General features: G+C 47.2%; 1 protein-coding gene across 1 annotated transcript; it reads left to right on the plus strand.

Moving 5' to 3' along the window:
- Nucleotides 1-12,032: 12,032 nt before the first annotated feature.
- PPP1R16B (protein phosphatase 1 regulatory subunit 16B) lies at nucleotides 12,033-121,667 on the plus strand. The gene is made up of 11 exons (XM_043479253.1): nucleotides 12,033-12,169; nucleotides 41,391-41,741; nucleotides 98,223-98,293; nucleotides 103,104-103,249; nucleotides 105,514-105,617; nucleotides 107,558-107,682; nucleotides 110,730-110,855; nucleotides 111,396-111,471; nucleotides 112,113-112,242; nucleotides 112,335-112,503; nucleotides 116,721-121,667. The coding sequence occupies exons 2-11, from the start codon at nucleotides 41,492-41,494 to the stop codon at nucleotides 117,228-117,230; spliced, it is 1,707 nt and encodes a 568-aa protein (XP_043335188.1). The 5' UTR covers nucleotides 12,033-12,169; nucleotides 41,391-41,491; the 3' UTR covers nucleotides 117,231-121,667.
- Nucleotides 121,668-122,675: the final 1,008 nt, after the last annotated feature.

The raw sequence follows: 122,675 nt of genomic DNA on the forward strand, positions 1-122,675 counted from the left end.
GAATTTGTTACAATATTGTTTCTGTTTCAGGTTTTGGCTTTTTGGCCACAAGGCCTATAGGATCTTAGCTCCCTGACTAGGGATCAAACCCATGGATCAAACCCACACCTGCATTGGAAGGCGAATTCTTAACCACTGGACTCTCAAGAAAGTCCCATCATGCCCATCTTGTGAATGGGAAAACCGAGGCAAGGAAAGTGAGCAATTATCAAAACTTAGAGTGGGCTACCACCACGAGCCACGGCCTTCAGTAGAGGGACACAGACAATTCAGATGGTCTCATTTCTTCTGCCCATTGATCTGCTGGTGCCTCCCTTTGGCCAAAATCTAGAAGAAGCCAGAAGACACAGGAATCCTACAGTTTAATCCCTGGTGAGGCAGAGCAGAGTGAAGGATGGAGAATGAATCTGTAGCAGCCATTCTACCGCCTGTGTATATTTCATACTGGATGCTATTTCCTTTTGAATATATAAAAGTATCACACTAAAAGTATCCATTTGCAACTTGCTTCCCCCCTCTGCCCACCCCAAATTGCATTTTGTTTTACAGATTTCTCTATGTTGATACAGGTGGCTTTATTTCAGTTCATTTTTTCTGTTGTTTAGAATTTCATCATCTTAAAATACCCCTTAATTCATTATGTCCACTCCCTTATGAGCCGGCATTTAGAGTGCTGCCAATCTTTTGGGATTTCAAAGCTGCAAAGAAATGCCTGTTCCTACACAGGTGTGAGGCTTTCTCCAGGCCAAGTGCTCCTAAATGTGGAGTTGCTGGGCCATCTTTCCTAAACAATGCTAGATTCCTCTCCAAAGCGGTGGTCCTAGTGTTTGGTCCCCTAACCCTAAGAAGTTCCTGTTTCACAGTCCTTCTTCTTGCTATTCAGTTGCTAAGTCGTGTCTGATTCTTGGCGACTCCATGGGCTGCAGCACGCCAGGCTCCCATCTTTCACTATCTCCCAAAGTTTGCTCGAATTGTTATACATTGAGTCGGTGATTACTATCTAAACATTTCAGCCTCTGCCACTCCTTTAGCTTTCAGTCTTTCCCAGCATCAGGGCCTTTTCCAATGAGTAGGCGCTTAGCGTCAGCTGGCTAAAGTATTGGAGCTTCAGCTTCAGCAGCAGTCCTTCCAATGAATATTCAGAGTTGATTTTCCTTAGGATTCATGTTTCATCATCCTAGGCTGCCTCAGGATGGAAAGACCTTTTTTGTGGCCATTTCTGACAGCTGTCAGCGTTTCTTTCCTGGATATTTTCTTTGTACTTCCCTAATCATTCCACCTGGCGTGTCGCAAAGGGTCGGACACGACTGAGCGACTGAACTGAACTGAACTGATTCATTCCGAAGGTGAGCATCTCTTCAACCAATCTGTCATTTGGGGAGAAACATCTTGCCTTCTTCCTCAGGCTTTGTCTCTTTATCTTCCAAGCCTAGATTTCTAGAATTCCAAAAGAGCTCTCCTCTCTGGTCTGAGGCAGCAATATGTGAAAAGTGCTCTGGCTCCCAGTGACTCCCTGGGTTGTGACTGTTACAGACTCTATTTGCAGTTGAGGACGGAGGAGCCACTTTGCTCCCTCTGGGTGGTGTCTGTCCTTTCCCAGAGGCAAACAGTTACAAAACAACAATTGAAGGAAGACAATCTAAACTTCAGTTTATAACCCTCCCAAGTATTATCTTGCTGCATTTTCAAGTGCTGTTTACTGAAGCCCTAGTGTAGGCCAGGACCTGTATTGTGTTTTCCCTCAAAAGTCTCGTAAAAGGTGACATCATTCACGCAACAAGTCCTTTCTGTGTCCCCGCCTATGTGCCCAGCTTTATTAGGTCCTGGAAATTCGGCCGCAAACAAAACAGACACGGTTCCCGACCAGAGGTATTTGTCGCTCAGTTGTGTCCATCTCTTTCGACCCCATGGACCCACCAGGCTCCTCCATCCATGGAATTCTCCAGGCAAGAAAACTGGAGTGGGTTGCCATTTCCTCCTCCAGGAGAATTCCATAGACAGAGGAGCCTGGCCACAGTCCACGGGATCATGAAGAGCCGGACACGACTGAGCAACTCACACTTTCATCTGACCAGAATGCTCACCATCTATATGTTAGCTTGTTAGGGCCACCCTAACAGGCCACCCTAACAGAAGACCACACACTGGGGGCTTGAACAACAGAAACTTCTTTTCTTACAATTCTGCAGGTTAGAAGTCTGAGATCAAGATATCAGCAGAGTTGGTTTCTTCTAAGGCCTTTTTTCTTGGCTTGAAGATGACTGTCTTCTTCCAGTGTCTTCACGTGGTCTGTTCTCTGTGTCTAATCTCTCTCTCTCTTTTTTTGTTTTTGGCTGTGCCACCTGGCTTGCAGGATCTCAGTTCCCTGACCAGGGTCTGACCCTGGGCCCTGGCAGTGAAAGCCTGGAATCCTAACCACTAGGCCATCAGGGAACTCCTGAATCACTCTTCCTCTTCTTCTTCTTCTTTTTTTTTTTAAATATTTATTCGCTCGGCTAGGGTGAGTCTTAGTTGTAGCGTGAGGGATCTCCTTCCCCGGCCAGGGATCCAATCTGGGCCCCCTGAATTGGAAGGACATAGTTTTAGCTACTGGACCACCAGGCAAGTCCCTCCTCTTCGCATAAGGACACCAGTCATACTGGATGAGAGCCCAGTTCGAGGACCTCCTTTCCCCATCGTCTCCTCTTTAAGGGCCCCATCTCCAAATATGGTCATGTTCTGAAGTGCCGCATCGTGTGGATTTAGGGGTGAGGTGGGGACACAGTTCAGTCCATGACACTGTCAGATGGGAGACGCAGACATGAATCCAACAGTCACAACCACATGAACAACTAACTCAACTCTGCTTCCCGAGCCCATGAGAGCCAAAACCAGGGGGTTTGACTGAGGGGTGTCTAGGAAGCCTCCTCCGAGAAAATGGTATCTGGGCTGAGATCTAAAAAAAAGATGCAGGTTAAACAGAGAAAGAGGCAGCAGCAGGCCAGGCAGAGGGAACGGGGTGTCCTGAGAGACGGCAGCACCCAGTAGGGCTTTGGAGGAACCCAAAGGCAGTTAGAGGCAGAGGTTGTTGCGGTGACCTCTCCGGATGGTGAAGCCTTGGGCCAGATAAAATCGCTCCCCCCCACCACCAAACCACAACTCTACCCCGGGGCCCTCTTTAAAAATTACAGATCCCATGGACTTCCCTAGTGGTTAAGATTCCGCTCTTCCAATGCAGGGCGTGCTAGTGGTGGAATGAAGGTCCCATATGCCCCACGGCCAAAAAAATTAAAAAAGAATTTTTTAATGAAAAAAAAAAAGAAGCAGATCCCAGGCTTCAATGATCTACTAAACCAGAATCTCCAGGGGGTAGGTTCGCAGGACTCTGCATTCCTTCCCACTCTCTGAATTTTTTTTTTTTATTTTGAAAGATACCCAACCTGCAAAGAAATTGAAAGAGAAGTGCCCTTTGAATACCCTTCACCTAGATTCACCGATTGTTAACATCTTGACCCATTTAGGCTTTTCTTTCTCCGTCCTTCGTCCTTGCCTCAGCGGGCATCCCCTAAAAATAAGATAAGGACCCCTTCCTCTGTCATCACAATACCATTATCACGTTTCAGAATAATAACATTAATTCAGTAATGCTATCAAATCTGCAAACAATCGTTCAATTCTCAATGGTCTACAGAATAATTCCTTTTATAACTATTTACTTGTTCAATCCAGGATCCAATCAAGGTCCACACGCTGTGTATCTATTTTTGCTTATGTCCGTCTCATCTCTTTTAATCTAGAAGAACTTCCCACCTTAAGAATATTAGCTTTTTAAAAGAGAGTCCAGGCTTGTGGAATGCCCCACATTCTTGATTTGTCTAAATTTTCCTCATGATTAAAATCAGGTTAAGTATTTTTGGCAAGAATATGACATAGAAGATGCGAGTACATCTTATTGCATCACAAGGGGTCAGGCAATGTCAGGTCATCTCCCCCGCTCTGAGATGCTGGGTCTGATCTGTGGTTAAGGGGGAGACTGCTGGGTCTCTCTATTGTGAAGGTGCGTTTCCCCCCTTTTAATCAATAAATGGTCTGATTTCTGGAATCATGTGAATATTCTGTTATCCAACTTTCCACCCAGTGGCTCTAGCAACTGGGATGACTTGCCTCCTCAATGATTATACACTAGTTGCAAAATGGTATCTGTATTTTTAATAAGTGCCCCAGGTGACTCTTTCACTCAGGGAATTGGGGAAACCCTGGTTAAGTCTAGGTAAGGGATACAGAAAATGGAGTGCTGCTATCAAGGCAGCAGGAGGCATCGACTCAAATTGTTGATGAGAATCAGTCTGATGCCTATTCCTAGGCCCCACCCAAGAGTGAGGGAGGGGTGCAAAGGACAGACCTAGGGAGCAGCATTTTAACCTTCTCTTTCTCTCTTTTCCGGGGTGATTCTGTCTCCTAGCAATTTGAGAAACACAGGCTTAAAGGGTGATCCTGAGGCTGGCTGCACATTGCATTTTCAACAACCCTGGGGAGTTTTTGTGATCTGTGTGTCTGTGTATCTTTAAAAGTATGAGCCCCACCTCCAGAATCTGATTCAAATGTCCTGGGGGAGAGCCTGGCATCTCCATTTTTAAAAAAGCTTCCATTGATACTATGTATCAAATAGATAACTAATGAGAACAGGGAACTCTACTGAAGGCTCTGTGTGACCTAAATGGTAAGGAAATTCACAAAAGAGGAGAAATGTGTATGCTGCTAGGTCACTTCAGTCCTGTCCGACTCTGTGCGACCCCATAGACGGCAGCCCACCAGATTCCCCCGTCCCTGGGATTCTCCAGGCAACCTATAGCTAGTTCACTTTGCCGTACAGTAGAAAGTTCACAACATTGTAAAACTACTATACCCCAATAAAAATGAATGTAAAAAATAAAATACAAAGCTTCATTATATGTGTATAACTAAATCACTTTGCTCTATACCTGAAACTAACACAACATTGTAAATCAACTATGCCTGCTAAGTCACTTCAGTTGTGTCCGACTCTGTGCGACCCTATGGACCGCAGCCTGCCAGGCTCCTCTGTCCATGGGATTCTCCAGGCAAGAATACTGGAGTGGGTTGCCATGCCCTCCTCCAGGGGATCTTCCCGACCCAGGGATCGAACCTGCATCTCTTCGACTCTTGCATTGGCAGTGTGGGTTCTTTACCTGGGAAGCACCACCTGGGAAGCTTCAAAAACTCCAACATAAAATAAAAATTAAATTAAAAGAATAAATGTAATTCTTGGACATGAAAGAAAAAATAATTGCTCATTATGATAAAAAAAGAAATTGATTCCATGTGGATTCCTAACTTACCTTTCAGTTCAGTTCAGTTCAGTCGCTCAGTCGTGTCTGACTCTTTGCGACCCCATGGACTGCAGCACGCCAGGCCTCCCTGTCCATCACCAACTCCCGGAGTTTACTCAAACTCATGTCCATTGAGTCGGTGATGCCATCCAACCATCTCATACTCCGTTGTCCCCTTCTCCTCCGGCCCTCAATCTTTCCCAGCATCAGGGTCTTTTCAAATGAGTCAGTTCTTCGAATCAGGTGGCCAAAGTATTGGAGTTTCAGCTTCAACATCAGTCCTTCCAATGAACACTCAGGAATGATTTCCTTTAGGATGGACTGGTTGGATATCTTTACAGTTCAATGGACTGTCAAAAGTCTTCTCCAACACCACAGTTCAAAAGCATCAATTCTTCGGTGCTCAGCATTCTTTATAGTCTACCTCTCACATCCAAATAAAAAAAAACACAAAACTTCCTTAATGATGTCAACGTACTGCCAAGGTTGAGAGACGCTGGGCTAAGAGAGTTCTCTCTAAACGGAATGTAAAAATGAAAACCTGCTTCCCCTGCTCTTCCTTCCCCCTAAACACACAGCGACATGGGACTGAGCTCACCTGCGGGCCAAAAACATCTGGTGTTCTCTTCACACCACTTATGTGCGCTTTGGGGCGCTTGCAAAATAGGTCGGAGAAAGGTCACTTCCCTCAAAAGCACAGGGACGTGGGAAAAAAGACACACATAAAGACAAGCAAGTATTGTACAATCGGAGTTTCGCAGACCAGGAAACCGATGCTCTGGAAGAGGAAATGACTGGCCAGCGAGTTCAGCAGCACCAGCACTCCTAAGTGGAGAGGTCTTTCCCCGACTTGGTCGTCTTCTGAGCCTACCGTCATCTTCACCTGCCCCTCTCTAGGGTGGGCCTGGCCTGGAGCCAGCATCTTCATCAGCAGAATCAGCCACTTATCCAGGATTATTCTGGGCCAGGCACTGGAATAAATAAGTATTTGTTATTTTTATTTATTTATTTATTTTTGGCTGCGCTGAGTCATGGTTGCTTCGTGGGCTTTCTCCAGTTGTGGCGAGCAGAGGTTACTCTAATTGTGATGCATGGGCTTCTCATTGTGGCAGCTTCTCTTGTTGCGAACACGGGCTCAAAAGCTTCAGTAGTTGTGGCTCCCGGGCCCGAGAGCATGGGCTCAGTGGTTGCGGCACACAGGCTTACTGGCTTTTGGCATGTGGGATCTTCCCTGACCAAGGATCAAAGCCGTGTCTCTCGTATTGGCAGGTGGATTCTTTACCACTGGGCCACCAGGGAAGCCCTAAGTATTTGTTTTTCTTGAAGTATAGTTGACTTATGGTATTGTGTTAGTTTCAGGTATAAAGCAAAGTGATTCAGTTATATATATAGATGCAAACATACATGTATGTATATATATTCATTTTAAGATTCTTTTCCATTTTAGGTTATTATGAGATATTGAATATAGTTCCCTGTTCTATACAGTAGGTCCTTTTTGCTTATCTCTTTTATATAGAGTGGTGTGTATCTTTTAATCCCAAACCCCTAATTAATTCCTCCTGCCTCTTTCCCCTTTGGTAACCATATATTTATTTTTCATGTCTGTTAGTCAATTTCTGTTTTGAAAATAAGTTCATTGTACCATTTTTTAGATTCCACATAAAAGTGATATCATAGGATATTTGTCTTTGACTTACTTACTTCACTTAGCCTGATAATCTCTAGGCCCATCCATGTTACTGCAAATGGTGTGATGTCATGCGTTTTTTATGACTGAATAATATTCCATTCCATAATATTACTACATCTTCTTTATCCATCCATCTGTTGATGGACGTTTAGGTTTCTTCCATGTCTCAGCTATTATAAACAGTGCTGCTATGAACATTGGGGTACATATATCTTTTCGATCTAGAGTTTTTATCTTTTCCAGATATATGCCCAGGAATGGGATTGTTGGATCATATGGTAACTCTATTTTTAGTTTTTTAAGGGAACTCTATACTCTTTTCCCCTGGACTAAGTATCTGTTGAGTGAATGAATACAGCCAGCCCAGCACCTGCTCACTGGCTGGTGTTAAGAACCAGTGGATCAAATAACTTATGAAGTGAATCTCTTTGAGGCTGGATTAGCTCATTTTTCAGTAGACTCAAAAGTCTCTAGGCTTTCCTTCTTCTGAGGTGTTGCCCTACGTCACAGCAATTGTATAATTCACCCCAATTCTACCTTCTGTATAATTTATATGTATGAGTTGGCTTGAGTTGCAGTTGACTGGTTCACCCAAAGTTGTGTAGATATTTAATTCTATATTTTTAAACACCAGTATTTCAGATTTTATATGTTGGAGCCAACCCATTTATTTCCAGGCCCTCAAACATTTCCCATAGTCTATTAGAATGTTCACTGGCCTTAGACTATACTCTAATGTCTAATGGACAGACCATAGATGGCCTCAAAATAAAAGGAGGACCTTCCCGGGAATTCGCTGGTCCAGTGGTTACTGGATTCTGCAATTTCATTGCTGAGGGTGTGGGTTCGATCCCTGTTGGGGAACTAAGATCCCACAAGCTGTGCAGCATAGCCAAAAAAATTAAAAAGGAGGGACTTTCTTGCCTGGGGCAGAAGAGAGAGGTTTAGACACGGTCAGTGCTGCTTTCAAGGACCACAGTACAGTTTGACTTTGCGGGGGGGGGTGGATACTTTATTGAGATGTAACTCACATACCATATAACTCTGCCATTTAAAGCTGTGGGCCCCAGCCTTTTTGGCATCAGGTATCGGTCTCATGGAAGACAATTTTTCCATGGACTGAGGTTGTAGAGGATGGTTTTGGGGTGATTCAAGCACATTACACTTACTGTGCACTTTATTTCTATTTTTATTATATCAGCTCCACTTCAGGTCATCAGGTATTAGATCCCACAGGTTGGGGACCCCCTGATCTAAAGTATACAATTTAATGGCTTTAGTATAGTCTTAGTCATGTAACTATTGCCCCAGTCAATTTTAGTTCATTTTTCAACACACCAAAAAGAAACTGGTTATTACATCAATCATATTTCATTAAAAAAAAGAAAGACAACTAGTGCCCATTATTGGTTACTCTCCATTTGCCCCAAATAGCCTTCCCAACTCTAGACAACTATGAATTAACTTTCTGTTAATTTATAATTTAACTTTCTGTTAATCTATAATTTCTTTATAGGTCTGCCTATTCTAGACATTTGATAGGAATGGAATCATACAATACGTGGTCTTGTGACTGGCTTCCTTCACCCAGCATAACATTTTCAAGGTTCATGTTGTGGCATGTATTCATACAGCATATCTTTCGATTGTCAAATTACATTGCATTGTATGGATACACTATATTTGCCAGATCCATTCATCATTTGATAGAGATTTGGGTTATCTCCCCTTCTTGGCTATTATGAATAACGCTGCCATGAACATTTATGTACAAGTTTGTGTGGACATTTGTTTTTAATTCTCTTGGGTATATACCTAGGAGTGGGATTGCTGGGTCATCCGGCAACTCTATGTTTAACATTTTAGGGAACTGCCAGACTGTTTTTCAAAGGGGCTATACCATTTTACACTCCCACCAGCAATGCATAAAATTTCCAATTTCTCCACATCTTTGTCAACATTCATTATTACCAGTCTTTTTGATTATAGCCATCCTAGTAAGTTTGAAAGTGTATCTCATTGTGGCATTTTCATTTGTTTTTGGCCTCGTAGCTTGTGGTGTCTTAATTCCCTGAACAGTGATTGAACCTGGTCCAGCAGTAGAAGCACCAAGTCCTAACCACTGGATTGCCAGGGAATTCCCTCATTGTGGGGTGGTTTTTTTTTTTTTTTTTGGCTGTGCCTGTGTCTTTAGTTGCAACCTGTGGAACCTTGAGTGGGATCTTGAATTGTGGCATGCAGGATCTAGTTTCCTGATCAGGAATCAAACCCACGGCCCCTGCATTGGGAGCACAGAGCCTTATCCACTGGACTACCAGGGAAGTCCCCTCATTGGGGTTTGCATTGCATTTCCCTAATGGCTAATGATATTGAGCATTTTCTCATGTGCTTGTTGGCCACTTGTACATCTTCTTTGGAGAAATGTCTGTTCTCACTCCTTGTTCATTTTTTGTTATTTGCCTTTCTATTACTGGGTTGTAAGATATATATATTATATATATATTCTTATATATATTATATATATATTCTTTTTATATATATATATTCTTATATATTCTAGATACAAGCCCCTTATCAGATATATGCTTTGCAAATATTTCCTCTCATTCTGTGGGTTCTGTGGGTTATTGTATTTGTTTGCTAAGGCTGCCATATCAAAATGTCACAAATTGGGTGGCTTAAAGAACAGAAATTTCTTTCTCACAGTTCTGGAGGCTAGAAGTCCAAGATAAAGGTGTCTGCAGATCTGCTTTCTCCCGAGGCCTCTCTCTTGGACTCGTAGATGATCATCTTCTCCCTGGGCCCTCACATGGCTTTTCCTCTGTGCACGTATCCTTGCTGTCTCTTTTTCTTCCGAGGACACTAGCTATATTGGATCAGGGCCCCACCCTAAGGGCCTTAGTTTGACTTAATCACCTCTTTAAAGACCTTATCTCCAAATACAGTTACAGTATGAGATACTAGAGATTAGGACTTCAGCAGGTGAATTTGGGGGGAATACAATTCAGCCCATTACAGTTATATTTTCACTTTCTTGATGGTGTCCTCTAAAGCATTTTAATTTTAGTGAAGTCCAACTTGTCTGTTTTTTCCTTTGTTGCTTATGCTTTAGGTGCCATAGCTAAGAAACACTTCTTAATCCAAGGTCATGACTTATGTTTATGTTTTCCTCTGAGAGTTTCATAGTTTTATCTCTTATGATTCAGCCTTATCTGTTTTGAGTTAATTTCTGTCTATGGTGTGAGGTAGGGGTCCAACCTCATTTTTTTTTTTTTTTTTTGCATATGGAAATCCCGTCGTCCAGCACCATTAGTTGAAAAGATGATTCTTTAAATTGTCTTGTCACTCGTTGAAAAGCAATTGGTCCTAAAAGTAAGGGTTTTTAGCTGGAGTCTGTCTTATTCCATTGATCCCCATCTACCCTTATACCGTACTGCAATCTTGATTATTGTAGCCTTGTGGTAAGTTTTGAAATCAGGAAGTATGAGTCTTCCACCCGATTCTGAGTATACTTATCTTCAACATCAAAATGTTTTTAATGGTGTAAATGAACAGCACAGCATGGGGCCCATACTCAAGGCATCGTTTTAGGAAGGCAGGCTTCAAGTTCTATGTAAGCCTCAGAGAGATGGACTCCGGCCCTTTCAGCCTACTGCTCTTCAGGATAAATCAATGGAAACATTCTGCAGAGAACAATGATCCCCTAGGGTTACTTTAAACATCTCTTTAAGTCTTCCCCACCTGTTCTGCTCTCTAATTGCTCTACTTTGAAACAGTGTCATTCAAAACTGGATTATTAATGAACTGAGAGGAAGCCAGGGGGCAAATTGGGGAGCTGGCTTTCAGAGAAACTGGGGAGTTTGGGGGCAGAGAATAAACCCAATCCAGGGGTTTTCGCTTCCCCAACAAAGGTTATGGGGTTTTTCTTAGCAAACAGGAAATCACTAAACTCAGGTTATAGTGTCAGCCTCCGAAGAAGGTTGCTATATAGTACCGAGTAAAGGAGTTCTTTGAACAAGACTGCTAGGAACTGAACTATCATCCCCGAACTCCTCAAACCTAAGCCTTCCCTGCGCCCCTCTGGCTGGCCCTGGGGTGCCTCGGGCTCTAATCTGGAGGCTGGGAAAGCTCAGGAAACAAGGCCCTTTGTGCAGAAGAGAACTCTATTGTTCTAAGGCCAGTGTTCAGCGAGTGTGGATTCCAGAGAATGTTTGGGGATGGATTTGTTTCCCCTTTGTTTGTTAACTTTCTCTCCTCTTCCTGGGGGGTGGGGTGGAGAGAAGGGTCTTCTCAATACATTGTCCCGTAGAGAAAAGATGGTGCTGAGTGCAGGGGCCTTCAGCCCAGGAAAAAGGATTGGGTGACAGGGGCCACTGGTTGTGTTTTGCTTTCTATTTTAAGCGTTAGATCTCAGGAAGGCAGCCCCTTTCTAGATCCTGCACCTCCCAAACAGGGGCAGACGTCAGTGGAGGTACAACCGCTTCCTTCCTCCTCCGCTTCACCTCGGTCCCTCCCAGACAGAGGAAATGATGCGGTTTTACGTCGCCGGCCAGGGCCCCCCATTCTCCCACCCCGCATTTGGGGGACCGGCTCCCACAGACCTGTCCCCAGGGCAAAGCCTGGCTGGGCTCCTTGACGTCCTAGGAAGCCTTCTGATTCAGGCTTCAAGGTAGGAGGAGATGTGAACTGCCGGCACTGGTTTTAACGCTGTGTGACCTTGGGTGGTTTACTGCAGCTCTCTGGGCTTCGTGATGCCCTTCCATCAAAAGGGAGCAAGAATACCGTCCTGGGCTTCCCCCTTTCCAAAGCGGTGATGTTGGAGGGTGGGAGGAAGACCGTAAGGAAAACTCTTTTCCGAACCCTGGTCGCGTCTCATCTGCCTTCAATTTCTAGCTGCTCAAAGGTGGTGGTGGAGGGTGATAGGAGACCCTTGCCGGCAGCTCGGGTGCCGTCCAGGTCGAGCCGAGAGCGTGCCCACCCCCTTCCCGCGAGCTCAGGCCCCGCCCCGGGGGAGGAGCCGAGGGGCGGCGCGGAGGCCGGCGGCCGTGCAGAGCTGGCTTCTGTTGCCGCACCAGCAGCTGCGGCTCGGGGACGGAAGGACCGAGCCAGGGCCGGGAGCCGCCCGGGGCAGGGCTCGGGAGAGCGGGTGAGTTCCCCGGCGGCGCCGGCGGCTGCCCTGCGCTCTGCGGCTTGACCAGGCGGGAGTTGAGGATCGCGGCGCGGAGGTGGACCCAGCCTCTGAGGGTCTGGCTGGGGGTGTGTGTGGAGCTTTGGCTAAGGGCCGGCGGCAGGAGATAACTGGGTGGCGGGGGTGGGGGGGCGGGAGGGAGACTGGAAAGGCGGGTACCAGGCGAGCAGGGCTGGGGAGTTGGGCTGGGTTGGGGGCGTTCTCCCGGGTCTTGCGCGCCAGAGACGAGGCCAGGGTACGGGGCGCACTGGCAGGTTGCTGGCTGGGGTCTCCGTAGCAGGATCTTGGGGCGGGCATGGGGCTTCTTGGCGGATTCTGGGCTCTGAGGCAGCCTTCTGCCGAAGGGGCGCAATGCCGGGCAGAAGGAGCCCCAACCGGCACCAGACAGTCCGGGCTCCCAGCCTCGGGGCTGGCACGGGGGCGCCGCCCCCTCGCGTGGCGGCGCTCGGTCCCCGCAGGCGGTGGCAGGGCGCCGGGAGCGCTCCCTGCCTGGGCGGGAAAGGTCCCCAGGGCAGGCGCCCCCGCGTGCAGACCCGCCTCCCGCGGGATCCGGCTGACAGCGCCCCGCGGCCCCGGGGGAGACCCCAGCGTCGTTGTTCCCTACCTCCCCGAAGGGCCGCCGTGCGCCCGCGGCTGGGTCCCCTCGCGCCTGGAGCGCGCCTCTCCTCCTGAGTCCCGCGCATCGACTCTGGCCGGAGGAGCGCCCCCGAGCGCCTAGGATGGACTGAGTCCATGTAGCCTTCCTCCGAGAGGTCGCGTAAAGGGGTCTCCCCAAGGTCACCCGAGCTGCCCAGACCGTCCCGTGTGGACAGCTAGAGATGCGGGGTATTCGTCTTCCCTGAGGCAGGCAGACTCCACCCTCCCCCAAAGCCACCCCCACCCCCCCTCCTCCAGTTCGGACCGGCTTAGCGGGAGATGCTGATGATGCAGTTCCCAGCCTCGCGCGGATAATTGGAGCTTTGAATCTGGCCCTCCCAGGAGGGCCGCGCGGAAAGCCCAAGCCTCGGAGCTCCCGGGCATCTCAGAAACCCAGGGAGAGAGAGACGCGGCTTCCTAAGAGCTTCTCAGAACCGAAAGCCGAGCTGCTTGCGCGCGCATGTGATTGAATTCCACATAATGGGCCGCTGTTCTCGCTGTCAGAAGCGCCCACCCGCTCTCGGCGGCCCTGGGCACCAGGTGCCGCCTCTGAATCGCCCTCTGTGGAGGACCCGGGGACCCGGGGTACCAGGCGCCTTTGCCTGCCGGGCTCTCCTGGGAAGGCGCCTGCCGTTAGCCTACTGAGCCGGCGCGGGTACTTCCCTGAGGGCCCTGCCATTTCCTGTGGCTGGCGAAGCACCGGAGAAAAACCCTCTGTCTGGGAGGCCTCCTCCGAGGCTGGTCATAAGCATCTTAGCTTAGCCAGTGACTCGCTTTCTTCCCGAGGGCAAGGCACTCGGCCTCGGAGAGCCTCAGTTGCCTCTAGGAGATGGAGCTAATCAGGCCGTGGGAGGATGGGGGCAGGACCGTGTGAGGTCCTGGCGGCGGGATGCTCCGAGGTTAATACCTGGGCCTTTCAGAAAGCTTTGGAGTGGGGCGTGTCTCCGTTTATTTAGGAGCAGAAGTGGAGCCCTGGTGGGTGGTTCTGCAGGCGCTGGGGGAGTTTCCACATCTTCCTCCCTCAGCTTTGTCATCAAAAGGCAGCTTGCAGGCGGCTGGTGGGCGCTGGTGAGTCCTTTGAGCTCCCAGCCTGCTCCCCGGCCTTCCCACACAACTCCCTTCCCCAGCCCCTCATCTCCCACCTGCCACCAGGATGTCGGAGGCAAGATGTCAACCAGGCCACTTTGGACCTTCAACTTCGTGGTTTCCTGTGAACTGGAGTCTTCAGCAGTGTCCCTCTCCCTGGAACCTTCCTGACCCCTCTCCTGGTCCCAGCTCGTCCCAGCCTCTGAAATGTCTTCTTCAGGAAGACCACTTGATCCTTCCTCCCCTATCTTTTGGTCTCCTCCCACTGTGCCACTCGTCTGCCAGGCTCTGGGTTGGGGCTCCTGGAATCCCTGTGCTGTCTGAATCTTCCCTGGTTTGGAGGGACATGGCAGGCAAGGTCCAGTGCACGCGCAGACTTTGTTCTCTTTGGTAACTGACACAGGAGAGGAGGTTAAATTCTAATCCAGCTGTTAAGTTCCGGAACTGGAGTCATAGGGCTAAGAGGATGCTGATGCAGGAAAGTGGGTTTTCCCCCAAGGCAGTAACCTTCTGCAGAGCATCTTTGTTCTCTTTGGAAACTGGGGCCCCAGGTTCTTCTCAAACCCTGCTCCATACCCAGAATCAGCGTTCTGTAATCAATGGAGTCTGCGGCCAGCCTGGTTTTTTTGTGGGTCAGGGAAGGCAGTACCTGGATTCCTGGGCTGTGTTTGGACTTTCAGGAACCTCTGCCAACTTTGACCCCTCTGCCAATCTAATCACCCCTACCCCCATGCCACCTGCACCTGGGACATGAAGCACTCAGTGTAGAGTGTGTCCCAAGTGGTATTCTTCCAGCAGAGGCTGGGATGGTCTTTTTTTATCCTGAGTTCATCCTAGACATTGAGATTTTATTTTTTTGGTTGTGTTGAGTGTTCGTTGCTGCACGCAGGCTTTCTCTAGTTGTGGCGAGTGGGAGCTGCTCTTCATTGTGGTGCACGGGCTTCTCATTGTGGAGGCTTCTCTTGTTGCAGAGCACAGGCTCTAGGCATGGGGGCTTCAGTAGTTGTGGCACACAGGCTTTCTTGCCCCGCAGGATGTGGAATTGTCCCAGGTGCCAGGGATCAAACCCGTGTCCCTTGCATTGGCAGGCAGATTCTTAACCACTACCACCTGGGAAGTCCTGAGACACTGGAATTTCGGGAGGGCTAGGACAAGCCTGTCTCCTACAGAAGGCCACAAAGTTGGAAAAGCAAGGGAGCCAGATAGGTCTAGTTCAAATGACAGCTCTCTACCTAGAAGCTCTGTGACCTGGGTAAATTATTTACTCTCTCTGACCCCTGGTTTTCTCATCTGTAAAGTGGGAGTGATAGTAATGCCTCCTCCTTGGGGTTGTGAGGATTCTCTGAGCCCGTGATGCATAGAAAGTGCTTAGTGCAGCACCTGGTAAGTGCAGGAATGCAGGAAATGATGATCATCATCACCACCACCATTTCCTCCTTCCCACTGGCCTCTCATAGGTCCCCTCGTCACCCCCTCCCAGTCCAGGGGAAGTCAGAACTCTCTGCCTCTAGCTAACAGGACAGGGAAAGCCCCTCAAGCCTGGGGGCGGGAGGGGGTTGCTTTCTGGGAATCCAAGTTCAGCATCAGCCTGTCTCTAGGAAGTCTGTCATTTCGCCTTTCTCCTCTGGCTGCCATTTTGCAGGGTCTTTGATTCATCCAACAGATGTTTACTCCCTTTTAGCCATTGTGCTTAGCAAGGGATTTCAAGATGAATAAGGCAGCTCTCAGGCTTCTCGATCTACGGGCAAAAAAGCGATAGTGAGAACACAGCTTTCCTGGCAAGAAGAGAAGTGAAGAGTAGAGGGAGGGATGAACAGGTGGCCTCAGCTAACGAACCCAGGCTTCATTCCTGAATCTGCCACCTCACAGCCAGCTGGTGATGGACAGATGTGTTACCTCTGAGTGGTGATGTGAGGAGAAAAGGGAACCACGTGGGTAAAAAACCTCAGTTCAGAGCCTTCTCGATATTAATCACTGCTTGCACATGTTGGCTGCTGTTGTTTTTTTTTTTCACTTATTTGGCTGTGCTGGGTCCTCGTTGCTTTGTGGACTTTTTTCCTCTGGGGGCTACTCTAGTTGCAGTGCACAAACCTCTCATTTCAGTGGCTCCTCTTGTTGTAGGGCAGGGGTTCTAGGGCACAGGGGCTTCAGTAGTTGCAGCACTTGGGCTCAGCATTTGCACCTCCCGGGCTTTAGAGCGCAGACTCAGGAGTTGTGGTACATGGGCTTTGTTGCCCTGTAGCATGTGGGATCTTTCTGGACTGGGGATTTATCCTGTGTCCCCTGCATTGCCAGGCAGATCCTTTACCACTGAGCCACCAGGGGAAGCCTGGCTTCTGTTATTATTAGTCTGCAGTGATCAATAGCAGGTGGGCAAATTTTGCTTGTTGGGGCACATTTGAGCCCTTCAGACACAGTTTTCCAGGTGGCAGATAATAAGGTGGGGTGGGGGGGGAGTGGGCAGCCTGAGCTGAGAAAACAGCTTGTGCAAAGACATAGAGGCTTAAAAAGTGTTTGGTGTCTTAGAGAGCAGTGGGCAGAGTTAACAGCTGGAGGGCCACCACCGTAGGGCATGATGGAGGCAGGGGCAGGAGGCGAGGCCAGGGAGCAAGAGGGTGTTCTGCTAAGGGGTCCCGAATGATTAAATCCTTGTTCACCCAAAGCAGGCGTCCTGCAACTCATGGAGCCATCTGAATCCAGTCTAGAATTTACTTCTGCAAGGGAAGAATGGCTGGCCTGTGCACGTTTGCTGATATGTTCACTGTCCTTTCCTCTTCCTTATATCCGGAAAGCAGAGAAGTTCCCTCCTTCTTCCTGAGATGCTTTTGCTGCTTGTGCACCCGTGTCTCTCACCCTGGGGTGTTTCTCATTTGGAGGAAGGGGGTGTGGGTGGAAGAAGCACCACCATCTCGCTCCCTTATTGACCATAAGAGGGTACTAAGTGCTTTTCTGGATGTTGGTCACTGTCCAAGGTCTTTGCTTGTATTGCCATCGAATCCTCATACAGACTTACTGAAGTAGATGCATTTATCCCCACTGTACAGAAGGGAAAACTGAGGCATAGAGGGTGAGGTGATTTGCTAAAAGGCTTATAAGTGGTGAGAACTCATGTCTAGAGGTCTTTGAAGTTGCTCTGTGCTTATGTGTACCACCTCATGCGTGCTGTTGGTAACGCTGCATGCAGAATGTCTGGCTTCTTTCACCATGCACCCGTGGATGCTAGACTGCAGGCACCTTGCTGATGGGTCACAGTGGGGTGTGCTCCGGGTATCTGGCGACTACCCTAGTGTCTCCTGGCCTTGACTTTTAGGAAGTTCCTGAGTGCAGGCGCTTGGCGATGGGGAGCTATTCTTGGATGATTCAGAATTTAAGGCTACCTTCCTTGGCCCGCTACTGTCCCACAAACGTGCCTTGATGCAGGCAGTTTGCAGCTTGATTGATGCAGCAGGTGGTGACTGAGCTCCACGGTGACCCCAGGAAGGAATGAGTCTTTTAGGATGGCGGGGTTGGAGCATCACGTGACCACACACCCTACCTGTTTACAGAAGACATCAAAACAAAGGCTCGAATTTCCTTTTCCACTGGAGGCAAAGTTCAAGGCCAAGGTTCAAATCCTGCTTTTGCCTTTCACTGGGTTTTCGGCCTCAGCCAATTTTTTCACTTCCTTGCACTTCGGTTTCTTCATCCAGAAATACAGATGCACGTATGTATGCATGTATGTGTGTGTGTGTATAATTCAGGGTTTTGATAAATAAAGATTTGTAATCCAACATAAAATTGACTTCCACATCATAGATATATTGATGTAATGTCCATAAAATTTTCCTCCATGGTGCTTAACATAACTGTGATTGTATGGCCATTTGTGGTCATTATTCTTTTACTGTCTCTCCCACGAGGTCAGTGGTTCTCGGCTGCAGGCAGCTTGGCTCTCCAGGGGACATTTGGCAATGTCTGGAGACATTTTTGCTTGTCACAAGTGGGAAAGTGCAGAGGGGACACGGAGCTACTGGTATCTAGTGGGTTGAGGCCAGGGATGCGACGAGATACCCTGCAGCGCCCGGGGCAGCCCCCCTCAACAAGGAGTTGTCCAACTCCAAATGTCAACAGTGCCAGATTTGAGAAGGCTCACACTGGCCATGAGACCCCTAAGGTCAGTGACTGTGTCTGATTCGTTCAGCCCTGTGTCCCTAGTTGCCCAGCATGATGGCGGGCACACAGGAGACAATAAGCATTAAAGGGATGAATGAGGACTTGGAAGGCCTTATGTCTCTTGGAGTCCAGGAGGTTTAGCTTGTAGGACATTTGGAATGAACAGGAGAGAGATGCAGATGAACTTGAACGATGATCATTGGTCATTCAGGCCAAAGAAATTCAGACCAAAGCTATTTTCCTTCCTGCCTGCCCGCCAAGGAGGCACTTGGGGGCCCGAATTATCTGAATTGTTCTATGATCATGGCTGCACTTTGCTCACAAAGACACAGGTCCGCCCTTTATCTGGACGAGCAGGCTGGGGCGGGGAAAGGTAGGTGCTCACAAGGACACCCTCTCAGCTGGGCCCCTGGGATTTGCCAAGCTGGGGTACAGCTGCTGTCAGCTTCCTGTTTTTTTCCCTTTCTGGTGGAATGAAGGAAACCACTGAATGGCTGTTTTTCCACTGACATTTACAGCAATGTGATAGGCCTTGGATTAATGAGGTCAAGCTCCAGTGTGAAATCTGCCTGATAACTTGAAGCTTGGCCAACAGGAAGACATGGCTTGTTTTCTTTGGGCATTTGATGTCTTTGGATGGCTTTGGCTAGGGAAGTAGGGGTCACAACTCTGTACAAAAGATGGGAATGTTTTATGCCCCAAAATTACAGAGGCCAGAATTGTTGTCCTTTTTTTTTTTCAATTTATTGGGAAGGTTTATTTTCACATGGACTTTGAAATAAATAATTCATCAAAACGAAGATTCACCATGAGATCTAGGCTGGCTGCTACATCGGGGCCATTGAGAGGACCACGCTGTTATTCTGGGCCTCCCTGGGAGTCTGAAGGAAAAGACTGGCCCCAAAGGGCTTTTGGACAAGTTAGAGCTGCACATGGATTAGAACTTATTCTGATGGGGGAAGGGGTCTCAAGCATATGCCTCAGATTTGCTGAAAATCTTGCAGGTTTCTGTAAGAGGCAGAATCTGATTCCTTAAGTCTGGGGCCTGGGCATCTGCATTTAGAATAACCTCTCAGAGGGAGTCATGTGCTGCTGGTCTGTGAACTGCACTTTGGGGAGCAAGGGTCTGGGGGAACCCCAGGTCTACAGCTGAGGGGTCCCCGGTGTCACTCACTCAAGCAGATTCAGCCTGTCAGGCCTGTTGGCACAGCCGTCTGCTCTGTGGGCTGGCTTGCAGGAGAGCAGACTTACCGTGGCCCTTCTCTGTCTGCTCAGACCTGGGACCAAGCATGAAGCAAAGTCTGCTTGCTCCAGGGAGCCGTGGAAACACCCAGAACAGGTGCGTGGGGCTTCTGGTGCTTCCAGAAACGTGTGTCGGGGGGACACAGTGTCTTGGGTCCCTTGGTCACCTGGGGCTTGTTAAACACGCAGATCCCTGGGCCCTAGACCAGCCTACCTGCGTCAGAACCAGCCACGGTGGGGCCCTGGGAGTCTGTATTTTTCAAAAGTGTGCCAGCCAGATTCACAGCCAGGTTGGCAGAGGGGAAGGAAGCCAAGAGGAAGAGCTGGCAGCATGTGGAAGTTCACTGCTCAGGAGGCCGAGTGTAGGGTTGTAGAGTTGTGGACTGCCTGATGGCACCCGGCTGATGGAGGGGCCAAAAGCTAACCTGCTTCACTTGCCAAGCTTTGTAACCCTGCGGGGCTGCATCTGCCTGGGAGGAAGGGCACCTTTTTTCTTTTTTTCCTTTATTTATTTATTTTTTGGTTGCACTGGGTCTTCCTTGCTGCTCTTGGGCTTTCTCCAATTGTGGCGAGTGGAGGCTACTCTTCATTGCAGTGCACCGGCTTCTCATCGCGGTGGGTTTTCTTGTGGATCATGGGCTCTAGAGCGTGGGCTTCAGTAGTTCCCGTGCCCAGGCTTAGTTGCCACACAGTATGTGGAATCTTCCTGGACCAGGGAATGAACCTGTGTCCCCTGCATTGTCAGGCGAATTCTTATCCACTATACCACCCGGAAAGTCCCTTTTTCTTAATGTTAATAATAATGGTTAACATCTAGTTCTTATCTCATGAGCCAAGCACTGTTTAACTTTTAGTCCTCCTAGCAACTTTTAAGAGGTGGCCTTACTATGACCCTGATTTAAGTGAGGCACAGAGAGGTTCCATGATTTGCCCCAGGTCACACAGCCAGTCCGTGGTAGAATTAGGATTTGAATCCAGGTTGTCTTGCTTCTAAGTCCTTGCACTGAATCACGATGCTCTGTGACTCTGGGCAAAAATGCGGTTGCACTTCATAAGCTGTCCCTGCCCTGAGGGAGTGCCTTTCTCGAGTTCTCCCTCAGAGGGAGGAAAGGCTGGCAGTGACTTTGGCTAGCTCTGGAGTCAGACCTGGGTTGGACCTCTCCCACTTACTGTAACCTTGAGAAGTTATTTGCTAACTTCGCTGAGCCTCAGTTTCCCCATGTGTAAAATAGGAATAATAATAGTATGAGATGATATGATTATTTAGCCTGTGTTTGGCACATAGGATGTACTGGATACATACCAACAATAATTATTACCTTAGTATCCGTGAAGTCAGCCTCTGGGCATCATAGCTTCAGAGGGGATAGGCAAGCGGAGCCCTGTGTCACTTACGTCCCTGTTGCCGGGTCTGTTGTTTTGTTCACCCTGGTTACTTATGTCTATTACTTACTGAGGCATTCCTAGCCTTTGCTTCTTGGCGCTGGTTGCAGGCCCCCGTGTCCATGCCAACCTGGTGAGTTCTCAGAATTTCTTAGCTCCCAGAACATTTTAGAGTCTCAATCAGAACAGGCTTTATTTCCTGTCATCCAAGAGCAAGTAAAAGGCACACATTCTCACACTTACTTTCTTCAGGGCTCTTGGCTCTTCTCGGTGACTTTCTCTGCCCCCAGCTTCCTTTCCGGAACTCTGTAGCCATCACCTGCTCCCCCATGAACTGGGCAGAGAGCAAACTCTCTGGAGTCATTGGCCACTGCCTTATAAAGAAACTGAGAAGGGGACGTCCTTGGTGGTCCCGTGGCTATGACTCCGTGCTCCCAATGCAGGGTGGTGGTTTAGTAGCTCAGTCATGTCCGACTCTTGGGACCCCATAGACTGTAGCCTGCTAGGCTCTTCTGTCCATGGCATTTCCCAGGCAAGAATGCTGGGTTGCCATTTCCTTCTCCACCTGATGCAAGGGGCCCGGGTTCAATCCCTGGTCAGGGAACTAGATCCCAAATGCTGAAAATAAATATCCTGCATGCATAGTTAAGACCTGATGCAGCCAAATTAAAATAAAGACACAGGGAAGAGTTTCTCCAGAATTTCATTTATTTTCTTCTTTTTTTTTTTTAACATAGGAAATCAAGCTTTTGTTTTCTTATTGCTGTACTTTATGCTTTTTAATTATAAAATTAGAGAGAAACTCATTATTAAAATTCAAGCAGTACAGAAATGTGGAAAATGGAAAGGGAAATATTCCCAATGATCATCCACTCATATTTCTTTTTTCCCGGAAGAAATCACTGAATGTTTTATGTCTTTCCATAAATTTCTTAGGCATGGACAAATCCACATGCATTTATGTATATCCTGTGCTCTTTTCTTTTTAACACATCTATACAACCCTTTCCTGAAACTTCCCTTTTCAGCTAATTTATCTTGGCACATGTCGACACATATAGGTATACCTCAGTCCTAAAAGCTACATGATATTCCCATAATAAAAATTTACCATAATTTGTTTTCTAGTCCCTTGCTGGTGGTGAAGATTATTTCCTTTTTTTTTTTTTTCCCCTGCTACACATTATGGTGCTATGACATCCTTGCTTATACTGTGTGTATCTTTGTACACTTGGGTGATTTTATCTGTAAGGAAAATTCCCTGCAGTTTGAACTATGACATTGTCAAATTGTCCTCCCAAGAGGCCAAACCAGTTTCTTTTTCTTTTTTTTTTTTTGGACGAGCCACAGGGCCTGCGGGATCTTTGTTCCCTGATCAGGAATTGAACCCCTCCCCCGCCTCCCCTAAAGTGAAAGCTCAGAGTCTTAACCACTGGACCGCAGGGAAGCCCTGCAAACCGGTTTCTATTCCCTAGACCATGTGTGTGAATGCTTCTTTCTCCAGCCCTTTCTCTAACACTGAGTACTGAGTACATTTAATTTTTTTTCCCAGTCAGATAGGAATAAAAGAGAGTGTTTCTGAATCAAGTTCCACAGTACTTTAAGATTTTATGATCATTTAGACTGTGGCTACATATTGTTAAATAGTCAAGAACTGCACTTTACCTGGCCTGATGCTTGAAGTTAGAGATAAAAAATGAACTTAAATCAGTTCCTGCCTTTAGGTTGGTCCCCATCTCCTAAGAAAGCAGACACATGGACAAATGGGAACAAAGAGGTGTGGTTCCAGCTGTGCTACAGAAATGCATAAGGGAAGCTCTCTTTGACAGACTTCATGAATATTACAAATGAATGTGTAAAATACAGCATCCACTGTGCCCCAGTGGGAGGGTCAATACTTGACATCCTCAAAAGAAAATGACTTGGTAGGAGCAGAAAAACCATGTAGCTTAGCCTTAGTGGTGGCAGCAGCAGAGGCGGGCAGCTAGGAAGGGATAAAGTCATTTTGAAATTGACTTTTTGGTGGTTTCCATGTTTACTCATGTTTGCGGGAGGCTGTACAGAAGCCCAGCTGAGTTTGCAGCTGCTGCTGATTACTGCTCACTGTTACCTGGGCAAGTGTGTCTGTTAGTCCAGGAAGAGGGAGAACAAAGGTACAGAAGGCTGGCTTTAAAAGTCCACAGCCTTGGAGCCCACTGGAGTTGGATGTGGGTGGCATGAGTTGGCGGTTACCCCAGGGGTTACAAGGAGGTGTGCTTGGAATGCACCCATTGTGGACTGCATGCACAGAATGGGTGTTGAGTGAATGAGTGAGCATCAAAGATGTCTCTGTCCTATAAAAGGGCCTCCTACTCGGAGAGAATAGATCCATTTAGAAAGGGCTATGACCACCTGATCTTCCTACCTGTGGGGAGCCACGCCTTAGCTATACATTTTCTTTGGGCCACCTGTCACAGATAGCTCTTCATCCATTAGGAGATCTTAAGAACAACACACGCCACGGCAAGGTGCAGTTGAGAATATCTGAAACAGTGCTGTGGAGTGGAGTTCACCATCATTTTACAGAAAAAACTTCTAAGCGGGGATCTATAAAGCCAACTGTAAAGCATGCAGAGTTGAAAAGAGACTGTGGAGCAGAGGCAGTCCTAAGTCATCCTTTTATGGATGGCAAGGCAGGGGCCAGGTAAGGTACATCTTGGGTCTGGCCCCTACCTTTCCCCAACAGCCAGGTCTATTTTGTCTGGTTTGATGCTAGAGCTGTGGTTCCAAGCCAGAGGAACACTCCCTATGATACAACTGATGGAATAATGTCAGTGAATTTTAGTCTCTTCATCTCCCACCCTCCTGTCTACTCTCCCCCATTTATTGAATGTCTACTGCATGCTGGGTGACTCTAGGGTGCAGTCCCTAAACTTTTTGACTCCAGGGGACAGTTTTGTGGAAGACAGTTTTTCCATGGGCTGGAGGGTTGGGGGGGATGGTTTTGGCACATTACATTATTGTGCACTTTATTTCTATTATTGTGATTATATAATGTGATATACAATGAAATAATTTTACACTCACCATAATGCAGAATCAGTGGGAGCCCTGAGCTTGTTTTCCTGAGATCCAGACTTTAATGCAAACGATGGGGAGTGGCCATAAATACAGATGAAGAAGCTTCCCTCATTCACCCACTGCTTACCTCCAGCTATGTGGCCTGGTTCCTAACAGGCCACAGACTGCTATTGGTCCGTGGGTCTGGGGGTTGGGGACCCCTGCCCTAGGGTGGGATGGAAAGGTGAATAACATATTTCTTGTCTTTTGAGAGCATCTAGTCCAGCGGAAGAGGCACATATGAAATGAACAATTACTAGTTGAGAGCCAGCGGTCCATGGGGTCGCGAAGAGTTGGACATGACTGAAGCAACTTAGCAGGCACACACAGTTGAGAGCCACAGTAGAGATGTGGTCAGACTCCTTGGAACCAGAGGAGAGAGAAACACATTTGGCACAAGGCAGATAAAGAGCAATTCAGGCAGAATAAAAGAGCATGGAGACAATATTGTGTAGATGAGACAAGGCAAGGTGAGTGCGGAGCAGCTCCCGAAAAGCATTTTAAGAGATGATAGATACTATCATTACAGCACTTGGGCTAGCTCTTAAAGAACAGGACGAGCTTGCCAGGTGGAGAGAAAGAAGGGAATCACCACCCCACAGAACAGTATGAATGAAGGACAGGTGGTGAGTGTGGAGGAGTGAAAACTCCATAGCTTCATAGAAGAGAAATCTAAATCTGTGTTCAAATCTTAGTTCTGCCACTCACTAGGTGGTACTTGGGGCATGTCAAGATGAACCTCCCTTTTCCTAATCTATCTACTGGGGATAATGAGACCTGTTTTTATTTTATTATTTTTTTTAAACTTATTTATTTGGCTATGCCAGGTCTTAGTTGCAGCACGTGGGGTCTTTGACCTTCATTTCAGCATACAGGATCTTTAGTTGTGGCACTCAAACTCCTAGTTGCAGCATGTGGGACCTAGTTCCCTGACCAGGGATTGAACCCAGGGCCCTCCGCATTGGGAGTGCAGAGAGTCTTAGTCACTGGACCACCAGGGAAGTCTCAAGACCTGTTCTTAAAGGCTCCCTGTGGGAGTTAAAGTTAATTTAAGTAGTTAATTGAGTAGTATCTGACACATAGCTGAGTTTCAGCTAATGGTGGGTACCATTGCAGGGGTGTGAATCCATCAAACCTATTAAGTGTAGCCAGAAAATTGAGTGTCTAGTGGACTGAGGGTGGGAAGGGAGGTTAGGATGGCCAGAGATAAAACTAAGCATGTCAAGGCCCGACACCCGATGGTCTGGACTGTGAGGCTAAGAAGTTTAGACTTGACTCTTTAGGCAGTGCGGAAGCATTACATGCTTCCCTACAGGAATTTCTTGACAGTCCAGTGGTTAAGGCTCCCTGCTTCCACTGCAAGGGGTGTGGGTTTGATCCCTGGCTTGGGAAGAGCCTGCATGCCATGCAGTGTGGCCAAAAAAAAAAGGCAAAAAAAAGCTTCCCTACAAGGGAAATACAGGATCAGACTTCAGTGCATAATGAAAACTCTACCAGGGGTGTAGCTTGTGGGTTGGAAGGTAAGAGATGTAGGCAAGGAGATCACTTGGGGAAATGCTGCCTCCGACATTCCTGTCTTGGCAACCCACAGCTCACATTAGCCAAGTGAAAGCTCCATTAAGTCCTGCGGACAAGTGCTGTCTGGAGAGGCAAATCAGGGCAGTGATTCAGTGCACGGGCTTCAGTGTCAAGGCCAATGTGAATTTAAAGCCTAATCCTGCCTTGTACGGGCTTCCCAGATGGCACTAGTGGTAAAGAACCCGCCTGTCAATGCAGCAGATGTAAGAGATGCGAGTTCAGTCCCTGGGTCGGGAAGATCCCCTAGAGGAAGAAATGGCAGCCCACTCCAGTATTCTTGTCTGGAGAATCCCATGGACAGAGGAGCCCGGCGGGCTACAGTCCATGGGGTCACAAAGAGCTGGCACAGCTGAAGCGACCAAGCACACACGCAGGCACATACCTGTCTCGTACTGGCTGTGTGACCTTGGGCAAGTACTTAACCGCACTGAGCTTTAGTTTAACTCTTCTTTATTTTTTTATTTTTTTAACTCTTCTTTAAAATGAGGATTAATAGTACCTCTCTCACAGACTTGTGGTCTTAAATGAGATAATGTAGATAAAGCACTTAGCCTAGCTCTAGGAATGTAGTTAAGTGTTCAATGAAAGTTAATCATTAAAATTTTAAAAATTGTTTATTTCACTACAGAACTCTTTTTCCATGTAATATCTATTAACCTCCTCTGGAGCTACTAGTCTTCTACAGAAACCACCCTGCTTTAAACTTTCTGGAGACCCAGCAGCACTTTCTGCTCCAAGAAATAAACGGTGAAGAGGGCTGCCAAGTTCTAACACAGTGGTTCTTGGATGCAGATTAGACACACCTGGGGAGCTTTTTAAAAATGTCAAGGCCTGATGTGTGTGTGTGGCTGAGTCCTTTTGCTGGTCACCTGAAGCTACCACGGCACTGTTCATCTGCTGTACCCCGATGCAAAATAAAAACTTCAAAGTTTGGAGAAAAAGTTTTTTCAAGGCCTGGCTGCAAGTAAATTAGAATCTCTTGAGATGGGACCCTGTATTTTTTAAATTGTAATGTTCTGTTAAGGTAAAGCAAATACTGAAAAGTGCACACATCCAGGGCTTCCCTTGTGGCTCAGCTGGTAAAGAATCCACCTGCAATGTGGGAGACCTGGGTTCGATCCCTGGTGAAGGGCACGGCTACCCACTCAGTATTGGAGAATTCCATGAATTGTATAGTTCATGGGGTCGCAAAGAGTTGGACATGACTGAGCGACTTTCACTTCACTCACACACATATTCTAAGTGAATGAATTTTCACAGATTGAACGTGCCCAGGTAAGCCATTCAGTGTGGGACTTCCCTATATTAGTACTTCCCTGCCGGTTCAGTGGTTAAAACCCTGAGTTTCCATTGCAGGGGGCACAGGTTTGATCTCTGGTTGGGGAACTAAGATCCCATATGCTGCACGGTGTGGCCAAAACAAACAAACCAGAATACTATCAGCGCTCTAAAAGCCCTTCTTATGTGCCTTCCCAGTCACTCCCATCCCAAAACTGTGACTTTGATTGATGATAACATAGATTCTTTTTGCCTGTTGTTGAACTTTACATAAATGGAATCATATAGTATGCATTTCTGTGTTTGGCTTATTTTGGTTAACAGTGTGAGAGATCCAGATTGTGGTGTGTAATTGTGTATTACTCATCCGGGCTTCTGGACTATGTTCCACTGTGAGTACACCATAAATTTTTTTCCAGACTCAAGTTGGTGGACATTTTGAATAGTTTGTACTTTGAGATTATTATACAAATAGTGCTGTTAACATTCTTGTAAATGTGTTTTGGTGAATGTATACAGAAATTTCTGTTGAGTATATTCCTAGGAATGAAATTGCTGGAGTATAGGGCATCATATGTTTGACTGTAGAAGATATTGCTTGAGCAGTTTTTTAAGTGGCTATACCAATTTATATTTCCTCTCAGTTTATAAGAATTCTTGCCAATGACTGGTATTTTCTATCTAAAAAAAAAAGGCCATTCTGGTGGATATATAGTAGTCTTACTCTGGATCTTAATATAATTTCCCAACATTTCCAGGTGATTCCAACATGTAGCCAAGTTTGAGAACCTCTTTCCTAACAGGTTTTGAAAAAGCAAAACATGAATTAATGGAACTGTATAAAGAGATGTTACAATGGCAAGTGCCTCCCCATGGCCCCTCTTTGACGTCTATACCCAGAGTTTTTTATAGACATGATCTGTCTAATCAGCAGGGGAGGATGCTTTTGTGATGGAAGGAGAATGTAGAGGTGTATTAAACTTGACAGCCTGTGCCTCATTCCTGTGTGTTTTATGTGGGTAAGTGGTTCCTGATGGAGTGATCCGGAAGCTGGAAGGAGCCCATGACAGGACTTCAATCTCTTCTTCCAATTTAAGGCCTAAATGAGAAGGGAGGGCATGAGAAGTGACGAGTAGTCTATACAGATGTTGTCAGATGAAAATATCTGCTCTTCAGGATCAGGGATTAAGGGGTTTTTTTTGTTTTTTTTTTTTAGGGTTTAAGATTTTATGTTATATTTTTGCTCTCCAAAGCTAGCCCAAGACCCGGAGCTTGGAAGGTGCTCTGGAAAAAAAAAAAAAAAGTCATTGAAGTTGATATTAGAACTATATAACTGGCCCTGATGAAAAGCATGACTCATGGATGCAGAGGAAGGTGTTGGTGTGGACTTAGCTGATCTGATTAATAGCTTTGCATCCCTTCCTTGTATTTTCTGTTTTGCAGTTGCTATTTCATATTTGCTTATTTATTACTAGCATATTTTCCTTTATACACTTAAAGGAAATAAAGGATCATCTCGAGGTAGATCTCTATTGATTGCCTTTCAAGTTTGAGTCATATTTTCCTGTTTGTTTTTTTTTTAAATCTGACTGCACAAAGGCATGTGGGATCTTAGTTCCCTGACCAGGGATCAAACCTGCACTCCCTACAGTGGAAGCACAGAGCCTTAACCCCGGACCACCAGGGAAGTCCATTTCCTGTTTGCTGAAAAAATTTTTTTCTAGTAATTTTAGGTTACATCTTGAATATTATGAGTCAGACTTGAGGCCCTAGGTTCTATTATATTTCTCAGAACAGTAAGGACTATTCATTTATTTTCTTTCTTTCTTTATTTTTTGTTTGAACTGGGTCTTAGTTGCAGTTCTCAGGATCTTTGTTATGGCATGCATGCAGGGTCTAGTTCTGCGACCAGGGATGGAACCCAAGCCCCCTGCTATGGGAGCGAAGCGTCTTACCCATGGGACCACCAAGAAAGTCCTACTGATGACTTTTTAAAAAATCAATCAGTTGACTTGACCAAACAAATTTTAAATTCAGTTTCTCCTGGGTAGGCAGCAGCTGAAATCTTTCTTCAGTTCTTATAGCCCTAGTTGGGTGGCTTGGAACCTGCCCCGCACATGCATCATTCAGAGAGATTTGGACAGAATTTATACTCAGCATTTGGGACTACCATCTGTGACTCTTTTCTGGGATGCTTTCTCTTCACTTTGCAACTGTAGTCACCTGAACTCTGTCCTTTAATTCCTCAAACGATAAGAGCAAAGGTTTTCATCCAAGTTGTAGCCACCATGTACAGTGTTGAGTGGGGTCTGACCTCAGGTAAAAAGCTACAAAAACACAGAATTTGCCTAGAGCAGATTTCTATCAAGTGTTGACTGCCCTTCAGTTTCTATCTGCTTGTGGTTGAATAAATCTTGCTGCCCTTCAGTAGCTAAGTCATATCTGACTCTTTGCAACCCCATGGACTGAATATCTAGTGCCTTCCAATAGGTAATGTGCGTGTGGTATGTAGAGTTCACAATAGTTAAATGTGAGGGGATGCGTCCAATAAGAGTTACTCTGCTCTTACCAGAGCAGAACTTTTCTGATCAATAGTTTTGTTCATTAAGAGACTGTTATGAGCCTTTGCTTTCCTGACTAGCACATAGTTGATGGCAATAAATGTTTGTTGACTGGCTAAATGAACACAGCTTTAAATTAAAAGTGGAATTGAATTAGAGGAGAAAATTACTAGAAGAAAATCTTGAGACTGGTTACTTGTTGATGACAGGCATAAACTATATAGAGAGAGTTTGGTAATTTGCTGGAGAACATGATGAGAGGGTTGAAATAATATTAGGGCTCTGAGTGGAGAGTAGACCACAGTCGCTAACAAAGTGAACCTGAGATTTCAACACGAGGCGATACATTCAATTGTGGGAGTAATATCACTTTCATGGGATTGAATCTATGGCTTATGGAGAATTTTAAACGGAAATAAAGCTGGTCAGAGGGGGAAGCAGAGATATGCTTGGAGTTCTGCACATCCAAGAGGAGCCAAGAGGAGGGAATCAAAGTGAAGGGACTTTGGCTGGAGATCAAAGAGGGGAGGAATGAAAGTAATGTAAAGGCAGTCGACTACAGCTTGCTTCTCTCTGCATGGTGACCTGGAAGGTCACAAATCCCATACGGAGAAACTTCAAAGCCTGTATACTGGACAGAAACTTCATTTACCAAAATGCAGAGTGTCTGGAAACTTCCTGATTTATTCTACTGACAGTTTCATCTCCCAGAGAGCAGAGGAGAGAGGACAGTTGCTGTTATGAATCTGGTTTGGGAGCTGTTGGGTGAAGTGAAAATGAGAAAGTACTCACCAAGAAAGGGAACACTAGTCATAGGGGGCTGAGCTCACAGGGTTTGGAAGGCAGATTTTATGAAATTCAGGATGAGATACATATATTTCCTGCCTAAGCCTCCAAAGGTGATGACAGCTCCAACAGTAAGGGAAGTTATGACTGTAATCAATTATCCTCACTCTGCGTAGATTTCATTTATTTTCCTGCAAGGACTCCTTTTCTTGCTCTTAGTCGTGCTTTTGTGGGCCATCTTTCCTGTCTGACATTTTCTCTTTTATTTTCAAGCAGGAGAGATGATAAAAAAAAAAATACTTAACCATCATAGCATTTGATTGATCAATCAGAAGAGATACCAGCCATAAACAACTGAAAAAGCGCTCCTTACAGTTTCCTTAACCTGAGTCTCAGTTTTTTCCCCTTTGAAATGGGAACAAGACCTACATTACAGAGTTAAAGCAGTGATTCCAAGAGATGTTACATATAACGAATTGTACCCATGGAAAAATATGTTGTGCACAGAAGCTGCCATTATAACCCTGCATTCTTTATCTCTGGGTTCATTTCATCTACATATTTTATACATTCTGTGATGCTTATGTTTAGTTACATTAAGCATATGTTTTTTCACTCTATACTGATTGCAGCAAGTATTTGTTTTACTACCAATTGATCTATCTGGTTTATTAGTTGAAACTTCCTCTTATCTCCTTAATCATCAACACCCTGGATTTCCTGAAATCTTCTTACATTTCATGAGGAAGTTGTTTAAAAGCAGCTGTGATTGTTTTTGGCCGCACTGGGTCTTTGTTGTGGCACACAGACTTTCTCCAGTTGCGGCTCAAGGGCCCTAGAGGGCATGAGCTCACTGGCTGTGGCCTGCAGGCTTAGTTGCCCTGTGGCATGTGGGATCTTAGTTCCCTGACCAGGGATCAAACCCACGTCCCCTGCACTGGAAGGCAGATTCTTAACCACTGGGCCACAGAGGAAGTCCTTCCTTGTTCTTTTATGTATGTAGGAGTAGAATCAGACAGGCCTGGGTTTGAACCCCACTTCCCCCACTTACTGTGCAGTTAATTGGTGTCCATTGTCCGCATGGCTCTAGTCCTTTTCCTTCTCATTGTTTCTTCCTCCAGGGTACGACTTTCTCCTTTGAGTCCAACTCTCTGTTTTTTATTGTCCTTGTTTCCTTGGAATTATTCTCCAAACCTCCGTGAGCAAACAATATGAAAAACTTTAAAAAATTCCCATCCCAGCTGTTTTCTAATTGACTAAAGGGAAGGTGACAGCTTGCTAGGGATATCTTTGAGGTTTCTGAAGAGGAGAAAGGGACCTTGTTAGGAAGCAGACCACAGCCCTCTTCCTCCTTTATGGTGGTAATGGTGTGAAACCCAAGATGCTTAGGATGGAGGAGAGTGATCCCTGGCTGATGATGCTCCCTGCCCCACCCTCTTCAAGAGTGGACCCCATCCAGTTACAGGATGGGATGCTCATCTCTGGGATAGGATTGGGAGAGGTAGCAGTTCCAAAGAGGCTGCCATCCTTAGCTTGAGTTGGCTCAGCGTACTGCTTCCTAGAACTAGGATCCATTCAATTTAAGGGATGCAGTCATAGAGGACAGGTCTTCATTTTACCCCATAGCACAAGGTATTGGAGAAATTCTTATTAGAACCTAAGCTATTCTTGACTCTTGCCTACCTTTGAGGCCATCGTGATTTTTTGTTCTTGGTTGAATGATATACTGATATTGAGGAGCCCTTCTACTTAATCTGATAACTCTCTAGATGTTTGTGTTTAAGACTAGAGGATTTTGAACAGTGGGGCGAAGGCAAGTGTTGAAATCCAAGTAGGCAAGTGTAATGTAAAACAGAGCTGCCTGCTCAGTACCCACGCAGCCACTCCTTTATCTGTGGCAGACATTACTAATCGATCACCACATTCATTCCTCCTGTCATCACACGTGGCCTCATACCCTCTGCCCTCAAAGTGCTCCAAGAAGCCACTACCAACCTAAGAGCTGGCACAACAGAGGAAAGCCTGGCCAAGGATGTCATGCTGAGAGGGAGGCAGAGGCCCCTCAAGGCTTAACCAGTGTGAATAGCCCTCCCCTGTTCAATAAGCGTGTAACCCAGGAGGGCATTCTGTGGCCACAGGTGGCCTCCTTTGGAAAATGATCCTTCTAGCTGCAAAGGGAGTTTTTATCTCTCTGCAAGGGAGGGGGTGGACCACACTCCCCCAAGCCTGGAGGAGCAGTATGTGTAATTTGACTCCCGTTTCCCCGTGCTTAGCTATTACATAAGCTTCTTTAGAAGACTGGCTGGTTTAGCACCGTGACTGTGACTGACTAATGTGTTCGTAGACATCATGTCAGCTTTGCATGTGCCCCATCTTTGGCACCTTTGTTCTGTCCCCTGCAGCCTCCCCCACACTGGCATTCTTACCCATACGTATGTGGGCCTCTCTGTGGGTTCAGATTCATGGGGAGAAGCTCGGCATGGAAGATGGGTGTGTTCACAGGTTTTCCTTTGCCCATTTGAGCTGTGGCTTCCTTTGAAGTTTTCTTGGAGCTGAGTCTGAGACATCTGTCTCACCTTCACAGGTAGAAAGAATCTAAAATATCACCGATCAATATCTATTTGGAATGGTTCTTCCAGGCTAGGCTCGTGGGTACCAAATGCTGGGCAGCAAATATACATGATAGAGTCTTCCTCCTAACAGAGATGATCTCTGTGCCAGGCTGGGAGTGGGGCTCACTGGACCAGTCCCTCCTCCAACCCAATATGGACCTTCTCCCAGCAGCCTCATGAGTGGCCACTGGAGTTCTTGGTGGCAGGGACCCCAGCATCACACCATGGCTGGACTTTGTTGAATTGCTGGTGTTGAGACAGTTTTTCCTCATTCCAGGCTGATCCTACTTCTTCTTCTTTTTGCTGTGTCACTCCCCATATGGGATCTCTAGGTCCCCAACCAGGGATTGAACCTGTACCTCCTGCAGTAGAAGCATGGAGTCTTAACCACTAGACTTTTAGCGAAGTTCCAGGGTGATCCTTCTTCACTTTGCCTATGATCACAACTCTGCTGTCTAGAGAACAATGCTAATCCTTTCACTCATGGCTTTTATTAAGGCCTGGTCCTATACTCCCAGTGTGGTCCAGCCAATTCAGATAGAGGTCATCTGGGCTATTATCTCAATGCTGGACATGATTCTCTTCCTGAAAGCTCAAGGTGCTTTAGTTGATCCAGCACTCTGTTCTTGCTGAACTTGTGGTTTTTGAGTCCTGCCATCTTGCCCTCTCCTCCAGTTCAGTTCAGTCGCTCAGTCATGTCCGACTCTTTGTGATCCCATGGACTGCAGCACTCCAGGCCTCCCTGTCCATCACCAACTCCTGGAGTTTACTGAAACTCATGTCCATTGAGATGGTGATGCCATCCCACCACTCCTCCTCCAAGGTCTTGCCAAATCTGGTTGTAGTAAATGGACTTCAGAGTACAGTGACAGATAGAAGGCCAAGCCCAGGACCACCACTCAGAGGTCTGAATGAAGCAGCACAGCTGGGAGAGGCAGAGTTAAGGAACAGATCCTTGGAGACCCGAGTCCTACAACAGATTTTTAAATCAGAATGTCTGTCTAGGATGACTGTGTCTGAAATCTAGAAGGTTCATGACAGCAGGAGTAGAACAGAGAGTTTACAAAATCCCATGAGAGGGGAGGACAAGGCTAGTAATTTCTTTCTTTTTTTTTTTTTTAAGGCTAGTAATTTCTAATTCAGATATTTGGAGCACCAAGGGCCCCATAAGTCTGTTTGCTCATGCGTAAAGCATCTTTATACTGGGGGGGTGGGGTGGGGGTGGGGGTGGGCAGGAAAGAGGAAATGACGGTATTATTCAAAGAAGTGTGTTGTGGGAGGGCGGGGGTGTGTATCCTTTAGGAGCGAAAGTGGGTCCCAAGTGAGCTCGGAGGAGGGAAAGCCTCTGCAGTGTTTTGTTTTCCTTTTCCCCTCGTGCTCAGTGCTACAGGAAGCCCGAGGCGCAAGCACTCACGGCCTTCCTCCAGGGTGCTGCCAATATTGTGTGGAGAAGAATAGCTGAAGAACAAGGAAAAAAAAAATTAACGTTTTCTTCTAACAGCGTGAACTTTGAGACACCGTCTGACTCATGTTTTAAAGTCTCTTCAATTTGAATTCACCTTCCTTCGCGTTGTTTTTCTCAAGGCACTAGGCTCGGGTCCAAAGATGTGTCAGGCAGCCGCTACCCTGGGCTGGAGGCGTCACAAAGCCTGGGTCCCACCTCAGGGGGTGGATTGCTGTGGGAATTTGGTGTTGACCTTCCCCAGCCCTTCTTCAAGGCCAGCCCTCATCTTGGGCCAGAAGACCATAAATGGCCCTTTAAGGGGAAGTGGAGGTGTCTGGTGATACAGCCCAGCAAGAGACCACTCGTCCTGCTTCAGGCAACATCGCCTCCTGGGGCTCCCATTCGTGTATCCCTAAAAGTAGCATTAGTATCTGTTAGGGTACTTTTTGGCTACAAGTATCAAAATTCAATTCAATTGGCTTAAATAATAACAGGGATAAAGTCCAGAGGTCCCTAAATTAAAGGACTCTGTTTCTCTCCTCTGACTCCCCCAAGTATTGGCTTTATCCAAAGGCCGGTGAATGGCACGGCCAGGGGCGAGATGACTTACAACACAACTGGGGTTCACGTTTCCAGTTCATGGGCAGTGAGAAGAGAGAGCTTCTGATTGGTCCAGCTTAGGTCATGTGCCTACCCCTGGCCAATCACTCTGGCTGGGCTTAAACCATCGCTCTTGGGCTGTGGCCAATCAGGGCCCAGCACGGAGTGATACTGGGGGAACTACAGAAACCACTACCGAACCGAGTCTTTCGATGGGCTCATGGCTTTCTTCCTCTTGTTTTTTCAGAGACGTATCATCCCCCAAACAGCATTTCTGTAATAGCCTTCTTTTCACTTTGGAGGAGGGGAGGGGCTCTGTCATGCACCCCCACCTGGCCCGCAATTCCCCTACAGGCTTCCTCGCATTTGCCCCCAAGGCTCAGCTCTCTGGAGCGCAGCCCTTGCTTCTCTACATTGCTGTTTACCAACAGGTATTAAGTTCAGCTTTGTCAGACAGCAACTGGAGGCTGAATCGAGGCTCATTCTAGTTGTCTGTTCTGGCCTCACTGAGAGTGAACGGCCTTGCCCTCAGACCTGGGACTGCCCATACCAGGGCTGTTTTGGCTCATCCACCCAGACCTCACACAGCTATTGGTTGGAATAATTAAGTACCCTACCCTGTTTCCCCCTTGCTTCTGATTTCTCTTCTCAAAGCGCACAGACTTCCTGGATGACCGCACCCGACCTGGCCTCTGCGGACCCTTTTCCCTACCCGCCTCTCCAGCGCATTTGGTTGTCTTGCGTCCCCCATGTGCCCCGTTCTCTGCAAGATGGTCCATCTGGGTGCTCCCGCAACACTCTGGGCTCAGTGTCTCCATGGAGCTGGTTTTCCTTCAAATGAGCTCCTCCTCGAGGATCCCCTTTAAGTGTTGAGAATTGCTGGAATTCCCTGGCAGTCCAGTGATTAGGGCTCCATGCTTCCGCTGCTGGGGACCCAGGTTTGACCCCTGGTAGGGGAACTAAAATCCTGCATGCTGGGAATTGCAGCTGAAAATTAAATAAGAACTCCCCTACTCTTAGAGAAAGAGTTGAGGCCGTTACTTCTGCGTCCTGGCAGTTTGGGCTGTGTCCCCATCACCAACCAGGGCTATCTTTGGAAATATGGGCAGATACACTGGGTCACACAAGGGGACCAGTCCACAGCTCATAGGAGCCAGTACTTCTGCGGGCTGCCCCAGCGCCCAGACCAGCGCCTGCCTTGGGGGCTGCCTGGCTCCTGTGTTAGCAGCCCTGATGGCAATTCTTTAATTAGACCAAGCAGGGTTTTCTTGGACGGGGGTGGGAGGAGGTGTGTGGGTCTATTGGGGGAAACTAGGTCACCTGAAAACCAGCAGTCAAGAGGGAGCTGTCCTGGAGCCCCAGCTCCAGGGAACCCAGAGGGGCGAGCCAGCTGGGGGCTGACAGAGCAAAGTCAGAGAAATGTGCCCTGGCCCCCTTTCTCGGCCCTTGGGAGGCACTGTCCTCAGCTTTCTCCAGGGGGCTGGGCAACTGCCCTTAATTCCTTTACTCAAGCAGACTGTCCCAGCCAGGGAAGGCACAGCAGTGAGTGTCTCCTGTCTGCAAGGGATGCGCCACCCTGGGGCTCAAGGAAGGAGCACTATACTGGGAGTTGGGATCAGGATTCAAGTTACTGCTCAGTCTTTGTATTCTGTGAATGTGTCCTCCACTCCCTTGTACATCTGTTTTGTCATCCATCCAGTGGGCAGGGACCGCCCCTGTTTTTTCCCTTGCTGTATCTCTAGCTGTCTGGCACGTGACAGATGTTCAATGAATATTTGTCAGCTGAAATAATGAGCTCTTAAGAGGGCTTCTTTTGTCAGATTGTTGTCATTGAGGATCAGTGGCCAGGTGAGGGATTCCCAAACATCAATCACAATTTTTGCCAGCATTAAATGCCATCATTCTTTAATTTTTCTTTGCTACTACCTTGCAGGATTTCCAAGGGAAATAAAGAAGATTTATTTAAAAAGGAAATTTTACATCACCACCATAAATAAACAGTAACTGTGAAACCAGATCCGCAGGGGAAAAAAATCATTGTCATTACATTCTGTTGTAAATACTATCACTTGTCCAAGGCTATAAGCCCGAGGCTGACTTTCTTTTTGTTTATAAGGGAAATTGCAATGGTTATAAAAATGTTAAAGATCTATTAGCACCCAACTGATAACTTTCTTCTGAAGAAAAAATTGATAGATTATTAAAAAAAAAAAGTGAAAAGGAGGTAACTTGCTGTCTTTGAGTCCATGTTTTATTAAGTCTTGTCCTGAACTTTCTTGTAAATTCCCTTGGAATGGGTTCTCTTTCTATACTTAGGGAAACACCTGGCTGGGACAATGGCTGGGGAGGTTCTTAGAAAAGGATTAAAGGCTTTAATAGAGTGATTGATGTGACTATTCCTATCTTCAGTCTTAGCATGTTTTTCAGTTCAGTTTGGTCACTCAGTCGTATCTGACTCTTTGCAACCCCATGAACCACAGGATGCCAGGCCTCCCTGTCCATCACCAACTCCTGGAGTCCACCCAAACCCATGTCCATTGAGTTGGTGATGCCATCCAACCATCTCATCCTCTGTCGTCCCCTTCTCCTCCTATCCTCAATCTTTCCCAGCATCAGGGTCTTTTTAAATGAGTCAGCTCTTCGCATCAGGTGGCCAAAGTATTGAGGTTTCAACATCAACATCAGTCCTTCCAATGAACACCTAGGACTGATGTCCTTCAGGATGGCCTGGTTGGATCTCCTTGCGGTCCAAGGGACTCTCAAGAGTCTTCTCCAACACCACAATTCAAAAACATCAATTCTTCGGCGCTCAGCTTTCTTTATAGTCCAACTCACACATCCATACATGACCACTGGAAAAACCATAGCTTTGACTAGATGGACCTTTGTGGACAAAGTAATGTCTCTGCTTTTTAATATGCTGTCTAGGTTGGTCATAACTTTCCTTCCAAGGAGTAAGCGTCTTTTAATTTCATGGCTGCAGTCACCATCCGCAGTGATTTTGGAGCCCAGAAAAATAAAGTCAGCCACTGTTTCCACTATTTCCCCATAACTTTTTCACTCTCCTCTTTCACTTTCATCAAGAGGCTCTTTAGTTCATCTTTACTTTCTGCCATAAGGGTGGTGTCATCTGCATATCTGAGGTTATTGATATTTCTCCTGGCAATCTTGATTCCAGCTTGTGCTTCCTCCAGCCCAGCATTTCTCATGATGTACTCTGCATATAAGTTAAATAAGCAGGGTGACAATATACAGCCTTGACGTACTCCTTTTCCTATTTGGAACCAGTCTGTTGTTCCATGTAGTTCTAACTGTTGCTTCCTGACTTGCATACAGGTTTCTCAAGAGTCAGGTCAGGTGGTCTGGTATTCCCATCTCTTTCAGAATTTTCCACAGTTTATTGCATGTTTTGTCACTTCCCAATTAGTAGGTGATCAGTGAATACTCAATAATGAATAAATGGGTAACCATCTGTGTACAAACTCTTACGGCTGACAGAAGATGTACAGAATACTTAGGCTGATCTGACGTCAGTGGAAATTTTATTCTCCAGTGAGTGATGGAGAATTTGCCACCTCCAGAGACAGCCACTGGAGCATAAGCCCTTGTTCAGTTGCTTGTTGGACAGCTCTGGAGGCCAGGTGCCTGTTTTTGGGTGCACACCACCACTCCTCTGTACGTTGATCCTGGTCTTTATTGAGGAGACTCACAGACTGCCTTCTCTTTCTTGTGTATATTGAACCTGTGGATATTTCACCTAAGGCAGGGCTTGCAAACTGAAATGATCATAGGAGCTAATGGTGGTGGTGGTGGTGGTGGTTTAGTCACTAAGTCGTGTCCAACTCTTGTGACCCCATGGACTGTAGTCTGCTGTCCATGGTATTTCCCAGTCAAGAATATTGGAATGGGTTGCAATTTCCTATTCCAGGATATCTTCCTGACCTAGGGATCGAACCCATGTCCCTTGTGTCTCCCGCATTAGTGGGCAGATTCTTTATCACCGGGCCACCAGGTAGGTCCTATAGGAGCTAGCAAGTGATGCCACTTAGAGAAGAAGGTCAGATGGGCGTAATGGGAGGTAGTGGGCACTATGGAAAATGAGATGTGCCCCATCTAAATTAGGGTAGTCCTACTCAGTTCCAGCTGATCGTTGCCATGTGAACTTGGTGTGGCCAGCCACTGAGATGTTCTAAGAAAGGCTGAAAATCTGATTTTGGATATCAAGACTTCAAGTTTTAAATATTAGCAGTGAATGACAATACCATAAAATACAGCGTGGACCCCAAATCAACCAAGCAAACAAACATGATGTGGACCATGGGGGACTTTCTGGCTATCTGGCCTTGAACCACAAGTTACTCACTGCTTCCTCCAAGACTTCTATTCCCTTGGGCCGGGCAGCCCCATCCACTTCTGGCCATGTTTTTATTTTATTTTTTAATATTTATTTGTTTGGCTGCATCGGGTCCTAGTTGTGGCGCACAGGATCTTCATCGCATCATGTGGGATCTTTTGCTGCTGCGCATGCGTTCTCTAGTTGTAGCACATGGGATCCGGAGCGCTTAGGCTCCAGTAGTAGCATTGAACAGGCTTAGTCACTCCACAGAATGTAGGGTCTTACTTCTTAGACCAGGGATTGAACCCATATCCCCTGCATTGCAAGGTGGATTCTTAACCACTGGACCACCAGGGAAGTCCCTCAAGCCAGGTTTGTGTGTGTTGGCTCCCAGAATTCCCTTCATGGTGTTCAACCCCTCTACATGCCTTTGAACATGGGGAAGCTCCTTCTCACCTCGTGTCTGCCCTCCTCAGCGAGTAAACTCCTACTCATTCCTTGGAGATTCAAATCAATTGCCTCCTACTTTGGAGAGCCTTTCCTGATAACCCCAGCCAGAACAGCTCATCCATTTTCTTTCTTTCTTTTTTTTTTTTTACATTTGAATAGAAAATTTATTATTTTCATTTTCCAAGTGTTTTCTTTTTCTATCAGGGAAAAAAAAAGAAATCTTAAGGACAGTTGTCACTTGCTGCCAAATTGAGGGTAGTCTTTCTCCGGTGGTTTAGTCGATAAGTCATGTCTGACTCTTGCAGCCCCATGGACTGTAGCCTGCCATGCTCCTCTGTCCATGGGATTCTCCAGGCAAGAATACTGGAGTGGGTTGCCATTTCCTTCTCCAGAGCTCATCCATTTTCTAGCTGTGTGGTATTCGGTAGGGTAATTAGTTTCTCTGTGCCTCAATTTCCTTATCTGAAATGGGGATCAGAATAGTACCTGGTCTCATTAGGTCATCAGAAGGATCAGGTTAATTTACAGGTAGATGACACCATGACAGACCAGTAGACGTGGTGTTTCTTAGAAGGCAGAGCTGATTCTTGATCCGTCTCTGAACCAGGACTCATCACAGGGCAGGTTTCATTGTTTGATTCCTTGAGGAAGAGGGGAAAAGTAAATAGGTGGTCCGTTAGCTCCTAGTGAGTTCCTGCCATCATGATGATACAGCATGGTTATGAATTCAACTCATCTGAGCTCCTTACTTTTAAAAAGGAGTATCTATCTAAGTGGCTGAAAAACCGAGCATGCCAAGTTCTGGCAGAGAAACTGGATCACTCATAGATGGCTGGAGGGAATGAAAAATGGTACAGCCACTCTGGAAAGCAGTTTGACAGTTTCTTATAAAACTAAACATGTAATTACTGTACAACCCAGCAACTGTACTCTTGGGCATTTACTCCAGAGAAATGAAAACTCATGTTCACACAAAAACCTGTGCGTGAATGTATTAGCCCCGGGCTGGAGACAACTTAGACGTTCTTCAATGAATGAATGAATAAGCAAACTGGGCCACATCCATAAAGTGGGGGTTGTTGTCGTTCAGTCATGTCCAACTCTTTGTGGCCCAGCGGACTGTAGCCCGCCAGGCTCATCTGTCCGTGGGATTCTCCAGGCAAGAATACTGGAGTGGGTTGCCATGCCCTCCTCCAGGGGATCTTCCCGACCCAGGGCTTGAACCTGCATCTCTTAGATCTCCTGCTTTGGCAGGCAGGTTCCTTACCAAAAGCACTACTGGGGAGCATCAGGTCTTAGTCACAGCATGGGTGATCTTCATCGCCACACTTGAGCTTCTCTTCAGTTGCCTCACGTAGGCTTAGTTGCCCTGTGGCATGCGGGATCTTAGTCCCCCAACCAGGGATCAAACCTGCGTACCCTGCATTGGAAGGTGGATTCTTAACCACTGGACTCTTCAGAATAAGGTTCCCAAAGAGCTTATGTTTCTGTAGGTTATATCTGTCAATATTTACTAAGTTATAAATTAATACAGAGACATTTAAAATACAGTACTTGCTCCTTTAAAAATAACAATAAACCCCTTCCATGTTATAACAATAAACTCCTGTATGTGTTATAACAATAGAACAACCTTATATGAAATTATAATATGACCACCAAAAGTAAGGATTATTGTATGACTGTGATGGAGGTGTTAACTAACAGTGGTAATCATATTGCAATATATAAGTATGTCAAATCAACACGGTTGTACAGTTGAAATTTACACAGTTATAGGTCAATTATATCTCAATTAAAAAGAAATAAAAGAAGGAAGGAAGACAATAAAATAGGGGGGCAAAGCGTTTGGAAGGTGGGACTGGGTGACCTCATCAGATCGGAGTTCTGAGCTGTGACGCATGTCCATCTGTGTCTCTCCCGCTCCCCGCCACAGGCCCCAGCATGCCTCCCCAGCCCCGTAGGAGCCCGCATGCTGCCCCGGCCCCCGGCACGCCGCGCTAGCCCCCAGCCAGGGCGCAGGGAGGCGCGGAGGCCATGGCCAGCCACGTGGACCTGCTGACTGAACTGCAGCTGCTGGAGAAGGTGCCCACGTTGGAGCGGCTGCGCGCCGCCCAGAAGCGCCGGGCCCAGCAGCTGAAGAAGTGGGCGCAGTATGAGCAGGACCTCCAGCATCGCAAGCGCAAGCATGAGCGGAAGCGCAGCACGGGCGGCCGGCGAAAGAAGGTGTCCTTCGAGGCCAGCGTGGCCCTTCTGGAGGCCTCGCTTAGGAACGACGCTGAGGAAGGTAGGCCACTCCTGGGCCTGGTTGGTGGGTGGCTGCCTGGGCCTCTTGGATTCTGGGTTCTGTGCCGTGGAGGGGAGAGCAGGGTGGGTCTGGCCCTCCTCTCCCACCTTTGGGCAGCCCCAGGCATCTTAGGAGGTGGATGGTAGGAAAGGTGCTGGAATCTGAGACTTTTTTTTTTTTAAGACAAGAATGCCAGCCTTTGGCTAATATAGACTTACTTTCCTTCCCTCCCACTAATATTGACTGCCAACCTGCATCTTGTATATTACAATTCCAGATACAGTGGTGAACCCATTGGATTTGGTTTCTCCCCTCTAGGAGCTCAGTACTCAGAGGACCCTCCATTTCCTAAGCCCCTCCTCTGTGCCCCGGAACTGGTCCCTTTTACTGGGTCTTCACCGCAGAGGTAGATGGGTTAGACAGGTGGAAAACAGCATGAGTAGACTCTGAGGTTAGATGACCTGGGTCTCAAACTGGTTTTGTCAGTTATTCCCTGGGTGACCCTGGCAAGTAGGCAAGTCTCTTCAGCTCCTTGTACCTTAGTGTCTGCCTCTGTAAAATGGGGCTAATAATAGCACCCACCTCCAGGGCTTGCTCTGAGCATTAAAGCAGAGAATACCTGTAAGTTCTTGACATGGTCCCTCATACTGTGTGAGTGATTAGTATGCTTTATTTTATTATATTATTACTATGTTTTATTATATACATTTATATAAAATTATGATTATATAAAAGTATATTTATATAGTGTCCAGAAAGTCTAGAAACAGACAGATGTACACAGTGTTGTCTGGGACATTTCCAGTCTGTAAAGCAGATGAATAAATAAATATGAACACATACATATATTCATATAATCTGTTTCCAGATTTTATGGATACCCTGTACTTGTTATGTTTTATTTAATTATGTTATTGTTATTATATATCCTATGATCCAGATATCATAATACCCAAGAGGCAGGTATAATAATACCCATTTTACCGATGGGGAAACTGAGACCAGTGAGGTTCAGAAACTTGAGCAAGGGAGGAGAGCTGGGATCAGACCTCCCAGGATCCAGGCTCTTGTCCCTGGATGATCAAACCTTGTGGGTTTGCTCCCCATTGTAAGAGTGAACAGAGCATCTGTGGTTTGGCCGAGGCCCTCTTCTCTGAGCATCCTCTGAGAGCTCACACCTGCTCTCTGCAGCTGAGATGTGTCCACGCATCCTGTGTTGCCTTTGGTAGGTGCTGGTGCCTCCCTGTATGTGAATCCCTTCTGCCTGTCATTGGAGGGACCCAGCCGTGTTTCTTGGGTCCCTCTGGTCTCCTGCCTTCCCACATCCTCCAGACACTTGGTGCTAAAGCAGCCAATGAAAGAGCGGAGGGGTGGAGGCACTTACCACACTGGTGGGTATTAGGGCTTATGTTCGTTGCTCCTTAGGTTCTAGAACCCTCTGAGAAGCACAGATCCCTTTCTGGCCTGGTTATAGAGCACTCTGGGACTGCGCAGAGAGGCGTCCCCAGAACCCCTCAGCTGTAAACAGTGCAGCCAGAACCTGGGGTGAGCAGCCCCCGTGCGAGAGGCCTGAAGTCTCAGGCTTGGGGGACGCCACCCTGCGGGGCTCCTTCCTACGTGTCATTTACCGGGTGACTCGTCAGGTCCCTCCCACTCAGTGGGCGGTACGTCATGATGTGTGATTTTGTCGTGGGCGGCAGTGCATCAGCCCTCCTTTCACACTTGTCTTCCATTGCCTTCTCCCCTGAGCCCCGTTTCCCTTCGCGGAAGGGGCTTTTCAGAGGTTCTGTGAGCTGACAATGGGCTGCTGCCAGCGTCCAAGCACCGTTTCCCACCCCACCCTGGTGTACGCCCACCCCTACAGGTTAGAAAGAGAGCTGGCCTTGGGTCCAAGGTTCAGAGGCCCCTCTGTCCTTCGGTCCTGTATGTGACCTTGAAGAGCTTGTTTCACCTCCCTGGGTTCAGTTTCTTAATCTATAAAAGGGGTTTTGAGTACTTGCCCTCAAGGGAGTGTAGCAAGAATTAGACAAGATCCCAGATGTTACAGCTCTTTGAAAAGGGACCCTGAACCCTGAACCAGTAGGGTGATCATTTTAACACATTTTCCCCACTGTGTGTGTGTGTGTGTGTTAAACAGACTTTAGTGTTTTTAAGAACACAAATTCATGCTTCTTGTAAAAATCAAACAACATAGAGATATAAAAGTCCTTTCCTTCCTCCCTCCCTCCTTTTCTTCCTTCCACAATTGATGTATTTCCTTCCACGATTGATGTATTTCCTTCCAGGCATTTTTCTCATTTACCTATGTGTTTGTAAACTTGATGAACTATAGAACTAGTCAACTTACTTTTGTTTTTTATGTAACTGGTACACACTAGATACATTATTCTCTAGGGTTTTTTTTTTTTTTTTTTTCCCACTCAGTAACATATCTTGGAGTTGTTTTCATGCCAGTACAATGGAGTAATATATCTGCATTCTTTTTAACTGCTTCATAGTATTCCGCGGTATGGATTTACCAGTATTTTTAGCTAGTTTCTTTTTGTTGGCACATAAGTTTTTTTCAGTAGTTTTACTTTTGCCACAGTGAATGTTTTGTGCACACATGCAAATGTTTATCTGGATATTAAATTTGAATGAGAAGAGTGCTAGATCCTCCCCCCCGCCCCAGGCTGGTCCCCTGGCTCTGGGCAGAGCCAAGTGAGGGTGTAGGGCCAGAGTACTGTGCCCTGTGGCCTCGCTTTTGGGGTGCATTGAGAGGTGTCCCTGGGGACCACAGGTGTCTGGGTTTTAAGTGGGGTGTGGAAGCTGCTAGCAGGCATTCTCACCAGACTGTGCTCAACTTTCTGGCAGCACATCCGAACCCAATGCTCCCAGCTGACTGGGATAGCTTCTGTGTGCTGGTGGGGCTGCCGGTGGGGCGGCTGTTGGGGCATTAGCTCCCAGTGGGATGGGAGTGTGGGGTGGCAGCTCCCCCGCTCCCTTGAGCTTGCAGCAGGGGTTGAGTCAACCTCCTCCACCTGCCAGGGTGATGTGAGTCATTCCTGGAGTAAGGCAGCGCTGAGGAACTCACTGACTTTCTTTGTCTAGCCCTGCATTGCCTGCAGGTTCATGTCCAGACACCAGGGATGCTCTGTGGCCTCCTGAGCCCCATTCTCAGCTTCCCACTACCGGGTATCAGTTCACGCTGCAGCCGCCTCCAGCTCTCTGGCTTCCGCCCCACGCCCTGCATTCTCTTACCTTTCCACCTTGGCATATGTGGTTCCTTCTGTCTAGAACATTCTTCCCCTAACTAACTCCTACACCCTTCAGGTTTGGGTTCCTGTGAGACCTTCTTGGGGAGCCGTCTCTGATCCTTGTCTGGACCTTTTCCCCCATCACTTGGTAGAGCAGTAACTCCATACCCAGCTGACATTTACTGAGAGGTGAGAGGCATAGTCTTTGAAGTTAGTTATCCAGGATTCCTCCTCTCAGCTCTGCTGCCTACTAGCTAAGCAACCAGGAGAAGTTCATTAACTTCTTGGTGCCTCAGCTCCCCATCTGTAAAAATGAGGATGATATAATATGCCTGCTAACCCTGTAGGATTACATTGGGTTGACATATGTGGGAGTGGTATGGTAAGAAGTGTTTATCATGGATATACAGTTTATATCACTTAAATGTGGAATCTAAAATATGACACAAATGAACTAATTTACAAAACAGAAACAGATTCACAGACATAGAAAACAAACATGTGATTACCAGGGGTGAAAGGGGAGGGGAAGAGATAAATTAGGAGTTTGGAATTAGTGGATACAAGCTACTATATATAAAATAGATAAAGAACAAGGTCCTACTATATAGCATAGTAAACTGTAATGGAAAAGAATATGAAAAAATGTATATGTATAAGTGAATCACTATGCTGTATAAAAGAAACTAACACAACAGTGTGAATCAACTATTCTTCAGTTTTTGAAATTTAAATGAGAAGTACATATGATATAAATTGCTACCTTGCATTATCCACTATTCTACACTTACACATTCTTCTATTTATGTTTTTATTTGGGCTTCCCTGGTAGCTCAACCGGTAAAGGATCTGCCTGCAATGCAGGAGACCTGGGTTTGATCCCTGGTTTGGGAAGATCCCCTGGAGGAGGGAACGGCTACTCACTCCAGTATTCTTGTCTGGAGAATTCATGGACAGAGGAGCCTGGCAGGCTGCAGTCCATGGAGTTGCAGAGAGTTGGACACAGCTGAATGACTTTCACTTTCACTTATTTATTTGTTTATTTTTGGCTTCCCTGATGCACACGGGCTCTCCCTAGTTGTGGTGAATGGGGGCTACTCTTTGTTGCAGTGCTGCCTGGGCTCTCGGTGCCTGGCTTAGAAGTCAGGGCACACGGGCTTAGTTGCTCCACAGCATGTGGGGTCTTCCCAGACCAGGGATTAAACCCATGTTCCCTGCAGGTGGGCTCTTAACCACTGGACCACCAGGGAGATCCATTCTGCAGTATTGATGTGCCACTGATAATCCATTCACCAGATGCTGAACATTTAGATGGTTTCCATTTGGGGTTTTGATGAATAATGCTGCTAAAAACATTTGTATGCAAGTCCTTTTGGGGACATTTGTTTTCATTTCTCTTGGGTAGTAACCTAAGAATGGAATTACTGGGTCAGAGGGTAAATCTATCCCAAAGTTAAGTTTCTTAACTTTTAAGAAACTACCAAACTGTGGCAAAATGGTTTCACTGTTTTACATTCTCAGACCTCATTTATGGGTGAAATTGTACATTGTATGTTTCCATTGAAGCTCTGAGAGGCTGTGTCACTTGTCTCATAGGTTTGAAGTGTCAGACCTGAGACTTGAACCCAGATCTGTGGTCCCTGAAGCCCATGGTTTTAACCACTGGGTGGTCCTGGAACCTCTTGCTTTTGTTCTTTCTAGAAAATATGAGAGTGATTCACTTGTGGTTTTGATCTGTGACTCTGTGGGCCTTAAGGCCCCTCATGTTTCTGCTGTCCTCTTGGGCCCTTACTACTGGGGGGAGTCTCTGAATAACCTCTTCATCCCTATCTGTAACTTCTTTCCATGGCCACATGAGCCAGCCTCTCTTGAAATGACCAAACATTCATGAACTTGTCAGGGCTTCTGTTCTTCCCTCAGAATGTGTAGGGCTTTCTTTAGGGAAACCCTGAAAAAAACTTTGAAGAAAAAGTTGAGTGATTCTTTTGCAGCCTGATTTTAACTCTTCAGCTATGGTAAAGGTTTTCAAGCTTCATGGTAAAAGTTTTCAAGCTTCTTTTTTTTTAAAGAGTGGAAACTTTTCTTTAAATGAAATATTGTGCAGAACCCCAATATGTAAAACACATGAAAGAACTATTCTGGCTGAGGAGGTGGGGGGTGCTGGCTCCTCTTCCCCTTGCCTCCCCCTCTTTGCTCCCACAAACCTCTCCCCAACCCCCAGGTGCGTTGGCGGACATCTGGGCTCTGCACACTAAGCTCCAACCATTGACTCATCTAAAGAAAACGCAATTTGAACTTTCACTTTTGAATGATTTTTGCAAAGGGAAGTTTCTTTTCACTTAATTATAAAAATAACACATCCTTGTTTGTAGAAAACTTTAAAAGTACATAAAAAATTAAGAAGAAAATAAAATCGCTCATCCTTCTACTGAAGAGCAACAGTCATTGAAATGTCAAAAAATTAACAACTGAGAACTCTTAAGAAATCTTATTTAAGTGAGTTTTATATCAATATTTACCATATAGGAAATTAAAACTGAGGAATTAAAATAAATGTGTATTCACTGACTAAAACATACACTTATTAACTGTTGTATTAGTTATTTATTGTTGCCTTGCAGATGAGCTCAAAATTTAGAAACTTGAAACAAGAAATATTGGGATTTCCCTGGCGGTCCAGTGGCTGAGTCCGCTCTCCCAAGGCAGGCAGCCTGGGTGTGATGCCTGGTCAGGGAACTAGACCCCTCATGCCACAGCTAAGACCTGGCACAGCCAAATAAATTAATTAATTTAAAAAATGATAAGAATTAAAAAAAGATAAATATGTGCTGTCTTACACAGTTTCTGTGAGTCAAGAATCCAGGGGCAGCTTAGCTTACGTGATTCCAGCTCCGGATCTCTCCTAAGTTTGCGATCACCTCAGGGTTTAAGTGGGGCTGAAGAATCCACTTCCATGATGGCGAATCCACTTCCATGATGGCTGACCCACAGGGCTCCTGGCAGGAGGCCTCAGTTCCTTGCCACGTGAGCCTCTCCCTCGGACTGCTTGAGTAGGCTCTCAACATGGCAGCTGGCTTCCTGCAGTTTGTGATCCAAGAGCTAGAGCAAGGAGGGAGTCACAGTGCCTCTTATGACCGAGCCTTGTAAGCCACACGCCATTCCTTCTGTCACGTTCTATTCATTAGAAATGATTCACTAAGTCCAGCCTACAACTCAAGGCGCAGGGGATTAGGCTCCACCTCTTGAAGGGAGGAGCATCTATGGGCATGTTTTAAAACCACCACACACGTTAACATAAATCTTTTTCTGAAAAATGATATTTTCAAAACAAAAAAAGTAGTGAGGAGAGTAGCCTAGTTTTATGCTTTTGCAAATCTTTTAAAGGTCTGGCTTAAGAGAAGACAGCTGGATCCTTTCATCTGCTTCTGAATTCAATCTGTTGTGGTATGTTATTTTGGTGGAAGTAAATGAAGAAAATCTTACCTCACACAGATATGGAGTTGGAAAAGGGAGGAAATATTTTAATTGCCTTTTCAGATAAATGTGGATATTCTTTGGAACTTCAATCAAATACAACAGGTAGTAGTTTCTCGATGGCTAATTGCAATGTGGAATCTGAAACTGTTATCAATTTTTAGCTTATGTTCTTATTGCTACATTAAAATCCATTCGTTTGTCTTATATTTTGAATGACTGTTTTATCCACGCATACTTTTAAAAAAAAAAACGTAATGTATTGATCTGTTAGAAAGTATTGGCTCACTTTTTTAGATATGACATCAAAAGCACAAGCAACAGAAGCAAAAGTGAACAAGTAGGACCATCTCAAACTAAAAAGCTTCTGTATAACAAGAGAAACAACCACTAAAATGAAGAGACAGCCTATGGAATGGGAGATACATTTGCAAACCATATATCAGATAAGGAGTTAATATGTAAAATATATAAAGAACTTTTACAACTCAATAGCCAAAAAGCCAAATAATCCAATTTAAAAAATGGGCAGAGGACCTGAATAGACATTTTTCCAAAGAAGATATAAAAGTAGCCAACAGGTACATGAAAATATACTCAACGTATAAATCATCAAGGAGATGCAAATCAAAACCATGGTGGGATATCACCTCATAGCTTTTAGGTTGTCTATTCATCAGATAGATGAGAGATTATAATTTATTTGTTGGTAAGGATGCATAGACAAGGGAACTCTATGTACTGTTGGTGGGAATATAAATTGGTGAAGCCACTATGGAAAACAATATGGAGGTTCCTTTAAGAATTAAAAATAGAGCTTCCATATGATCCAGCAATCTCACTTTTGAGTGATTTGACAGAGATCACTGCGTGGTAGAGATATCTGCACAGCAGTATTCGTTGCAGCATTATTCACTATAGCCTAAGTGTTCTTCATGAATGAATGGATTAAAAAATGTGATGTATATCATTTGATCATAAAAAAGAAGGAAATACTGCTATTTGCAATAACATTGATGAACTTTGAGGGCATTATGCTAAGTGAGATGTCAAAGAAAGATAGATACTATTTGATACCACCTATATGTGGAATCTCGGAGAAGGCAATGGCACCCCACTCCAGTACTCTTGCCTGGAAAATCCTATGGATGGAGGAGCCTGGTAGGCTGCAGTCCATGGGGTCGCTAGGAGTTGAACACGACTGAGTGATTTCACTTTCACTTTTCACTTTCATGCATTGGAGAAGGAAATGGCAACCCACTCCAGTGTTCTTGCCTGGAGAATCCCAGCAACGGCGGAGCCTGGTGGGCTGCTGTCTATGGGGTCGCACAGAGTCGGACACGACTGAAGTGACTTAGCAGCATGTGTGGAATCTAAAAAAACCAAACTCATAGAAATGGAGTAGAATGGTTTTTGCTAGGGGCTGGTGAGGGTGGGAGTCAAAGGGTATAAACTTCCAGTTATAAGATGCATAAGCTCTGGGGAATCTCACATACAGCAGGGTGGCTGCAGTTAACAATGCTATATATTTGGAATTTGCTAGGAGAGCAGATCTTAAATGTTCTCACCACATATGTGTAAAAAGGACAATTTTGGGAGGTGATGGAGAAGTTGGCTAACCTTTTTGTGGTAATCATTTTGTAATATGTGAATCAAATCAACACATTGTACACTTAAGCTTGCACAATGTTATATGTCAATTATATCACAGTAAAGCTGGAGTTAAAGAGAAAGTGTTGGTTCACTGAGTTATGCACATCTTCTAAGTGTTGACACATTTCACTATACAATGTAAAAAAATTTTATTTTCTAACCTATAACAAAATATAACCTGCAAAAAAACCCCCAAATCACCATACTGTACATTGGAAACTAATGCAATATTGTAAGTCAGCTATCTCATATTGGTGCTAAGTGCTGATCACTCATTCATGTCCAACTGTTTGTGGCCCCATGGACCGTAGCCTGCCAGGCTCCTCTGTCCATGGGATTTTCCAGGCAAGAATGCTAGAGCAGATTGTCATTTCCTACTCCAGGGGATCTTCCTGACCCAAGGATCGAACCTGTGTCTCCTGCATTGGCAGATGGATTCTTTACCACTAATGCCACCTGAGAAGCCCAAACTAATTCAGTAAAAATTTTTATATTTTTAACACCTGTCTCACCAGAAGATTCTTCAGTTACTGGGAAACTATGAGGCCATGGTGGTGATACAAGTTTTACAAAATTCTAATTTTTACCTGAAAGCTAAAATTCTGTCATTGGCAATAAAAAATATCAGTGAGAAAAATCTCTTTGTCTGTTTTAGAGGAAAAGACTGATAACCATTGCTTGCAAGTCATTCTTTAAGTAAAAATGGTGATCCAGGAGAGAAAGGACTAGTTTAGTACACAATTTAATCCTCAACTAATGCAGATCGAGACAGTGATCCTACTTCATGCATACTTCTCATTTTGACATGCAGAATATTTATAAAAAACATGTACTCAAGGGTTGCGACATAGTAAGATTAGTACATTTATGGCATCAGCAAGGACATTTAAAAGTGAAACGTATTGATTTTTTTTTTTATTGTGGTGTGTGTTTTGTTTTTGTGTTTTTATTAAGACTTTTTTCAGAGCAATTTTAGATTTACAGCAAAATTGAGGGTAAGTTAATTGTGATTTCCTATAGACTCCCTGCTCTCCCCCTAACTACCCACAGCCTCCCCCCCATTATCAGCCATCCCCCACCAGAATAGGACATTTACTACAATTGATAAACATACACTGACACATCATAATCACCTAAAGTTGGTAGTTTACAGTTTAGTTCACTCCTGGTGGTGTACATTTTATGGGTTTGGATAAATGTATCCATCATTATGGGCTTCCCTGGTGGCTCAGTGGTAAAGAATCTGCCTGCCAATGCAGGAGACATAAGAGACGTGGGTTCAGTCCTTGGGTCGGGAAGATCCCCTGGAGAAGGAAATGGCAACCCATTCCAGTATTCTTGCCTGAAAAATCCCATGGACAGAGGGACCTGGCGGGCTGCAGTCCATGGAGTCACAAAGGAGTTGGAGATAGTTTAGCGACTAAACAACAACATGAAGCAATGAAGACTACTGCGGTGACTGGAAAAGTCTGATGCTACTGGACTCGCTCTGTTAGAGGCACTTTACCCACTGTTGCTTTTGCACCATCAGTGCAAATGTCAACACAGTGAAAAAGGCGAATGACATCTTAGTGCTATTATGAAAAGAGTACCTGAATACCCTGAAAGAGTCTTGGGGACCACTTTGAGAACTGTTGGTTTGCAAGAGACACCAAGGAATGGTGCATAACTCTGGGGCTAGTAAAAGTGGGGGCTTGAAGAGGCCAAGGGATGAGACCCTACTTACATCTAAGGAGGTATTTGGTGGGGAGGGCTCCCCAACAAGAGCAGTGGTTTCCTCCACCCACTGCAGCTGCCCTCCTGTCTTCTGCCCATGCTTTCCATTGCCAAACCCAACCAGGAAGCAGAATGCAGGGAAGTCTGTGATGTGGTCCAAGTTTGTTGGCTTCCCCAAGCATGAGGAAGAATGGATCTGGGGGGTGGGGGCGTCGCATGGGGCATACTCAACCCAGTTGTCGTCACTCAGTGTATCTACATACAGACACAGAGTGAGTAAGCGTGTCTTTACGAAATAACTTTCACCCTAGCGTTTGTCTGCTCAACAAAATTATGTACCTCCTCTGTGCTCCAAAGAACCTAAGCAAGTAGTAAGATAAATAAGGGCTGGGATGGGAGGCCATGTATAAGTTATGGTATAAGGGTGAGCCCCTTAGAGGAGGTGATTTGGGCTGACTTTTGAGTGTGAAGAAAGAGGGAGTCACATGAGAATCTGGAGGAAAGGGATAAAAGCATGGGGTGGGAATGAACTTGCGGTTAGAAAGAAGAGGGCAGGCATGAAGTAGACTGGAGGACATTGACCCCGGTGGACTCTGGTAGGACATGTCCATTTAATTGGGTGGAGATGAAAAGCTACTGTGGGTTTTAAGGCGGGAAGTATGTGATGAGATAAAGATTGTGAAGAGCTTTTGTTGGCTGCTGAATGGAGAGTAGGCTGTAGGAGTCTATTCCTATGGGAGCATGAGTGGGAACAGGGTGGCCTCATCACAAGCTATCACAGGAGCCTAGGTGAGAGCCTGTGTGTTGGCCGTGGAGATGGAGAAATGAAGAGGTAGAGTGCTAGGATCTGTGTGTCACGTGACAAAGGGAAGGACACACAGATGACCTTTGGTTTTTGTCTTGAGCTTCTAAGTAGATGATGATGCCATGTTTTGAGACTGGAAAGACTGGGGGAGGGGAGACTTTGGAGAGAATCTAGAGTTCTGTAGAGTCACCCCAATTGACACAACATTTTAACATCCAAGTGGTGATCTCAGGATTTAAAAAATTTGGGGGTCACCAGCTTAGAAATGCAACCTTTTTAAAGTGAAGGGATTGTCTGAGATCATTTAGGAAGCAAAACAGAGCAAAGAAGGGGCCCTAAGAGAAAGTCCTGGGTCACCTGACTAGGTAATTGTTCATCTAAGAAGAGAACAAAGGGGACCAAGAACCATCTGGCAGTGAGGAAGAAAAAAACACTAAGATGATGTGACATCTCAGAAGATTAGGGAAGGAAGTGTTTTTAGAAGAAAAGTCTATCAGCTGAGTCAAATGTTGCTTAGAGGTCAACTATTTTATTCTGTCTTTATATAGTCTTTGGAAAAGATATTTTAAATGACAACCTCATACATCCTTGTCTGAATGTACCATAGTTTATGTAACCACTCTCCTATTATTGGATTTTGAGGTTGTTTCTAATTTTTGCGACTGTAAATTATGCCATGGTGGTTATTATTGTATAAGAGTATTTGGACACAGCTTTTGATGACTTACATAGGGTAGATTCCCAGAGGGTCAATAGATTCAAAGAGATAAACACCGCAAAACTTCAGTGTAAACTGCTTCTTTGGTCACCAGAACAGTTATTATCAGTTTATACCCTTATCGTCATGGCATCCCATCGCTTCATGGCAAATAGATGGGGAAACAGTGGAAACAGTGGCTGACTTTATTTTTCTGGGCTCCAAAATCACTGCCGATGGTGATTGCAGTCATGAAATTAAAAGACGCTTACTCCTTGGAAGGAAAGTTACGACAACCTAGACAGCATATTAAAAAGCAGAGACATTACTTTGTCAACAAAGGTCCATCCAGTCAAGGCTATGGTTTTTCCAGTGGTCATGTATGGATGTGAGAGTTGGACTATAAAGAAGGCTGAGTGCCGAAGAATTGATGTTTTTGAATTGTGGTGTTGGAGAAGACTCTTGAGAGTCCCTTGGACCGCAAGGAGATCCAACCAGTCCATCCTAAAGGAGATTAGTCCTAGGTGTTCATTGGAAGGACTGATGTTGAAGTTGAAACTCCATTACTTTAGCCACCTGATGCGAAGAGCTGACTTATTGGAAAAGACCCTGATGCTGGGAAAGATTGAGGGCAGGAGGAGAAGGGGACGACAGAGGATGAGATGTTTAGATGACATCACCAACTCAATGGACATGGGCTTGGGTGGGCTCCAGGAGTTGGTGATGGACAAAGAGGCCTGGAGTGCTGCGGTTCATGGGGTCGCAAAGAGTCAGACACGACTGAGCAACTGAATTGAACTGAACCCTTATCGGCAGTGGGTACCAGGCCTGCCTCTGCGTTTCCCATCAACACCAGTCAATAGCGCTGAAAAGACACTTTGATGATGTATTTGATATGTGAAAATTAGTTCTGTGGTCCTCATATGCATGTAACTGAGATTTTTAAGGTTAAATACCTATATATAAGGGACTTCCCAGGTGGCACTAGTGGTAAAGAACCTGCCTGCCCATGCAGCAGAAGTAAGAGATGTGTGTTTGATCTTGGGTCAGGAAGATCTGGAGGAGGGCACAGCTACCCATTCCAATTTTCTTGCCTGGAGAATCCTGTGGACAGAGGAGCCTGGTGGGCTACAGTCCGTAGAGTTGCAAAGAGTTGGACACAACTGAAGCGACTTAGCACACACAGCATACCTGTCTATAAGCTTACTGGTCATTTCTTCCTTTCTCTGTCTGTATTTTTGTCCATTTTTCTACTCGTGTGTTTGTTTTTCTTCTTGATTTTGATGATTGGGTGTATGTCTGTGTGTGAGAAGGACAAGGAAAGGGAAAGAATGAAAAAAGAGGAGATGTTGACTCTGTCATGTATGGTGCAAGTATTTCCTGCATTGTGTGTGTGTTTGCTTTAATATTTTGTTTATGGTATATATACTTTATGCCCTGGAGTCCTTAATTTTTCTGTAGCTAAACTATATGATATTTGTTTGTTTCCCAATTATTTTGTTCTTTGCTTTTACCTCTCTAAAACAGGGGTCAGAAAACTATGGCTGGAAAGCCAAATCTTCCCACCATCTGTTTTTGTAAATAAAGTTTTATTGGCACACAGCCACAGCCATTTGTTGACATACTGCCTCTGGCTGCTCTCACAGCACAGTGGCAGAGCTGAGAAGTTGCAACAGAGACCATAAGGCGTGCAAAGATGAAAGTATGTACCCTCTGGCCCTTTACAGAGAAAGTTTGCTGACTCTGGCTCTAATGTGTTTCCTCATCCAGAGAGGTATATTACCCTCTATGTTTTTCTAGATGTTGTGGCCTCATTTAAATCAGTTAAATATGTACTCCTCCTGGAATTCATTTGAGCATAAAGTAATCACTGAAAAGTCTGCCTATCTCTATTTTGTTTCCAAAGAATTATCAAATGTTCAGAATCTTTCACTTCCCCATGAGTTTGCCATGCACCCCTCATACTCAAAACCGTTACCTATGAAGAAGGGTGACTTTCCAAACTGTTTATTCTGTTCTAACCATTTGGTCTTGTGCCAGTGACATACTGTTTTGATCTTTGTAGGTCTATATTGTGGCTTAGTGTGTGATAGAAAAGTCCTTCTTCATATGACTCTTCCTTTTCAAGATGTTTTTGGATATTTTCGGATGTTCGCGTAATATTGAAGGCCTTTTGGGTTAGTTTTCCACCCAAAGCTCAAAGATGGATCCTTCAAAAATTGATTAGTATTATAAATGGACACAGGGTTTCAGTTTTTCAAAATAAAAGGAGTTCTGGAGATGGATGGTGGTGAACATATTCAATACCACTGAACTGTACACTTAAAAATGGTTGAGATGGTAAGTTTTGTGTTATATGTGTTTTACCATGATAACAAAAACTGAAAAAAAAAATTATCCAGGAACTGATGGGAGGAGAGAAAGAGACATTACTGTCTATTGGGTACAGAGGTTCAGGTTGGGAAGATGAAAAAACTTCTGGAGATGGATGGTGGTGCTAATGGTTGCACAATGTGAATGTGCATAATACCACTGAACCGAACACTAAAAATTGTTACAGTGGTAAATTTTATGTTATGTATATTTTACCACAATTAAAAAAATTGTTTTGGGCTAAGCTGGTATCATATGAGTTTTTCCAAGCGGATGAGTAGTGCGTGTCTCTGTTGGGAAAGTATTCTTTGCTTTCCTTTAGAAAAGCTCTAGGTTTTTTTTTTTTTTCCATGTTAAGTTCTGTTAATTTCTTGAAAGGAGGGCTTTAAGTTTTTGTATATTGACTTTGTATCAAGCCACTTTACTGAACATCTTAGTCTCAGTTTTTCATTAAGTTCTTTTGGGATTTTCTATGTAGAAAACATTATTTGCAGATAGTAGGGTTGTCTGTTTATCCAAACACTGTTCATTCCAGGGTTTCTTTGCGCCTGCCCTGCCTGTATCCTCTCCTCCCATCTCTTCTCCCCCTGACCATTATGAGATATTGCTTTGAGATTTGCAGACACATTCCACTTTGTGTCTTTCCTGAAGTCTGATTTGACTCACCCTAGGGTGAGTGGCACTGTCAGTTTCCTCATTCAGGCTGAGCCTGTCTCTCAGTATGACCTGTTTCCATTGGCTTGTTGGGCAGCCACTGTTGACTCATATTGAGTTTATGAGAAACTGAAACTCTCAAGTCAGTGTCTCGTTAGTGAACTTATATCTTCCCCATCTGGTCCTTATGTAATTGATTAAAAAAATATTTATTGAAGTGTATTATTCATACAGCAAAGGGAAAAACTGGTTGCATTTTTGTATGTTGAGCATCCCTATGTAACCAGCACTTACTCAGATCAAGAGGCGAAATAGCAACAGCACCCCAGCAGCCTTTCTGGACCTACAGGTGATTTTCAATTTTGAAATCAAGGCTCTACATTTATCTTGTTGAGTTATTTTATTTTATTTTATCAGCTGTGCCTTGGGACTTGTGGAATCTTAGTTCCCTGACCAGGGGTTGAACCTGGGCTCTGAGCAATGTAAGCAGAGTCCTAACTACTGGACTGCCAAGGAAGTCCCAGGCTTGTTGAGTTTTGAGCCCATAATCCACCTGCTCAAATAATTTGGATGTCTTCAATGATAAATTAAGATCAGAGACAAGAAATCCAACTCAAACTAACACATGTATACATAAAACTGTCGAAAAATGTCTCTGAGTAGATGACTTTGAAGTGTATATCCTACCTTTTTTGGAACTCCAGGAGGACTTATTTCTTCTCCCAGTCATGTCCTAGGTTCAACAAGTCTCAGAATTGAATCTCATTGGCTGAGATTGGCTATATACTTACCTTTATGGCTCAGATGGTAAAGAATCTGCCTGCAGTGCAGGAGACCTGGTTTCGGTCCCTGGGTTGGGAAGATCCCCCGGAGAAGGGAATGGCTACCCACTCTAGAATTCTTGCTGGAGAGTTCCATGGACAGAGAGTCCTGGTGGGCTACAGTCCAAGAGGTTGCAAAGAGTTGGACATGACTGAGCGACTTCTGCTGGAGCATGACTATAAAGCTCTGATTGGTCTGATCTGAGTGATATGTTCACCACTGGAGTCAGCTCTTCCCAGAATATATGAACCAGTACTTGTAGGTGTGTTGTACCTACCCCAAGGAAAATTGGAATGCTGTTACAATAAGGAGGGGAAATGGATACTGGCAAGATCATAGTTAAAAAACATGTCCACTTCAAATGAAATATTCATTAACAATTTATGTTCTGTGGTGTTCATAAATGCAATGAGCATTTGCATTCTAGATCAGAGGCGTCCAATAGAACTTTTTTTATTATGGACATGCCTTGTCCAATATGGCAACTGCTAGTCACATATGGCCAATGAGCCCTTAAAAGGTGACTAGTGTGTCTAAGGAACTGCTTCTATTTTAGTTAATTTAAAATAATTTAAGTAGTCAGCTGTGGATAAGCTGGAGGCTACTGTATAGGACCACACAGCCCTTGACCATTACTCAAATCCTTGACAAAAATGTTGAACAGATCATGGCCAAAGACAAGAGCCTGGGGGCACAACCCCAGAGGCTGCTTCATATTAAGGTTTCATGGTGAGTCATTACCCATTGGGGATATTTGTTCAACTGAAATGAGCTTAACTGTACTGTTGTTTGTAGTTGGTATCTGGGAACAATAGAGTCTACCTTCCTTTCCTACACTTACATGGAAGAGGAGGTCTCTGAGAATTAAATGATAACAAAATATGTAATGAATCAGAGTAAGAGATTCATGCACAGGCGTCATGGAACATGGTCTGGACATCTTCAGCCCAGTACTAGTGGTCAGTAGTGAATAAGAGACCTGGACAGGCCATGCTGGAAATGAGTCTAGCAAAGTCACTTTGAAGAAAGCACGGTATTAACATGCTTCACAGTAGATGATGTTATAAAGAGAGCTTTGTCGAGAACAGATGCCTAGATTATTCTAAGTGAAATAAGTAAGAGAAAGAAAAATACAGTATGATAGCACTTCTATGTGGAATCTAAAACAAACAACCAAACTCACAGAGACAGAGACTAGAAGGGTGATTACCAGGGACTGTGAGATGGGGAAAACAGAAAGAAAAAAAAAAAAAATCAGTTTCCTCTCACCTTTTAAAAATGTCATTTTGGCAGTTTGACAGACAGACTTGCTTACTTGTCTGACTTTTTAAATATTTATTTATTTGTTTGGCTGCTCCATGTCTTAGTTGTGACCCGTGGGATCTTTGATCTTCATTGCAGCATGCAGCATCTTTAGTTGCAGCGTGTGGAATCTAGTTCCCTGATCAGGGATCGAACCCTGTCCCCTGCATTGGGAACATGGAGTCTTAGGCACTGGACCACCAGGGATATTTTGTCTGATTTTTAATAATATTAATACTTCTGTGCAAAGAGAGAATGCCACGTGTTTTTCATTGCCAGGGGGGAAAAAATGAAGGGCCAAAGCTGATGTTGCTACAGGTTGTTACAATATATTTCCTTCGTTTTACAACACTTAGCAAAGAAGTTATGATCTTGATACCCTTCCTAGTTTGCTGAAGCCTGTTTGAAAGCTCTTGCTCCATTCTCTTCAATATACCTCTGTTAAACTAATTTTATACTGAGTGTCATTAAAATAAAACAAGGAAGCATCACAGATAAAAGTTATGTCCTGCAAGTACTGTTGTTGTCAAGTCAACTTAGGTGGATATGTTAACAAACAAGAAGCACAAGCTCATTTTTTACATTAAAAGCTTTAAATACCAATATAGTAGTATTTACTTATTTGAAGAGTGTATATAGACATTTAATATGGGGAATCACTATTTTGTTCATTTTATTATAATTGCAAAATGACAAAAATTTCCAAGTGTAACAGTGAATCTTTTAAAAAATTTTAATTTTATATTGGGTATCGTTGATTAACAATGTTCTGTCAGTTTCAGGTGTACAAAAGTGACTCAGTTATATGTGCATGTTTATCTATTCTTTTTCAAATTCTAATAGTGAATCTTTTTTTATCAGCATATATACACACTTTTGGGGCTTCCCAGGTGGCTCAGTGGATAAAGAATCCGCCAGCAATGCAGGAGACACAGGAGAGACAGATTCGATCCCTGGGTCAGGAAGATCCCTTGGAGAAGGGAATGGCAACCCACTCCAGTACTCTTGCCTGGGAAATCCCATGGACAGAGGAGCCTGACGTGCTACAGTCCATCGAATCGCAAAGAGTCAGACAGGGCTAAAGTGACTGAGCACATACATACTTTCAGCAAATATACAGTTTTGTACTTTCTTCCTTTTCCCCCTCTTTTGTTAGTTTGATTATATTTGTGTGTAATTTATGTGTAATTATTTATGTGTAATTTCATGTCCACTGAATCCAATAATAAACACTGGGGCTTAAAAAAAATAAAAAAAGAACAAGGACTTCCCATGCTCCCCGTGCCGGGGGCCTGGGGTTCTATCCCTGAGACTCCATGCTCCCCGTGCGGGGGGCCTGGGGTTCTATCCCTGGTCAGGGAGCCAGATCCCACATGGCATAACTAAAGATCTTGCATGACCCAGTGAAGATGGAAGATCCCATGTGCCGCAACTAAGACCCAGTGCAGATAAATAAATAAAAGATCAGATGCCTAGGAAAAAAAGTGGAGGCTAAGGGATCATTTTTGAGCAATGAGATCTGAATACTGTCCATAAGAGAGAGGACAATGTGAGCAACAACTTTGAAGATTACCATCTTGTTGCTAAGGACAGTTTGATTATGGAAAAGGAGATTTCAACCCTTGTTGTCATAATGCCATTAAACATGATGATTATGTATCTCCTTGCAACCTTCTGATTATAATTTGGCGTGCCAACCAAGTCTGCCTACAGACACAGAGTGAGTCGATCATGCTTAAATAAATTTCTGGCATGCAAGACAGTTCTCTTTCTCATGTGAAACTGGCATTGTGGCTTTATTCAATAGCTTTATATGCTTGGATGGTGTGAGTTTACTCTTAGAAGAAGAAACCACTTGTAGTAGGCTGATAAACCAAGGTGATGCCATTCTGAGGGATTCATCCAATTTGGTCCTCTCCTGGAACCTTCTTAAACCCGACACACCATGGCCCTCAACCAGCATTTCTCCTGGTCATTGATAAGGAGGTATATGAGATGCTTATCAAATGCTCAGTGAAGTCTAGACAGTTCCTAACATTGGCATTTCTCCAGCTAGCAACCCTGTGGAGGAGATAAATGAAGTATTTTTTGCATGATTTATTCTTGCTTGGCTTCTGGGAACCACTGTTTCTCTTCTAATGGAGTGAGAAAATGGTCAGTATTTCTGTCTGAGAGACTCAGAGGCTCTTTAAATGCCAAACCCTAAGTCCTTCTCTCAACAATCACTGATGCCAAAGTTACCAAACATGGAGAGGCAGGTTGGGGTTTGAAAAACAGAACAGTGTTCCAGAATCTGCTCAGAGTATTGCATTATCCCATGTATTCATCCCATGATTGTGCCAACAAATAGGGTTGGTTCCACTGCCCCATCCTCTGTCTGCCATATTTGATGGAGGAATTTGTGTCCAGAGCAGAGGGGAAGACAAAGACAGGATAAATATGAAACTCACTGAGTCTGGGAAAAGGAAATGTTCCCATTGTCATTTACACAGGAAGAGTCAAGTGAAACCCACATCTTGATGGAAGAGTCAGAATTCCCAGTCCCTCAAGAGAAACCCTAGTATACAGGCTTTTTGGCCTAAGGACTCTTTGGGATCCTTGGGCACCACAAAGTTAGTACTGGTAGTCCTCTGAATGAGTCACCGTCAAGAACTATGCTGTATTGGTTGGCTGTTATTATATAACAAACTACCTTGAAACAAATCACCTAGTGGCTTAAAATAGCTTATTATTTCTCAGTGACTCTTGGGATTGATTGAGCAGTTCTTCCCAGTCTTGCCTGGGTTCATGAGACTGCAGTTAGCTGCGTGGTAAGCCAGTGTTTGGGCTCAGCTGTGATGACTGGGCTTCTCTCTTCAAGTGGGCTTCCTCTAGCATGGTGGTCTTGGGGTTCCAAGAAGGCGAGCTCAAAGCATTTATCAAACCTTTTCTGGCATCGTGTTTGCTGATGTCTCATTGGCTAAAGGAAGTCACATGGCCAAGCCCAGGGTCACTGTGGGAGGAATCTGTATAGCCTGTGGGTACTAAAAGTCATGATTCATTGAGGGCCATTATTGTTACAATCTATTCCACATTCTAGACTTCATTTTGATCTAGACTGGAATTCTAACAACCCAGTGTGATTACCCTAAGCAAGGATCAAGCACTGTAATTGGCTGTTTATTTCCCTGGAAATATCTGGGATGTATTGGGTAGACCAAACAGTGGTACCAGAGTCCTCTATCTGGGAACCATGGGTTCTGGGTTGAGTATAACAAGTATGTGATTGACATAGACTCAAACTATGTGGCAGTCAGAATTCAGCACTGGGGAACAGTGGTTATGCCTATTTAATTTTATTGCTTATTAGCTGCATAGCCATGACAGTGATTTATGTGGTTTCATAATATTATGTTGAACCCCCAGTAATTGGGGTTAAAGTCTGGATCGATGTTGAAACAGAAACAGGAACAGAAAAATAATCATCAGCCAGATGGAACAAATTATTAGTTCACAAATATAGTGTGTTCAGTAGATAAAATCTTTCAAAGTGTGGATGGCATACGGGAAGCTGAATCAAAGGAGGCTTTTTGTGTAAAAGTTGGGAAGCTTTGCAGAGAGGGAGGTAGACTTCGGAGGTTAAGAACGTGGAGTCAGACAAAACTAACTTTTAGTCTCTCTTTTGTGACCTTGGGTGAGTTACCTTAATCTCTTTGTGCTCAAATTCCCCATCTGTAAAGTGCAGAGAATAACGACTGTGGCAGTGGGATTGGAAAGATTCATAGGCATAAAGGCTGGGACAGTGAGCATAGTCAATGTCACTATTAGTATCATCTACCATTAGCTTCAGCTTTTTCTTTCTTTCTTTTTCTTTTTTTTAGTTAACCTTTTATTAGTCATTTACAAGAGTCTATTCTGATTGTAGTCATTTTACAGTTTAGTATAAAAGAGTTACAAAGAAATGTTTCACATCGATTTTCATTGTAAGCCAGTGGCAAGTGAAAGTGGGGTGTGTGCCCACCCCACATAATGTAACACTTAAAACCTGCTTGCATGAGAGAACCCTTTCAAAGTCCCTAAAATGAAACGACTTGCCCCCTGAAGAACTGTCAGGCCATTGACTGAAACCATAGGATTCACTGTGCCCCGGATTTCCTAATTTCCATGTGTCATCTCTTAATTCATTTTGCTTGGCTTGAGCCATTTGAATGTTTAAAACCCATCTATAATTACAAAACTCTGGAGGGACCTTAAATTGGTTTCTATACATTTCTTTCTCTAACCTTTTGTAGTTAATATGATCTGTTCCCTTGTTATTAAAAAAAAAAAAAAAAAACCTTTAGATTATATCACAAAACTTCCCCCAAGTTCCTTGGCATCTACCATTTTGTCAAGGATAAATGGTGGCCAACCTTCATCTAAATGGGCTCGGTTTCTACATAGTCATTTCTTCCGGCTCATGACTTTCTTCTCCATTTGCTGCCCACGGATGCTGAAAATAACTTGTTTTCTGGCAAGCTTGGGATGAGGTTTCTTATGATTTAATCAGATCCATAATGAAGCTCTCCCAGCTTTTAGGAGAGAGCATCCTGAACTGCAGGATGCTTAGGGGCAGGGCCGTGGTGAGGAGGAGGAGCCTCTTGCTTCAGCATCCCACCTGGAACCAGGAGAGCTGCTGCAAGGCTCTACCAGCCAACCCGCCAGTGTCTTCCTGTGTGGTGGAGACACCTGGCTCTGCCTGGCAACATTCCAAGCCTTTGTACCATGTGAGGTCTGCCTTCCCACTCGCTGTAGTCCAGACCAAAGGGCTCAAAGATAATAGGCAGGAAACAGTCCATCTCTAAACATCAACTGCTTGGTCCAGGAAGAGACAGTTTCCTGCAGAGAAAAGTATATATAGACTAGGACAGATTTGTCCCAATGAAAGCCAAGATTCCTTTGATTGTTCTAAGCTTGTGTTAAGTCAGAAGAATATAACTCGAGATAATATGAGGGTGAAAGGGGAACTGGGGAGTGGCAGGGTAACTGGGGCCTGAGTGGCCATCTGAGTGGTTGACTGCGAATTGGATAATGAAGGAGCAGCTGAGGGAGTGGGAAGTAGCAGGAGAGAGGGGAAGTAGCTGAGCAATGAGGGAATACTTGGAGGATGTAGCTAAATGGTGAAGGTGAAGCACGAAGTGGGAGTTACCGTGGTAGAACAGTAGAAGGGTCCCAGACCTGGAGTGGGAGCAACTATTATTGGTAGCCCCATTTTACAGATGGATAAACTGAGGCTTAGAAAGGTCTAATGACTTCCCCAGGTAAAAGGCAGAGCCAGGACTGTCTGACATCAGAACTTGCACTCTAAGCCTTGTGCCGCAGACATGGATCACACCTCTCGTGGAGTATTTATCCCTCTTCAGGAGGTTAGTCCTCCCTGTTCACCATTTAACTTAGCAAGGTCTGGGCCTGGAATGAGGGCTCAGGGAGAGCATCCTGCTTGAGGAAGGAAACTGAGAAACAAAACAAGCGCCCACGGCCCCCACCTGCGGGTGGATGCAGCCACCTCGCAGCCGGGTCCTAAACTTATTCCCAACGAGGTCTGTCAGAGAAAACCACAATTAAGCACTAGTCTTGCACAGGGCGCATCCACCACTGGCAATCAGATCTCATTTGCACTGAGACATTTATAGTCCGTGGTGAATTTCCATCATCTGTATAGAATGAGACACAGGAACAGAAAGCTCCTGGGTTTGGGAAGTTTGTCCCTCTCTCTTCCATCCTTTCCAGCACATCTTGAGACAGACACCTTGTCAAGGGTCATACCTAGCTGATGTTTTCAACCAGGCACCTGGAAAACATTATGTGGCAATAATTCCAGGCTCCAGAAAAAAAAAAAAAAAAATTGATTCAGTTTACATTTGGGTCCTAAAGAGCCTATTCTTATTTCATGAAAACAATGCAATCATATCATGTCATATATGACGTGGTATCCTATTGCTGTCTCCAAGATAAGCCACTCACTCTGGGAAGCTCTTCTCTGGTGAAATAGTTTTTCACTTAAAAAACCTGAAGATTAAGCTCTAATTAATGGAAGGGGTTGGGTTTTATACAGATTGATCGGTAGGTAGGTTTGGGGGCATGTCAAATACACCATCTTTGTCTCTGCAGCTGAAAATATATTCATAAAACCCACACAACTCTGTAGATTTCTTCAAACTCCATTTTTGGCAAGTATATTCTGGTCTTGGTGTGCTCTGGCTAATAAACAGCTTCTGACTCATGGAACTCAGTGACTGATGATGGCATTGACCCGGGTGTCTCCCAGGGCACAGCTGATGGGGGCCCAAATCCCCCAAGTCATTTAAACCCAGTCTGTCCTGGTGGCCATGGCTTGGGGACCATGTCTTGTCAGCTCAGGATGCCATAGCACCACAACATTGAACGGATGGCTTAAACAGCAGAAATTTATTTTGTCACAGTTTTAGAGGCTGGAAAGTCCAAGACTGAGGGGCCAGCCTGGTCTGCTCCTGGTGGGAATCCTCCTCTTGGCTTGTCAGTGGCCACCTTCTTCCTGTGTCCTCATGTGGCAGGGCGAGGAAGCCGGCAGACTCTCGTGTATCTTAGAAAGGCACTAATCTCATTATGGCAAGACCTCATTTAAACCTAATGGCCTCCCAAGGGTGCCACCTCCAAACATGCTGGGATCTGGGGCTTCATCAGATGACTTTGAGGAGGGGCATGGTTCAGTCCATGATAGGCACGTTTGAATCATCAGGCCAGATGCCTGGCTTTTTGGATGCTGCTTGGGTTTCCCGCAGTGCTGAAGAAGCTGGTGGGGATTCCCTGGGGGATGGGCGAACACAGAAGACACTCGAGGCTGGAGGAAATTTCACTGCTGATTGGATGAGCTTTGGGGTCCCTAGATCCTGGCTGACTCAGGATATATTATATCATTTTTTTTAAAAAAAGTAAATGTATATTTTTAAAAATAGGCTATTTATTTTATTTATTTTTATTTGGGCTGTGCTGGGTCTTCATTACTGCAAGAGGGCTTTCTCTAGTTGTGATGAGCAGAGGTTACTCTTTAGCTGCAGTGCATGGGCTTCTCATTGTGGCAACATCTCTTGTTGCAGAGCATGGGCTCTAGGGCATGAGAGCTTCAGTAGTTGTGATTCACGGACTTCGTTGCTCAGCGGCATGTGAAATCTTCCCGGACCAGGGATCAAACCCGGTTCCCTGCATTGTCAGGCAGATTCTCATCCAGTGGACCACCAGGGAATTCCAGGTTGTATCATTTTGAGGGGATACCTTCGATCAAAGGGAAGGACTTAAACCTTACGTTCTTGGGCAAATGAATGGGCCTGGTGGCTGTTTGGGTCATGAGATTTGAGGAGGGAGATATAATTCAGGTCCATAAAACCAAGGAGAGGGCGATGGGCTTGTTCATGAAATCCATGAAATTACTCAGAGCAACTGAGGACGCACATATGCGTGCACACTGAGCAAGTTGCCTTTCCTGTCTGCATCTCAGTTTTTGCAGGTAGATAGTGACTATAATAATAATAATAATTATCTCAATGAAATTATGAAAATTAAATCCAGCTATGTCTGGAAGTGCACCTCGGACAGTAATTGGCATACAGTAAGTGTTCAAGAAAGAGTAATTCCTTTCTATTTTGCTGGGTGGTACCAGAGGAAATGAGGATGTTTTATTCAACAAAAACTTCTGTAAAGAACCAGTTAATTCCACTCTGAGGTGTTTACCCAATAGAAGTGAAAACATGTGTCCACACCAATACTTGTGCACGAATGTTTGTGGCCACACTGTTTATCATAGCCCCAGTGTGGAAACAAGCCAGATGTCTATCATCTGATGAGTGGACAAACAGAATGTGGCCTGTCCATACAATGGAATGTCCTGCTGTGAAAAGAAATGATACATGCTGTCACGTGGATGAACCTTGAAAACATGCTAAGTGAAAGAAACCAGACACAAAAGGTCGCGTATGATTCTACTTACAGGAAATGCCCAGACTAGCCAAATCTGTAGGGACAGAAAGTAGAGTAGTGGTGGTTATCTAGGGCTTGGGGTGGTAGTGGGGAATGGGAAGTGGCTATAATGGGTATGGGGTTCCTTGGGGGTGACAAAATGTTCTAAGATTGATTGTGGCGACGGTTGTACAGTTCTCTGTGTGTGTGCTCAGCCACTCAGTTGTATCCGACTCTTTGTGACCCCATGGACCGTAGCCCACCAGGCTCCTCTGTCCATGGGATTTTTGAGGCAAGAACACTGGAGTGGGTTGCCGTGCCCTCCTCCAGGGGATCTTCCTGACCCAGGGATCAAACTCGGCATCTCCTATGTCTCCAACATTGGCAGGCAGGTTCTTTACCACTAGTGCCACCTGGGAAACCCCAACTTGCCCAGAATCATAATGTTGCGAAGAGACAGAACATGAACCTGAAAAGTATCTGGTTCTTTCCATCCTCAGGATCAGAGGGGACACGAGATGAGAACCAGGGCTGTTTTGGCAGGGGGTGGGGGGCGGGGAGGCTCAGGGAGACAGAAATGGAAGTGTGGGAAGCCTACACCCTCCCCAGTGTAGGGGGGTCTGCTTTGCAGGAGTCCACAGTCATGCAAGGAGTTGCACTTGCCAACAGGGACCTTTGGGCTGAGGCAGAATGAAACTAGCCAAGGTCGTGCTTCACAGACCAGAGGGGAAGTAAGAGGTACACCGTTTCTCTGTGGTCAGACCAGGATTGTCTCAGGACCAGGAAGTCAGGGAACTTCTCTATTTCCGCACCTTTTATAATCTGTGCTGTGGTTGATAAGGATAAGAGACAACTTGCATCCAGAGAGACCCTTTGAGGTTGTGCTGTCCAGGGGGTCCCTGTGGCTGGGAGGTTCCAGTCCTCAGCCAGGAGAGACCAGAAACTCTCTACTTCATGACCCAGAGCCACGGCAGTCTCTACGACCCAGACGAGCTGTGAGAGCCAGACACCCTTCTGGTTGCCATTTCTTACTCCAGGAGATCTTCTCAATCTAGGGATCGAACCTGAGTCTCTTGCATCTCCTGCAATGGCAGGCGGATTATTTACCACTGTGCCACTTGGGAAGCCCTGTACCACTATTTAGATATGGCGGGGGGGAAATCATTGAATTGTATACTCTAAATAGGTGGATGGTGTGGTATGTGGATTATACCTCAAGAAAGCTGTTTAAATATGAAAAGTTGGGGTGAAAAAAGAAACTTATCAGCACTCTCTCTGTGATAGGCACTTAAAGTGACTCCTAAATATTCACCCCTTGAATCCTCATAATGATGTAGGAGAGGTATTATTGTTACCTTGTTTCTATGGTGGTGGAAACAGAAGCTCAGAGCAGTGAAGTCACTTGCTGGAAGTCACGCAGCTCGCTAGTGGCACATCTGGGAACTGACCCCGGCATTCTGAATGTGCCCTCATCGCCACACTAAGCTGCCTCCCACTTTGTAGTAATCCAGACTGTGCCTGATAGAGGGGTTCACAACCCCTCCCCAGCTTGGGAAGACCTCCATGCTCCCCCATACCTCTCACAAGGGACCTTCTGGGTGGGCTGTGTCCAGGAGCAGAGCAGAGGGCTGTCAGCTCACCCTCAGTTGTTGCTGCTGTGCTTTCTTGGTGGGAAGATGGGCAGCTTGTACCCCCGGCTTTCTGGGGAGGCAGCACCTGTCATTCATCTCCATTTCCCCCTCCCGCTCTCACAACCGCCTCTGTCAGCTCTCACTTTCCTTCTCACCCCTCGCACCTGCAGCCTCTTAGAATCTCCCCAACTGGCCGAGAAGAGCCAGCCTGAACACTCTGCTTGCAACCTCCCCCGCCAGGCCCAACAGCCACCGTGGCCCCAGGGTCAGATGCTTGCTCTCCACTAAAAGTTCCAGCTTAGCCGGGTTCCTTTGACTTTTGCTATTGTTGTTCAGTCGCTCAGTCGTGTCTGACTCTTTGTGACCCCATGGACTGCAGCACGCCAGGCTTCCCTGTCGTTCACCATCTCTTTATTCAAACTCACGTCCGTTGGGCTTCCCTGGTGGCTCAGACGGTAAAGCGTCTGCCTGCAGTGCAGGAGACCTGGGTTCGACCCCTGGGCCGGGAAGACCCCCTGGAGAAGGAAATGGCAACCCACTCCAGTACTCTTGCCTGGAAAATCCCAGGGACAGGGGAGCCTGGTAGGTTACAGTCCATGGGGTCGCAAAGAGTCGGAGACGGCTGAGCAACTTCACTTCTTTCTTCACGTCCATTGAGTCGGTGATGCCGTCCAACCATCTCATCCTCTGTCAGCCCCTTCTCCTCCTGCCTTCAATCTTTCCTGACTTTTGAAGCCCTCCAAGACCCCTTGGAGCCTGACTCCTTGTCAGGCTGTCTTTTTTGGACAAGCCCATGAGGCCCACCCTCATTGTATCACACCCTGTCCCCCCGCACTGGTCAGGGCCCTGAGCCTTAGGGTATGTCCACAGGCTCCCGCAGTATGACCATGTTGAGCGCTGACCCCAGAGGCTCGCCATGCTGACTCAATTCACAGTTGTGTCAGACTCCATGGCTCCATGCAGCCCTCTCAGCCTGGTGGGCCACCAAGGATGTGCTGTGAGATTTTCCCATGAGCCAAGAGGCTGGACAGCACGTGGAGGGAGGATTTGTGAGTCAGCCAGGCCTGGGGTCCAGCCCTGACTCTGCCGTGGCCTCTGGCAAGTCACTCTGTCTTGCCGAGCCTCAGTTTCACTGTCTGTAAAATGGGGTCACTGACAGGAAGCTGTGAGGTTTGAAGAGGAAATGTATGTCATGTGCGTGGGCATACTTCCTGGCGTGCGGCAAGCCCCTGATAAACAGCATCTTTCTTTATTATGAAAATATCCCCAGCCTGTATCTGGGCCATGGCTGCTGGCTTCTTTTGAAGGCCTTGTACAGCTCTACCCCTTAGCCTGGGCCTTCCAACTGGTAATTTTTAGCCCCTAAGACGCCACTTTTGGACTTTGTATTGGGCTGGTTTGTTCTCTTCCCATTGGTGAGCTCAGTAGGTTCTGCCCGCAGCCCCAGAGGCCTTGACCCTGAACTGTCCATGATACATGGACATGCCCTGCCCCCTAACCAGCTACGCCTTTAAACTCACCCTGAAACTCTGAGCCCAGCCTTATTGGGTAGCGGGGGGCCTGGCCTCTCCAGAGAGAAGCTTAGTACCCACTGGGGTGGGCTGGGCAGTTGGAGGGTCAGAACTCGGTCAGTGACCTGAAGCCAGGTCCCAGGGTGGGGAGGGTGTGGGGTTTAGATGTGTCTGCAGAGATTGAGGCTCTGAGATGCAGATGGAAGTGGGCGTTCCCGGGTGACTCTGAGGGACGAAGAGTCTCTGACCCAGTTTGGGAGCTCCTAGCGCACAAAAATCGATTTACAGACTGGCTCATTCCACTTAATTAGCCTGGCCTCCTTCTGGTTGGGGAAGAAATACTGTTTAATGGGGTGGGTTGGCCTGAAATCATGCCGGTGGCCTCAGCCCCCCTCCCGCGGGCTGTCTGTCCCTTGGGCTCTGTCCTCTTAGCCAGGCTGGAATTCAGGATGGCCCGCCTTTCCGATTTGGAGCTTGAGACAGATTTTACCGTCGTCTGACCCCAGGGAAATCCCTCCGGGACTGGCAAGTGTGAGACGGCCCTGGGGCCTGGGGTGTGAGGGGATGGGAGGAAGAAGTAGGAACTCACCCCAGCACACCCTGTCTCCCTGGGCATCCCCGGGAGATGCATCTCCCCCACCCCAGGATGCAAACCTTTGACCTCTGATGGACCCTCCCCCATGCCTTGCACACCGCGGCGTCCTCCGCCGCATCACCTGGTACCAAAGCCCTTCGACTTCACAGGTGAGGAGAGTGAGGCTCGGGGAGGGTGTCCTTTGCCCAGAATTCACACAGCTGGGAGACAGAGCCTGTGTACTTCCCTCCAGAGCTCCTGGCTTCTAGTGTGACGCCAGTCTGCCCCCCGTAGAGCCCATTTCTATTTTGAGGGCAGCCCTGAACTTGAACTTGGGTAAACTCCAGGAGATGGTGAGCGACAGGGAAGCCTGGTGTGCTGCAGTCCATGGGGCTGGGGAAGAGGCGAACATGACTTGGCAACTATAAAAGAACAACAACCTCATCTTTCAGAAGCCAGTGAAGGCTTGATTCCTGCTCCTGGTTTTGGAGGGAGGGTGATCACTCAGACTCTGGGCCCCTGAGGGGAGAGAGGAAGTCTCAAATCCCGGGTATGTGGTCCTCTGTTATTTGAGTGTGTGCCCAGTGGGAAGAGGCGGGTCCATGGGTTCTAGCACTTATTTGCTGGGTGAACTTGAGCAGTGAACTTGATCCCTCTGAGCCTCTTTCCCTGTTCTATAAAGCAGAGGAATTGCAGTACGTGTCTTGGGGTTCTGGTGAGGATTAAGTTAGATGACGTACCCAGTGGGGCTTCCTTCCTTGGTGGTCCAGGGGTTAAAAATCTTCCTGCCAATGCAGTGGACACGGGTTCAATCCCTGGTCTGGAAAAACCCCACGTGCCTGGGGGCAGCTAAGCCTGTGCGCCACAGCTATCCAGCCTATGCCCTGGAGCCCATGCTAGGGTTCTAGCAACAAGAGAAGCCATCACAGTGAGAAGCCCACACACCACAACTAGAGAGTAGCCCCTGCTCATGGTAACTAGAGAAAGCAAGCACACGTGCAGCAAAAGACCCAGTGCAACCAAAAATGATAAATAAATTTTAAAAAATTATTTTAAAAATGACACCTCCAGTGCCTTGCACTTAGTAAGTATCCCAGAAACAGGATAGTGGCTCACCAGTGCTCTTAAAGAGAGCTTCTGGGGACCTGACCAGCAAAGCGCGGGTCTGTTTGCTTACCTCTTACTCCGTGGATGTCTAGGGTGTGGGGCGAGACTCATGTTTCCCACGCAGGGAGGGCACAGTGGGGCATGCAGGGGGCAGCCTGGAGGTGGGCCTCCCTGACCCAGAGCCCAGCTCTGCCTGGTTATGTCAGGAAGCCAGGCACCATCTGTAGAGTTATAGCACCCCATGATCTGGAAGCTACTGTTTTTCTTTTTCTTCTTAAAGATTTATTTATTTATGACTGTACTGGGTCTTTGTTGCTGTGCGGGCTTTTCTTTAGTTGCAGCAAGCAGGGGCTACTCTCAGGTTGGCAGTGCTCGGGTTTCTGACTGCGATGGCTTCTCTTGTTGCAGAGTCTGGGCTCTAGAGCACTGGCTCAGTAGTGGTGATGCATGGGCTTAGTTGCCCTGCGGCATGTGGGATCTTCCCGGAGCAGGGATCGAACCTGTGTCCCCTGCACTGGCAGATGAATTCTTCACCACTGAGCCACCAGGGAAGCTCTCTCTCTCTCTCTCTTTTTTTTAATTGAAGTAAAATTCATATAGCATCAAATGAACCATTTTAAAGTGGGCAAGTCAGTTGCATTTGGTATAGTCACAATGTTGTACAACCATCACCTCTGCCTAGTTCTAGAATATTTTTATTGCCCCCAATCCAGCACCCATTAGCAGTTGCTCCCCAGTTCCCCCTGCCCCCAGCCCCTGGCAAAAACCACTCTGTGTTCTGTCCCTATGAGAAGTGAAAGTGTTAGTCACTCAGTCGTGTCTGACTCTTCTGAGACGCCGTGGACTGTAGCCCTCCAGGCTCTTCTGTCCATGGGATTCTCCAGGCAAGAATACTGGAGTGGGTAGCCATTCCTTTCATCAAGGGAGCTTCCCGACCCAGGGATCGAACCTGGGTCTCCCGCATTGCAGGCGGATTCTTTACTGTCTCAGCCACCAGGGAAGCAAGCCCCTCTGTCCCTATGAATTTGCCAATCTGCACATTTCATGTAAAATAGGATCATACGATATGTGAGCTTTGTGGCGGCTTCCTGCATTCAGTATACATGTTGTAGCATATGTCAGCATGTCATTGCTTTTTATGTTTGGATAATAGTCCATTGAATGGATTTGCCATATTTTGTTTCTCTGTTTATCAATTGATGGAGAAACTGCTGTTTTTGAAAGGGACTTGAGAGGGCAGGGCTGGACCCAGAACACGCACACAGACATGCATGCAGAGAAGCTCTAACCCACCCTAAGGCTGATGGTCAAAGGGCACTGTGTGATCACAGCGCCTCAGGCCTTGTCAGCACGTTAATACTCGAACATTCAAGCTGGTGCTGACGGGAGAGACAGAGGAAGTGGTTCCAGAGGGTGGGGATGGTTAAAGATCCACCAGGCACAAGAGGGTCAGCTTCCTGTGTGGTCCAGCCTGGGAGTCACCAAAGCTCATGGGTCAGACTCGGGGCTCTGGAGCAAGACGGTCTGGGCTCATGTCGTGGTTCCTCTGCCTTCTGGGTGACCTTGATTTCTTGTGCCTTGGTTTTTCTTTTAGTTAAATGGAAATAATGACATCCACTTGAAAGGGTTGTACGGAGGAATAAATGAAGTCTGGCTTTAATGCATGTCCAGCACAGAGGAAGTTTCTAATACATGTTAGCTCTCAGCTGTCATCATTGTTGGATTATATCCGGTGATGTTTAGCCCTAAAGTTGCAGGCTTGTGGCTGTGCTGAGCCCCTGACTGGGTGGGTCCCTGCCGTGCACCCTCACGGCATGGTTCTCTCTGTTTGAGGGGTTGTCTGGCTACAGTGCACCCCTGTGACCCCCAGCAAGGCCAGGGCTGGGTCTGGTTTGACTCAGTCCAGTCTGTACATCTGACAAGGGCCTGTGAACAGCTGCACGCCTAGGGCACTTCTGCCCCTAACCTTAGGAGTCCAAGGCCCCGCCCCAGGGGTGAAGCCCATGCCTTCTTATCCTGAGATAATTTTAAATTCACCCGCAGACTGAAAATAATAAAGAGATCCCTTCTACCCTTCACCCAGTTTACCCCAATGGTGACGACATCTTATGAAACTGTAGTGTAATATCACAAGCAGGAAATTGACACTGATATAATCCATCAACCGGGCTGAGATTTTACCAGTTTTCATACTCTCATTGACGTGCATGTGTGTACTTCGCTCTTTGCAATCTTTAAAATCATAGATGCATACTTGTGTGACCACTACACACACGGTCACACACACAGAATTTTAAAATATTGAGGACATGTTGAAATGATGATACTTTGGAGTTAGTGGGTTGAAGAAAATATATTAGCAAAATTTCACCTGTTTCTTTTTCAATGTTGCTACCGGAAAGTTTAGCATGACATATACAACCCGTATTGTATTTCTGCCGGACAGTGGTGATCTAGAGTGTTACCATCCCTCCAGGAAGTCCCTCACCCCCTTTCCCAGCCATTTCTCTCCCTCATCCGAGGCAAGTACTGTGCTAGTTTTTTAACTTTAGTGTTTATTTATTTGTGGTTGTGCTGGGTCTTCGTTGCTGTGTGGGCTTTTCTCTGGTTGCGTCGAGCGGGGGCCGTTCTTTGTTGCGGTGTTTGTGCTTCTCAATGCGGTGGCTTCTTTCTTGTTGTGGAGCACAGGCTCTAGGGCATGCGTGATTCAGTAGTTGCGGTGTGTGGGCTGGTAGTTGCGGCTTCCAGGCTCTAGAGCGCTCAGTACTCGTGGCACATGTGCTTGGTTGCTCCACGGCATGTGAAATCTTCCTGGACCAAGGATTGAACCTGTGTCTCCTGCTTTGGCAGGTGGATTCATTACCGTTGAGCCACCAGAGAAGCCCCTGTTCTAATTTTTTAAAACATATTTATTTATTTATTTGACTGTGTTGGGTCTTAGTTGTGGCACGTGGACTTATTTAGTTGCTCCATAGCACGTGGGATCCCAGTTCCCCGACCAGGGATCTAACCCATGTCCCCTGAGTTACAAGGTGGATTCTTAACCACTGGACCACTGGGGAAGTGTCTGATTTTTTTAACAGGTTTGTTGTAGTTTTTATTTTGGTTTTGATTTTTTACGTGAAATCCACATAACATAAAATGAAACGTTTTAAGGTGAACAGTTCAGTGGCATTTAGGACATTCACTGTGTTGTACAACCACCCCTCTGTGTAGTTCCAAACCCTTTTCATCCCCCCAAAAGGAAACCCTTCCCCATTAGGCAGTCACCACTCACTTCCCTCTCATTCTAACCCTTGGTGACCACAAATCTGCGTTTGGTCCTTACGGGCTTACCTATTCTGGAAATTTCATATAAGTGGAGTCATGCCATATGTAAACTTTCAAGTCTGACTTCTTTTCTCTTAGCATCCTGTGTTCAAGTTTCACCCACAGCGTAGCATGTGTCAGTTCATTTCTTTTAGTGACCTAATATATGTATACACTTGGGTTGTTTCTACAATTTGGCTTTTCTTTTTTTTTTTGCTTTTGTGAATAGTGCTGCTATGAACATGAGTGTGTATATATTTTTCTGAGTTTTTGCTTCCAGTTATTTGGGAGTAGAATACTTCCTTGGTAGCTCAGCTGGTAAAGAATCTGCCTGCAATGCGGGAGACCTGGGTTTGATCCCTGGGTTGGGAAGATCTCCTGGAGGAGGGCATGGCAACTCACTCTGGTATTCTTGCCTGGAGAAGTCAACAGACAGGGGAGCCTGGTGGGCTACAGTCCATGGGGTCGCAAAGAGTTAGACACAACTGAATGACTAAGCAAAGCACTTGGTATTTCTGTGCTTAATCTTTGGTGGGGGTATTTCTGTGCTTAATCAGACCCCCTTATTTTCCACAGCAGCTGCACAGTTTTATGTTCTTACGAGCACTGTTGGAGGGTTCTCATTCTGCTACATTCTCACCAATACTTGTTACTGTCTGCTTTTTGATTATAGCTGCCCTGGTGGGCGTGAAGTGTAAGATTAGTTTTGCTTGTTCTAGAACATCATGCAAATGGATGTTGGAATCCATTGCATGGAATCCATGGAATCACAGACTAGACTCTTGGGCATGAGTCTTCTTTCTCGCAGCTTGTACATGAGGAGACCCGACATGCATGGTTTGAATGCCTGAAATTTCCTGTGGTGATCCATGGAGTTTCTTAAAAGGGAAGATAAGGTTCTTTAACGCAAAGGTGGCAATTCACTCCCCTACAGTGAAATTCCTTGCTAGGAAGGAATAGGTGCTTTGCAAAAGAGAAAAGGACTGTGATGTATTTAGCGATGTCAGCCAGGGGCATTCTCTCCAAGGAGGTGACCTTTAGGAGACCTGAAGGATAAGAAGCAGCCAGCCATGTGGAAAGATCAAGGTTGAGCCAGAAGGGAGCATTTGAAACAGAAATAACAGCATAAGGGCTTCCCTGGTGGGACAGTGAGTAAGAATGCGCCCACCGATGCAGGGGACATGAGTTTAGCCCTGATCCAGGAAGATTCCACTTGCCGCAGAGCAACTGAGCCCATGCACCCCAACCACAGAGCCCGCACGCCTAGAGCCTGTGTTCTGCAACAAAGAGTAAGCCCCTGCTCTCTGCAACTAGAGAAAGCCTGTGTGCAGCCACAGAAACCCAGTGCAATCAAAGATAAATAAATACTTTTAAAAAAGAAATAATTGCATAAGCCAGAGCCCTGGGGAAGGGAAAGCCTCTAGTGGTTCAGTGCGAGGTTGGGAAGGGTGTGGAAGCAGTAGGAAAGCCTGAGGAAGCTTATGGCTGGCTGCAGGGTCATGCTGCAGCGGCTATGACCTCGTGTGCGCTGCGAGTGGGTCCTAGGACATGAAAGGCTGTGCCCCATGCCAGCCTTCTTGCTGCCTTCTCAGTTCCAAGGGGCAGCTCCTCTGAGATACCGTGGCTCCTCCCAGTGTCTTGCAGCCTCTCCAGTTGGAGGGCTGAGGGGTGGGAAGTGGGGAGGGGTGCAGTCAGAGGCAGCTGAGTCTGAGATTCTGGAACCTGTTACACCCACAGTGATTCTTGCCCAGGGCCCAGAGCAGGCTCAGAAGCCTGGGTCTCACCGACCCATGTGCCCTCTCATCTTCCCAGCCTCGTGGTGGCCGGTCAGGGTGATCGAGGTGCAGTGCATGGCTCTGCCCACCTGGTGCCCTCCCCTCCCTGGAGAACTTGGCATTAAAACTCCAAGCCCAGATTCTCGTGGAGCGTCCAGAACAAAGTGTATTGCACACAGAGTCCTGGCCCGGGGACGTGAGGGCACCTGAGCCCCGAATGCAAGAGGAAAGCTGACCCTGGCCCCAAGCTTGAACATTCCCTGGCATTGCCCTTCTTTGGGATTGGAATGAAAACTGACCTTTTCCAGTCCTGTGGCCACTGCTGAGTTTTCCAAATTTGCTGCCATATTGAGTGCAACACTTTAACAGCATCATCTTTTTTAGGATTTTAAATAACTCTGCTGGAATTCTGTCACCTCCACTAGCTTTGTTCATCATAGTGCTTCCTAAGGTCCACTTGAATTCGCGTTCTAGGATGTCTGTCTGGCTCTAGATGAGTGACCATACCATGGTGGTTATCTGGGTCATTAAGACCTTTTTTGTATAGCTCAAGGATATCTTTGGAATATGGCTTCTTTTGAAATGAAATGGGAAAACTACACCCAGACAAGCAGGTATGGGAATTAAAGAGGAGAGGAGCTCCCCCAGAGTCACCTGTGAGTCAGTCTGCATTCAGAGCGTTGATTTATTCATTCAGCAAACAGTATTGGCACTTACTTTGTGCTAAGTCTTAGGGTGAGAGTCAAGAGCAGATGTCCAATAAATGTTTGTGAAAAGGAGGACAGAGGAGAAGGGGAGGGGAGGGAGAAATCAAGGAAAGAAGGAAGAATGAATGGACGGACAGATGGACAGAAATACCCTCACAGAGTCTGTAGTCCTGAAACTGTTATTTACAACCAGCACAGTGCTGGTCAAAAAAAAAAAAAAAAAAAGTGAACCACATACTTAATTTCAAATGTTCTAGTAGCACCTACAAGTAGAAAAGAAACAGGTAAAATTAATTTGTATACTTTCTTTAACTCAATCTATTCTTTCACCGTATAATCAATGCAAAAAATTACTGAGACATGTGTTTTCCCATCTTTTTTATTTTTTATTTTTTTGGTATGAAATCTTTCCAATCTGGTGTGCATGTTACACTCACAGTGCAAATATTTCAGTCTGGGTTGTGCACACCTCGAGTACTCCATGGGCCACCGTGAGGGGTGACAGGTGGGTGGAGGTGCACACTGCCTCCTGAGGGCACTTAATTCAGGCTCAAGGAGGGTGGTGCGTTCAGCCACATATTTGTCGATTCATTTCACGTTTGCCTTGTGATTGTTGAGCCTCTCCTGCACTGGTGTGAGGGCGGGGTGAGGATCTGGCTGGTGGGAGGAAGGGAAGAATATTCCAGACTGAGGGCAGGGCAGATTGCAGGCTTGAGGAGAGCAGAGCTGATGTCTGCCTTGTTCACTGCTCTGCGCTCACACTTGGCATGGAGTTGGTAGCCAGGGAATGTTCGTGGAGCTGGGTGGAGCTGGGAGGAAGAGAAACTGGGTGTTTCCGGAACACGGGAGACACGGGAAGGAATGGGGAGACAGGAGATGGAGCGTCAGGATCACTGGAGGCAAGTGTGAAACTGCTGAGCGCCGGGGCTTCCCCCAGAACTCCTGATTGAGTTTTTCTGAGGTGGAGCCACAGGATCTGCGCTTCTCGCAAATTCCTGGGTGCTGCTGCCACCACTGGGACCCCACAGTGAGAATCACTGGGCTGGCTCCTGACAGTGTGGAGGCCATGGGCAGCCGTGAGAGGTGTTTTTTTTTTTTTTTGAGCAGGACAGAAGCACATTCAGGTCTGTGACTCAAGAAACTGTGTGGCCGCTGTCTCCTCTCCCGCCTCCCTCCAGCCAGATCGTGGGTAGCCTCAGCCCAGGAAGGTGCCTCAACACCCGCTCCCAGCCTCACACAACAGGGAAAATGCGGTTGTGCCTCCAGAACAAGATAGAGACCCAGGTGACGTCTGACGTGTTTCCAGCCCTGTGGGCGGAAATAGAAACTCTTAGTCAGCTGTAGAGTTTACTGAAGAATTTCCCTGGTTAACAGAAATTTGACTGACGGGGAGGGGAGAGGGCTCAGGTTCTAGGGCACCTTGGAAGCCTGGGCCGTGTGGTTCCTGCTCAGGGCCTCTCATGAGGTTGTTTATTTTTTATTTTTTTGGTACGAAATCTTTCCAATCTGGTGTGCATGTTACACTCACAGTGCAAATATTTCAGTCTGGGTTGTGCACACCTCGAGTGCTCCATGGGCCACCGTGAGGGGTGACAGGTGGGTGGAGGTGCACACTGCCTCCTGAGGGCACTTAATTCAGGCTCAAGGAGGGTGGTGCGTTCAGCCACATATTTGTCGATTCATTTCACGTTTGCCTTGTGATTGTTGAGCCTCTCCTGCACTGGTGTGAGGGCGGGGTGAGGATCTGGCTGGTGGGAGGAAGGGAAGAATATTCCAGACTGAGGGCAGGGCAAAATAAGCCTGTAGCTGTGTGGTTCCCGCTCAGGGCCTCTCATGAGGTTGTAGTCAGCATGTCACCCAGATGCCTGTCATCTGAGGGCTTGACCGGAGCTCGAGACTCTGATTCCACAATGGCTCCAACGTGGCTGTTGGCAGGACGCCTCAGCATCTCATGATGAGGTCTTTCCAAGGCTGACTAAGTTGTCCTCACAGCATGGCAGCTCCTTCTCCAGAGGGAGTAGCCCAGGGAGCAAGATGGAGCCTGCAATGTCTGCTGTGACCCAACCTCGCAGGCACATGCCCTCCTATGATGACACACGTCAGTCAGTCCTGTTTAGTGTGCGAGGCACCTGCACAAGCGTGGGGATCTTAGGAGGAAGCCATGCGTCTTGGGGACTGGATGCCACAGCCAGAATACCCTTGGCTCCCCCTCATGTCAGCCCACGAGATCTCCACGGGTGCCCCCACCCGGAGCCACCATTTGGTGGCTTGAAGACTGGGCTCCGCATTCCCGTGGGATGACTGTTCAGAAGGGGCAGAGCCAACTAGCTAAATACTCCTCCTCCTATTATTATAATGACAGTAATAATCTACTCTGGAGCTTTCCTGGTGGCTTAGACCACCAGGGAAGAATCTGCCTGCAATGAAGGAGACCCGGGTTTGATCCCTGGGGGAGATCCCTGGGTCAGGAAGATTCCCCTGGAGAAGGGAATGGCAACCCACTCCAGTATTCTTGCCTGGAGAATTCCATGGACAGAGGAGCCTGGTGGGCTACAGTCCATGGGGTCGCAAAGTATAGGATACAACTGAGCAACTCACACACACACACACACACACACACACACACACACACACACACACTAATCTACTCCATAATCTCTCGCTCAGATAGCCTCATGAGGTTATAACTCCTCTTTTACAGACGGGGAAAACAGGCTCAGATAGAGGTGGTGACATCCCTGAGGTCAGATCACTGGGAAATGGGGTCTGCATTCTTAGCTGCTCCACCTGTGTTTTCATGGCAGGGGCAAAGCTTAGGTAGATTTCCTGTCCCTCCGTGGTACATTTTCGTGGTCTCTGTCCAGGGTGGGCGTGAAGGTAGCAAGGGACAGTCCTTTTATCCATCTGGCTCAGAGCCTGGTTCTGGGTGTGGTGGCAGAACAGGAAATAGGAATAATGCTCTGAGCTGCAGAATTCCCAGCTCTTGGAACCTGGGATCAGATCTAGCTCTGAGACATGAAACCAACATGGCAGAACAAGCCCAGAGTTCAAGTGTGGGGCTACTGGAGTCTCTTATCAGATGAGCAGCTTGGGCAAGTTAATGAAACTCACTGTGCTTCAGTATCACCATTTGTACAATATTAATAGCATCTATCAGAGAGGCTGTCTCCCTCCTGCCCAAGCCAGTGGTAGGGCTTCAGTGAGTTAACTCCTGCACAGTGCTAGGCACACAGTAAGTGCCAATGAGTATGAATACCTGTTAATCACTGGCTTGTTAGACACTGATGTAGCTGCTCTCTGTTCCCATATGGCTGAGTCCCGGGGACTGGAGGGTTGACGCCAGTGTCTGTTTGTCTATTGCTGGCAACATCAGCAAATAATGCCCAGGTCCTGACCACATTCTCAGCAAACGACTCCCAAGTCCTATACTTCACTCTGCCCCCAGCAGCTGTGCTGGTCCTTCCCCAGCCAGGCCTTGCTATGAGCAGTGAATTCTAGAAGCTCTGGAAAACCTGCAGACTCACTCCCCTCCTGGCCCAGCCAGCTCCTCTCGATAAGAGAGTGGATTTTTCCATTTCCTGCAGCAGAAATGCTCTGTTGCCACCCCCCACCCCGACCCCAGCCCATCCAGGACCCTGGTTTCTGCTCCTGAGCGGGCAGAAGATGGGGATCTCGACGTCTCAGGAGGCGGTGCGGCAGGAGGCCTAGGACCTGGCAGTCCTGGGGCAGGTGGGCCTGATGGTGGGCAGCATCCGTGCTAGGACTCAGGCATCTCTGTTCTGATGCGACAAGGGAGACAGTCTGTATCAGAAGCGACAAAACCGAACACCAGCAAATCAAACCCCTCAGCCGGCAAACAGGAAACAGGGTCTGGATAAAAATACCATCTTTTTTGCAGCTGCAGCCTCCACCATGCAGGTTTCAGAAGGTCACGCTCTTGACAGGAAATGCTTTTGGGGCTGGGGGTGGTGAGATGGTGGGGAAACGAGGTGAGTGAACAGCTGGCTCTTGGGGGCTCGTGCCCCCTTCATTTCTTGGCAGGTGAAGACATTGAGCCTAATCTGCTCACGCCCCTCCTGGCCATGACCCCATGGTCCACCTTGGACATTCATTAATTTCTTCCTCTTCTACCTGAGACTTTTATCGTGAGAATTAAACGACTGTGGTTTTCAATATGCTTTGTTAGCAGAAAAGCACGGCGCCAGAGATCAGCAAACTTTTTTTCTGCAAAGGGCCAGATAAGAAATATTGTAGGTTCTGTGGGTGGTACAGTCTGTTACTACAGAGAAAGCAGCCATAGACAGTATACCAATATATAGAGTGTGTGTTTCAATTGCATTTCACTTATGGACACTGATATTTGACTATCATGTAATTTTCATGTCACAAAATATTATTCCTCTTTGATTTTCCTCCCACTATTAAAAAAGTACAGAAAGCATTCTTAACATAGAAGCCATTCATAGTAGTAAGATTTGGCCATTGGACCATAGTTTGCCTTCTTTGCGATACCAACAAAGGGGTTATTATTATTGTTGGTTGCTATTTAACTTCCTACCCAACTTAAGAATCCTGTCTTCAGCAGTTCCTTCATGGGGTCAACCAGCTTGAGACCTCATTTCTGCCTTAGAAACTCTTAGCAGGAATATATTTCTTACCATTTGGCTACCATTCTGTGTATGGATTTTGTTTTATAGTGAAAATAGAAAATCCTGATTATAAAGGTAATCTATACATAGTTTTAAATGTTTGGAAAATTCTGGCAACCATAAAATAAGAGTCACTGATAGCCACAGTTAATATCTTGATTTTTATTTCCAATGAGACGTGTGTTTCTGTGTGGACACAATGTGGTTTTTCCTTTCCAGTTGAGATTGCATTGAATGTATAGTTTTGGTTTTTTGTTTTTCCATTCTGTGTTACATATCAAGCATTTTCCTATGTCATAAAATATTCCTCTAAGGTACCAGCTGTGGAATATTCCATTATATGGATGTTCCGTATTTTATCTAAGCTGTCTCAAATTGTTTAAACATTTGGGTTGCTTCCAATATTTATCATTTTTAATTAGTGTATATAAACAAGGCTGTTGTAAACATCTTTGTCAATATGTCTTTGTCCCTCACCCCCTACCTGATCATTTCTTTAGGGTGTGTATGTGCTGAAGATTCCTGGGAGAAATTGTGGTTTTGACTTCTTTACTGACAATTTGTGTTGCACTGAATTTTGCTTTACCGATTATGATTTCAAAAGGTTTCCTAACTGATAACAACTTCCCTTCCCCCCCGTCACCACTAGCCCCAGACAACCACTGATCTGTTTTTTGTTTATGATTTCCTTTTGAAGTATTAAAAAAAAATCATCCTGAAGTTGATTGCCTCCTCTTCTTGCCCTGAATTCTATTCTGCATCCCAGTGGTATCGCCACCCCCGCTTTCCCTGTGTTTGCATTTGCTGGTTTTATATTTGAGCATCCCTTTATTTTCAGACTGTTATTTTGTTGAGCTGTATCTCTGGTTAGCAGCACATAATCAAACCTTTTTTCTTTTTGGCAATGAAATCTTCACGGCTTTATAGGGAGAATAAATGATTTTGTTTATTGTTGTAAGATGTTTACATTTTGGTCATCTTATTTCAGGCTTTGTGGCATTTATGTTTATTGTTGTAAGATGTTTACATTTTGGTCATCTTATTTCAGGCTTTGTGGCATTTATGTTTCTATGTTATTTCTTTCATTTTGTGACTTTCATGAATACCATATTTTTTTTTGCATTTATCTTTTCCATTGATCTGGAATATATAAACTCTGATGTTAATTTCCCTGGTGGTTACCTTTAAAATGTTCAAAACTCTTGTATAATTTCCTTGGCCAGACAGGCAGAAGGAAGCCCAGACTGGGATTTGTTCCCATCCTGTGTAACTCTGTGTTGAGGGAAGAAAGCAAGACCTAGCATCTTTAAGAGAAAATGTAGGAGCTGGGCAGACAGGCATAGCGGGTGGTATGTGACAGCAGAGGAAACCAGATGGAAGGTTCAAAGTGGACAGGTGGGAGCTGGCGGAATTTTCCCCTTCATAGGCAGTTTGTTTTCTCTACCTAAATATTGATAGCAGTGGATTTTGCTTTTGGTTATATTTGGGTGAGGATCTTTTATCACTAGTTACGCCAGAACCACCAGAGTTGTACCTGGACTTGCCCAGACCAGAATTGAGTTCCCGGGTGGCTCAGTGGTAAAGAATCTGCCTGCAGTGCAGCCGCTACAGGAAATTTGGGTTCTATCTCTGGATCAGGAAGATGCCCTGGAGGAGGAAATGGCAACCCGCTCCAGTATTCTTGCCTGGAGAAATCATGGACAGAGCAGCTTGGCGGACTACGGTCCATAGGGTAGCAAAGAGTTGGACACGACTTAAGCGACTTAGCATACACACTCAGTTAATTAGCTAAGTAAGCTTGGGCAAATCAGTTTTCTTTTGAATCAGCTGATAATAGCATCTAAGTTATTGGGTTGTCGTGGAAATGAACTGGGATGAGACATTTAATGTCTCTGCATAGTGCCTCACACGTGAAAAAATATTCAACAAATGATTGTATTATGATGGTTGTTAAGCCATTTTAGTGTTTATGTGTATGCAGCTCCCACCTGGAGGACCTGAAATATTTTTATCTATTGCTTGCCTGGAGATATGAAACAATTGGGCCATTTAAAAAAAAATTGAGGAAAGAGAAGCGGAAAGAGAAGTGAGGTGAGAGAGACGGGGTTGGGGGAGCAACAGGGATTCAAGAAGAGGCAGCGGTGCGGGGCGTCTGGGGAGAGAGCGGAAGTGGGAGCAAAGCGAATACCTTGGAGAGTTCCCGGGCGGCCAGGCTCTGCGGGGCAGAAGGGAGATCAGGTTCTTGGGTCTGCAGGGGGAGGTGCTTCGAGAATTATGGAAGGAAAATTAGTGAAGAACGGGCACTGGTACAGGTGAAGTCTGATGTGTTCATGAGTGCAATGGGGATGTTCAGATCGTGCTTCTGGACCAACAGTGTCCTTGCCTTGAGTCCCTGGGATAAAGTGCTGCCGGTGTGTGGGTGGGGAGGGGCGTGGCAAGATGCCTATAACAGAGGGAGCTGACCGACGTGGGAGAGACTACAGGTACACCGGCATCGTCTCTGCAGCTTTGGTGGAGAGACCTTGCAGACCCACGTCCTCTCCACATCGGATGAGTTAGTTCTCCCTCCCTTGGAGGAAATCTAGTACATAAATATCTGCTTCTGCATAATGAAGTGATTCCTCTCCCGCCCCCACACTTTCAGAAAGACTATGCATTTTTCCAGAGGATTGGCTGTAGCTTATTTTGTACATCGGCTTCCCTGGTTTCTTTTTATTTGTTTGCTTATTCACGTCGTCTTTCTTCTTTCGAACAGTTGTAGTTTCACAGCAAAACGGAGGGAGGTACAGAGATTTTCCATATACCCCCCACCCCCGGCGCCACACGTTATTATCAACAACACCCACCACAGTGGTACATGTGTTACCATTGAGGAACTTACACTGATAACGTCATAGTCATCCAAAGACCATAGTTTCCGTTACGGTTCTCTCTTGTGTTGTACCTTCTATAGGTTTGGACAAATGTATATAATGACACGTGTCCATCCTTAAGATATCATTCAGAATATTTTCAGTGCCCCTCCCCCAAATCCTCTGTTCTCTGCCTCTTCAAGCCTCCCCCCTCCCCAACTCCTGGTAACTAACAACCGATCATTTTAATATCTCCAAGTTTTTTTCCCCCAGAATGTCATATAGTTAGAATCATATAGTATGTAGCCTTTCCCTTTCACTTAGTAATATGCATTTTTAAAAAAATTTATAACATGAACTTTATTTTTTTTCAGTTCCAAATTGTTTTTTTTCATTTATTTTTATTAGTTGGAAGCTAATTACTTTACAGTATTGTAGTGGTTTTTGCCATACATTGACATGAATCAGCCATGGATTTACATGTGTTCCCCATCCCGATCCCCCCTCCCGCGTCCCTCCCCATCCCTTCTCTCTGGGTCTTCCCAGTGCACCAGCCCTGAGCACTTGTCTCATGCATCCAACCTTGGCTGGTGGTCTGTTTCACCCTTGATAGTATACATGTTTCAATGCTGTTCTCTCAGATCATCCCACCCTCGCCTTCTCCCACAGAGTCCCAAAGTCTGTTCTGTACATCTGTGTCTCTTTCTGTTTTGCATATAGGGTTATCGTTACCATCTTTTTAAATTCCATATATATGCGTTAGTATACTGTATTGGTCTTTATCTTTCTGGCTTACTTCACTCTGTATAATGGGCTCCAGTTTCAACCATCTCATTAGAACTGATTCAAATGAATTCTTTTTAATGGCTGAGTAATACTCCATTGTGTATATGTACCACAGCTTCCTTATCCATTCGTCTGCTGATGGGCATCTAGGTTGCTTCCGTGTCCTGGCAATTATACACAGTGCTGCGATGAACATTGGGGTGCACGTGTCTCTTTCATATCATTTCTTTTTAACACTGCATAATATTCCATTGTCTGTATGTCTCACAGTTTACCACTTACCTACTGAGGGACATCTTGGTTACTTCCCAGTTTTGGTAATGATGAATAAAGCTTCTATAAGTGCCTGTATGCAGGTTTCTGTGTGGACATAGTTTTCAGCTCCTTTGGGTAAATACCAAGGAGTGAGATTGTTGGGTTGTGTGGTAAGAGTATGTTTAGTTTTATAAGAAACCACAGAAAGTAGCTATATTATTCTGCATTCCCACTAGCAATGGGTAAGAGTTGTTTATATGTAAAAGAGTCTATTTCTGGGCTTTATATACTGTCCCATTGATCTATTTGTTTATTATTTCACCAATACAATACTGCTTTGATTACTATAGCTTTATACTAAGTCTTGAAGTCCATTAGTATCAGTCCTCCAACATTATTTCACTCCTTAAATATCTTTTTTAAAGTTTTTAAAAAATTTATTTACTTTTAATTGGAGGATAATTGCTTTACAATATTATGTTGGTTTCTGTTGTACATTAACATGAAGCGACCAATGTGTACATATGTCCCTTCCCTCTTGATATTGTGTTTACTATTCTGGGTCTTTGGCCTCTCCATGTAAACATTAGAATCAGTTCAATATTCATAACGTGATTTGCTGTGTTTTTGATGAGGATTGTATTGATTCTTTAGCTCAAATTGGGAGGAACTGACTTGTTGATAGTATGAAGTCTCCCTATCCATGAAAATAGAATGTCTGTCATTTTATTGAATTTTTCTTTGATTTCATCTGAGTTTTGTAGTTTTCCTCACATAGATCTTGTTCTTATTTTGTTAAATTTCCCTGGTCACTTTAGTTTTATTTTCTTTAGAAGAAGACCGGAGCTTTTATTTGTTCATTCTCTCAGTGAATATTTATTCAGCTTTTACTCTAGGTGCTGGATATCCCAGATAAAAAGTCAGGCAAGATTTTCCCACAAGGAGCTTATAGTCTGAAGCGTCTGAAATAATTTTCCTGGCACCCTCCTAATGCTAGATACAAGTTACATATTTCCAGAGGCATCTGGATAGTTGACATGAGTCTCAGTCAACAACTGCCCAGCTCAGCCATGTGCCCTGGGCATGGGGGTTCTAGAAGGGAGAAAATTAGAGCTTCATCCTTGGCGCTCTTGTCCTCATGGTCATTCGGGTATCAGAGACGCTAAGAGAGAAACTGGCTTCTTTGTTTAGGCCAAGGGATGAAGATTTTGAGACGGAAAAGTCTCTGGGCCAGCCTGGGAGCATTGATTGGAGGACAAAGCATGAAGTAACCCACGAGAGATGCTCTGGCCAGTTCTGAGGCTTGGTTAGATGCCAGGCAGGCTCCTCTGACTCCTGTAACCATCACATATTGACCAGGAACCTATGTCACGGTGGCTATAAAGTTTGTGGCTCCTACTTCTCCATTCCACAGAGTGGATAGTCTAATAAAGACACAGACAGATTCATACACAACTACATTATGGTGTTAAGTGTTCTTGTGGAGGGAACAGAAAACCTCTGAGAAGGGTACCTGGCCCGTCCTGGGGTGACTTCATGGAGGAAGCGACATGTAAGCTGAGACATTTACACAGACACCTGGTTAAGGTTTAACTCTGGTGATCCAGTGGCTATGACTCTGTGCTCCCAATGCAGGGACCCAGGTTCAATCCCTGGTCATGGATCCTCACCTCCCCACATGCCGCAACTAAAAGTTTGCATGCTGCAACTATAATGATCCCACACGCCGCTATGCAGATCCAAGATCCCATGTGACACAGCCAAATAAATAAATAATAATAAAGTAAGAATTAGCCAGGTTAAGTGAAGGCAGAGGAAGATAGAGGGAATAGCGCTTGAGAAGGCCCACGGATGCCAGAGAGGGACAGAGTGGGGCCTGGGTGGTCCTGAAAGGGTCCATGGTGGTAAGGATGGATGAGGCCAAGAGAGGTGGGCAGAAACCAGATCACTTAGGGTCTGAGTGGCCAGTGGCCTCCTCCTTCCTCCCCTCTCCATTAAGTAAGGATCGAATACCTACTGTGTACGTGTCCTTAGCACGTGGGTACAGCAGTGAGCCAGACAGGTGCTGTACTGACCTCTCAGAACTCCCAGGCTGGTACGGAGATGAGTTATAGCGTGATGCTCCATGCCACTGTAGACCCCTTTGCTCTCCTTTTAAAAGGGAGATATCAAGACTTCCCTGGTGGTCCAGTGTTTAAGAATCCGCCTTGCAATGCAAAGCACGGAGATTTGATTCCTGGTGGGAGGACTGAGATCCCACATGCCACGAGGCAACTAAGTTCACGTGCTGCAGTGAAGACCCAGCACAGCCAAAAAAAAAAAAAAAAAATTGAGGTAGCATGCACATACTACAAAATTCCCTCTTTAAAGTGTGCAATTTGTGGTCTTTTTTACGTTCACATTCAAGGTTGTATAACAGTCAAGATTGTATAACCATTACCACCATCTATTAATAGTTCCAGAAAAGTTTCACCAAAAGGACACTCTGTACTCATAAACAGTCATTCCTCATTCCCTGCTCCCTTTAGCTCCTAACAACCACTAATCTACTTTCTATCTAACTCTAATAGTGTTACCTATTCTGGTCACTTCCTGTAAATGGAATCACACAATATGTGATCTGTCTTTACTGGCCTCTTTCACTTAGCATGATGTTTTCAAGAAACATCCATGGTGTAGCCGGTGTCAGCACTTTGTTCCTCTTTATGGCTACATAATATTCCATGGTATGACCATACCACGTTTTATTTATCCATTTCTCCACTGATGAACATTTGGCTTGTTTCCGCTCTGGGGCTATTGTAAATAATGTAAATGAACATCGAGATACTAGTTTTTGTGTGGACATATATGCTCATTCCTCTTGGGTCTATAGCTCAGAGTGGAATCGCTGGGTTATATGGTAAATCTATATTTATATTTGGAGAAACTGCCAGTTTCCCCACAGCAGCTGCCCTGTTTTACATTTCCACCAGCAGCGTGTGAGGGTTCCATGTCCCCACATCCTCACCAACACTGGTTATTGTCCGGCCTCCTCCTCTTCTCACATGGACCCTGGAGGGGGGCTTCCCGGGGAAGAACAAGGGCTGGCTCCTTGGGCCTGGGCCTGGGACTGTGACTTTGAGGGAAACCCAGGTCTTCCTTGCCCATCCTTCACCATGGCTGAGTCATGGCCCGGGATTCTGGGGTGAACTTCCTGCCGCTGGGATGGGAGGCACCAGCCCCTGCAGAAGCCGCCATTAGATTTGACTCCACCCCCGGCCCAAGGCGGCTGGGCTCCCGTGGAAGCAGCTATTTCTGGCTCTTTGTGCTCCGAGGAGGAGCAGTGGTGGGCGGAAAGGTTGAAGTTGCTCAGTGGAACGACTTGGGAAGTGCAGTGCGCTGAGGACCCAGGACATCCTTGACTTGGGAGGACAGGCAAGAGACTGCTTCCTGAGAGTGCTGGCCCTTCAGGCAGGGTCAGGGCAGCATGCTGGGCCCCCTGCAGCCCTGCCAGCCCACTGTGAGGGGGAGGCAGAGGGGGAAGGGGGGCCCAAGGATCTGGTTTGACCAGACTGCAGGTGCTGGATCCCATGAGACTGAGCAATGCAGACCTGGGACGTGAGGAAGGAAAGGAAGTGTGACCAGTGGGGGCACGATTTTCCATGGAGGTGGTGCAGCCTAGTGGGTGGGGTGCAGCAGCTGGAGGCAGGCCCTGAGGATGCCTGGGGTGGGGCGCATGTGTGAGAATGCATTAGGGGAGGGGTAGGGTCTGCCAGGAATGAAGATGCAGAAGGAAGATCAGCAGAGGAAGTGGTGGGGCTCAGGGTCCGCCCCAGAGTCCACACTCCTCTGCCGTGGGACCTCGGGCTAAGTGTTAACCTCCTGCCCCACAGTCCTCACCTGCAAACTGCTCTAAAGAGAAGGTTTGGGGATGGCCGTTAGTGACCATTGTCTTATTATCAGGTACTGAATGCTGAACTCTTGCTACCAACCTTGACCTTTCCTCTAGCTTTTTGTCAGCTCTGTGGCTCTCTTCACGCTCATATCTGCATCCATCTTACACATCTCTTGGCTGCCCACCTTCCCTTCCCCAGGTCCTTGTTTGGCCTGATTTTAGCAAAATGCTTAAGCGGCCTTTGGAGACAGTCAGAACCTGGGAGTTAAAATCCCAGCTCTGCCATTCCTAGGCACATGCCCCTGGGCAAGTCATTTTCACGTGCTCAAGCCTGGGCCTGGGTTTTCCCACCTGTAAATTGGGGTGATAATGGCAGGCAGTTAATTGATAATAGCTGGTCATTGGTCCTCATAAGTGGATTAATGGAGCTGATGGATATAAATGGAGGACTAATGAGTTTGACAGACATAAAGCACCTAAGTGCCTGTAACACAGTCGATGCTGAATTATAGAAAAAACACCCAATGTGTAGGGTAGACAGAGTGAGGACTGAGATCCGGGGCAGCAGGGTCATGAAGGGTGTCTGGTACCTGGCCTGGGAGTGGGCTGCTGGTCAATTGCCAGGTCTGGCTGCACCGCCCCTGGAGGCTCAAGGAGGGACATCTGCTGTTGCGTGTCTGCGAAATCCACGCTTGTTGCTTTTCAGTCCTGGGTCACACTCTTCGTGTTGTGTCTGCGGGACTGTGCATGCGTCCCCAGTGGGAGACCATGTCCCACTGTCCCATGGCCCCTGGAATGAGGAGCTGGAACAAGGATCTCTGTGGACCACCAGAGCAGTCCTCTCTCCTCTCATTCCTTCCTACCTTTGCTCCTTCACACGACTGAAGATCGTTTAAAATTTTAATAAAAATTGTACATATGTACGGTGTACAACATGACGTTTATCTATCTTTATATATAGAGAGAAAAACGGTTAGTACAGTTAAGCTAATTAAGACATCCATCCCCTCGATCGCTTGCTCTCTTTAGTCGCCAAGTCATGTCCAACTCTTGTGACCCCATGGCCTGTAGCCTGCCAGGCTCCTCTGTCCATGGGATTCTCCAGGCAAGAATGCTGGAGTGGATGGCCATTTCCTTCTCCAGTCTCCTTGCATAGGTTACATTTTTTTGGAGATATTGGCCAGATGATACATAGTTGCTGTTATGTAAGAGGACTACATCTAGAGCTCTAGTGAGCGGCATGATGATTATAGCTAATAACGATGCCGTACTCAGTACTAGAAATTTACTAAGACAGTAGATTTCAGGTGTTCTCACTACAATGGATATTTCTTGAGCCCCTTCTCTGAGCCAGGCTCCATGCTGGACACTGGGGATACCAGTCATTGGGGGTTCCCTGCCCTCATGGAGTCTAAAAAAAACTAAACAAATAGCTATATAATTAATATATGCTCACTAGTGATCCTGTAAGTATCGGTTGCAATAGGCACTATTGCAAAACAGAAATGCGAACGTGCAGGATACTATGGGAGAGAATAACTCAGGCAATTGACTGCGATTGGGGTGATCTCAGAAGGCCCCTTGGAGGAGCTGACATTTCAGCTGGAATCGGAAGGATAAAGAGGAGTTTGCTGGCACAAGTTAGGGAAGAAAGAAGGTTCCAGGTGCAGAAAACTCTGTGTAAAGGCCTTGAGGAGCTCACTTTTTGTCTTGCTTTAAGAAATGGAAGAAGCCAGTGTGACTGAATTGGTGAGGGATGCAGGGAGGAGGTGCGGGTGGGATAAAGTGGGGGTGGAAAGGGGCAGAAACTAGATCATGCAGCGCCTAGGAGGCAGTGGGAGGATGAGGCTTCGTTGCTGGGTGCTGGGCAGGAAAGGGAGCGAGATGGAAAGGGAGGAGGGCCTGGTGAGTGGGTGTCCCATGAACATGATTGTGGAAGTCATGTGGCCAGGCGGCAGCAGCTCAGCCCCAGGGCGCCCCCGGCAGACGTGGATTGTCCAAGGTCCATCTCCATCTAGTGGGCAGATGCCTCTTGCCTTGCTGTCCCTCACATCCCAGGACAGGAGCCACACCTGTGGTTGCCTGTTACTGACGAGCCCGAGGTCAGGCAGTCTGCTCGATGGGGCGGAATGGGTCAGGTGGCAAAGAAAACATAAGCTTGTCAGCAGTGATTTCTCCCTACAAAGGCAGCCACCACCAGCTTCCTGCCGAGATGGGCCGGTTCAGCCTTGCTCGCTACAGCTGGAGACAGAGGGGAGCAGATGGCCCTGCTTGGCCCAGATTCCAGCCAGATTGCCAGGGAGGTGTGGGCGGAGCGACGGGGTTGGTGCCAGGCGCAGGAATACATGAGGGGAGGGCGGGAGCCACCTCTTTGCCATCTCAGTGGGGTCTCGCCTGTAGGCGGGGTGGATGGCGGGGACATTGGCTGTGGCCTTACTTGTGGTCCTTGAACCAGCAGATGCTCAGAGCCCCGTGGAGAGAGACGGTCCTTGTCTTTTAAGACCAGGTCAGGGGCTCTTGAGAAATGCAGGATATTCACGGTTACATCTCCAGCACCCAGCACAGAGTAGGACCAAGCAGGAACTCAATGTTTTTGTTTTTGTTTTTAATATAAATGATAGTAGTAGCTCTCAGGGGTTGTCTTACTTCACCCTCATGGCATCCCCACAAAGGAGATGCTGTTGTGATCCCTATTTTACAGATGAGAACACTGAGGCACAGAGAAGAGGAATAACTTACCTAAGTCACAGCTGAACAAATGTGTGGAGGACTGTTGGATCATGGGGACAAACTGATGGGCAAGCCTGGTGTTGGGGCTGTGGGGGCAGGGAACAGATCTGAAGGTGGGTGACCAGGAGAAGTGGTGGGTGTGCCCAGCTGGAGAGGAGCACTTGCCCTTCTTGTCTTTGTCCTTTCTGAACCCCCACCAGCCCCTCAGATCCCCCTAAGCCAGCTACCTCTATTGTGCCAGGTGCTCAGAGAGCAAGAGAAGAGCCTCGAGAACTAGGGATATAGGATGGCTAGGTCCAGTTGAGCAGGCTGCACACTGCACAACTTCAGAGCAAGCCATTCCCATAGACTCTGATGAAAACAGCAAGCTGGTAGCCCTGTAGGCAAGACCACACCATGCAGGACTGTGAAGACCAGGGTCAGCAAGTCTTTTCTCTAAAAGGCCAGATATTAAGAGTAAATATTTTAGGTTGTCTGGGCCATATGTCTCTGCTGTAACTAATCAACTCTGGTGTTGTAGGGTAAAAGCAGTCACAGGCAATATGTAAATGAATGAGTGCAGATGTGTGCCAAGAAATTTTCATTTATCAGAACAGGCTGCCTGCCAGATACAGCCTATGGGCCATAGTTTGCTGACCCAGTGAAGGCCAAGGAAGAATTCTGAACTCTGTTCTTTTTATGTATAATTTTATTTATGTATTTATTTAGGCTGTGCCGGGCCTTTGTTGCTGCACGGGCTTTTCTCTAGCTGTGGCGAGCAGCGCCTACTCTCTAGCTTCGGTGTGCGGGCTTCTCATCGCTGTGGCTTCTCTTGTGGCGCACGGGCTCTAGGGCACCCAGGCTTCAGTAGCTGCAGCTCCTGGGCTCTGGAGCACAGGCTTAATTGCTCCATGGCCTGTGGGATCTTCCTGGACCAGGGATCGAAACTGCATCTCCTGCGTTGGCAGGCAGATTCTTTACCACCGAGCCCCCAGGGAAGCCCTGAACTCTGGTCTTAAGAACAGTATGGAGCCAGGAGAGAGTTGTAAGTAGGGCGTGAGAGGAAGCAACTTTGTGTTTAACTTGGCCCTTGAGATGTCTCTCCATGCCCCCTGGGGGCTGCGGTGTTTCTGCTGTCCTGGCTGTAGGTCTCTGAGCCCCTCTGTCTGCCAGAAGAGGCTTGGCCTGGGACTCAAGGGCCTCCGATGCTTACAGAGCGGAGGTCACTCTGCCCATGCTCCCATCCCCCTCCTCCCCACACCAGCATTTAGCCCAGCTCTGAATACTCCAGCACTGCTGGTCGCCATGCCTGGGCCCGGGGGCAGAAAAGAGCAGCCTTGTGGTCAAGAGTCTGGGCTTAGAAATCAGAGGGTCTCAGCAATACCACTTCTGGGCATACACACTGAGGAAACCAGATATGAAAGAGACACGTGCACCCCAATGTTCATTGCAGCACTGTTTATAATAGCCAGGACATGGAAGCAACCTAGATGCCCATCAGCAGATGAATGGATAAGGAAGCTGTGGTACATATACACCATGGAATATTACTCAGCCGTTAAAAAGAATTCTTTGAATCAGTTCTAATGAGATGGATGAAACTGGAGCCCATTATACAGAGTGAAGTAAGCCAGAAAGATAAAGAACATTACAGCATACTAACACATATATATGGAATTTAGAAAGATGGTAACGATAACCCTATATGCAAAACAGAAAAAGAGACACAGAAGTACAGAACAGACTTTTGAACTCTGTGGGAGAAGGTGAGGGTGGGATGTTTCGAAAGAACAGCATGTATATTATCTATGGTGAAACAGATCACCAGCCCAGGTGGGATGCATGAGACAAGTGCTCGGGCCTGGTGCACTGGGAAGACCCAGAGGAATCGGGTGGAGAGGGAGGTGGGAGGGGGGATCGGGATGGGGAATACGTGTAACTCTATGGCTGATCCATATCAATGTATGACAAAACCCACTGAAATGTTGTGAAGTAATTAGCCTCCAACTAACAACAACAACAAAAAAAAGAAATCAGAGGGTCTGATTTCCTCTACTCCGTCTCGTGTGGCAGTGAGCTGTACTTCCCTGAGCTGTCTCCATTTCTCCATAGGAGGAATGATTAGACACGAACCCATGAAACAAAGCAGTTGTGCATCGACCCGGGTGCATAGGAGGGGCTCAGTAAGAAGACAGTGTTGATACAGGAATAGAGGAATCGGTTTTTTAACATTAAAAATGTATTTATTTATTTATGGCTGCACTGGGTCTTCATTGCTGCGAGAGGGCTTTCTCTGGTTGCAACGAGCAGGGGCTACTCTCTAGTTGCGGTGTGCGGGCTTCTCCTTGCGGTGGCTTCTTTCGTTGCAGAGCACAGGCTCTAGAGCCGTGGGCTCAGTAGTGGTGGCGCACGAGCTTAGTCTCCCTGCGGCATGTGGAATTTTCCCCGACCAGGGAATCAAACCGTGTCCCCTGCATTGGCAGGGCAGATTCCTAACCATTGGACCACCAGGGAAGTCCAGAAGAATCATTTTGCTAATGAACCCCAGAGGCAGGAAAGCCTGGCTAGGTCCTGGATGGTGGAGTCTTTGCTCCAGTGGGTTGTGTCCAGAACCAGGCTCCCAGCTAAAGTACAAGTAGAACCAAGAGGGGGACCTTGGGTCATGACTATCGATGGCTCCTTAGAGACGGAGATGACTTGTCCCACCTCTTGGGCTGAAAATAACTGCCGACATTGGAGTAATTATATGCCTTAGGTTCCCACGTCGCACAGAGAACACCCCAATAATTACCGCACACAAAGACTGCTTTTGGCAGCTGACGCTTAAATTCTGCCTCAAAGAGCGTCTCCCGGACCGGAAGCCTAGTTCACCAGCCACCCCCAAAGGATTTGAACCCTGGCCTAATGGGAGCAGAACCTTCTAGAACCTTCTGTGATGCCCAGAGACGCCGTGGTCACTCCTCTTCCAAAGGCCAGCTGTCAGGCCCAGGGCACCCCTGTGACCTGTGGACAGGCTGGGCCACAGTGATCAGTGGCTTTGCCATAGTGTTCTCAACGTGGCCTTGAGGCTGAGACCAGTACTGTGCATCCTGGTAGGAGGTCCCTGTGGGCAGCGCTGAATACTCCAGATGTGAGCCATCTGGGTCAGCCCTGCAGGGTGGTCTGCTGTGCTGAGAGATGGACTGAGCTAGGAAGCCACCAAGTAAGTCAGGGTCCTGGAAGGGTTGTTGAGGATTTACTGTGTGCCAGACCTCAGCAGTGAGTGCCAGGTCCCAGCAGACAGACCCAAAGCCCATCATAATTACCCAAATAGTTATGTAATTATGGTTGTGATAAGGCTATATATGAGATGTATAGATGCTGTGGGTGTGCAGAACGGGGGAGTGCCTTCATCTGGGAAGTTTTAGCTGAGATGTGAAGGATGAGGAGTGAGACAGGTGTGTGTGTGTGTGTTAAGAGATGGAATGCATGGCTCTGGGTGGATGGATGATTGGTGGATGGGTGGATGACTGGATGGGTGAATGGATGAGGGTGGGTGAATAGATGGTGGATGGGTGGGTGGATGGGTGGATGAATGGATGCAGGTAGGTGGATGGGTGGATGAATGGGTGAGGCTAGATGGATGGATGGATGCATGCGTGGATGACTAAGTTGTCCAGGTAATGGAAACAGGCAGTGCAAAAGTTCAGAAATCAAAGGAAATTTGGTGACTCTGTAGCTGACAAAAGACCAATGTGGAAGGTGTTCGGAGTTTAAGAAATGAGACTGGAGAGGCAGATAGGTTGGGAGTACTGCATACAGCTGAGCGAACTCCTCTGCCCTAAGGGGGTGCCATTCTCACAGGCCACAGTGTGAATGAATGGTCCCGCTGGAACTGTGTGAGATGGAGGCCTGCAGACAGGGCACACATCAGGTGGACCTTCTGCACCATCGTCAGGGTTTTGCACTTGTTTCCAGAGCAGTAGGGAGCCACGGGAGGGTCTGAGCAGTTGGTAATGCAGATAATTTCCACATGTAATGCCCCAAAACAGCGCTGTCCAATAGAACTTTTTGTGAAGATGGGAAATGTTCTATTTGTGCACTTTCTAATATGGTAGCCACCTGTAGTTGTTGGGGGCTTCCCTGGTGGCTCAGACGGTAAAGAATCTGCCTGCAACGTGGGAGACCTGGGTTCGATCCTTAGGTCGGGAAGATGCCCTGGAGTAGGAAATGGCAACCCACTCCAGTATTCTTGCCTGAAGAATTCCACAGACAGAGGAGCCTGGTAGGCTACAGTCCGTGGAGTCACAAAAGAGTCGGACCCGACTGAGCAACTAACAGTTCTGCTTTGTAGTTGTTGAGTCCTTAAAATGTGTCCAGAGTGACTGAGGGAAGTGAATTTCGAATTTTTACAAGTTAACGTTTGAAAAACCCCAAGAGCTCGCTGTGGCCAGTGGTTTCCTAGTGGACAGGGCAGCTCCAGAGGACCTGAGTGTAAACCATATATAAGCCCCTTGTCCCCCTGACCCCCAGCAGTGATGAAAGCATCTGGGGCAAGTCTGCGGGAGATGTCACCTCTTGCCAGGAAGTTGGGTGGAGACCTCAGCCTCCCCCTCGCAGGGACCTCTGGTCACACTCAGGCCAAGGGTGCCGCTGGGCCTGTGGTTCCTGGATCTGAGCCTAATGAAGACAGCCCCCATCCCATTGAGGTTCCAAAGACCTCATCTCCCTCTCCTGCACCCTCTGGGTTGCCCAGCGGACATTCAGCCTGCAGAATGGACAACCTGCTCTCTACCCTTCCACAGCTCACTCCAGTTTGTCCCCCCACAGCAGAGGCAAATCGGCTAGGAAACCACAGTGGCCCTGCCCCAGCGTGTGGGTGGTGGCATGGAGACACTGCTCCCAGGGGGCACTAGGGGAGGCGCACTTCGGCTAGTGTTTTGAGGGAGCCAGACTAGGTGGTGTCTCAGATGATAAAAGTATCTGCCTGCAATGAGGGAGACCAGATCCCTGGGTCGGGAAGACCCCCCGGAGAAGGAATGGCTACCCACTCCGGTATTCTTGCCTGGAGAATCCCATGGACAGAGAAGCATGGTGGGCTACCATCCATAGGGTTCATAGGGTCCATAGGGTCCATGGACTGTAGCCCACCAGGCTTCTCTGTCCGTGGGGCCGCAAAGAGTCGGACACAACTTAGACTTACATGGGAGGGGCTCCGAGGGGCCAGGGCCAGCCCGCTCCTGCGTTTGCAGGACCCTGGCCTCTGTCCCCGGCTTTCCCAGCATCGTGAGGGCCTCACACATAAGCCAGCTTGTGTAGCCACGTTCCTTCATTGGCTCTGCAAACAGTCACCCTGTGGTCGCCCCTTCAGCCTAGAGGCGCACTTTCTTGCCGCGTGGTCCACCCTGGGGAAGCTGGATCTGGGGACAAGGCTTATGCAGGCTCTACATTCGGCCCTGCAGCCGTGTGAACAGGGAAGGGGAAGATGGGTCAGAAGGGAGACCATGGGCTTCATCCCCCTGGCCTCAGGGACACCTCACCCCGTGGGAGTGGCCTGGCTGGATACTGACCAAAGATGGGTAACCTAAAGTGTGGAGGTCTGCGAAGGGTCTTGCAGGGCTGCTGCATTTGCTCATTGGATGTCCGTCTTTCTTTTCCCAAACTCTGAGCCGCACGAGGGCAGAGTCCATGTCTCTTGCTCCTTGGTATATCTCAACACTCTTCCCCATAATGGCATACAGTAGGTGCTTAATATGTGCATACTGACTTAATGAATGAACTCACTGATGCTTCCCTGTGCCGTGGTCCAAGTCTCTGAGCAGGTAGACTTGAATGTATTGATGCTAAGAAGTTGTACCAGTATGTGTGTGCTGACCCCGCATCCTTCTCTTTGCACTTGGGTCCAGGATGGGAACTAGGGTTAGAGTGGGTGGGGGAGGATAGAGCAGGGAAGGTAGTAAGGAGTAAATAAGACTGATGGTGTCAGGACCTGGGGGACAGTGGGTCTTACCTGGGTCCCCCGCACCCCTGCACACACCATGTGTGACAAGACAGTCACCTCTTTCCCCTCTGTTGCAGTGCGCTACTTCCTGAAGAATAAGGTCAGCCCTGATTTGTGTAATGAAGATGGACTCACCGCCCTGCACCAGGTAAGGACCCGCTGGGACCCCTGCCTGCCTGCTCCCCACCTGGACACGTGCCCCATCTCCCTGCTTTTTTCCTGCCCAGGACCCTCAGGGAGGAGGGGGAGGGGAGCCGCAGCTGCCACTTCTGAAAGGCTCTTGTCTGCCCGGGAGACGAGTGTGTCTGTTACAGACACGCCCATAGAGCCCCGTGCCCACGTGCGTGGCACATACACTGCCTCCGGGGACAGGGAGCCTTTGTCCGCTGCATCCTCACTGCCTGGCAAAGGGTTTGACACACAAAGCAAGTTTGTTCGGAGCTTGACAGTGTACGAAGCACGTTCGTTCACACCCACCAAGGCATCCGTGCACCCTGGTGACAGCGGTGATTGACAGGGAGGTTGTGGGACCTGCCTAAAGTCACAGCGCCATGGACTCTGGCCAGAACCATGTGCTGTCATAACACACAGCCTCTTTAGGGCAGCGAGATGGGCCCACGCCCCCCTTGGCTGGGGAGGGGCTTCTCTGGCTGTCATCTCTCATCATCTCACACTGCAGCAGCCCCCTCCCTGGTCCCCAGCATTCAGGCATCCCTGCCCTGATCCATCCTCCATGCTGTGGCTGCAGGGATACCCAGACCCAACATCTGCTGATGTTACTCAGAGCACTCCCATGTCTTCCTATAACACTAAGGGTAAGGAGTACCCCAGTGCCCCTGCTGAACCGGCTACGCTGACCGCCAGGCCTCCAGCTACTTGACTTCTGAGTCCCTTGCACACACTGTCTGCTCCCCATCGAATTTCACCCAGTGTTTAGGTGTGTGCACAGCTAGAATCTGAGAGCTGTGCTCTTATATCTACATCCCCTCCCCTGAGCACCTCTGTCATTCCAGCCATTGAAAGTGAAAGTGAAAGTCTCTCAGTTGTGTCCGACTCTTAACTTTCCAGGCCAGAATACTGGAGTGGATAGCTGTTCCCTTCTCCAGGGGATCTTCCCAACCCAGGGATTGAACCCAGGCCTCCCGCATTGCGGGCAGATTCTTTACCAGCTGAACCACAAGGGAAGCCCAAGAATACTGGAGTGGGTAGCCGATCCCTTCTCCAGCGGATCTTCCTGACCTAGGAATTGAACTGGGGTCTCCTGCGTTGCAGGCAGATTCCTTACCAACTGAGCTGTCAGGGAAGCCTTCTAGCCATTGGCGTGACCATTTAGCGTTGGTCTCTGCTTACCCAAGACTCTGCACTGCACGAGGGCAGAGCTCATCATGTCTCTTTCTCAAAGTGTATCTGCTTTGTCCCCCACCATGTTGGCATACAGTAGGTGCTCAGTATGTGCTTGCTGAGTTAATGAGTGAACACACTGAACCCCCCTGTGCCCTGGCCCAAGTTTCAGAGCAGGCGGATTTGAATGCAGCCTGGCCAGGCTCTGGAACCCTGGGCTGGCGAGACCCTCTCCATCTCCCTCGGAGGGTGGGAAAGGTAGCCACTGCCCTACCCATAAGCCCTGGGGGCAAGTCCCCACCCTCAGCCATCAGCTTGGGAGCTCCCCATGTGTCCTCTTGGCTTCTTTTCCTGTCTCGTAGGGCTTCATGCCTCCACACAGTCTAGCTGTGTGACCTTGGGCAAGTTGCTTAAGCTCTCTGTGCCTCATTTTCCTCATCTGTAAAAGAGGCATAACAAGTACCCATGTCACTGGGTTGTTGTGAAGATTAAATAAATATATATAAAACCCTATAAGCATCATCTGACACTGTATAAATATTAGATATTATTTATTATTATGTAGGGACTTCCCTGGTGGCTCAGATGGTAAAGAATATGCCCGTGATGCAGGAGACCCAGGTTCAATCCCTGGGTCGGGAAGATCCCCTGGAGAAGGAAATGGCAGCCCACTCCATTATTCTAGCCCAGAGAATTCCATGGACAGAGGAGCCGGGTGGGCTGCAGTCCATGGGGTCACAAAGAGTCAGACACGATTGAATGATTTTCACTCATTATTATGAAAATCTGCCACATGTTCACTTCTTGACAAAACCACTTCACATATGTGAAGCGTGGGTTGATCATCACAAGAACTCTTTGAAATACTATTATCCCCATTTTACAGCTCAGGAAACTGAGGTGTACCTCAGGGCAGCACCGTCCAATACAACCTTTATGATGATGACATGTTCTGTGTATTGACACTGTCTAGCACCATAGCTTCTAGCCCCACATGGCTACAGAGCCCTGGAAATGTTTTTCTGAGGATTCACTGAGGCAATGCATGGCCAAAAGTTAGCGAAGTGCATGGCGCTAGTAACTCCTCAAAAAGCATTAGCTCTTATTATTGGCAATGTGACCTGTTATTACTGCTCTTCTGGGGCTGTTGTTATTGTTGTCATTGTCATCATCACTACCGCTCCAGGACAACAGAGGAGCACAGTGACAAGAGCTTCCTGTGGATTTTCTGCTCTTGGCAACAGGGAGCCTTCAGAGGTTTTGTCAACTGAGAGCAGCATGGCTGGGTTAACAAGGAAGCTCTCTCTGGCTGAGGGTGTGTGAAAGGGGAGTGACAGGGAGAAAGAGAGAGATGATGACACCTCGGCCAGGGCAATGGGGATGGGGACAGCTCTCAGGAGATGCGATCCACACCGGGTGATGGATTGAACGTGGGAAATGAGGGGGCGGGAGGAGTCATCCGGTGCCAGGTGCCATGGCCCACCTTGGGGAATGCAGGCGAGGACGCTGCCCCCCTCTGCCACGTACCAGCCCCCACTGCACTCCTGCACCCAGGTCGAGTTTCCCAGCTGCAGACTGGCCCAGCCCCTGGGCTTCTTTCTCACACGACAGCAATTCTATGTGCGTCATCACTCCACCTGTCCACCGCCCTGCCTGTCTTCATATTTCTGCAGCCCCTCGTGGTGGGATCTCTGGCCCTCCTGTCCCCTCACCCCACAGTCTGGGCTGCTCCTGGCTCCTCCTATGGACCAGGCCATCCCAGACTCTTCTGCCAGTGACCGCCTCCCGGGGACCCTCGCCTTTCCAGGCTGCCTCACTCTGGTGCCTTTGGCGCCCTCTGCTGGTGGTGCCACGCCACTGCACAGTTCTCTCGACCACCTGAGGCAGTGCCCTGCTCCACTGGGTCACCCGTGACCTTCCTGTCTGGAGAGGTGCCCCCAGACCTAGCGAACCCCAGGTCAGATGGTGCCAGGTGCATGAAGAGAACCTGGCACCATCTCTGCTCATTTCCTGTATGTTCCATCTGTCCAGGACTGACCCCTCTTTTTTTCTTTTTTAAATCTATATGTATGTATTTAGTATGTATTGGTTATGTATGTATGCATGTATTTATATATTTGGCATGTGTGTGTGTGATGTGTATGTATGTGGTACGTATACATGTATGTATTTTTGGTGTATATTTATGTGTGTGGTGTGTATGGATGCATGTATTTGGTATGTATGTAAGTATGTATTTGGGTGCGCCAGGTCTTACTTGTGGAATGTGGGATCTTTTAGTTGTGGCATGCGGGATCTAGTTCCCTGACCAGGGAATGAACCCAGGTCCCCTGCATTGGGTGCTCGGAGTCTTAACCTTCGGACCACCAAGGACGTCCCTCTGACCCCTGGTTCTGCAGGGAATGGGGGTGGGGGCTGTGGTGCCGCCCGATCCCCACACCCCCCTGAGGCCCTTGGCTCCCACAGGTGCCCCCGCTCTTTCTGCTGGCATCCAGTCACTTCTCCCCCGCCCACAGTCACTTCTGTAGGTCAGGCCGCCATCATCTCTTAAATGGGATGATTTTGACATAGTTTTTCACCCTCCCTCTTCTCCCTCCAGAAGCTTGTGATCGAAGTCTGTTCTCCGCATGCAGCTGGAGGAGGGATTTTTTAAAAAACAAGTTTGAATTGTGCTGCTCCTCTGAGTATAACTCTGCAGCATCTCCCATGCACTGAGGGCAGAGCCTTCCCTGGATGGGCAGTTCTGAGCCACAGGTCCGCTGCCCTGTCCCTGCTGGTTTCTCCGGAGGTCATCCGAGATCCTTCCTGCAGCCTGTAAAGTGGCTGCCCGTCTTCTGCCCCCTGTCCTCGCCTCTCCCTGCTCATGGCCCCGGCTTGAGCTCCCTCTTTCTCCTTGGAATCTTTCGCTCTCTCTCCCTGGAGTTTGGGGGCTCCAGTGGCTTTTGGAGCCCAGTATCTCTGTGAGCTGCCTTCTCATTGGGGCTGACCCACGTGTGGACAAGCAGGAGGACAGACATGGCTGTCTCCTCGCAGGAACTCTGTCAGGACCCACTAGAGCCCTCGGGTGGAGCTGTGTTTTTTGGGGGAGGCTTCGTTACTTGGGACTTCCCCAAGAACTAGCTTCTGGGTCAGAAATTCCTAAGTCAGAGGTTTCAAACTATAATCTAGGAGGCCACTGATGGGGCAGGGGGACCTTCTCAACACCCCCACCCCCACACACCCCAGCTTTAGCCTGAAACGCTCTATTTGAATTTATTGGCTATCTAACTTAGAGTTCTCCTTACAGTTTTGTTTGAAGAAAGCCTTCCGAAATTAAAAAGTAAAGGTTTTGAAGCCTTGTTCGAAATTTCGTCCCGTTCCACCAACATTTGGAAAGAATCTTATAGCTGACTTTACTTTTTATATTGTTTTTAATATTTTTATTTTGTGCATTATTAACTTACTTACAAGGAAACAGGCTCAGAAAGGTTAAGTGGCTTGCCTGTGATCACTCAGCATGTACATAATGGAGCTGGATTCAACTGCAGGCAGCTTGGCTCCGTTGTCCTTCTCGGGAACTGGGTGTGCCCTCGTCATGACCTGCCCGGAGCTGACCCCTGCCTGTGTCCGCCTTGCAGTGCTGCATCGACAACTTTGAGGAAATTGTCAAGTTGCTCCTTTCCCACGGTGCCAACGTGAACGCCAAGGACAACGAGCTGTGGACGCCTCTGCATGCCGCGGCCACCTGCGGCCACATTAACCTGGTGAAGATCCTCGTTCAGTAGTACGTGCCCCTCTCTCCCCCAGGAGCAGCCTTCCCTCCGCCTTTGGTTTTTTTTTTTTTTTTAATTTATTTACTTATTTTAATTGGAGGCTAATTATTTTACAGTATTGAAGTGGTTTTTCCACACATTGACATGAATCAGCCATGGGTGCGCCTTTGGTGTTTTTCCAGGTTTTTTTTTTTTTTTTTTTGTGGCGGGGGAGGACTTTCATCTCTCTTTTTTTTTTCTGTCTCTTTGGTGCGTATCCCTTTTCTCCTCACATTCCCTTTTCATCCCTGTGTCTGTCTCCTGTTTTCCCTCTCTGTCTTCTTTCCTCCTTGATCTCACCTTGTCTTTTCCCCTGTGTCTCTCTTAATTCACATTTCCTCTCTTTTCATTCCCTTCCTTTCCCCTGATATGATGGTCATAAAATACGCAACACAATTTACCATCCTTGCATTCAGGAATAAATCCCATTTGGTCATGGCATATAATCCTTCTACTGTGCTGCTGAATTTGGTTTGCTTGTATTTTCTTGAGAGTTTTGCATCACTGTTCATAAGAGATAATGGTCTGTAGTTTTCTTGTAGTGTCTTTGGTTTTGTATCAGGCTATGATTCTCTTTCTTTTCATCTCTTTTTCTCTGTCTGTCCCCACGAGCCTGTATTCATCTCTATACTTACGTGTTGTTGCCATTTTTCTTGCTATAAAAAAGCAGGCGTATTTCCTTGGCTCTGCCCTCTCAAGTCCCATCCACATGCTTTTCTTGGGGGCAGAACCTACTTTGGGGGACACCACATAGCAATGTCTTTCCCAGGGATAAGGCAATTTCCCTCTGTAGAGCTCTGAACAGTTTTCCCCCACCCTGAACTTCTTTCCAGTCTGCTCAGGCTCTCCAAACACAGAGAAGGGGCAACCTTGAATTTCAAGTGTATTTCATTGAATTCATCTAATGATTGGTGGGCATTTGAGCTGGGCCAAGCCCTGTGATGGGCACTGAACACTCAGGGACGCAGAAGTCCTGAGAAACTCAGCAGGAAATCAGGTGATTTCAGTCCCAGAACAGAGACAAAGCGAGATCAATGTGGCTGGGGTCCCAGGGAGCATCTGAGCAAAGGGATTCAGGAATAGCGGCCGAGGGCAAGTGGCCGTTGGCAGAGGTCTCAGCAGAGCAGCCAGGGCCCATCGAATGGCTGCTCGGATGATAGAGATGCTTCCCTGGCTCAGAGAGGTGGATTAGCTTACCCATGGGCACACAGGAGCTCAGAGAGGTCCCAGGGGAGGGCTGTTAGGCCAGAGGACTGGCAGGTGGCCCGTGCCCACATCTCCAGTGAGAACCTGGGTGTGACCAAGTCTGCAGGATCATCAGATGGCCACCATCCAATCAGAGGTGGTGCGAGAGGAAAAGGAAATGGATACCAGCATGGTACCCGTCCCCAGCGCCAATCTGAACCAGAATCATGGGTCTAAAATGTGTAATCCTCAGCCCCACCCCATCCTCTTGAGAGACTCTGTTTCAGGAGGTCTAAAGTAGAGCCCAGGAAGCTTCGTTTTATTTCAGTGGTGTCTGAGTGATTCTGCCACAGGGCAGCCCAGGCCCGTGTGCTTGGGAGTCACTGGCCCCAAAGGGGAATTCTCCCACGGGGTCCCAAGGCCTTCTCCTGCCCTGTCCTGGTTTGCCTTTGGGTCAGGGACTTAGAGGAGGAATTAGGGTAGCCTTGGGTGTTTCTGTACTTGGTCCAAGGTTGAAATAGGACAGGGAGAAGTAAAAAGAGCTGGCCCATGAAAGAGCCAAGTTTCCATCTTGAACCTCCCACATCCTAGCTGTGTGACCTCAGACAAGTAACTGACCCTATCTGAACCTTGTTTTCCCTTGAGCGAGATGGGGCCAATAATACTGAACCAAGAAGACTATTATGAGGATTATATCAGATGATGTGTGTAAAGAGCTTAGATCAAGCCTGGCTCTTAGCAGATGCTTGGAAAGTGGTGCTGCCCCCATTAATTTTTTGTCTTTTCTTATTTGACATCTATCCTCAAGTGCCCACCTGCTGGTTCAACAGAGGAGGAAGCTGGGGAAAGTGCCACAGCTCTCCTGGGACTGTGGCCCCTTCCTGCCCAGGCCCCCTGAGATCCTGGAGATGCAGTCCTTGCTGGGCTGCACTGTGGTTGGGTTGTGAATGTTGGGGTGCCCAGTGGGGTGTGGGTGAGAGGCCGGACAGTAGAGGCAGTCAGACCAACCCTCTGCACGTTCCTGGCCCTCACCCTGGTCCTCTCTCTGCAGTGGAGCCGACTTGCTCGCTGTCAACTCTGATGGGAACATGCCCTATGACCTCTGTGAGGATGAGCCCACCCTGGATGTCATCGAGACGTGCATGGCGTACCAGGGTAAGGGCAGGGCCGCCTGCTATGAAGTGGGCTGGGTGTGGGGCTGTGGCGAGCATCTCTCAGATCAGTGCAGGTGAACAAGTTACCTAGAGATGTGCCCATCGCTTAGTGCTCAGGAACTGGGATGGGACCCCACGATGGTTGTTACCCATGTGATGGACAAGATGCGAACACAGAACAAGCCTGGAAAACGCGCGGTGCACGAGGAGGGGCCTGGCTGTCATCTGTGTCACCCACACAAATGGGCAGCCTCAGCTGGCCCCGTCTCTTCATCAGCTGTGACGGTTCAATTCAAAACATTCACAATAAAGATATATTCCCATTTGGGAAAATACAAAGTCAAGAACATTCACGGCTGCCTGCTCTGTGCCAGGCACCGCTTGGGCTGCCAGGGACCCCGGGTAAACAAGATGTGGGCTGTTCTCAGCTCACAAATGAGCTTCAGAGAGGAAACAAATGCAGCAGAGACCAGCCCACCCCCATCACCCCAGTACATGCTCCTGAAAGGCCTCCTCTTTAGAAATATATCTCAAATCCAGACCCTGGACTGCAGTCTGAGGTCCTCCCCTCATCTCTGCCCTTATGTTCCTGCCCAGATGGCTGCAGGAACCGCCCTTTTGGCCTGCCCATTCCCTGGCCCTGGAGCTTTCCCTGTCCACTTTCTGTAGAACTTCCTAATAATTTTTGTGCCAGTCTGGTGAATCTACGGACCCACCCCTTCTGTATTTTTTAATGAAGTTATCAAAGCCATAGGATTATAAAGGAAACAACTGCTATTTAAGTAGGGCTCACCAAATACTTTTAAATGTGTCATATAGAAACTTCATTGATTCATGAAACAATAAGATAACATGGTGTGAAAATACCTATAGTTTCTGTTGGTGACAAAGTCATGGGCACTGCCAGTTCTACTGTGAATTTGGACTAGAAGGAACTGCTCTATCTCCTTGAAAAGTTAGTGAAAATAGGACTTCTCTGGTGGTACAGTGTTTAAGAATCCAAGAATGCATTGGCAGGCAGGGGACACGGATTTGATCCCTGGTCCAGGAGGGTTCCACATGCCCCTGAACAACGAAGCCCGTGTGCACTAGAGCCCCTGCTCCCCAACACGAGAAGCCATCACATTGAGAAGTTTGGGCACCCAAACTAGAGAGTAGATCCCGCTCGCCACAGCTAGAGAAAGCCCGCACACAGCGACAGGGACACAGCACAGCCAAAAGTAAACAAACAAAAAGTTAGCGAAAATAAACAGGTCATTCTTTTTCTCGCTTTAAGTTTGCAGACCTCCCCTGAGTTCTATCCAAGAATGCTTGCTTTCATGGACCTTTTTTTCAGAGCAAATCACTGTCTCCTTAAACTCCATTGGTAGCTGCCAGTAACACTTACATTTTAGCCAGAGATTCAGGCTTGAAAATGTGTTTCTGAGTCCCTCCACCTCGATTTATTCAGCTCTCCATTCAGAAGTGATATATTCAGTAATTCAGTTGTGGCCGTAATAGAGATTCACTGAGCATCGTGCCTGGTGCTGCAAACACAGCTGTGGATGAAGTGGAAGAAATAAACAGAGACCTGGTCAGATAGAGTGGGCAGGGGATGCCAGCTGGACCTAAAGGATGAGATCCAGGCTGGACCTAAAGGATGAGATGGAGCCAGGAGGTGGGTAGGTGGGTGGTCGGGACTGCCAGGTAGAAGAGCTGTGTATGTAACAGTCATTGATATTAATACAGCGCCACTGGGTTCCAGGCTCTTGTTCGTGGCCCAGTATGTGGTGTTCGTTTTCACTGGGCCTGGGAGAAATGACCTCTGAGCACGTCTGTCTACCCGCTTGACTGGCAGACCTTAGGAAAGAGGAGTCATACCTTCCCACTCTGCCCTCCCTCTCCTCCCCCATGGGTTCTCTGCCTGGGAATGCTGACTCAATCCCCCCTCCCCCACTGCAGGCATCACCCAGGAGAAAATCAACGAGATGCGGGCAGCTCCCGAGCAGCAGATGATTTCGGACATTCACTGTATGATCGCAGCTGGCCAGGACCTTGACTGGGTAGATGCCCAGGGGGCCACACTGGTGAGGAGAGGGCCCAGGCTGGATTGGGCTGGGGGGTCGGGACCAGAACCCAGACCAGCTGGAGCTGAATGGGGCCAGCACTGGGTGGAGGTCAAGCCTACACAGTGGGGGCCTGTCAGTAGCCTTGAAGTTCCTCCCCCTTTTGGGGACAGGGTTGCCCCTGGAATGTGGAGTTAGCAGAGCAGGAATCATCTGCTTTGAGAAGCTGGGGCTGGGAGTTGGGAGCCGTGGGTTGGGGAGGCTTGACTCTGCTGTTCGCCTCTTCTGTCTCCAAGCTTCTCCTTGACCTCACACTCCAGGTGTCCATTCTGAGTTCATTATTTCCACCTCTTCCCATGATGTCTCCTGCTTCAAGACGGGTGCCACGTTCATCCACTCATCCAGGCCATCTTGCTTTGCACCGTTCATTCTCCTGCCTCAGTGTACCCTCTCCCACCTCAGTGCCTTGTTTCATTGTCTGTCCCTGATGTTGCTGCAACAGCCTCTCTTCTGGTTCCCTGACTTCAGAGCCCAGACACCCCCAGGGACCCACCCATCTTTGGTTCACCCATCCTCTGGTTCACCCATCCATCTTTGGTTCACCCATCCATCCTTTAGTTCACCCATCCATCCATTGGTTCATGTATTCATCCATTGGTTCACACATCCATCCATTGGTCCTCCCATCCATCCATTGGTCCACCCATCCATCCACTGGTCCACCCATCCATCCATTAGTTCCCCCATCCATCCATTGGTCCACCCATCCATCCATTGGTTCACCCATCCATCCCGTCAACATACACGTCCTCTGTGCCACATGCTTTACTAGACATTGGAGACAGAGAATGATGGAATCTTCTCTCTCTATCTGCCTCATTAGCTTCACTCACTGTTTGAATTCAAGTGTCAGTGAAACCTTCTTGATCTTTCTTCATAGGCTTTCATAGCATGATACAGCTCAGTACTGGGGAGGTCTGCTTCTGCAGCCTCTAAACTGAGAACTAGAATATGGCCTTGGAAGCCCCCCTCAACCTTGCGCATGGCTGGGCCCATCGTGTCCTAGGCTTGGGGTCCATGTGATTGTGAGCACTCAGGGTCTCAGAATCTTCAGCTTTTCAGGTAGGGCTCAGCAGTACCAAGTTCCTTCACTGCCCCTCAGGCTTGACATGGTAGCCCAGATGTGATCATTGAACTTCTCCCACCCCGTTCCTGAGTCCACCCTCTGCCTCATCCCCCTTTCTTTTTTTTTTAAATAAAACTTTTAAAATTGATTATTTGTTTATTTCAGTGACATATAGTTGCTTTATAATATACTAGTTTCAGGTGTATAACACAGTGATTCAATATTTTTTATAGATTATATTACATTAAAAATTATTACAAAATAATGGCTATATTTCCTTGTACTGTACAATATACTTTACTTATTTGTTTTATACATAGTGGTTTGTGTCTCTCAGTCCTCTACCCCTATCTTTCCCCTCCCCCTTCTCTCTCTATTAGTCAGTCTGTTTCTGTTTTGTTACATACATTTGTTTATTTTTTAAATTCACATATAAGTGATAACATAGAGTATTTATCTTTGTCTGACTTCTTTCATGAAACATAATGCCCTCTAGGTCTACGTATGTTGCTGCAAATGCCATTATTTCATTCTTTTATATGGCTGAGTAGTATTCCATTGCCTATATATACCACACCTTCTTTATCCATTCATCTGTTGATGGACACTTAGGTTGCTTCCATATCTTGACACTTGTAAATGATGCTGCTGTGAACATTGGGGAGCCTGTGTCTTTTCAAATTAGTGTTTTCATTTTCTTTGGATATATACCCAGCAGTGGACGTAGTCCTCTTTCTAGGTTTTTGGGCCTCATGGTCTTTTCTAAGAAAGGGGTCCCCTCTCAGATCACCTGCTCAGCCCAGCACTCAAGAGTTGAGTCAGGTAGTTGGACTGGACACTGCATGAAGACTGGGCGAAGTTACGGCCAGGCTGTGCCAGGACACGGCCCGCCCTGGATGGGGCTCCTCTGGGTCTGTGGCTCAGCCCTGTGGACACGGGGGTCTGCTCCTCCTGGACTGGCCTCAGAGCAGCTTCTCTCACATGGCTGGGCACACACTAGGTCTCAGTTCTTCCCAGTGAAGCAGGGAGGCGTATCTTCCCCACGGGGTTGTTGGGAGGACTAAATGAGATTCTGCATGTAGGTGCTCAACAGAGCCTGTAAACTCTCAATAGATTCTGGTGATGAACTCATTATTAACATGATCACTTCTATTTATATAATAAAGAACAAGGTCCTACTGTGTAGCACAGAGAACTATATTCAACATAATGGTAGTTGTAATCCCCTGAAATGGGAAAGGAAATCTGGAAAAAAATACATGCAGATGAATAATTGAATTGCTTTGCTATATACCTGAAACACTATAAATCAACTATACTTTAGTAAAACAAAAAATAAAAAAACCCACCTTATCAATCTCCCAGTCATACTTTTTATTCCCAGCTATGTACGTGGCCCTACAGTTTTTAATGTCTGGCCAGCTGTGTGTCATTCTTAATAGTTGGCAAGCATCAAACATTTATAAATCAGATAGTGATACCAGTTTTCGTGTATGCCTGTTCCAGATCACATCCTGTTTTGTTTTTTCTGAAAATTAAAAAAAAAAAAAAAAAAGAAAAAACCCCAAACTTCTGTTTGCCAGAAACTTACAGCAACCTGACCTCTGGATGACGCGGCATCTGGCCATCAGGGCTGTGTTCTGTTGGACCTCTGAGACCCCATCTACAGGGCTCAGTGCATAGTAAGCACTCAGTAAATGCTGATGCCTTAAGGACAGAAGCTCGAAGACAGAGGAGAAGGACTCACCTCTCTTCCTTACCTTCTGTTTCCATACTGCAGACTTACTAATGCTCTGTAACGTGGCTGGTATTTACACCTCCTTCTGTTCCATTCTACTGGCCCCAAGTATGATCTGGGCCTTGGGCCGGGGAATGGGCTATCCTGCCTCCAAATGAGGGACCAGCCCCCATGGGGAGTGCTGACCCCTTTTCTCTCCTTCAGCTGCACATAGCTGGAGCCAACGGATACCTGCGGGCAGCCGAGCTCCTCCTGGACCATGGTGTACGCGTGGATGTGAAGGACTGGGATGGCTGGGAGCCCCTGCACGCGGCTGCCTTCTGGGGACAGGTAGTTATCACCCACAGGGCTGTAAGAGAGGCCAGCTTGTGGCCAAACTGCTGACCTTTGGGCTGGGAGTTGGTTCAAAAGAACACCAGACCCACTTAGGGTATTGACTACAGCCAGCGTGTAGGATGTGAAAAGACCTATGGAGTTTGCAAAAAGGATTGTCGAGTTGTGTCCTAACAAGATGACAATTCAATTTGCCAAATTAGAAAAGTTCCCACATTGCTGTCTTGAGTTTTTCCACTTGTTTCCCAGACAGAAATCTCTGTAGTTTTCGCCATTCCTGTTTAAACACCTGACCTCTCTGGAGTTAGAGCTGACTCCTTCTGTCCCTTGGTATGGCTGAGTCATGCTGGAGGAAGTGTCAAGCCCATTGCATCTGTCGGAGTTCCTGGCTTTAGGGGGCAGAGCCTTCCCTGGGAGTCAGCTTTGCCCTACCGTTCGTTGGATCACATCCTAAGAAGCTTTGAACTCACTCTTTCCAACTCCTAGGCTTTCTCAGCCATGGGCAGGGGGGAACCTGGGCTTCTTCCTGTGTTTCAGATGCAGATGGCAGAGCTGTTGGTGTCCCATGGGGCCAGTCTCAGTGCTAGGACGTCCATGGATGAGATGCCAATTGGTAAGTTCAGAAGGACCACACCTGGTACATACACTAGCACTCATTGATTTTTTTGATGAGTGGAGGATAAATGGTTGACTATATGGTTGGATAGATGGTAGATGGATAGTTTGATGAATAAATTAATGGGTGAATAAGTGGGTGAATGTATGGATGAATGAATAAGAGGATGGGTGGGTAGAGGATGAATCTATGGATGACTGGTTCAGTGAATAGGTAGACAGATGAACTAAAAGATGAGAGGGATTGAGTGGGTGGGGATATATGATTTCAATATCTTTCCACAATGTCTTGCTTGGGCTCCATGGGGTACCTGCTGGTTTCTCTCGATACATTTTCTATCAGTGGAGGATTGATGACTTCTCTTGGAAGCGATCAAAGGCATATGAATCCTTCAGTCATAGCTGGGAATTGGGACTGTGCATAGGACCTGGGGTTTCCTCTTCTTACACTCCTTTAAGGAGTGGGTTGTAGCCCAGGAAATAAGGCTGGCACTGCTTTTGCCCCTCCACCCACAGCACAAAAGATACTGGGAGTTTTCAGTGGGTTGGGATGGCAGTTCCTCTGGTCTGGAGGGTCCTCAGGGATCACCAGCCCCTTCTCTGCGCCCCGCCCCGCCATGGACTCCTCCACCCTTTCAGACCTGTGTGAAGAGGAGGAGTTCAAAGTCCTGCTGTTGGAGCTGAAACACAAGCATGATGTGATCATGAAGTCGCAACTGAGGCATAAGTCATCTTTGAGCAGGAGGACGTCCAGCGCGGGCAGCCGAGGGTGAGTCGGGGGCGGGACAGCCAGGGGTGCCCAAGGATGCTCCCGCCCATGGAGCCTGGAAGCAGCCTCCCACCACCCCCCTCTCCCCTTAGGAAGGTGGTACGTCGAGCCAGCCTGTCCGACAGGACCAACCTGTACAGGAAGGAGTATGAGGGAGAGGCTATACTCTGGCAGCAGCGGAGCGCATCCGAGGATCAGCGGAACTCTACCTACAACGGGGACATCAGGGAGACCAGGACAGACCAAGAGAATAAGGACCCGGTGAGAACTTGCCTCCCGCCCTGCCCCACTGACCACTGCCGTGGGAGGGGGACAGTTGGAACCCCACTTGGCATTGCTTCTTCATCTCAGAGCCTTTGGAGGGAGGCCAGCTGGCCATCGCCTTTAAACCAGGTGGATCCTGTCTGATGGGGGTGCCTTCCATGGTGTTTGAGGCGAGTGTAGGATGTGTTTGCGTCAGAGCTGGGTGACTGGCACACAGTAAGGGCTCATAACTGCCAGGGAGCAAGTGATCACCATGTGTCTGCTTGAGTTCCAGCAGAAGAAAGATTTTGTTCTGGCTTCCCAGAGGAGAAGGTTCTGTAGGGCAGCCTCTCTGGGAGAGAAGGGTGCTAAAACTTTTTTAGGGGAAACCTAACAAGATGTTGAGAATTGTGTTGAGATACTGGGTTGGAAGAAAATTTTTGAAAAGTAGTGGGGGGCTGGCAGAACATCTAAGAAAATGGCTCCAGGAGTAGATAACGGTTTGGGCGTTAAACAGCTTTCCTAAGAAGATGCTGTATTGTTTTCTGAGAACTATTGTAATGAATAGGTGGCTTGAAGTGAGAGAAATGTCTTTTCTCACAGCTCTGGAAGCCAGAAGTCTAAAAATCAAGGTGTCTAAAGGCTTGGTTCCTTCTGGGTATTGGAAGGGGACTCTGTTCCATGCCTGTCTCCTAGCGTCTGACAGCTCGGGCACTCCTTGGCTTTTTGCTAGCGTGCCTCCAATCTCTGCCTCTGTCTCCATGTGGCCTTCATTGTATATGGGTCTGTGTCTTTGTTTTCTCTTAGAAAGACACCAGTCATTGGATTAGTGTCCACCCTTGTCCAGTGTGACCTCATCTTAATGTAACTAATTATACCTGTGAAGACCCTACTTCCAAATAGGGTCACACTCAGAGATGTGGGGTGGATGTGAGTTTTGGGGGGATGCTATTTAAGCGTCTGCCTGCAACGCCGGAGACCCGGGTTCGATCCCTGGGTTGGGAAGATTGCCTGGAGAAGGAAATGGCAACCCACTCCAGTATTCTTGCCTGGAAAACTCCATGGATGGAGAAGCCTGGTGCAGGCTGCAGTCCATGGATTACAAAGAGTCAGACATGACTGAGCGACTTCACTTTCACTTTTCATTTGACTCAGTACTGATGCATTCAGGTCCATGCCTGGCTGCAGTCTTGCTGGGTGGAGTATGCAAGTTTGGGACCAGAGCAGAACTATTGGGCACAAGAAGGAAGGGGCTGACCATACCAGCAGTGGTGTGCCTTTGTGGTTCTACCATCACACAAAGAGCAGCTGAAAACATTTCTAGCCAATGTTGCTTGGAGGGATGCAAAGTGTCTCAGTGGGACCCTGCTTCCCTGCGTGAACAAGGAGGTCAAGTGAGGGCTTGTCTTGCTGGCAGGAGTGAAGGCATATGCTCTAAAGAATCTCCATTGTGAAGGGAGTTTGGGGGAGAATAGATCCACATATATGTACAGCTGAGTTCCTTTGCCACCCACCTGAAACTATCACAACATTGTTGATCAGCTATACTCCAATATAAAATAAAAACTTTAAAAAAAAAAAAAAAAGAGGGACTTCCCTGGTGGTCCAAGGGCTAAGACTCCTCGCTCCCAATGCAAGGGACCTGGGTTTGATCCCTGATCGGGGGATAAACCACAACTACAGACCCAGCCCGGCCAAATAAATGTTGAAAAAAGATTTGATTCAAAGTGTTCTTTATAAAAGAGAGAATCCCCATAGAAGCACTGACTGGGATGGAGCCTGCACACTTGGAGCTTGTGTTCTGCCTCTTCCCACCTAAGCTTGGGGCTTAGGAAAGAAAAGAGTTGTAGATTGAAATCAAATCACATTTCAGATGCTTCCCCGATATGCTTTAATTATCTTTTCTTTGTGATTGAGGTGTAACTTGTATAACCTACAGAAATCTTAAATGAAATTTTCAATGACCTCTTACCAATGTGTACCTTTGGATGAAAGTATACGCATTTCTGTCACCCCAGAAAGCTCCTACGTTCCCTTTTCCAGACAGCCCTTCCACCCCAAAGATGTGAGAGTGTGCTCAGTCACTTCAGTCATGTTCGACTCTTTGGGTCCCCATGAACTGTAGGCCTCCAGGCTCCTCTGTCCGTGAGGATTCTTCAGGCATGAATACTGGAGTGGGTTACCATGCCTTCCTCCAGGGGATCTTCCCAACACAAGGTTCGAACCCAAGTCTCCCGCATTGCAGGCAGATTCTTTACTGAGTCAGCAGGGAAGCCCAGCTCAACCTGGTGCTCTGTGATAACCTAGAGGGGTGGGATGGTGGGGTGGTGGGAGGGAGGTTCAAGGGGGTGCTATATGCATACCTACGGCTGATTCATGTTGATGTTTGGCAGAAAGCAACACAACATAGTAAAGCAATTATCCTCCAATTAAAAGAGAAACGCAGGTTCTCAGGCCCCACACCAGATGGACTGAATCATAAATCCTGGGGCTGGGACCCAGCAGTGTGTGTTTTAACCAGCCCTCCAGAGGATTCGGATGCACGCAAGAATTTGAGAACCACTGATCTGAGGGCGTGTTTGCTCAGCCTGACTCCCAAGTCAGGTTTCTGACGGGACTCTGCACTGATAGCCCCCAGGGCTGGCCATGGTACCCACGTTTGGCAGAGCTGACTCCCTGATAGCTGGCACAGCCGTGATGAGACCACCCTGTCTCTTCAACCAGTGGTTCACTATCTCAATTGTATAAGAAAATCACCTTGGGGAGGCGTTTGTTTTTGTTTTTAAAGCTGATGTCCAGGCCGTAATCCCAGCTGATTAAATCAGTCTCCAGGCTTTGGACTCAGGCATTGTATTTGTTTATTTATTTATTTATTAACAAATAGGCTTTATTTTTTGAGTAGTTTTAGGTTTACAGAAAAATAAGTGGGGGGACTTCCCTGGTGGTCCAGTGTTTTAGACTTTGCTTCCATTGCAGGGGGCAGGGACTGGGGAACTCAGATTCCACGTGCTGTTGTGTGGCCAAAAAAAAAAAAGAAGTTTTTTGTGTGTCTTTTGACCCTGTTTATAGTGATTTTTGGTATGCTTTATATTTTTGTTACTGTCAAATGTATCCACGTTTTCCTTAGAGTTTCTAGGTAGCAGCTCCTTTTAAAGCTCTCATTACCCAAGGATTGCTAGGTGGAAAAGATCTCTGAGTAAGAATCACTCCCATTTGGAGCAGAGATAACCCCAGGAGTATAGAGAGAGAATTCTCAGTGACCAAAAAGCCCAATTAACATTGACTTACACACACAAAAAGAATGCACTGGCTTGGGTAACTGGAAAGTCTGGGCCAACTGGATCCGGGGGCTCAGAACATATCATCAGGGGACTTCCCCGGCAGTCCAGTGGTTCAGACTTCACCCTCCAATGCAGGGGCTGCGGGTTCAATCCCTGGTCAGGGAGATAGGATCCCACATGCCTCGAGGCTGAAAATCTAAAACATAAAAACAGAAGCAATGTTGTAATAAATGCAGTAGAGACTTTTAAAATGGTCCACATCAAAAAATCCTAAACTTGATTGGATTCGCTGTCCATACATAGGGCTTGTTTTCCAAAGAAAAATATTGTTTAGAGTAGCAAACTTATAAGCCTGCTCAGGCATGTTGTAAAGCCTCTGGAAAAGTAACTTGGAGCAAGTTTTGTGAATGGAAATGTAGTGCTCAGGTCACATTCTGCTTTAAAAAGTTGTAACAAATACAGATGAATTAAAAAAAAAAAAAAAAGAACATATCACGAGGGTGCAGTGTCTCTGTCGTCTCTCTCTTCCTTAATGTTGGTTTCACAGCCAAGCAGGCCCTTTGGTGTGCTGTCTCCCCAGTTTATGATTCTCACCCCTGCCATTCCTACAGAAACAGAACTGCTCTTCCCCAGTTTTTCTTGCAGTAAGTCCCAGGGTTGAGTTTCATGGAACCAATTTCTGAACCCATTCCTGAACCAATTCCAATAGTGAGTTTATTGATTGGCCAGGTCCTGGGGTCATGGCTTATCTCCTGGAGCAAAGATGGGAGTCAGTCGGGTCTATCAAAACCCACAGACTGGTGTGGTTCCCCAGAGGAAAACGGAGGTCTTATTACCCAGTTAGGGAAAATGGAAGAGGACAGGTTCAAGCAATCATGCCCTCAGTAGAGGCGCAAGTCGGGGCAGGGTTCAGCTCTGCCAGCCAGCTGATGACGTTGTCCTTCTCACCCTCAGAACCCCAGGCTGGAGAAGCCCGTGCTGCTCTCCGAGTTCCCCACCAAGATCCCACGCAGCGACATGGACGTGCCTGTTGAGAACGGCCTCCGGGCTCCGGTCAGCACCTACCAGTATGCGCTGTCCAACGGGGACGTCTGGAAAGTGCACGAGGTGCCCGACTACAGCATGGCCTATGGCAACCCTGGCGTGGCCGACGCCACCCCGTCCTGGAGTGGCTACAAGGAACAGAGCCCCCAGACGCTTCTGGAGCTGAAGAGGCAGCGGGCTGCGGCCAAGCTGCTCAGCCACCCCTTCCTGAGCACCCACCTGGGCGGCGGCGTGTCCAGGACGGGCGAGGGCAGCAGCGAAGGCAAGGCCCCCTTGATCGGAGGCAGAACTTCTCCGTACAGCAGCAACGGGACCTCGGTGTATTACACGGTCACCAGTGGAGACCCCCCGCTCTTGAAGTTCAAGGCCCCCATAGAGGAGATGGAGGAGAAGGTCCATGGCTGCTGCCGTATCTCCTAGTCTCTGTGGGATGGAGGAGAGAGATGCATGGGGAGAGGGACCCTGGAATCCAGGCCAGCCCAGCAGCCCTGGCTGGGGGTGGGTGGGGGGGCAGCTGGGGTGGGAAGGGGGAGGTGGGCTCTGCATTCCTCTGGAACACAGAGCCCACCTCTCAGCCAGCTGCCCATAGCATTACCACTTCCCATGGTTCTGCTTCTTGCCGCATTGTCTGCCATCAAAAAACAGGGCCCGTCGTGGCTTCGTGACTCATCCTGCTGTCAGATTTTGGGAGGGCGAGCTGGGATTCCAGTTCTGTTGTTGGTCAAGGCTTCTCTGGACCCATACTCACATGTCATATATCAATACACACACACATACACACTCACACTCAATCAACGTGTAGGAATGACACAACCGGGCTCATGGGAAGCAGATGGGACCGAGAATATGTGAGCTCTTCCTAAGAGGACTGAGGTTAAGATTCAGCGTTTGTCACCACTGCCAACATGGCTTTAGCAGGGGAGGGGACCTGCTAAGCTGAGACCCGTCTTCCTGCCCAGAGTCCTGCCAGGGCTTGGTATCGTCATCCCCATCTGGCAGGAGCAGGAGGTCTTCTCTGTGTTCAGAGGGAGCTATGGTAAAGAATCTGCCTGCAATGCAGGAGATGGGGGTTTAGATCCCTGGGTCCAAAAGATTCCCCGAAGAAGGGAATGGCAACCCACTCCAGTATTCTTGCCTGGAGAATTTCATGGACAGAGGAGCCTGGTGGGCTGCAGTTTATGGGGTCGCAAAAAGTTAGACACAACTGAGTGACCGACACTTTGACTTTGATGAACCCACAGTGGGTGGATGAGATGGGTGTAGACCTCCTTCCCACGGCCTTGCCGGTGCCCAGAGCCATCTTTGTAAGCACCCAGGGGCCAAGGTAGAATGCCAGGTAATTCTGCTCCTGGAATAATCAAAATCTATTTTGCTCTTGGATGGAAGCATCAAAATGTGGCGAGGAGAGGGAAAAAAGGTAGCATTTTCAAAAGTGTGTTGGATAAAATAATTCTTTTAGACTGTAAAACTCCAGGTTGGGGACGGGATTGCTGAATTAGCTTCCTTTCACAGACAATATCATGATCACTAGGTTTTAGTGACTGGTATTGAAAAAAAAAAAAATGAAGCTAAGGGAGAAGCTTCAGTTGGAAGGGCTTTTCCAGGGAGAGAGGTGAGTTCATGTTTTTTCTACAAACATCTCTGTTTAGATGACAGAACCCAGCGCCCTGGCTGAGCTTTGTGACTGGTCAGATGGTTTCAGTCCAGCCTGTCTCACCCAGTCCTCAGACTGAGCCATCAAAGTGAGCAGTGTGGGGGCTGCTGTGGTCCCCACCTCTCCCAGAGTGAATGTTCAGGACTCCCAGCCCAGCTTTGCTTTTTTAGGAATGCCTGGTGAGATGGGTTTTCCAGTTGGCTCTTGTGAGCTCCTGTCTGGCCCAGGGGCTGCTATCCTGCTCCTGCCCAAGCCTGCAAATCCAAGGTGCCCATCTGTGGTCCAGCATCGTGCACTGCATTCAAGTGGTGCTGCTGGAGTTGGGTCTTGCGCCAGCTTTACAGTTTCATGGCCCCCAATCTTTCTGATGCTGGGGAGGGAAGACTACGAGGGACAGAATGTCTGCCACCTCTCCACTGCATCCTCTCATGAGCCCTTTGAAATTGTTGCCCACGAGTTGGGCACTGTTCACAGGCTTCGCCAAAGCCTACTGGTGTAACTAACTAGCTGCAGGTCTGTTTCCTGCTCTGTGCGCCTTTTACTTGTCCTAAAACTACCTCTTTAGAGCTCTGAAGGGGGCCCCTGAGGTCCAGATTTGGAAATTTGGGGGACAAATCTGGATTTCCTTTAATCCTTTTCTTTCTGAGCCTATGAGAAATTCTCCCTGTGAGACATCTGGGCCAGAGGTTGGGGCTGGGGGAGGGCCCCCTTGTGCCACAACGCTAGTAAGGGGATCCGCTGTTTGTCCCAGTCCTCCACTGTGGCCCCCAGGGCTCCTGTGGCCCAGAGGCAGAGCTTGACCCCAAGGGCTCTGGCTGATGCTTCACCAGGCGCAGGGCAGCTGGGCCGGAGAGCAGGGGCCTCAGGAGTCACTCCGCCCCGGTGGCTCCTGGCTGCAGGGAGAGTCACAGCATCAGACAACTCCCACCCCAGTTTCAGGGCGGATCTAGTGTAGGGTGGAAAGTCAGGTCAGGTGACTGCAGACAGCTGTGCGTGACACCTGCCACATCTCTGGGGTCTGGGGCTGGCTCTCTTATCATCTCATCCTATGACTGGGTCAGGGCAGGAATGATCCAAAACACGCATACCTTTAGGCTTTAAAAACAGTGTTCACATGAGACTGACACTGGAATTCCTTTTGAGCTACGAGCTGGGAGGTCCCGAGGGAAGCCACACGCTCCTAGGAGACAGCCGTGCAGGTTTTCGGATCTGTTTGCTCAGAGGCCAGAGACTGAAGGCATTTATTGCCCCTTCTGAGTCCTTCTGGCTATTTCCTCCCTTCCTCCCTTGCTTCCTGCCTCCTGGGCTACTGTCTCCCACCCGGAAGGCTGGGAATCCCAGCTGATTGCCTGACAGGAGCCAACTGCAGGCTCTTGGGCAGCATTAGCTCATATTTTCAGTCAGGGATAAACCATTTCCATCAAGTCCCAGGGGAACTTTCCCTGTGGATCTCCTTGGTGTCAAGGGACAAGCTGGGGCCAAAGTCATTGAGTTTTTCACTCTAGTTTATTGAGTAGCTGAGGCTCACCAGGCACTGTGTTAGGCTCTGGGGATAAAGGAGGAATGAGGTAGAGTGAGGACACTGCTCTTTACAGTTCTCATCCTTGGAGGCCCACGAGTACCAGCAACCCCCATTTGATTCAGAGACAGAAAAGCTGTGTCCTGGTCCATCAACCCTTTGCTTTTCTGCTCTTGAGAATCCCTGGACTGTAGATTCCTTTAGTTTGGAGGTTGCTGACATGGCCACCCTTGGATAACATTTGCCACTAAATGGTGGAGATGCTGGGTCTTGTGTTCCAGGTAGATACCACCTGAAGCCTATCTGGAACTTTCAAGGATAGCTGCCTTCCAGCCAGCATCTTTTGGGCACTGTCTAACAGCAGTTTGAAGTCAGTGTCTAGAAGAGCTAGGAGCCTGGAATTTGCTGCCAAATGCATCTCAGCTTCTTCAGCTCATTGTCTCTTGCTCGTTTATTACCTAATCCTCCTGCCCCACCAGTGGATAGTGGGAGGAAAAGGAGCTTCTCCTTTAACATCGAAGCCTTTCCTCATAAGTCTGCCTCTGTTCTTGGCAGATAGAGAGCAAGGAGCAGGGAGAAAGCTGGCAAGATCGACCAGATGCCCAGCTCCTGGTTAGACCCAGGTCTGGTGGCAGTTCCTGGCAGATGAAAGGAGGCTGTTTCTAAAGCATGTGCCACATAGCTCCTTGTGAGCTCCAGCCCTTGCTCCCACCCTGAAAATTGGTGACACCCACCAGAGACTGAGCTGCTGGCTAGTAGCTCAAGGAAGTTGAATGAACCACAAGCCTAGGTCTTCTGAAGACTTCAGGATGTAATGCTCCATCAGAGTATGCAGCATTGATGAAACTGCTCTGTACTGTTTGATCAATCTCAGCAGGCTTAGAAAAGTTAACAAGGATGTGTCCCCTGACCTACCCACCAATTGGCCGGCCTTGTCATAACATGAGACCCATTTTGGTTATTGGTGTCAGATACCTTTTGATTGGGAGTTCTCTCTCCCACTTGCTTTTCCAGAGCAGAACACTGGGATGCTTTCCAGAAGCGCACTTCTTACAGGATGCCTAGAAAGACTCTATTTAACTCTTGCTATTGTGACCTGGGGACAGCCTCCCCTCCCCCAGGGCACCTAAGAGCCAAGGGTCATGTGGCCAGTGGGTGACTCTGCAGAAGTGACTGCCTTTGCTAGAAGCACTCCTCGACAAGAGTCTTGTTGGCCAGTTGGTCAGAGGGCCTGCTTCCCATGGGCGCTGTGAGTGCCAAGGTGCGGGGCCTGGCTCTGCGCACCCAGGAAAAGTCTGCAGATCCCCAGCCCCCCCGCAATAATTCACCAGACCAGAAGCCACTGATGTACAGAGAACACTTAAGAAAAATGTATTTTATGTGAAAAAAAGTTAAATCTCTGTATACTGTATCAGCAGCTTTGTGTAAAAATGGCAATCAAGAGAGTCTAATATATTTAAAACCTTTTTTAAAAAAAAATCCTTGCAGATCTTTGATATTGTATTGAAGTAACTTCCAGGTAAGCTCCTTGCCACACGTGGCAGTGGTGGGCCATTCGAGACCGTGGCTCAACCACATCCCAAAGGGGCGTGCCCCTGGAGTCGCTTCCAATTGCCAAGGCCTGTGACAGAATTGGCTGTTAAAGAGTTTTTAATTAAGATGAATTAAATTCCTTTTAATAACACCTGCTCGGTGTGGCTGTGGTCATTGCTATGAGCTTGCTTGAACTATAAGGATTTGAATTCACAAAGAGGTGATGCCTGAGATAGTTGGTAGGGGAGGCTTCCCTGTCCCTGCCCCCACCACAGAGGCCTCTCCTGGTTGGCCCCTGAATCACAGGGAGGCCTGAGGGCTCAGCCATGGAGCAGGTATCTTTCTAGACTGCAAGAAGATGAAACAGGATGAAATCAAGAAAAGAAGGGTAGTTGAAAATGACCTTCAGGGACTTCCCTGGTAGTCCAGTGTTGAGAATCTGTTTTCCAATCTAGGGGACCAGGGTTCGATCCCTGGCCAGGGAACTAAGATCCCACATGCCTCAGGACAACTAAGCCCATGCTGCGTGTGCAACAAGAGAAGCCCCTGCACCACAACTCGAGAAAGCCTGCAAGCCGCAATGAAGACCCAGCGAAGCAAAAATAAAGGACCTTCATCCTACCAAATGTTGCTTTTGAAATTAACATGGAGCCCCGTGATAGTTCCTATAACATTCTCTCCCCACACTTAATTGTTTGTCTGATGACATATGTAACAGGGCTGCCTCTCTCTTCTGTTCTCTTGACCCGTCCTTCTCTTCTCCCCACTCCATCCCTGTCCTCCTCATATAGTTTACAGTGGGGAAGTCAAATACTACTTCACATTTTTACAACAACTCAGGAGGTAAGACCGTGGTTATCCTCACTTGTGACCTCAGGCAATGGAGAGATTGATAAGCTCTAGGTTTACACAGTCCCAGACAGTGGTCTTTTCTTTCACCACATACAGAAATTTGTGGGTATCTTGGAAGAGGATGAAAAAGTGTGCTCTCTTGGACCCTTCTGGATGCTGGCTACCATGACAGGGACACACAGAAGTTCCCACACTTGGGCTTGAAAAACTTCACAAACAGGCTGGGTTTGGGGAGAGAGGATGAACAGAGATATCTGTGTAGCAGTGGACATTCATTGATTTGAAAAGTATATTGTTTTTAAAATGC

Source organism: Cervus canadensis, chromosome 10 (genome assembly GCF_019320065.1).
Source record: "Cervus canadensis isolate Bull #8, Minnesota chromosome 10, ASM1932006v1, whole genome shotgun sequence".
Taxonomy (NCBI): domain Eukaryota; kingdom Metazoa; phylum Chordata; class Mammalia; order Artiodactyla; family Cervidae; genus Cervus; species Cervus canadensis.

Excerpts from the sequence above, each read along its gene's own strand:
- PPP1R16B (XM_043479253.1), top strand. The coding sequence starts at position 41,492 with ATGGCCAGCCACGTGGACCTGCTGACTGAACTGCAGCTGCTGGAGAAG. Across the intron at positions 110,856-111,395 it reads CGGCTGCCTTCTGGGGACAG|ATGCAGATGGCAGAGCTGTT; the intron begins GTAGTTATCACC and ends CCTGTGTTTCAG. Across the intron at positions 112,504-116,720 it reads ACCAAGAGAATAAGGACCCG|AACCCCAGGCTGGAGAAGCC; the intron begins GTGAGAACTTGC and ends TCTCACCCTCAG.